The sequence below is a fragment of the Vulpes lagopus genome, chromosome 19, assembly GCF_018345385.1.
Source record: "Vulpes lagopus strain Blue_001 chromosome 19, ASM1834538v1, whole genome shotgun sequence".
NCBI classification, from domain to species: Eukaryota; Metazoa; Chordata; class Mammalia; order Carnivora; family Canidae; genus Vulpes; species Vulpes lagopus.
The window spans coordinates 36,197,192-36,323,850 of NC_054842.1; the positions used below are offsets into that span (position 1 = coordinate 36,197,192).

A 126,659-nucleotide genomic window follows, 5' to 3' on the forward strand; every position below is an offset into this window, starting at 1 on the left:
GCCCTGGAGACGCAGAGAGGAAGTAATGTCCACTGTCCAGAACACCCAGCCTAGACCACCAGGCAGATACAGAACCCAGGAGATGAGTCTTGGCACGGGGTGGGTAAGGGAGGGAGTGGACCTGGTACAGTGGGGACAGAGAGGGGACACCAGATCGACAAGCTGGGGACACTTCGCAGTGGAGGAAACATAAGCTGGGTCTTCCAGGATGAGTAGATGTGCTCACATGGGAAGGGCCTTCCCTTCTTTGTCAGTTTGGAGAACTCCTCCTCATCCTTCAAGACCCACTGGGCCGCCTCCTCTCTCAGCCTCTTCTCTTAATTCTTGAGTCAGAAACTATGTCCCACTCCTCTCTGTGTCCTAGTGGCCAGCCCAGGGCCTGCGTAAAGTAACAACAAATGCTCCCTGAAGTGAGTGGAACAGAGTTGCAGACAGTGGGAACGGCACCTACAAAGGCATGGAGGCAGGCAGGAATCAGCGTGGGGGGAGGAGACACCTCCGGCCTGTGTTTACTCGGTGGGGCTGTGGCCACACAGGGTTGTGTATCAATAGGGAACCTGAACGTTGAGTTGCACATCTCAGTTTTTATTCAGATATCTGGCGCCCTACAAAGGCAGCCCAAAGATTCAGCTGCCACTAAGGGGTATATACAATCTTATTCTCATTGTGGTTTTTTTTTTTTTTTTTTAAGAGAGAGAGAGAGAGAGAGAGAGCTCCACAAATCCGTTTAGATGCTTCAAACATAGATTTTAAATCTCGCTCTTGCAAATTTCAGAGACCAGAGCCACAGCCAGTGTTTTGATCATTTGCCTCCTTCCCTTTCCAATAAACACCTAACATACTTTGCCAAGCTTTCTGTGGTCGGGATTTACAGATCTGTGACTCACCCAAGTGAGCCAGGGAACATGAAAAGATGTCGCTGGGGAGAAATATGCAGGAAGGATGGGAGAGGTCAGCGCCTCCACCAAGCAGGACAGACTCCCACAGCTTTTCCTAATAAACAAGTTTCCAGGGCCCTTTGAATTCTTCCGGAGAGGAGAGGAACGTTAGCATTCACATGGAGGGGAGGAACCTCATGGACAGTGACCACGTGGGCCTGGAGCCTTAGAGGGGGTGTAAGCTCGGGCAGGAAGCAGAACTGGGAGGTGGGCTGATACCCGTGTGGTTGCTGACAGCCATCGTTGAGCACCTACTGTTTGCCCATCCCGCAGAGGAGGTGCACTGTCCTGTCTGGGGTCTTGTGGCCAGTAAGCGGGGAGCTGGGATCAAAGCTGGGGTTTGTTGGTTCCTATCGTTTCGTGTTCCATGATTTGGACAGTGTTGGGTCTTTCAGAGGGCTGTGACCTGGGGCCTCACCGGCGGACCGCTCATTGAAACATGCGCAGGATGCTCATTGATACCAAGGCTCTCAAATCAGTTCCAAAGGAGTTTGGGGGTAAGAGGATTTTAAATAGGATTCACCCCAGGCTTAGGGTATCCTCTGAATGCTCTCCAACCTGCAGGGCAAACGCTCTTCAACCAGGCCCGCGCACATGTAAGTTCCATTCCCCGTGTCCACACTGTTTCCACCACCTGCCTGAACCCCTGTGAGGCCAGTGCAGCCTCCCCCACCCCTGCACACAGCCCACTTTGGCTCCTCTGGCCTCCGTTTATGCCTTGGTCTCTAAGTGCCTGAGCATGATAATAAAAAGCTGTCCTGCTTACTCAGTGCTTTCTGCGTTAGCTCCTCAATCCTGCCAAGAGGTGGGTCCCACTGTCTTCGTTTCTCCGATGAGACAGTGGAAACTCCAGGAGGTTAAGTAACTGGCCAGAGGTCACACAGCCAGGAAGTGATGGCAGCGATCCGAATGTCTCATCTGTAGGACTGGAGAGCCAGTGTCCCCAGCGCCTATGCTCTTCTGTCTGCAGGCTGCCTCACACAGGCTCACTGCCCTCCTCTGGGCTGCCACTGACAGGGGTCCATCTGGTTAACACTGGCTTCCCAGGTGAGGGGACCAGCCCCTTCATCTCCTACTGTGATTTAACCCCAGCTTTTGTAAGGCATTTTTATCATGGTCAGACCTCAGCATGCGGCTTCTGGAAGGTCATTCTTTGCATGAGGAGGCCTATGGTCATGTGCATCTGTGCACATATGTGACACCACCTGTGCATGTGACTGTGTGAGCATATGTGTGCATGTGAGTGTGTCGGTGGGCAGGGATGGGAGGCAAGAACAGAGAGGAGTGGAACAGAGCTTAGGACGAAACAGGAGATGAGAGGAGGTCTAGTGTTCCCAGGGCTCTCTGCTGCACCCAGCATGGGGCAAAAGCAGAGTGAGCACCCTGGCAGGGGTACAGAGACTGCAGGCGCTGGGATGGGCAGGCCTCTGTGAGGCAGACGCACTCCTCTATGATACACTTGGCCATGGCTTCCAGGCAGCCTGGCACAGGTTGTATAGACCCACAGGGAAAAAAGACAAGCTTCCTACCAAAGCAGGACCTGCCTTAATGATGAGGGGTGAAGAAATATAGTAAAAACTGCCATTAGCTGAGCACTTCTTATGTGCTAAGTGTGTTGTGTGCATGAATGTATGTAATCCTTATACCCTTGCAAGGGGTACATTATGAATGAGGAAACTGACCCAGAGAGGTTAAGAGACTTGCCAAGCAAGTCACAACACACCGATGTATATGGCAATATGAGTCAGGTAAAGGACAGGGCTGACTTCCAGTGACCGAAGCTGAGTGCCCTCCTGGGAGCCATCAAGTCTAAGCTGGTAGGGGTGCCCCATGCCTCTGATCAAGGAGGACCCATGGGTTTCTCACTATTGGCAGAGTATGTGTCAGCAATGTTGACAGAACTTTGGAGAGCTTTGTATCTGAGTCTTGAGGTCGAGTAAAGGAGACCCCTGGGCAAGTGCATGTTCTCACCAAGCTCATCCTGCCTCTGGGTCACTGAGCTGGCCTTCCCCTTCCTTTCCTCAGTGTGATTCTTACCAACTTATTGGGGCTGAGTTCCAGGCCCACCTCATCCAGGAAGCCTTGTCTAGTCCAACCATGTTGATCATACCCCCCAGGCATCCCCAACCTGGCCCATATGCAGGATGGCTGTGACCCAACCTGGATGATCCAACTTGGTGGAAACACCACAGCCTGGAGGCCCAGCAGAAAGCTGGCTGGAGAAAATGGAGAGGGAAGGGAGACAATGAGCCACTGTCATCTGCTGAACAAACGCAGCGGTGGGAAGCTATCAATGGCCTCTCGTTTGGAAATGAATTCTAGTCAGAGCTGTTACTAAGCAGGTCCTTGAAGAGTGTGCAGATGTGAATATAACCAGCAAGCTGTTTTTATTTTTATTTTTTTTAAAGATTTATTTATTTATTTATGATAGAGAGAGAAAGAGAGAGAGAGAGGCAGAGACACAGGAGGAGGGAGAAGCAGGCTCCATGCCGGGAGCCCAACGTGGGACTCGATCCCAGGACTCCAGGATCGCGCCCTGGGCCAAGGGCAGGTGCTAAACCACTGAGCCACCCAGGGATCCCCTCAGCATACTATTTTTAAAATCCCTCTGAACATGCATTCTAAAATGAGTGAGCTGACTTTTTTTCTCTGAAATCCCACCTACCCACTAAGGCAAAGCCATGGGGTTTGTGCTCTAGGGGAGGAGCCTAGAAGATGGTGCTCCATAGGGCAGGGACGGAGGAAATGTCAAGGGGAGCCTCTCAGACTCCAAGGGGGAAGAAAGCCTCTCTTAGGCTTGGAAGGGAGAAGGAAAGAGAAAGAAGGCAGGAGGAGTGGTCCTGACTATATAGGTCCTCCAGCTTCCCCTACAAGCCCTCCACCCCTCCCCATGAGACTCAAGAGAAATGTGGCATAAGCTGCAGAGAAGTCTGAGGGTATTTCTGACTTCAGGGCTTATTTATGGTTCCCATGGAAGTAGACAGAAGATTTTGATCTCTCTTAGAGAAGTCCACCATCCAGCATGGTGCCACTGCCCAGAAGACAGAGTCAGCCATGGCTGGACAGGGAACTATGTGGATAGTGGATGGTCTTCTTTGGTCTTCCTCTAGAGGACTTGGGAGTTGTCCACAAGTTCCCACTGGAAGATATAGGAAGAAGAGAGCAGAACAGCTGAGGGACTACCTTGGTGAGGGTCAAGGGGTCCCAGAATGGAGACTGGGATGGGGGAGGCTGAGACACAGGGCATGAAGTACTGAGGACAGGGCTGGGCACTGAGGTGGGGGAGCCCGGTGGGCATGGGCCATGCTGAAGGAGACCATGAGTTCTCAGCCTTGAGCTCTATCAGAGGAGGTCAGGAGTGAGTGGGTTGAGGGACCAATTCCAACGCTTGTCTTTCACTTTCCCAAGACTCCTCCACCTACCAAAAAGGGCCACATAAGCTTCCCCTACTCTTAAAAGCTATTTTGGGAAGAAAAAGAGGAAAGCAGGAGAATGACAGCCTTTTTACTTGAAAGGAACTGGGATTCCTTTTTTTTTTTTTTTATAATTTATTTCTTATTGGTGTTCAATTTGCCAACTTACAGAATAACACCCAGTGCTCATCCCGTCAAGTGCCCCCCTCAGTGCCCATCACCCATTCATCCCCACCCCCCACCCTCCCCTTCCACCACCCCTAGTTCGTTTCCCAGAGTTAGGAGTCTTTATGTTCTGTCTCCCTTTCTGATATTTCCTACTCATTTCTTCTCCCTTCCCTTATATTCCCTTTCACTATTATTTATATTCCCCAAATGAATGAGAACATACACTGTCCTTCTCCAATTGACTTACTTCACTCAGCATAATACCCTCCAGTTCCATCCACGTTGAAGCAAATGGTGGGTATTTGTCGTTTCTAATGGCTGAGGAATATTCCATTGTATACATAAACCACATCTTCTTTATCCATTCATCTTTCGATGGACACCGAGGCTCCTTCCACAGTTTGGCTATTGTGGACATTGCTGCTATAAGCCCTTTCGTTGTTAAGCTCAGTGGCCGCCTGCTTCCCTCGGCTATCCTGAGAGAGGAGATCATTTACAGAAAATACAAAGAAGTCTCAGTTTGGGCCTTAGTACAGTGTGTTAATTTTTTTTTTTTTATCATGAAACAAGATTAATCTCAGGTTTGGCCATAAGTTAATGCTGAGGGCACAGTATGTCACATGTGAGAAATCTTCTCTCTCTCAGATCATTTACCACTTATCATTTTAAATTATATCATCATTTATTACTTGAAATGTCCAGAAAGAGACCTTCAAAGACCCACTCCTTCTTTCCTTCAAATGGGAAAGTTCTTGCTGTACTCCCTCACTCTTCCATCCTGGTTCCTACGTACTTCCATCCTGCTCCACTGTGCTTCCTTTCTGCAGGCAACAGGAGCGAGGGCGGGGATGGGTTCTCTAGGGGCCCAGCTTAGCGGCTACCCCATAGGGAGGGGACCTGACCAGCTAGAGTGCAGATTGCTGGGCGGAGCAACAGATCTAAGCTTTGTAGCCTGAAACCACATTTGCTATCTTAGCTTTTGGCTGCAATTAACAACTCAACCGAGGGTGACTTAGAAAATACAGATACTTAACAGGGAAACTGAAAAAAGGTGGCTCCAGAGTTAGTTCAGTGGCTTGAGGATGTCATCAAGTACCAAGGCTCTTTCCAGCTACTTTCCTATCCTTAGCACATCAGCATTTTGGCACCCGTGTATGATGCTTCGCAGTCACAATATAGCTGCAATAACTCCAGACATCACATTCTCATACAAGTGTATTCAATTTTAGCTCATCTACCTCTCTTTTCTGGTAGGAGGACTTCCTGACCAGGGGAGCGGGCTCATGTGCCCACTCCCCAGACTAGGTCCTACACCCACGTGCCCTAGATCAAAGACATCTATTATCAGATAATCAACGTTCTCTTAGCAGAGAGAAAGGTTGGCATGTGTTTGGGCCAGAAAGCCAGCAGTGTTGCCGGTGGTTCAAGTAAGGCCAGGCAAGGAGAAGAGCCAGGGTAGGAAGCCTCCTGAGGCAAAAGCTAAGAGGAGACAAAAAAGAGAATTTAGAGTGGGTCACTGCTGAACCACCCTGTAGATGATGATGGTGGCAGTAGGGATCGAGCTACAAGTGCTGGAGCACTTACCTTGTGTCACACTTGCTCACAGCAATGCTGTTGTTTTACTCACAGGGGAACTAAGGCCCACTCCATGTGCTAGCATGGGGGGCATCATTATTGTCCACCACTTTGGCTGCTGGTGTGGGATGCTGGGAGCATTTCAAAGCAGCTACAGTACATAGATTCCTTCTTCCCTCTCCCATCACTATTTATTTTATTTATAGGATTTTATTTACTTATTCATGGGAGACACACAGAGAGAGGCAGAAACATAGGTAGAGGGAGAAGCAGGCTCCCTGCAGGTAGCCTGATGTGGGACTCGATCCCAGGATCACACCCTGAGCCGGAGGCAGATGCTCAACCACTGAGCCACCCATATGGCCTCTCCTGTCACATATTTAAAAATACTTAATGAGTCTCCTGAGTCTCCTCCATTAGACTCCTCAAAGGTCCTCACGTTCTAGAGAACAAAATTGACAAGGTCCCTGATCTCATGGAGCTACATTCTGGTGGGAAGTGCAAGAGATCGTCTCAGTCAACAAGAAAGACACTGTGGTCAGGACATTGTGACAAGTTGGTGCCACCAAGAGTTCCTGGAGGGAGAGCCCTGTGTGTACTGGGCGGTTTGAGAAGGGCTCTCTGAGGAGAAGGTGGTTGGTTTGAAACTTTAGTATGAGATGGTACAGCCGCGTGGTAATCTGGGGGAAGGGAATTCCAAGCAAAGGGACAGCAAGAGGCAGGCTTGGGGGTTGTTGGTGGCATTTAAAGAACAAAAGAAAATCGTCCTGGCTGGAGCCTGGCTGGAGCCTGGCTGGAGGTTGGCTGGGCAGGGATGAGAGTGTTGTGGTGAGGAGTCTGGATTTTTTTTTTCCAAGAGATAGGAGACACAGGAGAGCATCAGCAGCGGGGGCATGCCTAATCTGAGTTATGCTTTTGGATATGTACTCCTGCACACAGAGCTCTCCCTTTGCTGTGGGGCACACTGACCCTCGTTGTTCTGTGGGCATTGGTCATGTGTCCCTAGGAGGACTGCAAGTTCTGGGAGATGAGAACAGAATGGTGCCTCCTCTTGCACCTGCATGAAGCCATCAGAAGTAAACTAGTGACAAAGAAGCCAGTGTCATGAGTAGATACTGGAAGATCCTATCTTCACCTGAGGGAACCTGATGGCAGCTGTCCTGGGTGGAGAGGTGTCTGCTTCTCTGAAGTGCTGGGTCCACCACTTCACACAGTGCAAAGCAGGCTTGGAAGGGAATATCCTTCTTCCCTGGGAGAGGTTTCTCCAGGGTGTTGGGGGTCCTTCTCCATCCGGCCTCCCCACACAAGCTTGGGAGCAGCCCTGGGTCTCATTAGGAGGAGACTGTCAGATGATCTCAGCGTCCGGCAGATCATTCCCCCAATGAGATCTGATAGGTAGCAGACATGTGTGCTGGGGGTGACCTGGTGAGCAGCTACCCCTCCGCCCCCGCCCGCCAGCCAGGGGGCTTCCCCCGCCCTCGCAAGGTGCTCTCAGAACTCGACTCTGAATACACGAAACATGAGGCCGTCCCCCTTAATCAGAGCTGACTTATGGGAAAATTAAACACAGAAGGGACACACCAGCTCCAGGGAAGTTTCCTTCCCTGGCTTCCTGAGGCTCAGCCCTGACTCGGAGCACCATCAGGGGGAAAGGCCAACCCTGCTGTCGGCCGGAGAGCTGTGACCCCACGGTGGCAGCTGCGTCTAGGTGATGTATTCCTATTGACTGGAACAGGGAGACTAGTAACGAAAGATGGGAGAGAAATCTTTTTGTTTAATGTTGTATCCGCTGTCTAAGTCCTCATGGCTGGATATCATTGATCTTTCAGAGGTACTGAAGTCTCATTAAGTTTTTCCAGGTGTGTCAGGTACAAATTATCTAACTCCTTCTGAAGCCATTGGAAGGAATTCAGGTTCTGCTTGAGGCAGTTTACAATAGAGGGTTTAGGGGGCCAGGCAGAGGGACTGTCAGGAGGCCAGGTCGGGAAACCTGGAGAAATGGCTCAGGATGTTGAACTCTGTGGAGGGGAGACTGAGCTAGACTGTGACTCGACTCCGCTGTCCCCACTTGGATTGAAGGACAGGCCAAGAGTCTTCTCCTTTGAGCCGTAGTGAACTTGCACATGGGGCAGCAGGGTGATCCAGAGCCAGGGGTCTTCTGCACACACCCTCATTTGTCCAGAGAGCCCTTTGAAGGCCTGCTGTGGGCTCCCTCTCCACTTAAAAAGACCCTTTCTCATGAGGATTTAAAGCATATGCTTGCTTGGCCAAGGCTGTCAAAATGCATCACAGAGATGGTCCCAAACCAACCGCTGAGCACCCCCCTGTCCTGATCAAAGCAGAAAAAGCAGACGTCCCGCTGCCCGTGGATGCTGGAGCAGAACATGGGGAGAGCCAGCTGGGACTACAGGCTGACAGCCCTGCTAGTCATGGGTTTGGGGGTGGGGGAGCTACCATCTATGTGCTGCTGACCAGTTAGGCACCTGGCTGGGCCCTATATCCAAGGTATCCGAGATGGATCAGTGACTACTCATGTCCAAAGCTAGATCACAGCAGCTTGGGCTAGACCAGGGAATCAGAGTCTGGCAGGGTTGGATGGGGAGGGGCCATCCCTGCAGGAGCTAAGTGAAAAGTTAGAATGCACAGATGGTACTTGTTCCCTGGAGGTGGGTGGAGGACCAGAGGAGATCCTGGAAGCCCCAAATCTGAAGCTAACTCTACAACAGCCACCTCGCTTGAGCACCCGCCATACACCTGGCATTATGCCAGAATCGTCATGCTAAGCCTTGTGCAATCCTCCTACTGGGCCTTGGGGGTGGGCATACTGATGCCTCCCAATTTGACAGATAACACAGTGAAGCACAGAGAGACTGAGTACTGTGACCAACTTCACCCAGCCAGCTTGTGGCAGAGTTAGGATTTGAACCCATGGCTGTATGAGCCCCAAGTTGGAGCCCCTGATCCCCAGCTGTATCACTGCCCAGAGATCAGACCAGACATAGCTTCATCACAGAGGAAAGGTGATAGGGGGCTGAGACGGTGGGGCACAAGGGCTTTCCAGTGGGAGGCTGGAAACAGAAGAAGTCCGTGCATGGAGAACCCCAGCTTAGCAGTTGCACACTCAGGGGAAGATTGAAAGAGGAGGATTAGAGCAATTTGGGAGAGTGGGGGCATGGGTCTCCTGCTGGTGACCACCCAGCCTGGATCTGCTTAGGGATGGCCAGGGCATTTGGCAGGGCCAGTGAAGAGCAACCCATATTCTCCGTCTCATAGCTCTTCTTGACACCCTTAAGTCTGGAGTGTGGCCCCATTCTCTGTAAACTCCTCTTTAGAGGAGAAATGAGTGGTGGCTGGCTTATGGTCATTACAACAAAGAGGCCATTTTCAGAAGAAAGCTCCAAATCATCTTGGGAGATGATCCACTTGGGATCCCAATGGCCTTGCCTTGAGATGACTTCTGTTGAAGAAGATTACTGTGTCTAGGAGAGAGGCAAGATCGCCCAGCTTCCTGGACTCTGTTGTACTGGTTCCCTGGCTCAGAGAGCCCGGATGTCTCAGGACATCAGGCCACTCTGGTCCTATATTTCCTTGGAAGTGTCTATTAAAACCATCTGCCTATTTAAAAGGATTTGATTGCTTTCTTATTACAACTATAAGAGTTCTTCACATATTCCTGCTGTCACTACATCTGTGGGATCTCAGGGCTCCCTTTTCCCTTTTCAGTTTTGTGATCCCCTGGTTAATTCTGTGAAATGGGCTCTGCCAAGCAGATGCTTTCCCTCTCCTGATGGAGACACCTGTTCACACCTGGCTCCCCACCTGTCCAACAGGGAAAATAACTCCACATCCAGGTGGTTGTGAGGACTCAGTGAGGAGGTACCAGTGAAGAGCATAACATAATGGTCTGAGACCTGCAACCAGGGAGTGGCCCCGACCGGGGCCCCCAGTGCAGCACCTTGTTTCTATCATAAGCTGAGGGGAGAAGCAGAGTAGTTGAGTTTAAGTGGGTCCTACTGAGAAATCAAAAACTTCTGACCTCCCAAATGCATTCTTAAGAAGCAGAAACGAGAGCCCCAGACTGGCAGATACTAATTCAATACTTAAGTATACAAACAACTGAAAAAGGGCAAAAGATTTGAATAGCTGCTTTGCAAAAAAAGACATCTGAATGGTCATCAGGCACATGAAAAAATGCGAGTGTCATTTGCCATAGAGCAATGCAGATTAAACCACAGTGAGATATCAGGACACCTCCACTAGGATGGCTGAAGCTAAGAGACTGACCCATACCAAGGGTCGAGGAGGGTGAAGAGCAACCAGAGCCCTACTGCTTTGCTGGTAGGCTGCAAAAAGATATAACCACTTTAGAAAACAGTTTTTCAGTTTCTTATAAAGGTGAGCAACACCCGCACAATGATAGAGCCACCCCGCCCACAGGTGTTTACGTGAGAGAAACAAAAACCGATCTCTCTACAAAGACTCGTATGCAAATACTCACAGAAGCTTTGTTCCTAATAGCAAAAACCTAAAAAACAACCTAATTGTGCATCAGCAAGGGAAGGAATGAATAAATTGTGACATATTAGTGCAATGGAATACTAATTTCACTCAGCAACGAAATCGGCCAACACCTGGTGTACACAGTAGTGGATAAATGTCAAAATTCTGCAGAGGGAAAGACATCAGGCACGGAAGAGTACACACTGTATTTTTCCATGTATATGAATCTCTAGAAAAGCCAAGTGGAATATATAATGATGGAAAGCAGATTGGCGGTTGCTTAGAGCCAGAGGTAGAAGGGAGTATTGACTAGGAGGGGGCCCGGAGTGCTTCAGAGGGATGAGGATGTTCTATATGTTGATTGTGCTGATGGTTACATGGGTATGTAAATTGTCAAGAATCATCAAAACATAGACTTAACATGGGTGTAGTTTACTGAGTGGCGTTATACCTCAATAAAGTTGACTTCAGGGGTATCACTGAGACATGAGGCAGAGGGTCTTGACAAGACTGGCGTATGAGGCAGGGACACACCACCGGAGCCCCCTGTGGATTACATCCCCTTCACATCCCCCTGTGCTGGGCATCTGTGTTTGCTCCCCCACCCCTCCATCCTGTCTCTGAGGCTGACTGGATGGACTGCGTGGATGGCCCCTTGCCCACGGTCTTCCTGTTAAGATCCGCCAGCAGCAGGCACCAGCAGGAGATCTGAGGGCAGAGGAAAGGGAGTTGCTGCAGGCCGCTCCTGCCCCTGGACCTTCAGGTCACAGCCCCCCTCAAGACAGTCCTGCTGGATCCCTCTCCCTTCTGGGTTCTGGGAGCCCTCCTGTCGTCCCACCCTTTCTGAGTCTGCACCGTCCCACAGCGCCCTATACTTGCACACACACACTGAGCAGTCCATTGGTTAAACCCTCTTCAAAATATCCCAATTCAAATGTGCCACCTCGAGGCAGCCCGGGTAGCTCAGCAGTTTACCACCGCCTTTAGCCCAGGGCATGATCCTGGAGACCCAGGATCGAGTCCCATGTCGGGCTCCCTGCATGGAGCCTGCTTCTCCCTCTGCCTGTGTCTCTGTCTCTCTCTCTCTCTCTGTGTCTCTCTGTCTCTCATGAATAAATAAAATCTTAAAAAAAAAAGGGCCACCTCTTGCTTGCAGGGATCCCAATGGATAGAGCACACCACCTTTTTGGTGAAATAAAACAGAGGCTCTGACCCTGGCGGGAGAACCTGGGGTGCAGGTGGAAGTGGCAGAGGAAGGGCCAGGGGTCCCACATTTGCCATTAATGTGCAAGCTCTGATGCCATGGACCCAGGATGCCATGGGCCCCAGGGGGCACAGTCCTCTTCCAGAGCCTTGACCCAGGCCTGGGTGGCAGACAAGACGGCTGCAAGAGGCCGGGGCCATGCAGGTGGCACACAACAGCCACTGCCTGCCGTACCACAGCCTGCTCAGTCCGCCGCCGTGGCTGCCTCTTAACGGCTGCTACTGTGTGCTCGCGGTTAGTGTGGCCACCTTTCCTACGTGATTTCATCTTTTCCTCATGCCAGCACTTGGCTGAGACACTACCGTTTCCATTTTTTACACATGATGAAATGGAGGTTGAACCAAAGCAGGTAACCTGTCCAAGGTCACACCGCTTACAGCTGGCAAGCCCAGCTTCGAACCCAGGTCTGACTCCTAGGACACCTTGCTGCTGCTGCTGCCCTTCCTTGCTAATCTTGGGATTTAAAAAAGCTCACAGCTTGTTTGGTGGTACCTCCACCTGTAAAACCCAAGGACCCAAAGGATCGATTTTCTGGCATCCTCCAAAATGCTTCAACGAAGTCCCAGACCCCAGGCCTTGCTGAGCTGAGAGGAGGGGAGGCAGTTGGCCAGGCCATTTCTCCACCCGCATCCCCCCCTCACCCCAGGTCCCCATCATAACCTACAATGGAACAGAGCCCAGAGAACTCACCTCGTTGCAAAGGACACTCATCCTTGACATGGGGAGATCCTCTGTGTTCCGATGTCATGATGGGGCATTGATAACACGTGTTGGGCTGCCCACGGCTCTGAAACACCTTGTAAGTGTGTCCCAGCAACAGCGCTGGTCCCTGGGCTCCCCTTCAGCTGGTGGTGACCAAGGCTGATCTTGTCTCATGGGCCTCCCTGCTGATCCCCCAAACACCCAACTGCACATGCTGTAATTATTTTTGGGGCGTATAAAACATTGATGTAGAGGTTAGAGGATGTATATATATATAATGACCACCCTGTACATTGCCAGGATCTTAGAAGCCCTATGTGAGCATCCCCCCATTGTCCCTTAGACTAGGGTGCCTTAAGAGCAGCACTATGACACTTGGGGCAGGATAATTCTCTGGGGAGTGTGTGTGGGGCTGTCTATGCATCATAGGCTATTCAGCAGCGTCCCTGGCCAGTAGCACACTCCTACCCCCCACATTTGTGGCAATCAAATATTTCTTCAAACACTGTCAAATATCTCTTGGTGGGGGGCAAAATCACCCCAGTAGAGAAGCTCTCCCATGGAGAAAACCACCATTGTGACTTGGTGACAGTCAGGACTTTGATTTTTAGATTTGTAACACCCATGCGCACATCCCTAAAGCAACATGGTTTTGTTTTGCTTGTTCGGAAACTTGGTAGAAATGGACTCACACATTTCGTACTCTTGAGTCTGGATGGGATGGCTCCTACCGCTGCGTGTAGCTGCCTGCCGGGCGTTTTCATCGCTGTGCAGCATTTTGTCGTGTGAACACGCCACACTTTGCTCTTCTACATTCTAGCACTGATGGCCCCCGGGCTGTTTCAGTCGGGCTGTGGTGAGCAGGGCCTCTGGGCACTTTCAGCTGCTGCTCTCCTGGTGCACACGTGTGTGTGTGTGTGTGTGTGTGTGTGTGTGTGTGTGTGTGTTTCTCCAGAGCACATACCTGGGAGTGGAATTTCTCCAAGGGGTCATAAGGAATGGACATTGTTTTTTGACTAGTTGCATTCAATTATCCTCCTGCTGGCAGGGTGTGAACATTCCTATTGTTTCACATCTTTGCCAACCTTTGAGATGACCAATTTTTCAACATTCGTCAACTTTTGTGTGTGTATATGTTCTGTTCCTCTTCACACCTGTTAGTCTGCACACTGTGGGGAGCCTGTCCGCATGCTCTCCCCAGTGATCGGAGCCTTCCTCTGACTCAGCTCTCCCTGCCTGCATTGTATCTGCCTCATTTCTGTCCCCCCTTTCTCTTGCCTGGGTGCCCCACAAAGAGGGATGTGTCTGTGTCCTCCAATCTCACCAGCAGACCATGTGTTGGATGAATGAATGGATAATTCTATTGGGGAATTGTTAGCCTCTCCTTCTGACATATGTGTTAGCCTCTCCTTCTGACAAGGGGAGAAACTGCAGCCCCACCCAGTGGGGTAAGGCACAGGCCCAGAGCTCCATGGCGAGGCAGGCAGAGGCTCTGGACTCTTAACCCAGTGTTTCCCAGTGGGACCCACACCCCAGCCCTCCCCCATCACCCCACTGCTGCTTGGGCTGAAAGAACAAAAAGACCCTAGAGCCCTCCTCCTTTTTATTGTTCCCTACCCACCCTCATTCCCAAATACACTTTGTCCTGGAAGCCACTTGGGGTCTGAACAGGGGAGCAGTGGGTAGGTTGGGGGACCTACCCTACTTCCCTGAGGTAGCTGGCTTTTTGGAAGGCCTTGCTTGGGGAGGGAGGGCATATGCCTGTAGGGTGACCAAGACACAGCTGCAGTGTGAGCCGTGTTTGTCTGTTTCTCTGCCACATTTGGGCAACACTGACAAAGACTGTCATTTCCCATCCAGGAAGGCTTGGGGAGGGGCAGACAGATGGGCACTAGGGAGACAGAAGCTATGGAGGCCAGTAGCCTGAAATCCTGAGTGTGGGAACAAGGGGAGAGGCAGCAGTGAGGGAGAGCCTTCCCCCCAGACAGAATGCATGGGTGATGGCCACTGGGCCGGCCTGGCCTGGTGGAGGGAGGAGCCAACAGGTGGTAACTAGCAGGTGCACTTATTCAGTGCCCACTGTATACCTAGCATCCTATTAAGTGCTTTACTGCATCATCCTATTTTCCTATCTTAAAGCGAGGATTGGCATCCTGTCCTCCATTATACAGATCAGGACTTTGAGGCTCAGAGACTAGGAGCAGCTTGTCTTGCAGGCTCTGCTTCTGCAGGCACACACTCCAGCCAGGGCTGTTGAGTGGACTTAAGACCCTTGTGCTGCAGCACATGCTCCTTGAAGGCAAAGCCACAACAAACCTAAGCCTCGTGAAATCACGGAGGGCAGGACCCAGAGCAGAGAGTGGCTCCAGCAGCCTCCAAGAACCAAGCAAACCTCTCCAGAGCTTGGAGGTAGGTGGTGTGTGTGTAGGGGGACAGGTGTGAATGCAGCGGGTGGGGTTGGAAGATCAGGGGGACCCTTGAGAGATGAAAAGACTCTACGAGAGTGGGAGACATTTGGGGGTTCAAAGTGAAAGACCATTTTGGTTGCTAAGGCTACTGTCCACCATCTTTCTAGAATACCTCCCAGTCCTTTTCAAAATATGGACCATTTTGAAGCCCTTTCACCCAGACAACCCCTCATAAAGTCTGAGAGAGTAGAGTTGCCACATAAAACACAAGATGCCCAGTTAAATTTGAATTTCAAATAAGCATCAAATAATGTTTTAGTAGAAATGTGTCCCAAGTATTGCCTGGAATATACGTGTAGGAAAAGACTCTTTGTTGATGATCTGAAATTCAAATCGATCTGGGCATCCTGTATTTTCATTTTGCTAAGTTTGGCAACCTTAAGAAGGAGGCCTGGACTGGTATCCCCATTTCACCTGGAAAGGAAGGGAGGCACAGATAAGTTGGGTGGGGCATGGCTGGGACCCGCACCGTGCACCCCGATCCCAAGCCCAGGCCCTTTCCACTGCACGCAGCTGCCACCCCTGAGAGCTAATTGCTGAACAGAGTTGCAACCTGACATCTGGGGCATGTGTCAGACCACAACAGAGCCTGTCTTCCCTTTCATCAGGCCGGGCCGGGGGAGCTGCCGGAGCCCTCGAAGGGAGGGAAAGCTGGAACTTCAAAGGCCGTGTCGCTGAGGATTCCAGCTACAGCCTTCCAGGTTTGCATTTGGCTTCATTTCTTGGACTCACTTGGCTCTGGGGACTGAGGTTGTACTTGTATGTACCGAGAAGAGATTGCTTCTTTTTTTTTTTTTCCCCCGGTGGGGGGGGAATACCACCTTCACTAAATGGTACGTGGCCATTTTCCAAATCCTTTTACAGGGATCCATTAATCCTCACGTCAACCCTATGAAGTGCCTTCATGGACTGTTGTCCCCATATTACAGATGGGGTAATTGAACAGGAAGCACTCTGGGGGCTGTCCAGGACACACAGAACAGGGCTGGCTCTGGTTCAAAGGTCTTGTGAGGCCACCACAGGGAGGGGAAAATTATGTGATAGGCGGACTTGCTCCCGGGTCTCAGAATGTAAATCTCACTGAGCCAGAACCCAACAAACCAAGTCATCCCAGATTTTGCCTTCTTCCTCTGCCTTTTCTGGGAAGGAGGCGGTCTCAGGAGGCATGGAAATAAACTAAGATGTGAATGTTCCTCCGAAGAAGTGGTGCCCACATATGTCTTCAGGACAGGTCAACCCCCACTAATGTCTGGCTCTTCTCCTCTTCCTGTGGGCTTTCTGTTGCTGGGGTTCAGAGTTAACATTCAAAGTCACCAACAGTGATGGGAACTATGTACACTGATATTTCAGAGAGATTATCAGCCACAGGCAGAGAAAGGGAAGCAATTTTGGGTGCTACTTTATTCCCTAACAGAAGCACCCCCTGCCCCACCCTCTGGCCAGCCAGAGTCTCCTGGCCAACAGTCCCAACCAAGGCTTGGTGATCAGATTGCTGTGGGGGGAGACACCATGCTGTATGGGAGGGGCCCCCCAGCTGCAGCACCTTCTCTTCTGGTGTGTGGCAGAGGGGATAAACCCCATCAGCATCCCACGTGGCCATGTGTCACAACCTGTGGCTAGAGCAGAGGTGGGTCCTGACTTCCATACATTTCATTCCTCAAGTGTATCTGTGTGTGTGTTGGGGGTGGTGCTGCCGTGGGTGCCGTAACCAGCTTCTCTCCTTGAGACGGGCCTCAGCTGGGCTCCTTGCCTTCCTGGGAAGTGGGAAGTGAAGCCTCAAAAACACAATTTGTGGTATCAGTGCAGATGGGAACACATCTGTGTATGTGTCTGTGAGCGCGTGCACGCGTGCATACAGTGACCTAGACAGTCCTGTCCCCCTGAGACAGAAAGGACAAGTGAGCCTCTGCTCTTGGGCCCATTTCAGTAGTCAGGAAAAGTTAGAGAAGGAGCAGCCATCCAGAGTCACCATTAAGAACCACCACAATGACAAGGCTGCCTGTAGGTGTGTGGATCAACAGCTAAGCCCACTGCCTGGACATCCCCTCCAAGGTGCCAACACGTAAGGAAAGTCACCTTATACCCTCAGACCCAGCTTATGCACCAGCTGAATACCACAAGGAATCTCAACTGATGCCATATAGGATCACCCAGCTGAGCCCTACTTGAATTCCTAACTTACAAAATTGTGAGAAGTAATAAAATGGTTGCTGTTTAAACATCTTAGAAAAAATAAACCAGGGTATAATACACGTTGATTACAACAGCCTCCAGGCTGGATTCTCACTGTTTCATTCTCACTGCTACTAGAGGGATCTCTCCAAGGGCTGCCCCCTGTGGGTGGAATTTCTCTGATGGCTGGGGTACCAAGTTCAGATTCAGCAGCCAGGCACTAAAACCATCCTACTGCCCAGTCCTCCGCACCCCCATCTGCCTATGTCCTCTCATTCCAGCCTGTGCTCCGGGCTCCACTCACCCGACACTTTCCAGTCCCTGTGTGCCTGTGAACCCACTCCCCCTCCACCCTTAATCCTGTTGGCCTGGCTCAAGGTCCCTCTCCCTTCCACCCCCTTCTGGCTTCCCTGACCCTGCCCATAACAGCCATTTTGTACATGTCCCAAGGCTGTCCAAGTTTATTATCTTTTTGTGATAATCACATCTCACAGGTGCCTAGAACTTCCCAACAGACAAAGCACTTTCCCAAGATACACTCATGTATTCTTCATGGCAACCCTCTAAAGCGGGGATCACTCATCCTGCTTTGCAAATAAGCCTCAGAAAAGTTACCTGCAAACTCTGATTCTAAATCTGTTTGTGAAAAATGGGCTTGCTTTCCAGGCCTGATTCTTCCTGACTCGTGCTCTCTCCTCTGCACACGTTGAAAATTCCACAGCAAAGGACTTTGGGCAAAAAATGGGGCTCCTCACTACCAGATGGGAGGAGAACTCGGCTTTCTGGCTCTATTAATCCCTTTTATTAAAGCAAGTCTCCCCAAAGACAGGGTTTAGAGAGCTTTATCATCAAGCTTCCGAATGAGAGGGGTTTGCGTGCCTGGATGTGGGTTATTGGCAGTTACAAGGTAGATGGGGTCTTTGCAGCAAGGTCGCTCTCTCTCCCCCTATTGTCAGCCTTCTGCTCCCCACTGCCCCTGCATCCTGGGAGATCCCCTGCCTCTTTGGTTCTCTGTCCTTTTTAAGGAACCAAAAGGCTGCATGAAAGGGGAGGACACACTCTCCCTTTCCAGTGATGCTGACCATGCAGGGTTGGGGGGGGAGGCGGGGGAGGGGAAAGGCACCCCAGGACTACATCATCTGGGAGGACTAGGTCCAGGCACTAGTGTCTGGGTCCCGACGGCGGTCCCACAGCGCCATCTAGTGGCCGCCAGTGAGTACACGCGTGTCCTCACGCGGAGTGGGGCTCTATGCGGGAACCCAGAACACCTCCTAAGTGCCACAACCTGGGCTAGGAAATTTTGCACAGTAAGTGGCTGGATCACCTTGTTAATCCTCCCATCAACTCTGCCTGGCAGGAGAAAGGGACGAGGCTCAGAGAGAGTAGGTGGCCCTAGAAAAACTTGGTTCCTTGCTAGGACAAGTCAGAGCTACTTCCAGCAGTGGCTCATGTCCCCCTCCAGTGCCCTTAGCCCGCAACCGCCTGTGTCCCACCTGTGCTCCCGACTCTCTCTTGCCTCCTGAATGATCGATTATCTGCACTCTTCTCCCACCAAGTCATTTTGGGGGCAAATATAAAATGTCTTACAGAAGTAGTGTCACTCACTGAGTACCTGCCCTGTGCCTGAGGCTGCTTATAATTTTTTTAGTATTCTCACTAAGTCCCATAGCCATACTGAAAGGCAGGGATTATCAATCCCATTTTATAGAAGAGAGACTGAATCTCAGCGTAGCAGAGTAATGCACACAAATTCATCCTGCTGTACAAAACAAAACTGAGACTTACACCTTTAAGCCCTTAGATCCCTGGTTCCCTGGAAGGACCTCTTGCTCTTATCATCATTGTCTTAGAGCAGCCTCTGCTGTGGTGGAAGAAAAAATTGGCAACAAGAAAAAAAAACATAAAACAGTAGTGATCTTTCTACAAATTCAGATCCATATTCTCTTCATGGCTTAATAAAAATGGGCATCATTATTGTCACCATCATCGACATCACATATTCCACAAACATAATGAATGCTGTCACTGTCACTGCAGGAGGCCAGCGTGAATCATGACCCTTATGTGCCCTCAAAGTCACCATGATTGCCATTCTCTGGTTCTGTTTGGGGTGGGCTCTTCTCATAACTGCCTGGAGGCCTGGACTCTTCTCTTCTAATTCTGCTTATAGTTATTCGTGTGCTTATTCATTCATATATTTAATGGATATTTGTTGAGCTCCTATTATGTGTTAGGCGTTGTGATGAATACTGAAGAAATAGTGCCCAAAATGCCCTGCCCTCACAAAGCCTGCAGTCTGGAAGATAAATAGATAATAACCAAGTAAACTAACAAGCATTTGATCACAATCTTCATAAATGCTCTGAAGGCAGGACTGGGATACTATGACAGCATGTCATGGAACCCTGCCTTAGTCTGGAGGCTCCCTTCCCTGCAGCCAGCCTCACATGCTCCAGCCCACACTAACTGCACTAGAGGAAATCCTCCAGCCTCAGGGCCCTGCATCCTGGATACTCAGGGACATTTCTGGTTCCGTGGGATTGCATTGCTTTCTTTGAGTTGCCTCACAGTTTGTATTACTTTGTGAGTCTTCATGAATTATAATTTTTAAATCAGAAGAAAAATGTTCCTTGGAAGTCTGAGTTTAGAAAATTCATGTTCTAATTACTCTCTAATGGTATCATATATGCGTTCGTGTCCTTCAAATTCCATTGAGGGAGACCTCCCCTTCCACTGGAGATAGAGGAACAAGGACTAAGATATACCTGAAGGAAATAAACAAAAATATATAAAAATATAAAATGATGATTTGGGGATCCCTGGGTGGCGCAGCAGTTTAGCGCCTGCCTTTAGCCCAGGGCGCAATCCTGGAGACCCGGGATCGAGTCCCACGTCGGGCTCCCAGTGCATGGAGCCTGCTTCTCCCTCTGCCTATGTCTCTGCCTCTGTGTGTGTGTGTGTGTGTGTGTGTGTGTGTGACTATCATAAATAAATAAAAATTTAAAAATAAAATAAAATAAAATAATGATTTTCAGAATACTAGACACCAGGCTCTGAAGGGCAATGATGCTTGAGATAGGAAGCAAATGAGGTGAGTCCTACAATTTTTACATGTTACTAACTTGAGAAGTTCTTCAGGCTATAGCACAGAGAAGGAGAACCCAGCCAGAGACCAGAAAACTCCCTGAGCTCAGGAGATGGAGTTGAAAGTCCAGGGAGACCAAGGTGGCTAGAGTTTGCCAAATATAGTAGTATCAAAGAAGCAGGACCTCTGAAGGTCCTACATGTGGACCTCTGAAGATCCACAAAGTGTTCCCTTCAGCAGAGTACTAGTCAGAGAATGTATATGGAGATACTACCTGAAGCTTAGGCAAAGGCAACATCAGAAAGGAATAGAGAACAGTGGACAGCACACACAAAGGGCTGGAAATAGTGACTGTTCCCACCAGCAAGAAAAATTCATAAATTATGGGATATCATGTAGAATATTTGGAAAGGTCTTATCTGAGTAATGGAAATAATTAGCCCTATGTGGAGCACTGTTCCCGACCCACCTAACAAATCATAAAAGAATATCCAAAAAGATAGGATGTTTTCAACTCACTTAACAGAATCCCAGACCAAGGCACAAGAACATGTATAGGAATACTGAAGTATCCAGCACCCAACAAAGTAAAATTCACAAGCTGTAGCAATCTAACAAATATTAACTGTCATAAAAAAGCATGAAAACATGATTAATAACAAGAATAATACATCTAAACTGATGCAGAACTGACACAAATATTAGAATTAGCAGAAAAAAGACATTAACAGTGATGATAAATAGTTCATCTATTCAAAAAGTTAAGTGGAGACATAGAACATAACAAAAAAAAGGCCTGAATCAAACTTCTGGAGATGAAGTGTACAATGTCTGAAATTAAAAGTAGACTAAAAAAAATAGACTGAGTTAGATTAACAGCAGATTAGACTCAGCAGAAGAAAAGATTAGTCAACTTGTAGTCACATCAATAGAAATTATTCATAATGAAACACAGAGAAAAAGATTTTTTTAAAAGGCTAGAAGATTTTTTAAAAGGATAGAGTAAACTGAGGGACAACTTTAAGTGGCCTTATATATATGTAAATGGAGTCCCTGATGGAGAGGGAGGGGTTAGGGAGTGGACAGGAAAATATTTGTAGAAGTTATGGACAAAAATTTTCCACATTCACTGAAAACTATACACCTACTGATCCAAGAAGTTCAATAGAGCTAGAGCATAAGATATGGGAATAAAATTACACTAAAGCACATCATAAAGTATTCGAAACCTAAGATAATGAGAAAAATCTTAACTGCCAGAGATAAAAAGACACATTATGTGCAGAGGTACAAAAAAATGAGTGCAGATTTCTTGTCATAAAAACATAATATGGAATACATTAGAGCCACATCTTTAAGTACCAAAAGAAAAAATTGACAATTTAGGATTTTATACCTTGCAAAAAATATCTTTCAAAAAATGAAAGTAAAATAAATATTTTTTCAGACAAAAAAAAAAGATGTAAAAATTTGACATCAAGAGAATGAAGAATGCCTTTGATGGGCTCATTAGTAGTCTAGACATGACTGAGTATAGTATCTCTGAGTATAGGAAGACACATACATATTAAAAGTAAATGGATAGAGAAAAACGTACAATACCATTACTAATCAAAAGAAAGAGCGTCACTGTATTCAGACAGAGCAGACCTTAGAGCAGGGATGTTATCAGTGATAAAAGGCACATTACACAATAACAAAGAGGTCAGTTCTCCAGGAAGACATAATCCTTATGTGTATGTACCTAACAAGCACATCAAATATGTGAAGCAAAACATCTTAGAACTCCAAGGAGACTAGATGAATCTGTGATTATAGTTGAAGAATTCAGCAGCCCTTTAACAGAAAAGGACAGATTTATCAGGCAAAAAAAAAATCAGTAACAAGACAGTTGAACTCAATACCACCATCAATCGGCTAGTACGATTGACATCTGTCAACTACTTCATCCCATAACATCAGAGTATATATTCTTCTCAAGCTCACATGGAACATTCACCAAGATAGACTATGTTCTGGGTCATAAAACAGACGTTAGCAAATTTGAAAGAACAGAAATCATACAGTGTCTGCCCTCAGATCATAGTGAAATTAAGCTAGAAAACAATAACAGGAAGATATCCAAGTGCACACTGAGCATTTACTAAGGTAGACTATACTTTGGCCCATAATACAAGTCTCATTTAAGTTATGCGAAGTATGTCTCTGACTGAAATGGAATTAAATTAGAGGTGATTAACAAAGATGTCTGGAAAACCCTCAAATATGGAGGAATTAAATAGCCCATGGGTTAAAAAAAGGAGTAACAAAGAAAATTTGAAAGTATTATGATCTGAATGACAATGAGAACACAACATGTGAAAATTTGTGGGATGTTGCTAAAGCAAATCTTAAGGGGAAATTTATACCATGAAACACCTATACTGGAGAAACAAAAGATCCCAAAACAATAACCTCAGCTTTCACCTTAAGAAACTAGAAAAAGGGCAGCCCCGGTGGCCGTGGTTTAGTGCTGCCTTCAGCCCGGGGTGTGATCCTAGAGACCCAGGATCAAGTCCCATGTCAGGCTCCCTGCATGGAGCCTGCTTCTCCCTCTGCCTGTGCCTGTGCCTCTCTTTCTCTCTCTTTCTTTCATGAATAAATAAATAAAATCTTTTAAAAAAGAAACTAGAAAAATAAGCAGAATAAAGGGAATAAATAATAAAGATCAAAACAGAAATCAATAGAAAACACAAGAACAGAGAAAAAAACTGGTTCTTTGAGATGATCAATCAAATTGATAAACCTCTAGTTAGACTCATTAGAAAGAAAAGAGAATATACAGATTATTAATATCAGGAATAAGAGAAGTGATATATTTATAAAATCTACAGATTTAAAAGGCTAATTAGTTAATATTATAAACAATGTGCCAATAAATTTAATAACTTAGATTAAATGGACAAATTCCTTAGAAGATACTATGAAAGGTCACTTAAAAATAAAAATAAAAAGGTAATCTGAATAGCCCTGTATCTATTAAAGAAATTGAACTTCAGTTAAAAACTTTCCCACAGTGAAAACCCAAGGCTCAGATGGCTTGATGGGTGAATTCTTCCAAACATTTATGGGAGAAGCAATACCAGTTTTACATAAACTCTTTCAGAAAATGGAAGAGGATGAAAGATTTCCCAACTGACTCTATGTAGGAACAATACTCTGATTCTAAAACCGGACAAAGACTACAGAAAAAGTAACTACAGATAAATCCTTCATGAAGATAGAGTAAAATTTCTAAAAATGTTACCAAATCAATCCAACAATATGTATTTTAAAAAGAGACATGCTTATCAGATGGGGTTTATTACAGGCATATGGGATTGGTTAAACATATGAAAAGCAATCAGTGTAATTCACTATATTAACAAACTGCAAAAGAAAAACCCTATCATCATCTCAACAGATTCTTAGAAAGCATTTGATGAAAATCAAACATCCATTCCTGAGAGAAATTTCTCAGGAAACTAGGAATAAAATGTATTTCTGCAACCTGATAAAGGACATCTATGAAAAATCTACAGCCAGCATCACAGTGTGAAAGACTGAATGCCTCTCCTCTAAGATCAGGAACAAGACACTGCTCTCCAACATTGTACTGGAGGTTCTAGCAAGTATAATTAGGCAAGAAAAAAGGGGGGAAAAGTCATCCAGATTGAAGAACTAAAAGCTATCTTTATTCACAATGTGATTATTTATGTAAAACATCTGATAGAATCTACAAAGAAGCTACTAGAACTAAAAAGTCAGTATAACAAGTTTATAGGATACAAAAACAATACACAAAAATCAGTTCTATCTCTAAACTAGCAACAATCATACATTAAATCTAAAATAACATTTATAATAGCATCAAGAATATGAAACACTTAGGAATAAATATGACCAAAGATATGATCTGTACATTGAAATATACCAAACATTGCTTAGGGAAGCTAAAGTAGACCTAAATAAATGGACAGATTAATGGGTTCATGGGTCAGAAGACTCAGTATTGTTAAGATATCTATTCTCTCCAAATAAATCCATTTGATTTGGTCAGAGATCTTAGATTTGATCTGAGATTTGACATAATTTTAATCAAAACTCCAAAAGAATTTTTTAAAAAGATTATTTATTTGAGAGAGAAAGAGAGCACAAGTAAACATGCATGCACACAAGTACCAGTGTGGGGAGGGGCAGAGAGAGAGAATCCCTGCTGAGTGGGAAGCCCAACATGGGGAGGGGGCACTCCCGAAGGCTGATCCCACAATCTGTGGGATCATGACCTGAGTGGAAACCAAGAGTTGGATGCTTAACCAACTAAGCCACCCAGGTGCCCCTCCAGCAGGATTTTTATAGAAACTGAAAACCAGATTCTAAAATTTAAATGGAAATGCAAAGAACATAAAATAGCCAAAACAACTTTGAAAAAAAAGGAAAAGAGAACTAAATTGGAGAACTAAGAATACCTGATTTCAAGATTTATTATAAAACCACATAATAAAACAAACAATGTAGTGTTGGCATAAACATATAAAAATAGGTCAATAGAATAGAATAGAGACTTCAAAAGTGTGCCCACACAGATATAGATGGCTGATTCTGGAACGATTGGCATAAATTTGCAAAAATATACTTCAATCCATACCTCACGGTAATATACTGTTAATATAAAAAATTAACTAAAAATGTACCATATACCTAAATGTGCAATGTAAAACTATGAAACTTCTAGAAGAGAACATAGAAGAAAGCTTTGTTACCTTGGGTTAGGCAAAGCACGGCCCATGAAAGAACACACTGATAAATTGAACATCAAAATTAAAAACTTCCCTTAAAGATGTTGTTAAAAGAATACAATGGCAAGCTGCAATCACGGAGAAAATATTTGCTTATGTGCATGTCCGTACATATTTGAATACATATGCACATTCATGGCCACCCGTGCATATACACGTGCACACATATAGATCCCCTGAAGACACATACACATTTGCACGTACACACACACATAGGCACACACGCTTAGAACACCCTAAGAATTTATATTCTGGTCTTTTGGTTCTGGCTTCCCATCAGCAGCAACCACTGCATCCCACTGCCAGCCTCTCCCAGTCCAGACCCCAGGAATCTTCAGGACGCTGCAGTTCTGAATCAAAAGTGAAATTATGTTCAGGTCCCTGATCTGGTGACTGCATGCAAGTCAGGGCAATCAGATGCGTCACATTTTCTCATAAAAGAAATTTCTGACAGGCTTAGTAACCTTTGAAAATACCAGCTCTCTGTCCAAAAGACTTCCGGAGTCCAAATCGAACTGAAAAATAATCTTGTGACAGACCACCCGGTTCTGAGCTGATGGGAATTACTTTCAACCCAGGCCAGCATGTCCCTCTGACAAAATGTTCCACATACCAAACCTGACAGCAGCCGGCTCTCGGGAGCAAGGGAGCCAAGTGTCAGCTATTATAGATCATATCCATGATGGCTGTGACATGGGGTGATTGCTCTGGGCCTCCGTCATTGTGGGGGCACCTGGGATAGTGGGGAGGAGCCAGTCTAAGTGCCTTTAACATTTATGTCCCTGTGCTATCGGACGGAGATTCTGCCTGTCATCAGAGATAGATGTAGCCTTGGCCTCTGGCTATCATTTTCTGTTTCTAGTGTTCAGTTTGGGGTAGAACTATAGTTCAGTGGGTGCTGTCAGAAATAAAGAGACAGAGTGTCATGCGGAAAATTGGAGATAAACAGATTAACTCCAGGGTTGGAGGAAGTGACTCATCCGCCCCCACTGTCTCACGGTGGAGGACAATCTTCCTGCTTGCTCTTTTTGGGCCCCTTTCTGGGCTCAGAAGACAGTCTATCATTTCTGGAAGTCTCAGTGTTTTTCCTTACCCCATGAAACACATGTGAAACAGCTTTTCCACCATAATGTTGCCAGGGACCCCAGAGTGTAGCCCCGTCTTTGCTTTGAATAAATTGGATGGCCTTGGGCAACACCTTTAACTTTGGAGCCCCAGCTGACACTATAGAAGATGGTCATATTGATGCCTCTCCTGTCTGCTTCACCAATTTGCCATGACCAGCAGGACTGATGAAAAGAGTACACTCCAAGGGACAGGGACAGTGGCTGTGCTTTGTCACATCTTTCAACATGCTCACCATTGCTCAGGGTGTCTCTGCTCAGATCTGGACTTGCACAGGCTTCCAGGCAAATGTTTTCCATCTTCCTCTAGAACTATCAGGAATAACTTCCTGGCTTCCAGATCCTGGTTCCTTTTCTCCTGCACTGCTGTGAGTGCCCTACCACTAGAAGGGTGCTGTTTCTTCAGGTTCTGGCATCACAGCCAAGTGCATACCCCCCCCCCCCCCAGCAGCACCATCAGACTTCGTGTTCCTGCAGCTGCCAACACAACCCTGCTTCTTCTCAGCCAATGGCTTTGCTTTCTGTTGCTTGGAGAAAAGAGGCAGAGAGGCAGGAAGGTCTTCTGATTCCTTCCTCAAAACCCATCCACACTCAGGCACTTGGGTGGCTCAGTTGGTTAAGCATCTGCCTTCCACTCCAGTCCTGGAATTGAGCCCCACATTGAGCTCCCTGCTTGATGTGGAGTCTGCTTCTCCCTCTGCCCCTCTTGTGTGCTCTCTCTTTCTCTTTTCATAAGATTAAATAAAATAAAATAAAAAAAACCTATACATACTCAACCCATTTTTCACTTCTTGCTTCCTAGTACAAAGACTGCTTTCCATCAGTGGCCAGTGTTCCCACTTAGGCCTCTTACTCTGCAGCTTCCTTGGGAACCTCCCATCATTATTTGTCCCTTCTCATTTTACTATTTGCCTCGTTACCCATCTCTTCTCAGTGCACAAAGGGGCTTTGGCCATGGAATTTGTGTCTGCGGGAACATGTTGGGAATTTGGAGCTAAAACAGGCATGGAAAAACCACTCTGGGTGAAGACAAAAATGGGGCACATGTGGTCCTTGGGGAAGATGATGTTTTGAAAACTGTGTAAAAGTTTTGAGGGTGTTGCTGGAGGTTAAGTTTTCCAGACTGTCACTCTTCTTTCTCAGGCCCTGTCTTTTTCTCTCCAACCCTCTTCCTGACTTCTGCCCCCAGATCCTCATCTTGAAGAATTCTTAAATCCCAAGGCAAAATCCCAATCCCTTTAGGAAAACAATGAAAAATTTAGACCCTGTAAAACCACTGATAGTTGAGTCTTTGAAATGTTGCTACACTTTTGTTTTACAAATAATAAGAACGAGCAGCCCCGGTGGCGAAGTGGTTTAGTGCCGCCTGCAGCCCCGGGTGTGATCCTGGGGACCCGGGAATCAAGTCCCACATCAGGCTCCTTGCATGGAGCCTGCTTCTCCCTCTGCCTGTGTCTCAGCCTCTCTTCTCTCTGTGTGTCTTTCATGAATAAATAAATAAAATCTTTAAAAAAAATAATAAGATCAATTCTTGCTCCACAGAACTGAAGATCCCAGATTTGACCTGATGAATCCTACCACTAGAGGCATCCAGGGTGTTGTGGGACCCTCAGTTAGAATATTGCGCTGGTGAATACGACCTCAGTTGCTCTTACCAGGCCAATCAGTTTCTCTCACCAGGAACTTGAATTTCATGGAAAGCATATAGTTGGAACCCAGGCATTCTGACAGCAGCCTCCTGGAGAGATTTCTCTTGAGTTCCTGCCTCTGGGGACCCTGGAGCTTCCACTGTTCAAGGCCTTCTTGCGGTTTGGCTGATCAGCGTTCCCTTTAACTCTGTGAGATATTCAACATCCTTCCCATCACTTCCATCTCAGTTTTAGACAGGAAAGATTTCTGTCACTTATAACCAGATAAACTTAATTGATAAAAAGTAACTCTCTTTAACTTTCTCTCTGAAGATGTTCAGAAAGGAACTGACTTGCTGCCACCCAACTGTCTTGCATCCATCCCATTTGTGAAATACCAGGCATCAAATCCTGAGAACCCTTTATCCTCAAAGTCTGCAAGATAAGTGCCCTCATTAAACCTCTTTTGTAGGTGAGGAACTGAGACTCTGAAAGATATGGGCATCTGCCCAAGGTTACAGCTAGAACCAGGCATTGTGGTTGATATATGTCAGTAAAACTTAGTGCGGCCTAAGTAAAGGACATCAAATGAAAGGAACTGGGGAGTGTCCCCAGCCAAGATACACCTTTTCCCATTTCTTTCTCAGTGCATGTGGATACTTTTTTGACAAGTATTTTTTTAAATTTGTTTGTTTGTTTGACAAGTATTAACATCCTCTTTTAGCCAGGCCTTGAGATGAGTTCTTAGCACAGGCACCAGACTATAGGGAAGAGAAACACATCCTGGACAGCTGGTAAGAAAACAATAGGATCATTAAGTCATTCATTTTGTCATTTATTCAACAAATGTCTGCTGTGCATAGAGATATACCAGGTTAGCCCACGGTATAATAAAATATATAGAGCGATCATCTTCATGGGATGAAAAAAAATAAGAAAATAATCATGAGAAAAGAGTGATGCAGTAAAGGAGTAAGGTTCTGAAACAGAATGAGGTGTATGAGTTGGTGGGGATGAAGGTGGTGGCGGCAATCAGGCTTTGGAATCAGGAGCTTTATCTGGCGTGCTGGAAGGACTGTGATAAGTTTGAATGGATAAGTCGAATAGGCAGTTGGGTTTAAACCTGAGGCTGGGAAAAAAGGTTTGGGCAGGAAATGGAAATTTTTTAGAGCCATGGAAATGAAGGAAAGGTCCAGGGAAAAGAGAGGGAGATGATGTAGGTTTTATCTTTGGTTCTATGCACACAGAGGGCGCTAATATTTTTTATTTATTTATTGGAGTCCAATTTGCGAACATTTAGCATAACACCCAGTCTCATCCCGCCAGTGTCCATCACCCAGTCACCCCCACCCCCCGCCCACCTCCCTTTCCACTACCCCTTGTTTCCCAGAGTTAGGACTCTCTCATCTTCTGTCCTCCTCACTGATGTTTTCACTCATTTTGTCTCCTTTCCCTTCATTCCCTTTCACTAATTTTTATATTCCCCAAATGAATGAGACCATATAATGTTTGTCCTTCTCGGATTGACTTACTTCACTCAGCATAATACCCTCCAGTTCCATCCACGTCGAAGCAAATGGTGGGTATTTGTCGTTTCTAATGGCTGAGGAATATTCCATTGTATACATAAACCACATCTTCTTTATCCATTCATCTTTTGATGGACACCAAGGCTCCTTCCACAGTTTGGCTATTGTGGCCATTGCTGATAGAAACATCGGGGTGCAGGTGTCCCGGCGTTTCATTGCATCTGAATCTTTGGGGTAAATCCCCAGCAGTGCAATTGCTGGGTCATAGGGCAGGTCTATTTTTAACTCTTTGAGGAACCTCCACACAGTTTTCCAGAGTGGCTGCCCCAGTTCACAGTCCCACCAACAGTGCTAGAGGGTCCCCCTTTCTCCACATCCTCTCCAACATTTGTTGTTCCCTGCCCTGGGCATACACATGGCCAACAAGCACATGAGAAAATGCTCCGCATCACTGGCCATCAGGGAAACACAAATCAAAACCACAATGAAAAAAGAAAAAGAAACACAATGAGATACCACCTCACACCAGTGAGAATGGTGAAAATCAACAAGACAGAGGACACTAATCTTTTCCACAGGCGCAGAAGAGGTCTACAAGGAATCGTAAAGTTGCTCAGTTTTGCCTCCCACCTCCCTCAACCAGACTACATTTCCCAGAATGCCGCGCGAACCTCGCGAGGCCCGGTGGCTTCCAGCTGCTTCCGGCGCAGGTGCCCCTCCCCGCCACCTCCGGATAGTCATGGCGGCCCTCAGAACGTCTGTGACGCTGTGGAGCCTCCTGACAGGTTCTCGGAACTCGGAGCGGGGCTGTTTCCGGGCCCGAATTCGGCCCCAGCTCCGCGCCCTGCTCCAGCCGCCGCCAGGGCCCTGCGGGGTGGGGCTGCCATGCCGTCGGCTTGCTTCCGAGGCGGGTAAGTGACCGGCCAGATGTCCGCGGGCGCGTGGTCCGGGGAGTCCTAGCGCTCGCTTCCGGCCGGCGACAGCGCGCGGCCGCGGGCCCCTCCCCGCCGTGCGCCGCTCTTCTAGCTGCGCGCGCAGGCCGGGCCGGCTCCTGCACCTTGTCGGGCGGGGTCTGTGGTCGCCAGCAGTGCCCGAGCTCGGAAGTCTGCAAGCGCCGTGCTGCACGTAGGGACACGGCCAGCCCAGCGAGTCTGCCCTTGAGGGGACCGCTGGCGCAGTGGGGAAGGGGCAGTGCAGCGTGACCCAGAGCGGCGCGCAGACTTGGTCGGAAGGACCGGGAAGGGTCCCTGGACCTAGGACCAGAGCTGAGACCTGGCTCTCCGTGCCGGGGCAGCCTAGGCCAAAGTGCTGACGGGAGACTGAACACAGGGAGTCTGGAAACCCGCGTTTGAGGTGGGACTCCTTGGTTGGTGAGGCTTGGGTATGGCTGGGCTCCAGGTCTGAAAGGAGAAGTCAGCTCCACGTCTCAGGTTTCCGGCTTGAACGTTTGAGTGGGAAGTATTCCCATTTATACCAAGACAGACAACGTTAATTGTAAGATTTTTTTTTTTTTTTTTTTTTTTTTGGCGGTAGGAATGAAGGGGTGAGGGATGCAGAGGGAGTAGGTGAGGTGAGATTGGAAAGGAGGCAGAATTAAACGTCTGTGTTTGCACATATTAAATTTGAGGTACTTGTGAAATTTGAGTGTAGGTACACAGTCAGATGTAGGTACACAGGATGACCCCAAACACGGTTGTATCTAAAGTGAGAAGCGTCGGGTCAGAGTGGTAACTCTGGGACGCCCGGGTGGCTCATGCCTTCGGCCCAGGGCGTGATCCTGGAGTTCCGGGATCGAGTCCCACGTCGCGCTCCCTGCATGGGGCCTGCTTCTCCCTCTGCCTGTGTCTCTGCCTCTCTCTCTGTCTCTTATGAATGAATGAATGAATAAATAAATAAATAAAATCTTTCTTAAAAATCTAATTTTAGATTTAAATCTAAAAAATCTAATTTTTCCTATTTTAAAGTAAAAGTGGAACGTCTGGGTGGCTCAGCAGTTAAGCATCTGTCTTGGGCTCAGGGCATGACCCTGGAGTCCCAGGATCGAGTCCGACATTGGGCTCCCTGCATGGAGCCTGCTTCTCCCAATGCCTGTTTCTGCCTCTCTCTCTCTCTCTCTCTCTCTCTTTCTCTTTCTCTTTCTCTTTCTTTTTCTCTCTGTGTCTCTCGTGAATAAATAAATAAAATCTAAAAATTAAATGAAAGTGGTAATTCAAGCTGGGGAAATGGTGAGATTGAGGAAAGAGCAGTGCTGAGCACATACTGTCTGAAGCGCTGGGTTCCAGAGGTGAGTTCAAGACCACGTCTGGCCTTCGGAGGAGCACATTGTTTAGTGGGGAGCACGTGAAGTAAGCAGACTACCTTAGTTTTTTTTCTAAATGAAGTTGGAAGTCATTGGTGAGTTTTATTTATTTTTTTTATTTATTTATTTTTTCATTGGTGAGTTTTAAACATGAACCTTGATTACATTTTTTTTAATTTTCAGTTTTACTGAGACATATTTAACATACAGTACTGTATAAGTTCACAGTGTGCAACACAATGACTTGACTTCATATATCATGAAATTATTACCACTATAAGTTTAGTTTACATCTTTCCTCTCATGTAGATACAAAGAAAAAAAGTTTTCTTGTGATGAGAACCCTTAGGATTTACTTTCTTAACAACTTTCATAGATATCATTCAGCAGTGTTAACTGTATCCATCATGTAATATATTACATCCTCGTTCTTCTTTTAACTGGAAGTTTGTACCTTTTGACCACCTTCATCCAGTTCCCCCTCATGCCCTATTCTCTGGTAACTAGAAGACCACAAGTCTGATCTCTTTTTCTGTGAGTTCTTGTTTGTTTTAAGATTCCACATATAGTTGAGATCATATAATATTTGTCTTTCTCTTGGTTTATTTTACTTAATGCCCCCATGGTCCATCCACGTTGTCACAAATTGCAAGATCTTTCTCTCTTTTTTTTAATTGAAGTATAATTGACACAATGTTACATTTCAGGTGTATAGCATAGTAATTCAATAAGTCTGTGCCTTATGCTGTGCTCACAAGTTCAGCTACCATCTGTCACCATACAGTGCTATTACAGTTCCTTTGAGTATATTCCCTAAGCTGTACCTTTTATACCTGAGACTTATTCTTTCCATAACTGGAAGTCTGATCTCCCACTGGCCTTGGCCCATTTGACCTCGCACCCATCTTCCCTCTGGCAACCATCAATTTGTTCTCTGTATTCATGGTTCTGATTCTGCTTTCTCTTTGTTTATTCATTTGTTCTGTTTTTTTTTGTTTTAATATCATTGCATAGTTATTTACGTCTATTTACTTAAGGAAGAGAGAGAGTGTACACGAGCAGGGGGAGAGGTAGAGGTGGGGAGGGGTGGGAGAGGCAGAAGGAGAGGGAGAAGCAGACTCCCTGCTGAGCAGGGAGCCTGATATGGGGCTTGATCCCAGGACCTGAGCTGAAGGCAGTTGCTTAATCAACTGAGCCACTCAGGTGCCCCTATTCATTTGTTTTGATTTTTAGATTCCACATATGGTGAAAATATACAGCGTTTGTCTTTCTCTGACTTATTTTAATTAGTATTGTACTCTCTAGGTCCAACCATATTATTGCAAATGGCAAGCTCTCGTTCTTTTTTTTTTTTTTGGCTGAGTAATATTCCATAGTGTGTTTGTGTGTGTGTGTGTGTGTGAGAGAGAGAGAGAGAGAGAGAGGTATATACATACCACATCCTCTTTATTCATTCATCTATCAGTGGACACTTGGGTTGCTTTTATATCTTGCTTATTGTAAATTATGCTGCAGTGAACATAGGGGTGCATATATCTTCTCAAATCAGTATTTTTGTTTTGGAGAGGGTAAATGCCCAGTAGAGTAGAATTACTGAGTTATATGATATTTCTGTTTTTCGTTTTTTGAGGAACCTCCATACTGGTTTTCACAGTGACTGCACCAATTTACATTCCCACCAGCAGTGCACTAGAGTTTCTTTTCCTCCATGTCCTTGCCAACATTGGTTTGTCTTTTTGCCATTTTGTGGTTTTGATTTGCATTTCCCTGATGATTAGTGATATTGAGCATCTTCTCTTATGTCTGTTGTCTGTTGCCATCTGTATGTCTTTGGAAAAATGTCTGTTTAGGTCTTTAGCCCATTTTTAATCAGACCGTTTGGGGGTTTTTTGGTGTTGAGTTGTATTAAGTTCTTTATATATTTTGGATATTAATCCTTAATCTGATACATCATTTGCAAAATCTTCTCCCATTTAGTAGGTTGCCTTTTCGTTTGTTGATGGTTTTGTTTGCTGTGCAAAATTTTTATTTTGATGTAGTTCCAATAATTTATGTTTGCTTTTGTTTCCCTTTCCTGAGAAGATATATCTAGACAAATGTTGCCATGGCTGATGTCAGAGAAATTACTGCCAGTTTTTTTTTGCTCTGAGTTTTACGGTTTTGTATCTCATATTTTAGGTCTTCAATCCACTTTGAATTTCTGTGTATAGTGTAAGAAAGTGGTCCCCCTTTATTCTTTTGCATGTAGGTGTCCGGTTTTTCCAGCACCATTTATTGAAGAGACTGTTTTTTTCTCTGTTGTATATTCTTGCCTCCTCTATCTTAGATTAATTGAATGTGGATTCATCAGGGATACTGGCCTGTGTTTCCTTGCTTGCTTGCTTGCTTTTTTAAAGTGTCTTTCTGGTTTTGGTATCAGGGTAATACTGGCCTCATAGAATGTATTTGGAAGCTTGCTTCTATCTTTTTAGAATAGTTTGAGGAGAATACGTATTAACTCTTTACATGTTTGGTGGGTTTTAGCCTGTGAATCCATCTAGTCTTGACTTGTGTTTGTTGGGAATTTTTTTAATTACTGACTTAACCTTATTACTCATAAAGAGTTTATATAGATTTTCTGTTTCTTCCTGCTTCAGTTTTGTAACGTTGTATATTTCTGGGAATTTATCCATTTCTTCTAGGTTGTCATATAATTTTTTATAGTAGTCTCATATAATCCTTTGTATTTCTGTGATATTGGTTGTTACCTCTCCTCTTTTATCTCTGATTTTGAGTACTCTTTTTCTTCATGAGTCAGACTATAGGTTTATCAATTTTGTTTATCTTATCAGTTAACCGGGTCTTGGTTTCAATGACCTTTTCCATTTTTTAAAATTGTCTCATGTATTTCTGCTCTAAACCTTATTATTTTATTCTATCTGATGTCGGGCGTTGTTCTTTTTCTAGTTCCTTCAGATGTAAGATTAGGTTGTTTATTTGAGGTTTTTCTTGATTCTTTGGTAGGCCTGTATTGCTATAAATTTCTCTCATAGAACTGCTTTTTGCTGTGCTCCAAAGACTTGGGGCTGTTGTGTTACCATTTTCATTTGTTCTCATAATATTTTTTTATTTCCTTTTTGATTTCTTTGTTGGCCCATTGATTGTTTAGTAGCATGTTGTTTAGCCTCAATGTGTTTGTGTTTTTTCTTTCTTTTTCCTTGTAATTGATTTCTAGTTTTGTACTGTTATGGTTGGGAAAGATGTATGACATGATTCAGTCTTCTTAAATTTATTGAGACTTGTTTTGTGGTCTAACATGTGATCTATCCAGGAGATTCTTCATGAACACTTGAAAATAGTGTATATTCTTTTGTTTTTGGATGGGATGCTCTGTATATATCTACTAAGTTCATCTGATCTAATGTGGCATTCAAAGACATTGTTTCCTTATTATTGATTTTCTGCCTGGATGGTCCATCCTTTGAGTAAGGAGGGGTGTTAAAGTGCCCTGTTATTTTTTTATTGCTGTCAGTTTCTCCCCTTATGTCTGATAATATTTGCTGTATGTATTTAGGTGCCTCATTGTTGGGTACATAGATATTTACAATTGTTATATCATCTTGTTGGATTGAATACCTTTATCATTATGTAATACCATTCTTTATTTCTTGCTACAGTTTATTTTTTTAAAAGATTTTATTTATTTATTTATTTATTTATTTATTTATTTATTTATTTATTTATTTATTTAGAGCCTCTGCACACATTTGCATGTAGTACATGGGGCAGAAGGAGAGGGAGAGAGAATCTGAAGCAGACTCCCTGCTGAGTATGGAGCCGGATATGGGGCTTGATCCCATGACTGCAAAATCACAGTCTGAGCCAAAACCAAGAGTTGGATGCTCAACTGACTGAATCACCCAGGCACCCCTGCAGTCTTAGTTTTCAAATCTATTTTGTCTGATACATGTATTGCTACTCTGGCTTTTTCCCCCCTTCCATTTACATGGAATATCTTTTCCCATCATTTCACTTTCAGTGGCTGTGTGTCTTTAGTTCTGCCACGAGTCTCTTGTAGGCAACACATAGATAGGTCTTGGGTGTTTGTGGTTTTTTAAATCTATTCTGCCACCTTATGTCTCTTGTTTGGAGCATTTATTCCGCTTACATTTAAAGTAATTATTGATAGGTATTGTACTTATTGCTATTTCATTAGTTGTTTTCTGGTGGTCTTTGTAGTTCTCTGTTCCTTGTTCTTTGGCTCTCTTCACTTGTTTGGTGGCTTTCTTTAGTGTCATGTTTGGTTTTCTTTTTATCTTTTGTGTACTATAGGTTTTTGATTTGTGGTTACCATGGGTTTCATATATAACATCATGGGTGTATAGCAGTCCCTTTTAAGTTGATGGCTGCTTAAGTTTGAATACATTATAAAAGTACTAAGTTACTACTTACTTTCTCTATCTTTTAATATATATGATGTCATATTATACATTTTTTTATTTCGTGTATCCCCTATTTTTTCCTAATTTTAGTAGGTATAATTGATTATACTGCTTTTGTGTTTTAACATCCATACTGACTTTATAAAGTGATTAACCTACTACTTTTACTATATGTTTGCTCTTACTAGTGAAACTTTTTCCTTTCACAGTTTTCTGACTTGTAGTTTTTTCTCCCTGCTTAAGTTTTTTCTCCCTGCTTAAAGAATTTCCTTTAACTTTTTTTTTTAAAGAATGGTTTAGTGGTAATGAACTCCTTTAATTTTTGTTTGTCCAGGTATCTCTGTCTCTCTAATTCTGAATGGTGGATAATCTTGCAGGGGAGAGTATTCGTGGTTGTAAGTTTTTTCCTTTCAGCACTTTGAATATGTTCTGCCATTCCTTTCTCACCTTCAGTTTTTGCTGAAAAATTAGGTGACAGCGTTACATGGTTTCCCTTGTGTGTAACTGCTTGCTTTTCTCTTGTTGCTTGTAATATTTTCTCTTTATCTTAAATTCTGAATTTTAAATACTTTAAATTATTATGTGTCAGAGCATGGACCTTTTTGGGATTTTTGTGTTTCCTGAATTTTAGCTATTATTTCTTCAAATAAGTTTTCTGCCCCCTTGTCTCTCACTTTTTCTTCTGGGATCCCTATTCTCACTTTTTTTTTTTTTTCCTGTTGTTCAGCTTGGCTGCTTTCCATTACGCTGTATTCCAGCTAATTGATCCATTCTTCTGCATTTTATAATCTGCTGTTGATTCCCTGTAGCATATTTGACCTCCCAGTTTTGTATTCTTGAGCTCTGACTGGCTATTTTATTATATTTTCTATCTTTGTCAAAGTTATGAATTCATCTGTTCTTTTCTTAAGTCCAGTTGAGTATCTTTATAAATGTTACTTTGACCTTTTTATTAGGGATATTCTTTATCTCTATTTTGTTTAGATCTTTTTCTGTGATTTTGTTTCATTCTTTCAAGACTTTTCAAACGTAGTGTTTTTGTGTAGAAGAGGTCCTGTGGTGTCCTGTACCACACCTCTTGTCACGAGACCAGCTGTGTGAGCTGTATGCACCTTCATATTGATTGTTGTGGGCATGCTGTACTGGTGGTCGGGACTGGACCTGAGCTCAGCTGGCTCAGTATCCTGCTTTGTTAACTGCAAGTACACTGGACAGCATTTGCTATCTTTACTGTTGAAAGGTCTGGCTGCTGCTGCTGTGGACTTGCTGGTAAGTGGTCTGGCTGTCTGCAGTTAGCTGCTGTGACAGCTGTGGGCCCACTGAAGAGGGCGAGATTTGCTCCCTGTGTAGGCAGGTAAGAGGCCTAGCTGCAGGAATTGAGCACATGCTGGTGTGTGGTATTATCTCCCCTACTCTCTCCATGACAGGAGTTTCTTTGGCAGGGTGCCTGTCAATGTAGGTGGGTTGGGTGGGACAGGTCCACAGGGCAACACCACAGCAAGGCACCTGGTGCTAGCAAGGTAGATGGAGAGTATGTTAGAACTGGTTCCCAAAAGTGTCTGGCTGTGTAGTCTTGGGGAGGGCAAAAAGAATGGTGTCCACCATCAGTTTTGTTCCTGAAAGTTCCTGCAGATTCCTGTCTTTCTGGCATAGGTCCTTAGGTTAGGCAGGAAGTCTCTTTCACATATGCCCCAGGCACTTTTCAGACTGCTACTTTTTTTTTGCTGTGTCTGAGGTGAGTTATTTAGCATGCTGGGTCTTTATGGGCATTGTTTCAGTTTTTTAACTTCTGGCTCTCCCAGAGTTTAAAATCGGCCCCACTGATTTTCAAAGCCAGACCTTATAGGAACTCCTTTTTCCAGTATGGGTCTCCCAGGGCTGGGGGAGTTACATCTTGAGGTCTGATCTTGCTCCTCTGTTCTTTTCTTTGTTTTGTTGAACGAGGGGTTTGGTTCCTGACTATGGCCTTCATTCTATAATTAGCTGTGGAAGATCCGTTTAGCCAGTGTTCAGTTCATTTTCATAATTGCCACGCATGTAATTATTACCTCAGTGTGCCATGGGATGAGGTAAGCTCAGGATCCTCGCACTCCACCATCCTTCCTGCATTCCTCTTCTTTGATTTTCATCAGTGTCTTTTAGTTTTTAGTATATAGAGATCTTTTACCTCCTTGGCTAAATTTATTCCTTAGTATTTTATTGTTTTTGATGCAACTGTCAGTGAGATTGCTTGCTTTCTTTGCCACAGAACTTATTACTATAGAAATGCTACCAATTTTTAAATGTTTATTTTATATCCTGCAACTTTACTGAATTTGTTGATTAGATCTGGGAGTTTTTTGGTGGAGTTTTTAGCATTTTCTGCATATAAAATCCTATTGTTTGCAACTAATTGGAGACAGTTTTACTTATTCCTTCCCAAATTCTGATATCTTTTATTTTTTTTTCTTGCCTAATTGATTGGCTAGGACTTGCAGCATTATTTCAATAGGAGACATCCTTGTCTTATTCCCAAACTTAGAGGAAAGGCTTTTAGTCTGTGGGTTTGGTATATATTATGTTGAGGTATGTTTCTTCTGTACCTGATTTGTTAAGAGCTTTTATCATGAACTGACGGAGAACTTTGTCAAATGCTTCTTCTGCATCTATTGAAATGATATATGATTTTTCTTTTTCTTTTTTTTTTTTTTAATTTTTTTTTTATTTATTTATGATAGGAACACAGTGAGAGAGAGAGGCAGAGACACAGGCAGAGGGAGAAGCAGGCTCCATGCACCGGGAGCCCGATGTGGGATTCGATCCCGGATCTCCAGGATCGCGCCCTGGGCCAAAGGCAGGCGCCAAACCACTGCACCACCCAGGGATCCCGATATATGATTTTTCTATCATTCTATTCATTGTGATGTATCACATTGACTTGTATATGTCAAACTATCCTTGAATCCCAGGGATAAATTTCACTTGATCATGGTGAATGATCTTTTCAGTGTGCTGCTGAATTTGGTTTACAGGTATTTTGTTAAGAACTTTTACATCTATAGTTATCAGGGTTATTGGCCTATAGTTTCGGATAGTGTCCTTTTTTAGCTTTAGTATTAGACTAGATTGGGTGCATTCAAAGTGGTATGGCTGTAGAATCTGGCTTTTTTTTTTTTTTTAAAGATTTTATTTATTTATTCATAGAGACACAGAGAGAGAGAGGCAGAGATACAGGCAGAGGGAGAAGCAGGCTCCACAGAAAGAGCCTGACATGGGACTCGATCCAGGGTCTCCAGGATCACACCCTGGGCTGCAGGCGGCGCTAAACCGCTGCGCCACCAGGGCTGCCTAGAATCTGGCTTTTGTATCAAGATAATGCTAGTCTAGTAAAATGAGTTCGGGGATATTCCCTCCTGTTCAGTTTTTTGGAGGAGTTTAAAAAGGATTGGCATTAATTCTTCTTCAAATGTTTGGTAGAATTAACCTGTAAAGTCATCTGCTGCTGGGCTTTTCTTTGTTGGGAGATTTACTATTGCTAATTGAAACTCCTTAGTAGTAATAGGTATGTTCAGATTTTTTGTTTCTTCCTCAGTCTTGATAGGTTGCATGTTTTGAAGAATTTTCCTGTTTCTTCTAGGCTGTCCAGTTTGTTGCTATATAATTATTCACATTAGCTTCTTAGGATCCTTTGTATTTCTGTATCGTGAGTTGTATTGTTTCCTTTTTCATTTATAATTTTCTTGATTTGGATCCTCTCTCTTTTCTTGCTTAGCCTAGCTAAAAGTTTGCCAATTTTGTTATCTTTTCAAAGAACCAGCTCTTAGTTTTGTTAACCTTTTCTATTGTTTTGGCTACATTTTTAAGAGATTATTCTGGTTGTTCCGTGGACCAGGGAGACTGGTTAGGAGGTTAAGCCAAGAGATGAGGATAGCCTCGATCAGAGTAATGGCAGTAGGAAATAGAAGATTAAAGAGAGATTTATGAGGTATAATAGGCAGTGTGTTCTATATTAGTGTTTTCTGTTTTTTTAATAAAATGGGGATAACTGTAGTATTTCCAGGGTGGTTGTGAGGATTTGATGTGCTTAATATGTAAGGTATTTAGCTCAGTAAGTCGTGGCATATAGTAGATATCTACTATATTAGATATCATTGCTAATGTTAGTTATCATTGCTGTTACTGTTACTACTGCTGTTGGCTAGATGTGGAGGGTAAAGGAAAAGTCAGGAATGTCTGTAAGGTTCTGGCCCACATGACCTGTTGGATGCTACTAAAATAGGGAAAAATAGGAAAAGCAGATTTGAGACAGAAGAAATACTGAAGTACACATGAGATATCCACGGGGTAGGTGGATTGAAGATGATCTTGACTGGAAGAAGATTCAGATTTTAGGGTCCCCAGCATATAGAAGTAATTAAAGTTATAGGTTGCGAGAATATCATACAGCAAGAATGTAAGAAAGGAGAAGAGTATGGTTCAGAATTTTTAGGGCCATCAACATTTATAGGACTAGCAGAGGAAGAAGTGGCTGGGAAGGAATGGTATTTTTCCCCCATTTTTTTTTTCCTGATGGAAATAGAGGAAGTTAGATAAACGGATGGGTAAACTGTAAGGCAGCAGTGATATCCGGGTCTCCTCTCCTGCCCATGGCTCTTCTGTGACACCGCATGGCCTTTTCAGTCTCACGTCCAGTGATCCAAGCCTGTGTTTCCTAGTTGCAGCCCCTTAATCTGGAATTTCCTTCCCTTTTTTTCTCTGTCCTGTTCAGGCCCCTGGAGAAGCTACCTTTGACCTGCCATGGCCTTCTCTTCTCTGAGAATATGTATGTAGCACTTGCACTGGGGAGCACCAAGATAGACTAGAGTTGTTCTAGTTTCTAGAAACAAACTTTGGTTTAAATCCTGACTCTGTGACTTAACAGCTGGTTGTCTTTAGGCAGGCTTCAATATCCTTATTTATCTTATTTTGTGAGTTGTAAATACTCCTGAAAACATTTCCTGAAAATGTATGTAATGCCTAGCATCTAAGAGACAACTCTGTAAATATTATTATTATTACATTACTTTTTTTATTTTAAAGATTGATTTATGTATTTGAGAGGGAAACAGTCCTCAAGCAGATTCCCTGCCAAGATTACAGCCCAACGTGGGGCTCGATCCCACAACCCATGAGATCGTCACCCAAGCTGAAACCAAGAGTGTACACTTACTGACTGAGCCACCTGGGCACCCCTTATTAATTTATTTTTAAGATTTCTCCACATCCAACATGGAGCTCAAACTTACCACCTCGAGATCAAGAGCCACATGCTCTACTGATTCCAGGTGCCCCACATTAATTACTTTAAAAAATTTTATTTTAGAGAGAGAGAGAGAGAGAGAAATCCCCAAAACAAGAGGGGCAGAAGGAGGAGAGTCTCAAGCTGCCTCTGTGCTGAGTGCTGAGCCCAATGTAGAGCTTGGTCTCATGACTCTGAGATCACAACCTGAACTGAAACCAAGAGTGGACGCATAACCAACTGAGCCACCTGACACCCTTTAATTACTTTTTTGTGTTGCTTTCTCCACTAGATTTTGAGTGCCTTTTTTGGTAGTATTCTCATTACTATTTTTGTAAATGTGCAGTAAATTTCATCAAGGAATGAATGAATGGAGTTTATAGGTATTAACATTATACATATTGAGGTAGACATTTTGTTAATCATTTCTGTTAGCTTTTCTGTTCAGAGATCTTATTAGCTTATCATTTTTATCATCTTCTTATTTACTAAAATCCATGTTAACAGAATCTGGTAGTTCAGAGATCAAGAAACCTACATTTATGGATGAGGAAGTCCAAAACCTACTCATCAAGATGACAGGCTTGAATTTGCAGAAGGTTTTTAAGCCAGCTATACAAGAACTGAAGCCACCAACCTATAAGCTAATGACCCAGGCACAGTTGGAGGAGGTATGTAAATGTAGAAATATTGGTAGAATGCCTTTCTTGAAAGGGTTAATACACAAGATTTCCAGAGGCCCCTCCAGAGTGATAGCTGCTCTTCCATAAGCACTCATGATGGGACTTCCAGGCACAGATTGAGAAAAGAAATGGGAGTAGGCAGGCAGAGAGAAGCAGGGAGCATGGCCGAAAATAGGCAGATTGGAGGATGTGGGTCAGGCCTATGTGTCCACATAGAGCCTCCTTTGCTCCCAAACCTGGCTGAGCATCCTTCCTTTGTCCTGCCTGGCTGAGCTTCCTTCCTAAGAAACCTCTTCTGTGAGCTTCTTTGAGGCTGAATGCTTTGGTGGGATTATGAGATATTGCTGAACCACATCCTACTCTAGGTACCAGGGTCCTCCTGGAGTCATGGGTATGAGTGGTTTATGGAAAATGCTTTGATGTATGAATCTATGAAGCATTATTTCTCCTTTTTCTAATTCAAAAGTAAGTTACAGTCATAGCAAAACATTCAGATATCTAATAGTACATCCCAAGAAGAGTAAAAAGTCCCATTTTCACTTCTCAGAGGTAATCACTGCTAACAGTATGGCATGGAGCAGTGTGGTCAGTGGTTAAGAGCATGGGCTCAGGAGTTGGGTTGCCAGGGCTCAAATCTCAGTGCTGCAACTTTGTAGCAGTTTACTTAACATGTGTATGCCTCAGTTTTCTCTTCCATGAAGTGTCACCTAGCTCAGAAGGTAGTTGTAGGCATTAAATGAGGCGGATACATTCAGAGTATTTGAACAATATATGGTGCATAGTACATGCACAATAAATGAAATCCTTTATTCTATTTCAGGCAGCTTTTGTGGCCCTCGGTCTGTCTCAGAGTATCCCTTTGCTATGTTGAGAATGGTTGAACCTGCAGGTGGTACTCTCCGCCACACCACAGAGTTTGCAAAGGCCAGGGCCCGGGAGCCTTTTCACTTAGTGGCTACAGCTTCTTCTTCTCTGTAGTTCTTGGCATTTTTTAAATCAGCGTCTGCTTTTGTCAAAAGATCCTTCTGGTTTGTAACCCTGTGGCTCTCTTTAAGAAATATTTTATTTTTTTAGGCTACAAGAAAAGCAATTGAGGCAGCTAAAGTACGATTAAAAATGCCACCAGTTCTGGAAGAACGAGTGCCAATAAATGATGTGTTAGCTGAAGATAAGATATTGGAAGGAACAGAAACAGCCAAATACGTATTTACTGATATATCATATAGCATACCACACCGGGTGAGTACATGTCTAATTGCAAAATGATCTTTATTTGAAATATGTGGAGATGGGCCCGAGGGATGAGGGTCAACATCATTGTGACCCGGTATCTCTGAATCTTCCAAACCAGAATTCCTGTGACTGGGTGAGACCCTTCTGGAAGATCCAGCCCAGCATAAGGAAGAAGAGAAATGCAGACCAGCCCTACATCAGCATGTTACCATTTCCTTACAGATTATGGACCTACTTTATTCCAGACTGACTGCAGAGACAGAGACAGGTGTGCTAAGACAGAACTCGGGGTTTACAGACAGAAACCCATCTCCAGACCACAAATAGGCAGAAATCTTCAAGGCAATGGGAGAAGGGGATTCTTTCTACCCAAGTTAGGCTAACCCCATTAGCTGAAACATTTTGAGAAAGTGGTTTCTTTCCTGTAAATTCTTGATACCCAGACTTCCCAAAGGATTTTCACTTTTTAGAATTTGCAGCAAGAATGACAGGTTTTCCCTAATTTTCAGACACCACTGCTGCTTCTGTTTTGGATTTTATTCTCTAGATCCTCTTCCTTTGATGGCCAGTTCCAAAAGAACACTCTGGCACTTATAAAATAGATCACTTTTGTATTGAATTTTTTCAACTGAGGGTGAAACAAGCAATTTACAAGGTAGCCCACAAAATGCAGAATAGTGCGTAATGCTGTGGTTGGGAGAAGGGCCACCCCACATTAGTCTTTTTGTCATCTGTGATTATGGTTAGAAGACATGATTTGAGTGATGTCCACGTCTGTATATCAGCCACCTGTACACCTGACATGATGAACAGAGATCACAGTTTCATTTTAATTAAAATTTTTGCTTTGGGGTGCTTTGAAGGCTGTTTATGGGAACATTTTATAACCTGAAATGGAGAAAGGACTTAGAATTCAAATTACCACACTCCTTTTGAGGAATAATTGTTATTTAGACATCTGTTATGTTTTATTTGTAGTACTTGATCATAGTTTTAATTATATTATCCTAAGAACACATTCAGAGACTCTTACACCCGAAAACTTGAAAGTACCGTTTGGTTAATTTAAACATTAATCAGATGTGTATCAGTTACCTGCTATGTGCAAAATTCTGTGTAATCACTGGGTATTGCAATGAATTGTAATATGCAGTTCCTGCCCCTTTTCAGCTCTCTGACAGTATCTGAGCAGTGTCAAGAATCTTGCACGTGGGGGCACCTGGGTGGCTCAGCTGGTTGAGCGTCTGACTTCAGCTCAGGTCATGATCCCAGGATCCCATGATCGAGCCCTGCAACAGGCTCCCTCCTCGGCAGAGAGCTGCTTCTCCCTCTCCCTCTGCCACTTTCTTGCCTGTGTTTGCACACTCTGTCAAATAAGTAAAATTAAAAAAATCTTACACATGATAAATTGCCAGTCAACTGGCACAAACAGTGGGTAGAATTCTGAGGGAAGTGAGCTCATAGCCTAGGACTTGGTAGTTGGAAGAGTGAAGAGACCAGAGGCAGGTGGACTAGTCAGTCTCTTACACATTTATGTCTCATGTCAATTCGAGGAATTATAGAGGTGTGGAATTAAGACTCCACATTCTTGGGTTTTTTCCTTTTATCCCAGGGACTTTAGAAGTAGATCACAAAGTAGTAAAGTCTGTTTCAGTGAGACTTTAGGATGGGATGGGAAAGTGAAGCAATTTAAAAGATCTCATAGCACTTCTTTCCTCTGAAATGGATTTAGATGAATCTGACCAGCTTTTTTCCCTTGAACCATTTTATGTATTAAACCCACTTTAGGACCATAGTTGGCAGTTAGTAAATACTTTCATTTTAGATTTCTGATTGTCAAAGGCACGGCAGTGATTAGTGAAAGAAGTATCAAATCTTGCCAAGTCTTTGAGGTTTAAAATTATCATATATGATTGCATTTTCTATCTCCCAGATGCATTTTATATTTTGATTGCAAATTATAATGGTGCTTAGTGGAACATTGGAACTAGAAATAAGTCTCCACAAACTTACCCTCAATTGTGTTCTATTTCAGGAGCGTTTTATTGTTGTCAGAGAACCAAGTGGCACACTACGCAAAGCTTCTTGGGAAGAACGGGACAGGATGATACAAATTTATTTTCCAAAAGAAGGCCGTAGAGTTTTAACACCAGTAATTTTCAAGGAAGAAAATCTTAGGGTAAGGTGACTTTAGTTTCATTGAGTCAGTAGTGATGGTTTCTTTGTGGAACAAGTTGGTTCTGGTGCTGCAGGGCATTCTGCTTTGGTAAACACAGATACATGTTTCTAATAATGACTCTACTGTTATCTTGCAATTGGCTTAGCTGGGATTTGAATTTGGTGTGACAATTATGAAGCCTGTATGATTTCTGCCTGCCTCTTACTGGGCACAGAAGTGGATGGGCACATCTGTCATGGCATCAGGGCAGGTGTTGATTTTTCTCATCTAATTCCAACTATGCTTCGTGGTTTTAGAACATGTACAGCCAGGACCGACATGTTGATGTCCTCAATCTCTGTGTTGCCCAGTTTGAGCCAGATTCTGCTGAATATATCAAAGTGAGTATATTTTATAGTTTCTAAAGTGTGGGCTTAAGTATGGTTATGAGTAGGATTTTTGCAGAAGGGAAGAACATCTATCATAACTGAACATCTATTGATTACCTTATGTATACCAGATATTTTATCCTCACAACAGCCCTTGAATTAAAGATGGGAGAATTTAAGCTTGGAGAGTTATGTAGCGTGGTGCAAGTTGCACAGCTAGTAGGTGGCAGCATTAAGGATCCAAACTTTATAGCAGAGCTGCTTCTCTTTTCATTTTATCATACAGGAACAGTCATTTACTAAAATTTGCCAAAATCTATTTTACAATTCAATTTAATAAGTAATCATGTAGTGCTCTCTATGTATAAGATAGTATTGTGGATAGCATAGGTGATGACATGAACTAGCGTAAGATGTACTATCAAAGCTTGCAGTCCAGAAATGATTGTGAGAAGGGTGCTAGATGAGTATGCAGATAACTATCACCTTAGGTTTAAGATGTTATAGGTGCTAAGAGAAGATTAGAAAGTGCTCTCAGTGAAGGTTTCATATGGGTCTTGAACAGGGTTCTAGAAGGGCAAGGAACATTGTGAAGTTGGGTGAGAAGAGGTGTTTCAGGCAGGGAGAGGAAACAAAGTGTGCTTGCAAATGGCCAGTTATCTGGTTTGCTTTCACATGCAATATAAATGTATGGGAGGTGTTCAGGGTTAAGCTAGAAAAGTAAATGGGGCCATGTGACAGGTGACTTCAGATGCGAGGCTCAAGAATCTGGACTTCAGTCAGCAGGCCTTTGAAACCTTTTGAACACAGGAATGCCCTTATCTTAGTCCTCAGTTTGCAAGATCAATCTGGAAGAACTGAAGGAACAGTAGTTAATAAGGTGGAACGGGGTAGTTGATGGGATAGGGAGAAAAGGGAGGAGTGAAAAAATAACGATTTTTTAAAATCCTCTAATGACCAAGATAATCACCATTATCCATTATTTCTAGTGGTCTACATATATGTAATAGGTGCTGCATAAATAGTGCTTGGCTGCTGAAAAGTAATTGGTTTGGCTGTAAATGTGCAGCAGACTTGTTCCAGGCTGCACACACTTCTACAGTGGAGGGTTGATCTAAACCATATCTGTTGGTTAAAGAGAGTAGAAGCAGGTATACGTAGACCTGGTTTAGTGATACTTTCTGGGACAACAGTCAAATAATTGTGTATCCAGTAATGCTCACTTATTTTCATGTTTATGAAAAAAATTGCATTTTATGTGGGTAGATTCATCATCAGACCTACGAAGACATAGATAAACATGGGAAGTATGACCTTTTACGTTCAACAAGACACTTTGGTGGAATGGCTTGGTATTTTGTAAATAAGAAAAAGATTGATGGTTTACTGATTGACCAGATTCAGAGAGATCTGTAAGTATGATCTTAGTAAGTAAAAGAAATTCTATTACAGTAAATCTGTATTTAAGCTATTTACTCCCAGTGATGACAGTGTATAGTCCAGTGATAAACTCCCTTCACTTATTTATGTGTTTGTTCTTCCAGCGTAACCCAGTTTTCTCAGCCTTTGCTTCTGTGTTAAACAGGGCTAGATTCTTTAAGAGTAAGTGGCTGTGGCTCTGTATTATATATCTTGAATACTGACTTACCTTGGCCTCACTGGTGTTCCTTGGTATCAGTGAACTTTCCAGACGCTTAAAGGAGATTAAATGGGCAACGTAAGACATAAGCCCTGGCAGGTGCTTGTTTTCCCCAGTGGAACTGGGGCTTTTCAGTAAAAGTCATTATTTATGAAAACACTACAGTTTTTGATATTCCTTGCTTTTGCAAGATTTTTAAGGCACTGACAGAATTACAATTTTTTTTTTTCCAAAGTCGCATGAATCATGGAACGTCTACTGTATTTTAACTGGTGTGCTCCCAGGTTTCTAGCTGAAACAATAGTGTATTTTACAGCTTGTGATGAAACTGAAAAGAAAATTGTTTTTGACTATCAGTTGGATTAGAAATGCCAAAATGACAAGGAAAAGAAACCACAGCTCTAAGGAAGTCCACTTTCTACGGAAAGTCCTTGACTGACTCAGAAGTCTGAACTACAAGAGGGTAGAGATTATGGCTGCCTTCAGACTATAGGGGGCTGTGACTCAGCTTATCCTCCATGTCATCTAATCAAAGCCATTCACATAAAGGTCCTAAGGCATTTGGAAATAGAAGGTTCCACAGGTATTATCTAAGAAATACAGCCCATATTTGGAAACAGCACCATTTCTCATAGAAGCAGCATTCTTAATGGTAGATGTCTTCAGGCCAGCCCACTTCAGCAAGTGTAGTATAATCCAATTTAGTGGGCAGAAATACACCTTCATCCCACATAAATAGGGGGCTGGTTGGCACTCATGAGGATACTCAAAAGGGATCTACTTTCAAGTGAGTTGACAGTGACATCTGTGAATGAATTTTCTTATGAAGTTTTTTGGATCAAATCATTCTGAAATGATTTTATTATAAAGACATGTAATATTTTTGTAAATAATTAGGATTACAAGAAATGTGTAATTGAACATTAAAGTTCTTATTAAAGTGTACTAATATAGGCTATTATAGTAATACTCATTACCACATGAGCTTTTATATCTGAAGCAGTTTACTTGTATACCGGGAGGGAGTTTTGAGTACTTAACCATTCCTGTAGGATTTCTGCCCAGGACAGCATGCTGCAAACCCCAGACTAGACAGTAGAGGGTGCATGTCCTCCTAAATGGAACCCAAGGCAGAACGGGATTCTGCAGTTTATTTCAGACTCAAGTCCCACTGTTGGTTTTGAGAGTCTTTAAAAATTTTTTTGAACATGTAAATTGATTTGCTCTTATTTTCAAATACAGGCTGGGTGTTAAGCTAACTTATTCAGTAAGATGCAGGCATTATACTTTAGCATGAATGTAATGAAGCCCTAAAGAGGAATCTAAATATAGAAGCCCAGTTAAGCTCTTTACAGGACCACATGCCTACGCTCCAAAGCTCCAAAGAGAATGTTATCATTTGGGGAATTTTGCTGTCATGTTTATTAGACTCTGTTAAATTATAACAAGCACGATGCATTTGTAATGAATATGTTTCAGGTTTTTTTACCTGAAACATTTTACTATATGAACAGCACTGGTTTCTCAGTTCTCCCAGAAGATGGCCTTGAGAGTGGACAGACCTTGGGATAAGCCTAGAGGATTTCTCTCAGGTCACCATGGCTTGAGAAATTATTTACCTCTTTCCACACTGTCAGGCCACTCTTTATCCCCCAGGGCAGGTATAATAGGAAAACGGGGAAAATTAGTGAGATAGCTGGGGGAACACTGAATTAGGATATCTTCACCGCTCCAACCCCAACTGGAAGCCAGTAACTCAGTATACATAGCACAACCTCAAAAGCACAAGCATTTTAGAAAGGTTATTTACCCCTCAGCTTTGAGATGGCAGATGGCAGGCAAGTGTTGACTATGTGAGAAGATAGTGATTGGTTTGGGGAAGGCGAAGGAGATTCTTATGCTAATTAAAATTGTTTAGAGTTTCTAGAAAGGTAAGTACAAGCCAGAAGAACTGAATTCTAGATTGCTGAAGCAGAACCTGACATTCCTTCTGATGCAGGAAGCAAAATTTTAGATTTGCTTCACTAGGACACTCATTTTTAACCAATGGGTTCCTATGAATAGACTGGGGCCTGGGAGTCTTTCCTTGTATTCTCAGGCGTCTCATAGAGGCATTTATGCATTAATTTGGAGTCTTAATGAAAATTTGTTAGGAGAGGTCAATGCTAATGAACTTGAAGGCTAGTGGCTTTGAGCATCCCCTGCACACCAGCTTATGTGGGATGAAGGTGATATTCCTGCCCTCAGAGTTAGATTACATTATTTGCTGGTGAGGTGGGTTGGCCTGGCACCCACCCATCTACCATTAAGAATGCTGTTTCTATGAGAAATGATGCTCCATTTCCAAAAGAATATAGTCACATTTAGACTATATTCAGGTTCATAAATTGGGCACTGCCTGTACAGATTCCTGCCCACCTTAGAGTACATATGAAGCTTAAACTGGCCAGTTTACTGAAAATGCCTTTGAAAATATCAAACTAAAGGCTTAAAAAATTTCTGGCCTGAGGAAAGTCTCAAGTGTAACTTAAAGTTGGCACACATTTATAGGACTGTGAAGCAAACGAAGAAAACCCACTGATAGCAGTAAACCCTTTCACTCTAGAGTCGATGATGCCACCAGCTTGGTCCAGCTATATCACATCCTCCATCCAGATGGCCAGTCTGCTCAGGAGGCCAAGGAGCAGGCTGCTGAGGGATTACATTTAATTAAGGTAAAGGGATTACCTGGGAAACCACACTGGCTGTTTTGTGGTGATAATGGAGTTGGGAAGATTCTGAAGTGGGTCATATTTAATGGTAACTAAACAGATTGACACATACAGAAAATCTGTGGTCTTAAAATAGTAACTAGAGCCCCATATTTCTTCATCTGATAATACTAACAGATGGGATGGGGGTGTGGGAGCTGCAGCTGGAGTCCAAGCAATTCAGATAGTAGAGCAGCATCTCCCTTGTGATCAGGTCACCAGAGGGCAGGGTGGAGTACAAGGCAGCCCATGTTCCTGATCACATTCCTGTCCAGAATGGGAGAAGGTGGTGCTTGTATATTACTAAGCCTTGGTTGCATTATCATCTTGAACTGCATACCTCGCAGAACCACGGGCTTATTACATATATTTCTCTGTCATTATATAATTTTCGCCTAATGCTCAGAACAGACATAGTTTTGTGGGTCTGGCTTCTCTCCCAATCTTATTTTATGCATACTGCAAAAGCATTTCTAAGGATACAAATGACCAGTGATGAGCCCACCCCCTAGGAGCAGAGAGAAACTGTGGTACTAATTCTGGTTTTCTGTGATATTTGGGGGAAAATATTCTTTAAAGTGAAAAATTAGTTTGCTGACTTTCATCCTCTAAATTTATCTTGATCTGGCAAGAAGTACAATGTCAAAACTTTTTTTTCTGGAAACAAGGTAAGGGAGATGGCAGTTATATCAGGATTCTTCTGGTGTTTAGAATTACTGAAGCTTGTTTGGTCCATGTAGTAGTAGGCTTACTATTTCATAGTCAGAAAAACAATTGTGAACCTTGGAAGACTTTTTAAACTGGACCTTTGCTAATGCAGAAATGGGAAACTTTAGTGTATGTTGCTTAAAAGAGTTTTTTTTTTTTTTAAACAGGTCTTTGCAAAAACAGAAGCACAGAAAGGAGCATATATAGAATTAACACTACAGGCTTATCAAGAAACAGTCATTAGCCATTCTGCAGCTTCCTGAAAACATTTTAAAAATAAATTTCATTTTACTAAATTGTAACTCGCTTTCTCTGTTAATGTGAATGTCAAAAGTATTGAAGGGAGTTTCCTGATGTTTCTAACAGTGCCTCTACTGAAATACAAAGAAATCTTTGATACTCCACTCATTTTCCTAGGTTTTGAGAGGATGATAATTGAGAAGTATATTTGAGTGTCTGGTTAGAATTTCTCTAATCAGGTGCAGTGTAAACAACAAAAAAGCACTTCTCTCATAGACAGAGCCCAGCTTAAAGAGGTCAGAGGAGCTGGGTTTCAGATCCTGATTTGAGAAACAGATAATTAACTACAAGACAAAATCAGGGTTGAGGCATAAAAACCCAAGTATACCAACTTGGTGGGAACATGGTCAAGAAAAAGGGTTACGAGAATGTGGGCTGATCCCTAGGTGAGGTGTAGTTTGGTTCAGCCTTCTAAAACGAGGAGCTTATTTTCATTATTTAGAAAGGAAACTTTCAAGTATTTTTGTTAATTCAAAAGATTTTATGAGATACAGTCTAATGACAGTATGAAAAAAAAAAAATCAAAGCCCACATTTGGTTTACTTAATAAGGAAACAATGATTTAGATGCTGCACATAAATGACTCCTAAGATGAGAAGAGCAGTGTGCTCCCAGTGGGCCACAAACAGCCTTTCCATATAAAATCTAAGGAGGTTCCCAAGAGTCTAAAGCACTGTGGTCAGGGTGGCGATCGATACCTGTCCATTATAATGATCTGTGTAGTGGGGTTCTCAAGAAACATTACACTCAATCATCCAAAATATCTTCATCCAGGTTGATGTCTGTTGTGTCAATATCTTCTAATTCCAAATTATCCAGATCTATTTCCAGTTCAGGTAAACTCTGCAAAGAAAAGAGTTATATAGCACTTTGTTATCTCTGATAAGCTTTTGAAGCTACCTCTGATTCATGATCCAAAGAGAACCAAAGCAATAGTCAAAAGGGACATTCTCTCATTTCAGAGCCCCTGCTCTGAAAGTGATTACGTCACTTGAAATGCAGAGGCCTGCCCATCCTGCAGCTGTTCATGGGGAGAAAGGAGTGCACCTGGGGTTCCCATGCAAAGTCTGGGTATGATGTCTGTACCTTTTCTTCTTTGTTGGCTGTGTGGGAGGTGACAATTACTGGAGTAGGAGAAGCAGGTTTCCCATCAAGTTCCTGAAAAGCCAAGTGGAGATACATATATAAAAATGGAGAATTTGTTCAGGTAATTTTCCCCCAGTGGAAGGCTACTCAGGATTAGGAAATGGGAGATGACACTTAAAATGAACAAATCTTAACCAGATTATCTCAGGCAGTATTCTGAGTATTCTGACCTGTTGAGCTGCAGATCTTGAGGGCTGAAAGCCTTTTGCCTCTTCCATAACATTTCTTTCTTCATTTGGCTATCAGAATAAAGTAATAATGAAATATTCTGAAGTTATAATTCATTTATGAATTTGATCCAAATCTCAATTATCAGCTCTCAATCCAACAATAAAGTATGTAAAGTAGGAACACACTTCTACACTCTAGTCACACTGAATGAGGTCTGCTCCCTGGCAACTCACCGTGACAAGTGGGTATTGCTTGGCTGGCCACAGATCAGCATGTGTTTCCTTCACCCATTCTTCTACAACAAAGGCTTCTTTTAATCCAGGAAAAAGGTTTTCATATTCTGTTGGATCTGCAAGGGATTCTGCTGCTTTCTGATTGACTTTTGAAAGATTTTCTCTCCAGAGTTTCACCACCCTATTGTAGAGATCAAGGAACCAAAGGGAGACTTGAGTAAGTGTGCTCTAGTTTTTATCTGAAACATTTGTTCCTAAAATTAAAAGTCTGTACCTTGAAACCTGACTGGGTAAGTAAGTCCGGGCTAGGAAGGCGGCTTCTGGCAGTCGACCTGTTCTAATCAAGAGTTCCAGGCAGGCATCTAGCCTAAAGATGAAAAAGGAGAGGCACTATTACCAAGAAGAGACAAATGTAGATGTAGTATTGCAAGGTTAGCATTCTCTCCCCAACTTCCACACATATACCTCACACCTCATTTTGTCACTGAGTCATTTACTTATCAGTGTGTTTACATAATCAATGGACTCCAAGAACGTGAAGGGTAGGACAGGTTTGTGACCATTTTCACTCTCTCGACAACCTGTTTTAACAACTCCTAAGAAGAATCTAAGGGGGCTTTTCAAGGCCAGCTAAGGCAGCTTAGACAAGCACATTTTCAAAGGCTTTCAGGAGATACAGGAGCAGAAACTTGGTTTCACAAGTGGGAACATTGAGGGCAGTGTCTCCAATGTGGGCTGTGCTGGACAATCCAGTGGTCTCTAGCAGGAAAATGTCCTAGTGTCTATTTTTTTTAATTTCAATTTTTTTTGAAGTTTGGTAAAGTAGACAATGTGTAGAATTCACAGGTTTTGGGGGGGAAAAGGGGTTTTTGGCTTTTAGAAATGTAATACACTACATATATATTACCTAATATCCTCGGCATCAAATGAAAGTCAAACAATATTCTGCAATAACACATGAATACTAAATGTGATAATAAGAACAAGTAGCATAAAAGCATAAAATAATATACTTCAGAGTTAAGGTTTTGCCATCAAATAAATTATAGGAAACTGTTTTCAGGACAGTTTTTGGTTTTTGAATTATGGACCTATTCCTACAGGTATACAAATTTATAAATACATATATTATAAAAACACACTGGGATACACTAAGCTTTGATGATAAAGTGTGAGGTTTAAAAAGTCACTATGCAGGGGAAGGTTACTGAATATTTTTGTGTTTTATTTCATAATATGGTCAACTAATGTTGAGGTGATTTGGTTTGCACTAACTGCTAGACTTTGAGAAGTATATGGTATTTTTATGCTTTACAACTGGACTCAATTATAGAAGTACCTGACATCCTCAACCCCCTTTATTCTTGCCATGGACAGGTCAGAATTACCCAATTTGGGTAAAACTATTGGCCATTTGGGTACTACAGGAACAGCACAATAGCTTCCTGCTGTGTTAAAATAAAATGGCTCAGCCAGGGAGAGGCCAGGCTTTTGAGAAAGGTGTTTAACATTTCTCTCGGTCCAAGCCTCCTTAAACAGCACATTTTGCTTATTTCGACCAAATGTGTCAAGAGCATCCCTTGCTGAAGGTGAACGCCACCACGGTAGCACTGTCCTTCCTCGGACTACGCCTACTAGCCAGGGCTACGCCAGGTGCCTGTCCGTTCTCCAGGGTTCATTCTTCCTCTGTAAACCACCCTCATAGTCATTGCAGAAACCAGTGCTTGAAATTACTATGCCCACCTCTCTTAGACCTTGCATTAATACTTACTTGCCCTGTAAAAAGTAGCTCATGAATGCCACGTTATTCTTGCCATCTCTCTCTGCACCCTCTGCTAGTTTGTTCACCATACTAGCATTTCCAGAGGCAGTGGCCAAGAGCAACAGGCCTCCATAATCCTGTGCATGGTGCAGGCACTCTTGGGCAAGGCCAAACTGACATTTACTAATGGCAAGTTCGGCAAGTTGTTTCCACTTTTGTTCTGACTGTAAAAAAAGAGTTTCCAAGTTAAAACATCTATGGAAATAAACATTTGATTTTCAACATAACAGTCTTCTGTTAACCTATTACTGGGCTGCCAATGGGAGATATTTCATACATATACTGAGCTGTGCTTATTAAGCTGGTTCTATCAATCAAAGTAAGAATGGAATGACAAAATGTATAATGAGAAAATGGAAGTCATTCGCATATACAAAATGAATTCAAACAAATCAATTTTAATGATGCATGAATAATCATCAACCCATTATAATTTTGTAATTACACAGTAAAACTAAAAGTAATACTATCTAATTGGAGTTTTAAGGTAATTAGATTGCAGTTATTTTAATGAGTGATTTAGTACCATTTCTGGAAAGTGTAGAGCATTGTTTTTTATATTCTTAAATATTTAACAATGATGTTATCTGTTATTTGTAGCTTCTCAAAAATCAAAATGCTACACATTTGGATGATCTCAATGTAGCTGAAATTTATTTAGCACATCTGAAATGAATTTACCAATAAATGCTAGACTTAAACCACAATTGGGGGCCCTTAATACATAGCAGTTCATTAAAATCATTAAATTGTGTCAAAATATTAAAATCTTTAAAACCAACAACTTTCTCACTAGTTTGGGATAATGGCAAATTACTGCTTTGTCTGTCTGTACTCTAAGTTCCCAGACTACAATATCTAATATCTTACATCTTCTTTTACAAAACAGATCTCCTATAAGCTATTGAAAACACTTTTAAACAAATTCACAATGCTAAAAATAGATCTCCAATAAAATTCATTCATGTAAAGACTAACAAAATGCATTTTTTAAGTGAACAAATAGAGGCAATCATCCAAAGAGATTTACTAATTTGCATTTCAGAAAAATTTAACAAGAGAACTACACTAAACACAAAGAAGTAGCTACTAACCTTTGAATCAATTACAGAAAATCATGACTTAGTACATACCTCTGCTTCTACTGCTAATTGGTATGCGATTTTCAGTTCTCCAAGCTGTAGAGCAAGTTCAAAGCGATGCTCCGGATCTGTGGATACTGTAAGAGCTTGCTGCTTGAAGCCCTAAACAGAGAACATATGTAACTGTGTGCGCAGTCTACATGTGTATATCACACACAGCAAGCCAGCCATTTAGCACTCTGTTGAACTAAGACTACCTTGCTAACACACAAACCCCACTGCCTAAACATAATAAATAATACTCTTTAATGAGAAGACAGAAAAACGAAGGAATCATTAAATTAATTGCTAAGAACAAACCAGCAGACAAAATGCAGTCCCACAATGCTATTTTCTAAGCACTGGAAGGTGACTGATGCTTAACAAACTCATGTAAGACTAGTAAATCAAAAATGCAAAAGCAAGCAAATGTCAAAAAGACAAATATTCTGGAAAGCTGAGTGAACTAGAGGCATTTCAAAGAGAGGCTCAGTGGTGTAGACCTAGCCGTTCACAACCTACTCACTAAGCTGGGCTCAGAGATCATGTAATCCAGTCCCTCAAAGAAAAGCAGTTAAATGTAAAAGCTTCCTTCCAATTTTTCCTAATCTGTAGATCATTTAGCAAATGTTTTTGCTTGTAGGTCCTGACACTGTTAGGGTATCGTTACAGGACTTGACTGCTGGTCTTATGTCTACTTTATTCATCAAAGGGCAGGAAATCTAAAACTGTCTTCCATATTCCACAGAGTCATCAAAACAGGCTTTTAAACCAACTACTGTAATTATCAAATTAGCTTCTCCCCTAAGACAAGGAGTACCGATGGGAGTATATGCACTGTGGGCAAGTTCATCAGCTCTATGGATGTGGTGCATTAGACCAAGCTGAGACTTCAAGAGACTCCCCTGGAATGAGGAAGAATGCTCGGTTATGGGGTGGCCAAGAGGGAGTTGCTGGATCTCCAGGAAGGCTGTATCATTATGTTTAAAATGTTTTAACTTCCCAGACTACACAAACTGCCCCCTCTCCCTCTCTCTTTCACGTATAAATAAATTAAATCTTTAAAAAAAAACAAAACAAAACAAAAAAACACCCAAAAAGAAAACCAGCAAACAAAAAAAAAATCCCTCTTACTTGCTTTTCCAGAAAGTGTGCAACTCTGGTCCTCTGTTCTTTTGGAATGGTAGGAAGAACCTTATCAGCCATGCTAAAGTCCCTTCTCATGACAGCTGTCTGGTATTCCAGCACGGAAACCAGCAGAGAATAGCTAACAATGTTCAGTTCTTTATCACCCAGATAAAGCCTGTTGTCTTTAGGAATATAGCCCAGGAGATACATTGTCCTGTAACAGACACAGAAACTAATTAGGAGTAGGCCCAAATCAGTAGAATGATACACACACAGACACACACACACACACACAACCTGCCTCTTGCTCAGAATCTTTTCACTTTGACTGATGCAATTTTGATCAACAAGAGCCAACCTACTAAAACTGTTACACACTGAAAAATCAAGCCTATCACTGCTACAAACCAGCAATAGGTTTTGTTTAAAAAACATAATTCTGAACTTAGAATGCTTGACACAAAAGTAAAACAATATTCAGTTACCTGTCCAAGTGGGCAATGGTGACTATTTCTCCTCCAACATAATAATTTAATCTGTTCACAGAACTTGTGTAAATGAAGCAATCGCCTACCCACAGCCCTGTTTTCACAATTTCCTGAATCTCACCAAGAACCTGCGGAGAGAAAAATAGTCTATTTTATTACCTTATTGAGAATTAGAAGTCCTGTCAATCATATAAACTGAGTATGACTGGGGTGATAAGGTACAGTAAGGAATGCAAAGTAAAATCCTACTTCAAGAAAGAAAATATTTTCTTGAAATTTTTCTATCTTCTTTCTCCATTTAAAAACAGATTCCTGGATGAGTATTTGTAATGCAGAATCTCACTGCTGCATCAGAGCTGTGATCTAAACTCACACACATGAAACTGGAAAGGAAGTATTTCATAATATCTTCCAGGACCATCTCCACAATAGATGACTTAATTTTACCATTTGAGAGCTCATTTAAATCACTCTGGGTGAACTGTCTTAAGACCAAAACACCTTCTAATTTCCTTACTGAAAGATATCAAAGTGAATCTAATGATTTTCTAAAATCAAAGTACAAATTTCTTTTAAACATACATACTTTCAAACTCTGATCTTTGAGTCAAGACTTTAATTTTCACATTTCACTGGAATTCCTTATATGTTCACTTTCTCCAAAACTTAATAAAATATGAAACTCAGTGAAGTTTATACAAATATAAATCACTTACAAACAAAGCTAAAGTTGTGTTGGTGAATTACCTCAAAGGCGTCTTCAATGCCATCTTCAGTAACTCCCTCATGTGTTTCCTGTGCAGCCAAGACTTTTTCAGACAGATACTTCAAGATAAAAAACGACTCCTCGGTGGCAATACAGACCAGCTCTCCAGAGTCAGACCAGAAAATCTGTAACATGGCAAGCAGACACACGGACAGTTTTGGATTTCTGTGTGGTATGACTAACTGCATACACTTAGTTTCTAACAAGATTTGTTTTTCTTACATCAGGATAATAAATACGCATTTGACAAGTTTATATAGTGCATGGTGTGTACATATATGTACAGATACATATACCACATATATACATATACGTACATATGTGTATATCCATATTTGGAGGGTAGATGGGGCAGTGCCTTGCTATTTATTTTATTTTTATTTTTATTTTTCTTATAGTGCCTTGCTATTTAGCTGAGAAATGGAAAGACCAAGGGGAGACAGGAGGAAAGCTGTTAGGAAGCACTGGACATGCTGTCATTTAGAAGCAGCAGCCCATTCCCTATTGCTCTAAAAAAGTGTTTTTCAGCCTTTTTTTTTTCCATTATCACCCTCACCCACATACCCAGGAATCTTTTTAGACATTTTTTTCCCTCACCTCCCCCTACAAAATACCACGGATACTATATATGCTTATACATATATAATGCATATACATACATACATGGTGTGTGTATACATATATACACACACACATAACATATATATACATCTAAGTATCTACCCTTTATAGATAAAGTGCAAATTTTCTTCACCCTCAAGAACCAATTTTTTTCCACCAGGGTGCTAGTGCCCACTCAGAATGCATGCTATAAAAGACACAACCAGGACCCTAGGGAGGTGGATTTGTCTCCAAAGATTTTTGTCTGACAATGAAAGGTGACAAAGAAGCAGGTAGTTCCAGAAAACTTTGCCACTGGAGACATTTACCTGAAGTTTAAACAGCCATCATCAGGTAAAGTATGAAAAGGCTTCCTGAATGGTATGGGAGCTCCTAGGCCTTTCCAAGTCAAGAGCTCCCTGACTTCTTATCTTTAAAGCATGCTTTTTATACTGTCAAATCCATTTAAAATATGAATGGCACTTGGCATTTCTGTAACTTTTGATGCTTTTCAAAATACCCACTGTCTACTGCCTCATTCATATACCACAATTCTGATTTTCTAAGCAATTCTGAAGTAAATGGTACTGAGTCCAACACAATGGAACCAGGACAGCTGAGTATAAGGACATTTCTTTGCCTCAGGGACCCAGAGCTCCTCACAAAGCTACACGTTCCAGAAGTAACAACTGAGGGAAAACTCACGTGTTTGGGCTGAATTTCAATTCTGCGTATGAGTTCTGTATTGTCCCAGTCATAGAAAGCTAAGCCATTTACAGATCTGACTCCCAATAAGAAGCCTCCATAGATACCTGAAAAGAAAAAAGATTTTTGTTTAGCTGTTTCTGAGCTATTGCAAAGCTTCCAAAAATGTGTCATATATAAATAGCACTCACTTTCAGCTCCAAAATCTGGTTTAAATGATTTTTTTTCCTTAAAGTTCTTAAATATCTTTACAACACTGTTGCTCTCTCTTATTGCGTATCTGAGGGAGAAAGGAAGAAAAACATAGCATATTATATACCCAATCATACTTCCATCAAATGTTAGAAATTTTTTCAGATATATTTGAGTAATGATTATGGGTTTTACACTAATACACACATTATTAGGGTATACAAACTATTTCAGAAACTAAGACCCAACATCACTCGCTAAGTGAGTGATTAAACTGGTATATTCCTGCAATGGAACACTGCAAAAATGGGAACCAATCACTGATTCATGCAACAACCTGGATGAATCTCAAAAACATTATGCTGAGCAAAAGAAGCCAAACGTAAGAGTGGATACTGTATGATTCCATTTATATGAAACAAAAGACAAATCTAATCCACATGGTGACAAAAAGCAAATCAGTGTTTCCTGGGGCCAGAGAAATGACTATTAAGGGAAAACAAGGGGATTATTTGGGAATGATAGAAATGTTCTATGTTTTCATTGTGCTGTTGGTTGGATTGTATACATTTGTCTAAATTCATTGAAATGTACATTTAAAATAGTGCATTTTGTATAAATTATACCTCAATAAAGGTGACTTAAAAAATAAAGAAAAATTTTTATAAGTGGTGTAGACATTTTTGGCAACTTAGAACAGTGTGTATATTCCAGCCTCTTGAAAAGAGGGGCTGGGGCTGTGGCTGTTGCTGGATATTCAAGAGTACTTAAGGAAGTGATCTGATAAGCATTCCTATCAAGAGAGGAAAGATGTTAAGTAGGGCCGTGGCTGGATAAAGCTAATTTAAAAAAAAAAAAAAAAAAGGCAAAAAGCAAACTATCAAAACAGAGGGGATCCCTGGGTGGCTCAGCGGTTTGGCGCCTGCCTGGCCCAGGGTGCCTGCCTGGCCGAGGGCGCGATCCTGGGGTCCCGGGATCGAGTCCCATGTCAAGCTCCCGGCATGGAGCCTGCTTCTCCCTCCTCCTGTGTCTCTGCCTCTCTCTCCCTCTATGTCTATCATACATACATACATACATAAATAAACCTTAAAAAAAAGAGAGATATATAAAGAGAAATAAAGCAATCCATGAACTGTAAGTATTTTTTAAAGATGATAACAAAGTACATTTTAGTATATGGGACTGTGCATGTATGAATATATTTAGGAAATTTATGAAAAGAACACAACAAATTCTTACTTCTCAGTATATCTTATTGTTAAAAAATTTAAAAACACACATCTTCACATGTAAAACTAAGGCTCAGGTTACTTGGTGTTGAGGACAGGGGCAATACAAAATATGGAGGAAACAAAGCTAAGAAAAATGAAGATGTAATTCAGTTGTGTCGTCAGAAAAAACCAAAGCCACGGGTGTCCCGGTTGGCTCAGCGGTTTAGCGCTGCCTTCAGCCTGGGGCCAGATCCTGGACCAGGGATCGAGTCCCACGTTGGGCTCCCTGCATGGAGCCTGCTTCTCCTTCTGCCTGTGTTTCTGCCTCTCTCTTTCTCTCTCTCTCTCTCTCTCATGAATAAATAAATAAAAAATCTTAAAAAAAGAAAAAACCAAAGCCCTGATATTTATTACATGCACCAAAAAGGAATCAAGAAGGAACACTTGGTAACTAGTATGTAGTATAATTATAAAGAATTATAAATAACTAGTACCTAGTGTGATAATTCAGAGATTTTTCCTGCTTTTAATGAGAATATTTTATAAGTACTCTAAATTCAGGCAGAATTTAAGAACAGCGGTTGGATAACATCACAGAAAAAAGATTCAATGAAGTTCTCATCAAGATGACATCAGATTGTAGTCTCTCCCAACTAGCTCTGGACCCTAACAGTCAGTACCTGAGGATGCCAGGTCACAAGGAGAGACTACTTTGTCTTGAGCCCAGAAGCACCAAGCCCTGCCACAGGCTCTATTAAGGAAATGGGTGCTGGGCCCCCGGTTTAATGGGATTATTAGATGAGTTTGAGTGAGCTTGCTGAATACCAAATACAGAAAGGGCAAAGGCAGCTCTGATGAGAATTGTCCTTGAACACGGAAAAGCATAGCCAACACCAAGGCTTTGGAACATGTTTCATATAGCCGCATACAAATCACCCATCTGCAATCAGTGCCAGCTGGACAGCCCCAAGCCAAAACTTACTCTGAAGAATCATGGGCCCAAGCAAACTCCTGGGCAGATCCAAAGCTCTTGTTTCTCAATGCCATTGCTGTGTAGATAATATACTCACCATCGCCACACACCACAACAAACCTGCAAATTATGGAAGCCAGGGAGAGAAGTAGGATCAGTGACATGTGGAAGTTATGAAACAATGCTTCATCTTCATAATAAAATATACTTCTAATAACAAATGCTACTTCAACTGACCGTTATTATTGAATCTGGTATTTTTTAAAGTTACGCATTTCTTCAAATACAGAGCTACCCATACATATTCTATCCAAAAACATACTATGAAGATGAGGTTTTGCTAAAAAACCTTCTTGCAGTGGCCTTCTCTTATAAACAAAGGAGACTTGAGGCAGAAAGAATGGCTGGAGATGCACAGGGGCCAGGATTCTAATAATTCAACAGATTTGGGGGTGGGAGGCAGGAGGGCAGGAGAGGGAGAATCTTCAGCAGACTCCATGCCCAATATAGAGCCCGACTTGGGCCCAGTCTCACAACCCTGAGATTGTGACCTGAGCCAAAGTCCAAAGTCAGACACTTAACTGACCGAGCCACCCAGTCACCCCTCAACTGATATTTGTTGAGCACCAAGATGAGTAGCACTTTATTCATTACATTTATACCATAAGAAGGTGCTACATTGTTGCAAGATTATCTTAATTTTATTATTATTTTTTTAATTTTTATTTTTTATTTTACGATAGTCACAGAGAGAGAGAGAGAGAGGCAGAGACATAGGCAGAGGGAGAAGCAGGCTCCATGCACCGGGAGCCCGATGTGGGATTCGATCCTGGGTCTCCAGGATCGCGCCCTGGGCCAAAGGCAGGCGCCAAACCGCTGCGCCACCCAGGGATCCCAGATTATCTTAATTTTAAAGCATATCACTGGAATGAATAAAAATACTCACTGGAATGAATAAAAATACTCATTTTTAATGACTGTTAAGTTTATCAAAATAAACAATATTTTAACATTTAGTGAAAATAGAATATTGTATATAGTCAAGTAAAATTTTCTCAAGATATAAAACTCTCTGTAAAATATTGTATTAGCTGCTATTAGACTGCCAATGGTAAAATGCAAAACTTAGAACAAAAAAAAGTGTTTTTTATGATATCAAGGGAAAAAAATTTAATGCATTCTTCATCTTCCTAAGAAAATTATATTACAATTACAAGTAACCATGGATACCATTTACTGAACAAGGCAGCACACTTGGTTTACAGTTCGTCTTTTTCAATACCCAGCACAGAATTATAAGACACCCAGATCTATTGTAAAGTAACTTTTAAAGGCGCACAGGTGGGATCCCTGGGTGGCGCAGCGGTTTGGCGCCTGCCTTTGGCCCAGGGCGCGATCCTGGAGATCCGGGATCGAATCCCACGTCGGGCTCCCGGTGCATGGAGCCTGCTTCTCCCTCTGCCTGTGTCTCTGCCTCTCTCTCTCTCTCTCTGTCTATCATAAATAAATAAATAAATCTTTAAAAAAATAAAAATAAAAAAAATAAAGGCGCACAGGTTTAAACCTATGCTTCAAACTCTTTTAAAAGATGTTCGGTGCTTTCTAAATCATAAGAAATGAAAATGATGGTTCAAATATAGATAAGCAGAATTATTACCATTCCCTCAATTTTTTCAAAGGACACATACTTCAGAGTCAGCTTTTCTTCCTAAGTTAGCAAATTTTTAGAGCACCTAAGGAGTCTCAGGATAAGACATGGTATCTGCCCTTGAAGGAGCACAAGGACACAAACCCCATACATTTAAAATGAATAAATACAAAGTATTTAACTGTTCAAAACTGTGTGGTGGGACAGAGCCAGGAAGGTAAATATGCTTACATCCTGCATGCCAACTTGATCGATGGACATGCTCCCTGCCAACTGTGTTGAGGATTGTTACGCTAGGGCAAAGCTCATCAGGAATGCCCACCACAGAGTAAGAGTGGTATACACTATGGATATGCAAACACTGCTCTAACATACACAGAAGCTCAGAGGGAGATTCTGGTTATGGCTTACCGTCCATTAGGATTGTGCTGAATAGTCTGGGGGTATATTTCACAACTGCCCATGTCCTTGACTGCTAATGGCAGTCTTTCTCCATCTTTAATTTCAGCATCTCCCATTGCTTTTAGGTTGGCCTGCTGGACTTCTGAATGCTTGGCCCAAATTATCTTTCCATTGGCATCCATGGACATGGCAGGTTCCTCCCGACCAAGCTGGAAGAATGATAAATAAAACCACAAAATAAACATTTCTATTTTCACTTAACAGAAGGCTTCTTTTTTCCACTTTAAATCTCCAGTACTTACTCTCTTATGCTTAATGAAAGAAGAGTCAGTTTAATAAAACTGGTGGCTTAGAAGATGATTGTACTAAAATACAAGGAAAACTTCCACTATGTTCATTTATTCAGAGAGTATAATTAGAGATTACCTTAACAATGATGCTCCCTTCATCATAGCCCAAAGCAACATTGTTGGACCCTCTCAGACTGGCCACACACCACACCCTCTCCATTCCATAATTCAATGTGCTCTCAAGGCGGTACGTGCTGGAATGCCAAATACGCACGGTTCCTAAAAAGAACAATGTGAATGCTACCTTTTAATCTGAACATCTAACAATGAACTGTGTCAGGTGAACCGGCCACAGGGAAGTCTTTATTAGTTTCCTGGTAGCTTAATTTTTTGACCTACAGTCTGTAGGTGATTTTATAAAGCAACATAAATAAGTGAATAGAAAATTTTAAGAAACTAAGAAATGTGATTTTCCATGTAAAATAATGAATTTCCTAGGTACACTGCCTACTGTATACCTGCAGATGCTTTACACACATGTGATCTTTTCTTTTCACTATAATCCTATGGGGCAGATACGTCTGTTCTCATTTCATAATCTACTCAAACCACTATCTATGAAGTGGCAGCACCTGAATTTAATCCCAAGTTTTTAGACTCCAAAGTACTGACAGGCTTTTTCACAGTTTTTCTTTAGGACTCCTGGGCATCCTTTTACGTAAGTAAGAGAGCCAAAACACACTAGAAGGAGGAGGAGGGTAAAGACAACAATGTCCCTTCACTCTCCTAAAGCTCAAGTATTCTCTAATAAAAAACAGTAAAGTTATCAGAAACATCCAGTTACAATGCAGGGCACTACCTGCTTAAACATGCACTTAGGGATCCCTGGGTGGCTCAGCAGTTTAGCGCCTGCCTTCAGCCGAGGGCCTGGTCCTAGAGTCCTGGGATCAAGTCCCACATCAGGCTCCCCGCGTGGAGCCTGCTTCTCCCTCTACCTGTATCTTGGCCTCTTTCTCTGTCTCTCATGAATAAATAAAAAAATAAAATAAAATCTTAAAAAAAAAAAAACAAAAACCATGCACTTAGTAATTATAAGCACAGGAACAAACGTACATTTCTAACTTACCATCTTCTGAACCTGTGATGATGATTGGCAACTCAGGATGAAAACTGGCACAAGACACATTTTGAGCATGTCCCTCCAGTGTCTGTACACATGTCTTATTCTGTAATCAAGACACAAAAAAATATATATATTTTAAATATATCTATTTTTTAAATGAAAAACAAATAACTCATCCTTAATTTTTCCTGTGCACAGATACATAAGTGATAATGGTTGTGAGAATTTAAATAGTTTTTATATATAGAAATTTTTGAAACACAATTATCTTATGTGCATATTTTTTCTAATTCTTTGACAATACAGGGAAATGTAATTGCAACTATCACATTTAAAGAAGAGATCTGATTTTCATCTGAATATTCCCCCCCCCGCAACTTCTAAGATAATACCTTTAATATTTTTATTCTGTACTTAAACACAAATCTGAATAAGGTGCTGAGTAACACTGGCTTTCTAAGCCTCATCTTATTAAGAACTGTTTATGGAAATTTTGATCTAAGAAACAAAAAATCTGTCTCTTAGAGATAAAAAGCATAGTAACAAGAAGTCGTAATTAGGTTTACAAAGCCTATGTGACAACTGGCTATACCATGGCTATGTCATAGTATTACTTGTTGATCTGCTAGTTTTCAAATATGAACAGAAGTCTACCAGTGAGGATACTAGAGGATGCAATACTTCATTTTAATCAAAATGATTATAATTTCTACTGTTGAATGAAAAGTAAACATAATGGCATTTTATTTTAAAATCTCGATAGGTATTTGTTTTCATTTTTATGGAGAACTCTGAGACGACTATTTAGATGCAAATACTGAAGCATTATTACTATGAATGGAGTTCAATAATAAAGTTTTAAGCGTTCTGAAGAAAACAGTGAAATCCATGTCTAATATACAGCAAAGCATGATTATGAAAAAACTGTACCTGATAGTCCCATATTTTAACAAGACGGTCATCTGCACCTGAAATGAGGTATGGTTTATCGCCACCACTGTAGTAATCGATGCAATTCACGCCTTTCTCATGTCCTTCCAGAGTGAAGTTTGGTGAGGAAGAACCCAATTGCCAAACCTTTAGAGAGCAACAGCATCTGCCAGTCAATAAGAGGCCTTGCTTTTCAGAAGGCAGTTCCACCACACTTAATACATTAGATAAAGTGTCAAAGCCCAGGAGAGGAAAACTAAAAACTAAAGAATGTATGTATTTTTTTTCATCCATTTGTTTCCATTCTTTCTCACCTTACTTGAATTTCCAGGGGGCAGAATAACTACAGTGTTCTCTGAAAATGCCAATTTCCAGGCTTTATCCATAGAGAGTTTTTCCCCTATCCCTACAGATTCTTCAGGAATCTAGATTTTTTTTTAACAGATACCCCAGTAATCCACAGGCTGTGGTCTGAAGAACAATTTTTTAAAGGTAAGAAGTGGTTTTTATGAGAATTTTAATATAAAGATAATAAAAGTGGATTTAATTTAATAAGGTTTATTAAAAAGAGAAAATTACCACTTAACTAAAAAATTTAGAGTATGGAAAAGTAGTCATACATTACCATAGCACTAGTATTGAGCTTTATCTTTACAAATAATTACTGAGAGCCTCCTACATAAGTGGCTAGGAGGTATAAAAGATGCGTAAACAAATGTTTACCACTGAATACATATAATAAACTTTACTAGAACCAAAGATAAGACAGTTTATGTTCTCAAGATATACCTTTTATTGAAGAAAGTTTGAAACTAATTTCTCAAAGTTTCCAACCTATGTCAAAAACAAGGACAATCCAGCAAAAGGGGGAAAAAGGTCAAAACCCTAAGATATTTGGGCAGATATCATTTAACAATAAATTATCAAATAACATATAATATTTTACCTAAATTAAAGGAAAATTAATAAAAATGTTACATAGATATAAGCATACATGCATACATGAAAGCAAAAATTAATGCAATTATCATTTTAAATCTATGCATATAGAGATTTTAAATACTGTAATGGAAAAAGGAGTATGACTACTCTCATGCAACATGTATTAAGTGTCTGGTACAAGCAAAGCACTGTGTTGCTGGCTACTGAGTGTCTGTTTGAAGGAATGGGGGTGATACCAGTTCCTACCCCAAACATCAACATTTTGGAGGATAAAGATTTCTGAAGACACATTAGTTATCATTCAAAATAAGGGCCATAATAGAGACAAAAAGGAATGGAAGGAATGGGATGAGCATGGCTGGCTCTGTCTGGGGATGTAATGGAAGTCTGAAGAGAGCCTCTCAGAGTAAATAACTGTGCTAAGCCTTGAAAGATGAGTAGTTCTCCAGAGGAAAAAAAGTCAAAAGGGAAAAATAAAGAGTATCATAAGTAGAGGTAACAGCTGAATAAGGTTCTCTAGAAAATGGTGGGTAGGCCAGGGTTATAGGAGATGTCTCATAATATTAGCTGTGGCTAGTCTGGAAACTCTTGTATTCCACATTAAGGTATTGGGACTTTATCCTTAGATTGGGAGCAGAAAGGTCAAATCCATGTTTTAGAAAGATACTTGGCAGCAGTAGGGAGAAATAAGAAAAAGAGAATGGAGGCAGATGAAATTTTAAAGTAAAATAGATTAATACTCAGCTGAGGTCAACAAATACACTGAAAGGAAATAGGAAACAGAATACACGAAAAGGAGAAGAAACAGGAAATAAGAAGAGATACTGACATCTTTCTTATTCTAGGTTTGCAATGGTTTACAAATGGTTTACAAGTTTTGTAATAGATTGCTTTGACATGGAAAAACACTCCTCCCATTAAGCACAAGTTGTCATAATATTTTACTAAAAAGAATTATGTCCTTCTGGACCAAAGTGAGAAGTCCTATTTTGACTTCAATATGAGCTCTTGAGAGAAACTTCTAAGCAGGAATAACTTTCTGGACAGCCAGGAACACAATACCTAAAACAATGATATTTCGCCATCATAATGGATATAAATAACAGACACCCTACCTTGATGGTCCTGTCCAAAGATGCACTGGCAAACTGATTGTTATCTTTGGGATTGATCACAATCTGCATGACATAATGAGTGTGTCCTTCAAACACTTGTGAGCAGGACCATTTTTTATCCCAGTCCCAGAGCTTAATAAGCATGTCATCTAGGCCAAAAGAAAGTCTCAAGTTAGTTGCAATTTATATTTCTTTCATTCAGAAGATGCAGTCTTTGTTCCTTTTAAGGCAGGAAATCTAAGAGAAATCATACATTCCATGATTTAAAGAAACAGAATTAGAACTGAACACATTTTTCAAAATCCTTATTTATCCTATGAATAAACTTAATTCTCTATAGAAGAGTGGCGATAAGAGAGAAAAACTACTAACAAACATAAAAATTTCATGAAAAAATTTAGAAAGACTCTGGGCTTTACAGAATGACAGAAGAGTAATACAAGTTTGATTAGAATCCAATTATGACTGAATAATGATGGCAGTGACTAGGGAATAAACATTCTTCTTATAAGAATGGTGAAAAAAAGCTTTGAATTACTTCTCAGTTTTAACCTAAAAATGTTTCAAAGAGCATTACCAAATCAGTGCAATTTGTTTTAATTAGCCTCCAAAAGTCTACTGTTTTAGATTTAATACTGAGAGCACACTAGTCTGAATATGAAGATAAAACTGACGAGGGTATATGGCAATCTGGCAAAAACTCACCCACCAGCATGTAAATTAGCTTTCTGTTCAGCAGATGTTTAATCATCTAGACCTTCAGGCCTTCCCTGACAGGAACCAGAGCAATTGCTACACAAATCCTAAGTAGAGTTGATATTTCATTAAATACAAAAGCAAGCGGCACTGATAGCACATTAATGGATTTAAATAGTTTAAAGGCTGCTTGAAATTAGAACTCTACATGTAACAGCAGTGAAAAAATTGCATGTCTCACTGAATGAAAATTAATTACTCAAAGAGATGCACATGACCAAAAGGAGTCCTCTCTTACCGCTACTAGTCAGAATGAAAGGCTGGGTTGGATGAACAGCAATACAACGAATATAGTCTGAGTGTGCTTCAAACATATGAACTCTCTCCAAAGTATTGTAATTGAACACTCTAATCTGCATGTCATCCTAGAAATGGAAATTTAGAAATCATTATTATTGTTATGAAGTAAACTATGCAAAATATGTAGGGGTACCTGGGTGGCTCAGTGGGTTAAGTGTCTGACTCTTGACTCTTGATTTCCTCAGGGTCCTGGGATCAACCCCGGCCTCGGGCCTGCTCAGTGAGGAGTCTCCTTCTCTAGCTCTCCCCCTCTACCCGCCCCCTCCCTCGGCTCCCTCTCCCTCGTTCTCTTTAAAAATAAATAAATAAATCTTGAAAAACAAGTGTATTATGGGCTCCGGGTATTAAGTACATGCCTCAAAACATTACACTAATTAACAAATCAAGAATCAAAATTATTCACATAATCACTGACCAATTAAGAAATTGAAAGGATTAGAAATTCATATAATTACTTACCGCTCCTGTCACAACCCAATTCTTTCTTGCAACAAACTTTGCAGCTCGAACAGGAAGATCACACACTTCAAATGTTTTCACCAATGTCTTTAAAATTTAATAAGAATATACATTTTTAGTTATGAGAAAATAACTGAAAAATCCATTGTTTTATATTTAAAACATCCAATTATTTAGGTCACTCTTAATTTAAAACTATTCTCAGGCTGAAGCATGAAAGCTCAACCACCAAATGAAAAAAAGATGATTATCTTTTCTTTACTAGTTTCAAAATTAAAATATTATAAAGGATAAAAGACAGCAAATGTCCACAAGATGGAATTCCAGATCCTCTGTGCTCCAGCCTGCCCTTCCTATCTCTCTAGCCTCACCTTTGGCTACTCCCAGCCTTACCTTTGCTCCTCCTGTTCTCTCTGACTGATAAGCCTGGGTGCACAGAACCTTATACTCCCCTTCCATAATATAGTACCTTCATAACTCTGTGTTTAATGTCAATCTTTCCTGCTAAGCTCCCCAAAGGCAAGAATCTTGTTCACCGTGTTCCCAAAGCCTAGAACAGTATCTGGCAAACAACTGATTTGTAATAACTATCTGTTGAATGAATTGGTTCTTAGTTTTTTCTTTTTAAAACTAAACCTATTAACTCACAAACAAGATACAATTTTTTGTACACTTTAGCAATATGTTTCCATATAAATGCTATTTACCTCTCTTTAGTGAAGCATGAAACACAGTGATTTTAGATGTCTCTTCAAGGTGCTCAAAATGGAATAATAATACATACAGGATAAAAGAAAACTAGGAGACCATCCTAGGAAGAACAGATAAATGCATCTCTTTGTCCTACCACTTTGATGCCTTATTTTTTTAAAATTCTGAAAATCAAACTATCATTTTGCAATCTCTTTTTGTACCAGAGAATAATGATAAACAGCACAATCTTACTAACCGATTAACCACGTGCACTAAATAAAAGAAACTTACACCTGAAACTATATTATATTGTATGTCAACCATACTAAGAAAAAAAAAAAGGTATAAAAGAAAGAAAAAAAAAAAAAAAAAGAAGAGACTGGTTCATAAGAACCGCTGAGCCTACTGTGGTTTCTGAAGCCAGACCTCAAGAGATTTTTCACACAAACAAGAATAAATGGGCACATCAGCTCGACTTATAAGACCACTCCCAGCTGACTACAATACAGCCACTGAAAACAGAACAATCTGTAGGATGACAGACAAATCCATGAAAGCTCTTGAGGGGCCAACAAATCCAGGGGACTGCTGAGCAGTACAAATAAAGCAGCTGCAGAACAGAGTTCAGGTCCATGTTAAGTACTGTGGCTGATAGAAATGATACGAGAGATGTCTCCACATTCTAGAAGCTAAACAATCTAAAGAGGAGGAAATGCTACACACTCAACATGCACTTAAGTTAGAAAGATAATGACTAACACTTGTATGGTACCTTATAGATCTCCTAATATTATCTAGTTTGATTTAATCCTTTTGACAATCTCATGATATAGGGAGGCAACAATACCATCTTCATTTTAAATACGTAAACTGATCCTTAACATGGTTAAGAGGCTTGCCCACATCATGTAATTAGCAGAATGGCCTCAAATTCTAACATACTGATTTTTCACCATCGAACTCACACTTCAAAGACTTATTTGAAATTCAAGTACATTTGAATTACTTTCAAAAACTTTTTGCCTCTTTCGAGAATTTTGTTCTCAATATACATGAATGGCAAGTAACTTCTGTTGGTGATAAATGGAGAGAAAAAAAGAGGGAGAACCAAAAATAGAACAAAGATTCAATAAAGACTTACTCAATATCTACTCTAAGTTTGGCTGTCGATATGCAGTTGGAAAAACAGTGGAAAATTAGACTAGGATAATCCCCGTCTATCCCAGGACCTCCATTCTTGAGGGAAAGAAAGAAATTAGAAGTCACCAACAAGATATATTATAAAAGTAGAAGCAGATGGCCCTGCCAAAGGGCACAGGAGGGAACAAAAGAGAAACACCAGGCAAAGTGGATAAACCAGATAAAATAGAGTTATGTTACGAAAAACCCATAGAAAGGTAAGGCAACTACAGCTGGGATTTAGAGTATACTATAGTGAAATGGTAGTGCTGAGAAATGGCTAAATGGAGTTGATAGAAGAGATCCCTAGGAAGAATTACGCCGTGTGGTGGGAGTTGGAGAAGGCATCAAATATCTGTTAAGCATAAAATCACAAAGATTTTAAACCTGTGAAAGCAGAAGTAGATCCCCCCCCGCCAAAAAGAGGAGTTAGCATGCATATTAATGCATACTATCTGCATTAAGACAAATGGATTCATAAGATAAAGATGTGAAACTGCAGGGGTCAGAAATCCTGATACAGTCCAACAGTGATAAATGGAATATTATTCATTAGCTCAAAAAATAATTGCCTTATGTGCCAGACAATGTTATCAGCACTGGCATAAACCAGAGAACAAAGAGTTAATGTGTATAAAATGTCACTGATGCAGTCCTGGTGTAGTATGCATTCGGTGCCATTATAGTGACCTAAGACTGTAAGGTTGTTTTTAGGTTTATTCCTGACCTTGGTTCCCCCTAAGCCTATTTTTGCCATCTTAAATTACTCAATGTGAATTTTGTCTGGATATTAAGAACTTAACCCTGATGTTGAAGATATTGATTGTATAAATAGACATGTAACTGTATGGAACAGTGTTGACTATATGTTCTGTATTTTGAAGGAAAAAAGATGAAGAACCATCAAGAAAGACCGTAAAATATGAGATAAACCAATCTGAAGGATAAATTACTCAGGTGAAAAGAACAAAACAAGCATTTAAGACAGATAATCTGCAGAAAGCACATTCTCGTATGTATAATCAAAAGGTGATTACAAATATTTCTCTGACATACTCTAGAATTTGTATGGTTGGTTGAAAGTTATCTACATATCATCCTATCAAGCACTTGGGAAAAAATAAATGAAACTAAAAATCCCATTCTTAAGTCCATTAGAATAGTCACTGAATGAAAAATTAAGTACTATTAAATACTTTATCTAGAGCAAGTGACCTTATATTGGTGGCAGTTTCCTTCACTTCAAAGAGTAACACTACCTATATCAGAATTTAACATTTAATTATTGTACATAGCAAGACCCAAATGTTTCCTCCCACAAGCTATAACCCCATAAATGTTAGTTCTTCTTTACTGAAAATGTTTTGGACCAAGTAAGAAAGCAATGTGCATATCTACTGGACTCTGTGTCTTCTCTTTCTTTATAAGCACAGTCTAACACATTGTTTCTAAAAAGTCCTTAAAAATTCCTACCTGTGTTTCATGATTCCAAACACACACACTGCCATTGTAAAGACTTGCCAACATCCATGGCTCTGTAGGATGCAAATCCACACTCTTAACTCGATCCGATCGAGCAGTTAGCTTTCTCTTTATATCAAGTCGCAGAGGCTAAGGAGAAACAACATAAAAAACCCTCATAACATTAAATTGCTACGCCAAATAAAACATGTTTGAGATCTTAACAAAAAACAATGCATTAACAGGCCTACAAAACAATTCCGTTTTTACTTTGCTAACCTGTAGACACAATTTCAAGCCTAGGGTGCCTACTTCATTCATACAAACATAGGAGTATTTAAATTTAAATTTACAGTAGTGGTTGTCCAACTTTTTGGTCTCAGGACCACTTTCCACTCAAAACAATTTCCTAAAAAGCTTTTACTTATGTAGGTTATATTTATTGATATTTATAATGTGAAACATTAAAACTGAAATGACTTTAAAATATTTATGTATTAATTCATCTTCAAATAACAAAAATAAGCCCATTACACGTGGACTTAAATGATATTTTATGAAAAATAAGTATATTTTCAAAAGAAATTTAGTGAGAAGAGTGGCAACGCTTTTTTTTTTCTTTTTTTAAGATTTTACTCATTTGACAGAGAAGAGAGAGCACAAGCAGGGGAGCAGCAGGCAAAGGGAGAGGGAAAAGCAGGCTCTCTATGAAGCAAGGAGCCTGATGTAGAGCTAGATCCCAGGACCATGACCTGAGCCAAAGGCAGATGCCCAATAGACTGAGCCACCCAGGCACCCCTCTGTTTCACATTTTTTGCAAAACTCTTTCACATTCTGTCTTAATAGGAGATAGCTGGTTTCTCATATCTGCTTTGGCCTTCAGTATGTTGTGATGTTTTTCTGGTTAATGTACATAAAAAAAAAAAAAAAACAACTTGGCCTCACAGGTAGTTGGAAAGAGAAAAATATTTTAATAACTTTTTTCAAATAGCTGTGAATATTCTTCTTTCATACACACCAAAACTTGACAAGTGGTAGTTTCTTAAAGTTTAGCTGCAATATAAAATCTGAAACTACATAAATGAACTTTTTGTACTTTGTTACATATTGGTCTATTATGTATTTTGAATGGATCTTTCACTCAGGCATCTTTTGTAAGATCATGCATTGGTCATCTGGAAAATTTTGGTTTACTGAATAAAGCAGAATTTCCAAATTTTGACACATTTCATTACATAGTGGCAAAAAGTCATATTCATTAATATCACCATCTACCTCAACTGCTAAGTCTTCAAGTATTAGAAATCTATCCAGTTCAATGACAGAAGTTTTCTAAAATCCTAATTTTCACTTAAGAGCGCCAATTTTATTATCGAAAACACAAATACTGTCAGGCACCAGATAGCTTCTTTCAGTTTTTAGAAAATGTCTGCTAAATAAACATAGTTTGTCACCGTTTCATGTAAGCTTGCAACACAAGTATTTTGTGCATACTTCTGTCATTACACAGAATATTTAAAAGATGTATACTCAAGTATTGAGATGTAATAAAACTAATATTTTTTCCTGCTTCACAAATGACATTCTTAAGTGAGACTGGCTTTAAAAAAAATTGTGTGGTAATAAAGAATATATCATCAGTACAACCTGGTGACCTTCCACCAGCAGTTGTTTTACATTCCATTACTTTTACAGCAACAGTGCAAATGATCAACACAGATCACTTCCTGGAACAGTATGGGGGACTCCTAGGAGACTAGAGATCACACTTTGAGAGTCCTTGGTTTATAGAGTATCTAGTGACTAAATAAAAAATATCTTCTAAATCACAATGTTCTGTCCATGTCATTAGTGCCCTATGAGAAAATATTCTGAAGACGTGTTATTCATGAAGTCTTAGTAATCCTAAACAATAATATCAAACAAAACAGTATGGTATTGGCATAAAAACACACAGGTCAATGAAACAGAATAGAAAACCCAGAAATAAACCCATGCATATATGGTCAATTAGCCTACAAAAAAGGAGCCAAGAATATACAGTGAGGAGCAGATGGTCTTTTCAATAAATGGTGTTGAGCAACTGGACAATGATATGCAAATGAGGGGTGCCTGGGCAGCTCAGTTAAGTGTCTTGACTCTTGATTTTAGATCAAGTCATGATCTCATGGTTGTCCGATCAAGCTCTTTGTTGGGCTTTGTACTGGGTGTGGAGCCTCCTTAAGATTCTCTCTCCCTCTTCCCCTCTTTCCACCCCTCTCCTTCTCCAAAAAAAAAAAAAAGAAAGAAAAAGAAAAGAAAGAAAGAAAGACAATGAAACTGGACCACTATCTTACACCATAGTTAATTATACAAAAATTAATTCAAAATGGATTAAAGACTTGAATGTAAAACCTGAAACCATAAAACTCCTAAAAGAAAACACAGGCAATAAACTCACTGACACTGGTCTTGATGAGTTTTTGGATTTGACACCAAAAGTAAAGACAACAATTACCAAGTGGGTCTACATCAAATAAAAAGCTTCTGCACAGAAAAGGAAACTATCAAACAAAATGAAAAGGCAACTACTGAATGGGAGAAAATATCTGCAAAACATCTATCTGGATAAGGAATTAAGATTCAAAATGTATAATATATAAATATAAATATAATATTCAAAATATATAAAAAACCCATACAACTCAATAGCAAAAGAAATCCAATTTTAAAAATAGGCAGAAGTTCTCAACATTTTCTCAAAGAAGACTACAGATGACCAATAGATAGATGAAAAATGTTCAATGTCACTAATCATCACAAATGAAAACCGCAATGAGATATCACCTCACACCTGTTAGAATGGCTATTATTAAAAAGATAGGGGGCAGCCCAGGTGGCGCAGCGGTTTAGCACTGCCTTCAGTCCAGGGCATGATCCTGGGGACCCAGGATCGAGTCCCACATCAGGGGGAGCCTGCATGGAGCCTGCTTCTCCCTCTGCCTGTCTCTGCCTCCCTCTCTCTCTCTGTGTCTCTTGTGAATAAATAAAATCTATAAATAAATAAACAAACAAACAAACACAGGAAGTAACAAGTGAAGATGTGGAGAAAAGGTCCACTGATAGATGTATGCATAAAGAAAACGTATATTATACATATTATATATAATATTTCATTGTACATATGTATGTTTTATATACATATATATGCATATGATACACATTATTTGTATATGTATTATTATATACACAGTGGAAAAAGATTAAAAAAAGCCTTGTGAAGTGTTTGCTTTGTCTCAGGAAATTATCTCTGCTGAAATTATCTAGTAATCTTCATCTTGTGTTGAAAAGTAACCTTAAATTTCTTTTTTTTTTTTTTTTTAATTTTTATTTATTTATGATAGTCACAGAGAGATAGAGAGAGGCAGAGACACAGGCAGAGGGAGAAGCAGGCTCCATGCACCGGGAGCCCGACGTGGGATTCGATCCTGGGTCTCCAGGATCGCGCCCTGGGCCAAAGGCAGGCGCCAAACCGCTGCGCCACCCAGGGATCCCAGTAACCTTAAATTTCTATTCCATTCATGATCATTGTGCAAGATCACAAAAATACTCACACATACATGAATATTATTCAGACATAAAAAAGAATGAACTTACTACTTGTGACAACATGAATGGACCCTGATGGTATTATCCTAAGTGAAATAAGTTGGAGAAAGACAAATACTGTATGACCTCACTTATGTGCAGAATCTTAAAACAGCTCAAGCTCATACATGCAGAAAACAGACTGGTGGTTGTCAGAAGCAGGGGCTGGGCAAAATGGATTAAAGAGGTCACAGGGTACAAACTTCCAGCAATAAAATAATTAAGTCATGGGGGATGTATAGTTAATACTGTGTTGCATATTTGAAAGTTGCTAAGAGTAGAACTTATAAGTTATGCAAGAAAAAAATTACTGTAACCATGTATGGTGATAGATGTTAACTAGACTTACTGTTGTGATCCTTTCACAATATTAACAAATACCAAATCATTATTAATATAACATCATGTCAATTATACCTCAATAAAAAAATTGATTTCTTTGGAGAAAAGTATTTTGGCAATATTAGTAAATGGTAGGTGAATGTGATGTGTGATCAATACAGGTTATATCCATGTCCATGAAGGTCTTTGTAGACAAAAGGGAATGTTTACAGCATTTTAATGGATTTAAGTTACAGGAACCTAATGTAACTTTACTGGAACCTAACTAGTTACTTAGTAATCTAATATCAGAACCTAATTCTAATCAGAACAATTTTATTTTTTAATTTTTTAGATTTTATTTATTTACTCATGAGAGACACAGAGAGAGAGAGAGAGAGGCAGAGACACAGGCAGAAGGAGAGGGAGAAGAAGGCTCCATACAGGGAGCCCGACGTGGGACTCAATCCTGGGACTCTGGGATCATGCCCTGAGCCAAAGCAGACGCTCAACCACTGAGCCATCCAGACATCCTTAATTAGAACAATTTTAAACAAAAATTAAAATACTCTCCAGGGATGCCTGAGTGGCTTAGTGGTTAAGCATCTGCCTTCGGATCAGGGAGTGATCTTAGATCAGGGAGTGATCTCGGAGTCCCAAGATGGAGTTTCCCATCGGACTCCCCAGGGAGAGCAAAGCCTAATTCTCCCTCTGCCTATGCCTCTCTGTATCTCTCATGAAAAAAATAAAATCTTTTTAAAAATTAAAAAAAAAACAAACAACTCTCCAGTCAGACAATGCTAATCATTTAAAAGAGGAGTTTTCAACCTGGATTCATCTAAACAGACAAGAAAATGACGTAAATAAGTATTTTTTCAATTCTCCCAAGCATACCAATGAATTGGAGAAAAGCCAATTCATTATAAAAAATTATGCCTTAGGTCAGTAGTCTTAATTTCCTCTTGGACAGAGACTGGGTAAAATGGATTTAAACTATGTTTCCCCTTCAAAAGGTTTTAAATACAACTTAAAAGTTTATTTGACAAGTTACCACTGGATCTTTTATTTTTGTGATCTTCCATTATGATCATGAATGGAATAGAAATTTAAGGTTACTTTCAACACAAAATGAAGACTTACTCTCTTCACTAGATAATTTCAGCAGAGATAATATCCTGAGACAAAGCAAACATCTCACAAGGTTTTTATTTTTATTCATTTACTACTTTCAACCTTGTTATTACTGCTATGCATGCCTCCTCTGCTTTTAGCAATAACCTAGATCTCTTGACTTTAAAAGATCAAAGATCTTTGGTTCTTCTCTATAATTATCAAAAAAATAAAATACTCTACTGCCATGCCTTCCTCTCCATCCCAAAGTCTTTACTTTCTTTTCTTTTCTTTTTTTTTTTTAAGATTTCATTTACTTATTTGACAGAGAGGGAGACAGCATAGTAGGCAGAGGGGCAGGCAGAAGAAAAGGGAGAAACAAGAAACACACTCTCCATTGAGCAGAGAGCCCAATGCAGGGCTCAATCCCAGGATCATGAGCTGAGCCACCCAGGCACCCCTCAAACTTCCTACTTTCAACCAATCATCGTCACATTCCTTGGCCATTCAGGGAAGCAGGGCCTTTTACTTCATCCTTAATTTTGCATGACAAATTTCAACTCCTATAACTGGTCTCTTTGGCATGAACAAACATGAAGTGTCTTTTGTGTGCCAGGAACCACAGTGGGAGCTTTCACAAAGGTCAACACACCTCATCTTTTTTCCTCTAGCAAATGAGAAATTCCATCACTTACCATATGGATGTTTAATGATTACTAAGTAAAAGTGATGCTATGGAAAGGTGAGCTGGGAGACTAAGCAATTCTAGTGTAGCTCCAAATACCCTCAATTCACAAATCCCAGTTTTAAAAAGCACAGCCAAGATCTTTTGCTATATCTCTCCCAACATGTGATTACTTTGAATGAGACATTGTATAGGACACCTCTGGAATACAACTATAAGTGAGATTATTTATATTGTACCCTTAATTCTAAACGTCTTCCTTCATCTTCCAAAAGCTGGGGGCATTTAGGTTTCAGCTTCAATGCCACTGCCACCAATATCATCTTTTGGATTACCCTAGCCAGAACTATCTTTTCCTAAGGGATCTTTTTTTTTTTTTTTCCCTAAGGGATCTTAAAGAAGTGAATTTTAACTCCTCATATTTGTATAATTGTCTCTTTTTGCTTTATAGAGTAGATGCTCCTTCAGGGCAGGGTCACTGCTTACTCATGTCTTTATCTCCACAGCATCTTATATATTTGGATATGGGGGGTTTAAGGACAGACGGTGTAACTGAGGTCTACAGAATTATGCTGAATTCAAATTTCAGTTCCACCACCCATTTTAAATATGCAATATTGGACAAGGTTACCTAATTTCTCTGAGATTCAACATAAGTAAAAGAGGGGTAATATTTGTATGTACGTTTCAGTGTTACAAGAATTAAATTCAAAATTAAGCAGTTATGGGTGATAACTGGGTGGCTCAGTGGTTTGGCGCCTGCCTTCTGCCCAGGGTGTGATCCTGGAGTCCCGGGGTCAAGTCCCACATCGGGCTCTCTGCATGGAGCCTGCTTCTCCCTCTGCCTGTGTTTCTGCCTCTCTCTCTCTCTGTGTCTCTCATGAATAAATAAATAAAATCTTAAAAAAAGAAAAGTTAAGCAGTTAGAATAGTGCCTGGCCTATCAAAATCACTCTATAAACATTATTTATAACTCATTTTCCCAGCTGGGTGAAATTAGGAAGCAAATGTTTAGCAAAGTGTGCAGACACACAGTAGACACTGTGTGGTAAAGAAGTGAATAAGTAAATTCATGTTTTGTATCTTATACAAAAAAATCTTAAACGCATTAAAGAATGAAGGACATTTCATTACGAAATGTCCATTACTGAGAGCACAACAGATCCCAGACCAGAAAAGAACACTGGTGACATGAGATGTACAACTAAGAGACCCCAGATCCTGCTGAGGACCTCAACATCCTTACCCATGAACTTCTTCATGGGAGGGAAGTGTGGTGCCTGTGAGCGAACCCACCCAAGTTCCTGCCACACTGTGTGCTTCTCTGCTCGTTTTTCTAGAAGTATCCATAACTTTTACCAGTTTCCCCCAAGGACTCAACCTCGGTTGTTAATTCCACCTCTGCCTCGATTAGCTTTGTGCAAACTTAAAAAGTCTGAGACGACTACATTCAGAACTTGGGACTTACTCATCCCGGAAGGTCTTCGAGCTCCAAAATCTTTGAACCTACGCTTCATAACAAGTAAAAAAAAAAAGGAGTGGGCAGGAAAACGTTTAAACATAAAATACTGACTTTCTTACATTATTTTTTCCTCATAAAGGATATTCTCATACTATTGTATATTTTTTTTAATTATTATTATAACACTCGAGCAAAAGAACTTTAGGGTATTGGGGGGGGGAGGGAGGTGAGAATAATAATAAAAAAAAGTGTTGCCCGTCGCGACTGCCATTCTGATCAGCCCCTATATTTGCAAATGCAGAAAAAAACGTCAAGGGCAGCCCGGGTGGCTCAGCGGTTTAGCACCGGCCTTCGGCCCAGGGCATGACCTGGAGACCCAGGATCGAGTCCCACGTCGGGCTCCCTGCCTGGAGCCTGCTTCTCCCTCTGCCTGTGCCTCTGCCTCTCTCTCTCTCTCTGTGTCTCTCATGAATAAATAAAATCTTTGAAAAAAAGAAAAGCACGTCAGTTTTAGAAGCAGCATCCTAGCCCTTCCTTGGCCCCCTAGAAACTTAATGTGGGATTCCCAAAGCATCTGAACTTGCACTTCTGACTCCACGTACACGTCACCTCATTTCAGAGGGGGAGCTCCTCTGCTCTAAGGCCGCAGCGTGCGGGGAGCACACACCACGAGAGCAGGGACAAGCCCAACAGGAGAGTAAAATCCGCTGCCCCCGCTCTAAGAGCAGAATGACTTAGGTCAGGCACCGCCTCTCCACACCGCCTCCCTCACCGGAACTCAAACTGGACCAGGAGCCCACCAGGCCTGAGGCGGCGGGCGGCCCAAGCAGGAGCCCGGGCCGCTGCTTACCGCAGCCCCCAGGGGAGAGGCCCAGGAGCGGGCCGCACACAACCAGGCCCCGCTCCCTCCGGCAGGGTCTGGACCTACCATCGCTCCGTCGGTGCGAGCCCGGGAGCCCTTACTTGCTTGCCACCGGCGACACACACCCCGAGAGACCCAGCGACCCGCAGCCCAGCCGACTGACTGACGTGGAACTTCCGGGAGGTAGTTCTCGCGAGAGTGCAGGCCGGGGCCGGGGCCGGGGCGCCTGCGCAGACACGACGCGGCCCGACGGATTCCGACGCCCTCCCCAGTTTCCTAGGCGACGCGGCCCTCTAAGCCGCCGGGAGCTTGCCCCGCCCCCCCGCCCCCCCCCCCGCCCCCCCCCCGCCCCTCCCCGCCCAGGCAGCTTAAGAAGGTGGAGCGTGGGCTTTACCGCCGAGCGGAATGGCTTGCGGCTCCCGAAAGTGGAAGAAAACTGGAAAACTAAGGAGGAAAAAAAAGATGAGAAAAACGAAATACTAGGTCCCCTTGGACGCCGACGGCGGTGGGGGCAGGGCCCCCTTGGTGGAGTTGTGGCTTGAGGAGCGCGGTCGGGCTCGGGGTGGGGGGAGGGATGGGGAGAGGAGGGATGGGATGGGGGGAGAAGAGGGAGGATGGGGAGGGGAGGGATGATGGGGAGGGGGAGGAATGGGGAGGAGAGGGATGATGGGGAGAGGAGGGATGATGGGGAGGGGAGGGATGATGGGAAGAGGAGGGATGATGGGGAGGGGAGGGATGATGGGAAGAGGAGGGATGATGGGGAGGGGAGGGATGATGGGGAGAGGAGGGATGGGGAGGAGAGGAGGGATGATGGGGAGAGGAGGGATGGGGAGGGGAGGGATGATGGGGAGAGGAGGGATGATGGGGAGAGGAGGGATGATGGGGAGGGGAGGAATGGGGAGGAGAGGGATGATGGGGAGAGGAGGGAGGATGGGGAGAAGAGGGAGGATGGGGAGAGGAGGGATGATGGGGAGAGGAGGGATGATGGGGAGGGGAGGGATGATGGGGAGAAGAGGGAGGATGGGGAGAGGAGGGATGATGGGGAGGGGAGGGATGATGGGGAGGAATGGGAGGAGGGATGATGGGAGAGAGGATGAGAGGGATGATGGGAGGAGGGGAGGAATGGGGAGGAGAGGGATGATGGGGAGAAGAGGGAGGATGGGGAGAGGAGGGATGATGGGGAGGGGAGGGATGATGGGGAGGGGAGGGATGGGGAGGAGAGGGAGGATGGGGAGGGGAGGGATGATGGGGAGGGGAGGGATGATGGGGAGGGGAGGAATGGGGAGGAGAGGGAGGATGGGGAGGGGAGGGATGATGGGGAGGGGAGGGATGATGGGGAGGGGAGGGATGGGGAGGAGAGGGAGGATGGGGAGGGGAGGGATGATGGGGAGGAGAGGGATGATGGGGAGAAGAGGGAGGATGGGGAGGGGAGGGATGGGGAGGAGAGGGATGATGGGGAGGGGAGGGATGATGGGGAGGGGAGGGATGATGGGGAGGGGAGGGATGGGGAGGAGAGGGAGGATGGGGAGGGGAGGGATGATGGGGAGGAGAGGGATGATGGGGAGAAGAGGGAGGATGGGGAGGGGAGGGATGGGGAGGAGAGGGATGATGGGGAGGGGAGGGATGATGGGGAGAGGAGGGAGGATGGGGAGAGGAGGGAGGATGGGGAGGGGAGGGATGATGGGGAGAGGAGGGAGGATGGGGAGGGGAGGGATGATGGGGAGGGGAGGGATGATGGGGAGAGGAGGGATGATGGGGAGGGGAGGGAGGATGGGGAGAGGAGGGAGGATGGGGAGGGGAGGGATGATGGGGAGGGGAGGTGAAGCAAGGCTCCGAGGCCTCAGTACTCGCATGGGCTAGAGAACGAGGCCCAGCGAGCTCTGTGCGAGCCCTGGACGGAGCACCGGAGCACCGAGGGAGGCAGGGAAGAACTGGCCCGACTCGGGCTTCAGGCCTGTGAGTTGGAAGGAGGCCGAGAGCCTTCAGCCTGGAGCCCCGCCCGCCCTGGGAGATGAGGACTACCCCGCTAGGCGTGATCACTTACTGAGCATGGCCGGTCTCATTCACTTACTTAACAAATATTTATCGATCTTTGGCTATGTGCCAAACTAGTTTCAAATCCCCACATCAAATCCGAATTCTCTCCATGATGCTAATAAGAAAACTAAGGCTCAAAGAAGGGCCCTGGGGGCACCTGGGTGGCTCAGTTGAAGAAGCAGGCTCCATGCAAGGAGCCTGACGTGGGACTGGATCCCGGGACTCCAGGATCACACCCTGGGCAGAAGGGAGGCGCCAAACTGCTGAGCCACCCAGGGATCCCCATGTTCCTCATATTTAAAAAAATGAGGTTGGGTAATTTCTAAAGATCTTTCCATTTCTACTATTCTGTGTTTCTGTGATATTTAATAGTAGAAGAGCAGACCTGGAACTGGATTTTGATGCCAGCAGTTTTATCTTATGAAGTGTATATTGAGGGACGCCTGGGTGGCTCAGTGGTTGAGCATTTGCCTTGGGCTCAGGGCATGATCCCTGGGTCCTGGGATCCAGTCTCACATCAGGCTCCCCATGGGGAGCCTGCTTCTCCCTCTGCTTGTGTCTCTGCCTCTCTCTCTCTCTCTCTGTCTCTTATGAATAAATAAAATCTTTTTAAAAATGTAATTTGAGACTAATAATTGAATACTTTGCTTACTCCGTGGAGTGATTGAGGATCACAGGAGTTAGTTGTAAATTTTACAAATATAGGGCATACCTAATTTGTTTGAATCATGGAGCTACCAATATTTCTGATTCCTGGGTACTCTCGCAGTTGAGGAAAGTATCTTCAGACTTGGTATATTACCAAGTAATGCAAAATAAAATGACATCATCTCTATTCTCAAGGCACTCAGTTGGGGGATACTTAAATCCTTATATACCAGTAGGCACCCAGGACCTATTTAGCTGATATTGATGAGGGTTGAGCCCCCAAGTGTCATACTCACTTTGACTATATCTTTTCTCATTTTTCCCACTGCAGTTGTTGTATACTATAAATTCATTTTTCTTTCAACCATTATATACTGAATTTGTACTATACCCAAAGCACTATACCAGGTGCTGCCTGAAAATTATACCTATAAAAATTTAGTCTTGGATTTGGTTGAAAGAAATTACATTTTAAAGAAAATTGTCACATATGAACTAATGCATAAAATAACATTAAATATATATGTGTATATTCTATGTTTTCAACTGCGGGTTTAAAATCTTTTGTTTACTCTGTAGTTTAGAGGAGCCTGGAAGGTTAGGAAAATAGCTCTGGGGAAGAAAAGAAATATGGACAAGCCTAGCAAATTGGTAAAGGGTTTCCCAAGAGGTTGATTGCAATTGATCAACAGATCTTAAAGTCTTACCTGGTCAGTTTCTAGGATGACTGTTTCAACCCTGCCTTTTTTCTGCTGTGGGGGAGAATTCCAAATGGTAGTTCAGCCAGCAATGCCTCCATCAGTACTCTATATACACCTTGTTCTCCCTATTCGATTCCCACCCCTTCATAAAGAATTGAGGAAATGAAAACAATTCCTTGAGGAAAAGTCTAGTTGATATTTTTTTTTTAATTTTTATTTATTTATGATAGTCACACAGAGAGAGAGAGAGAGAGGCAGAGACATAGGCAGAGGGAGAAGCAGGCTCCATGCACCAGGAGCCTGATGTGGGATTCAATCCCGGGTCTCCAGGATCGTGCCCTGGGCCAAAGGCAGGCGCCAAACCGCTGCGCCACCCAGGGATCCCCTAGTTGATATTTTAAAAAATAAATAAGCCTGCCTCCCTCTCTCTCTATCTCTCTCTCTCCCTCCCTCCTCCCCTCTGTGTGTGTGAGATCACTTAGCAAAGTTGTGAGTAGGCAAATGAATCATAACCTAGTTTGTCTCTTCAAAGGGAGATCATACCGAATAGGAGTACCCTGTACTAATCAAGTACAATGAGAATAAAGTTTTCAGCCAGGGGTATCAGTTTCCTAAAGGAGGCATAACTTGAGCAGGACTTTAAGGTAAAGAGTATGTGACATGTTTGAGAACCACAAAAAAGTCCAGTTTGCATGGTGTTTGTTTAGAAGGGCATTGAGGGAGAAGGCTAGAGAGGAAGGACGGAGCTAGAACATGAATATTCTTAAGTAGGGAGGCATTGGGCTTTGATTTAGTAAGCAATTTGGAACCATTTGGCCAGAAAAGAAACCTGTTCATATCTGCACTCTGTAAGGTTTACCTTTTGTTGAGGTGTATGAGGAAATGGATTGGTACCGTGAAATACTGCACAAGTTTAAGGAAAGTGTGGAAATTACATTAATTATGAATAAATTTTGAGCGCCCATTGTGTACCTAGCATTGGAATATGCACTTTGCTTACTGCAATTCCTACAGTCACACTAAAAGACATTATTTTCTCCAATTTATAGATGAGAAACTGAGTAATTGCTTAAGTAATCTCCTCCATGCCCCAGTGCTCAAGAATGAATGACAGACTTGGGATGTGAATCCAAGTTTATCTCCAAAACAAATGCTTTTTTTTACTCGACTGTTTTTTCTTCCTTTTTTTCACTAAGAAGCTTTATTTCACTAAGAATGAACAAGATACACAAATGATTTGCATTTGTTATGAGTTAAGGGGTTGGGAGGCATCCTAATGCTAATGTTTTGAATCTAATGAACCTAGAGGAACACCTTTAATTAGAGGAGAAATGAAGCTAGTAAATGACACAGAGAAGAAACAGAATAAGACATCTAGGAAAACTGTATGCCTAAAAGGAAAAGAGAAGGAGACTGTAATAAGGTGAACAGCAGTTTAGATGGCATTAGAAAACTTAAAGAGGTTAAGTATTTGGAAAAAAACCTCTTGCCAATGAATTAAATGATTATGAGGACACTAGCAGCCTTCAAAAAAGTGTTTTCAGTTAAGTAATGCTAAGGGAAGCAGGTTTGCAAGGGATTAAGAAATGATTGGATGATAAGGAAGTGGAAGTAAGAATAATCTATTTTATCGAAAGAGTAGTATGGAAAGGCAAATGTTGATGTCTCCCTGAAAGTGAATCGATTGTTTCTGTATTTAGGGTGTAGTTGATATTACTTCATAATAACACTCTAAATGGGTGTATGCAAGTAAACAGACCTTTGAAGTGTGAGTAGGAACTAGCCAGACAAATGTCAAAAGGGTATATGCAGAGCATTTTAAATGAAGGGAAGAGAGAGAACTTTGATTTTTCCAGAGAACTAAAAGTGGTTTAGTATGTCTGGGGCAGGTAGTAAGAAGGGGGAGGACTGAGAATGGGAGTAGAAAGATAGGTGAAGCTCAGATCTTGCAGGTCCATGATTGCCAATTTAAGGAGTCTGGACTTTATCAAGAAGGCTCTAGGGAACCATTGAAGAATGTTAAGTAGGGTAATCTTCATGCTCCATTACTGATTCATCATTTCATGTCAGTAACTTTCCCTATTAGAGGAAATGTTAAGGTTTTCAGCTAGATTTCTACATGAAATGAATAAGGAGAGTTTTGACCACATAATCACATACCAACCATGAGCAGACTAAATTGAGTTGAAGAACCACTGAGCTGTCTTCCAGGAATGAAGCTTTTGGATGCCGACACTAGAGGCAAAAGCTTTGATTGCGAAAGCATTGATTAACTACAGTGTGCTGTGCATTTCATCTGATTTAAAAGTGGTTAAAATAAATTTACTCCATGTGATATGGGTCTTAGGATGAGAGAATGTTCACTTTTGTTTACCTGAAAGCATAAAAATCTAAATTTTTAGTCCTGTTTTTGGTATGGGCATAAATTTTACCATTTGAAAGAATGCACTAACTTCATGTTTAATACAAATTTTTAGAGGAGGCAGGGTTTAAAGTGAGCTTTGAACAGACTAGAGGAAGTGATGGCACAGATTGGAATTGTTAGACATTGAAAGTATAGTAGAATTCTGGGAATTTGTCATTTGGTAAACTCCATAGTGTTCCACATGCCAGAGCATTCCATACCCCACTCTTCACAGGTGGAGTGCTAAGACCACCATGTTAGGTCTTGACTAACAGGCTCTGGAGACTTCTCTGTCTCAGGGTTGTCTTGTGGGGTGACTTTTCCTGGTCTCAGTTACATTACCTGCAAAAAAATGTTGGACAAGATGACTCTGAAATCCCTTCCTACCCCAAGTTTCTTTCAACTTTTGAGTGTGATTCTGTGTTCTTGTCAAATAAAGAGGGCAAAGGGATGTAGCATGTATTAGTAGACTTCTGTTTTCACTTCATATGTCAATGCTGCAGTTCTACCCACATATTTCACAGCATGCATCTCTCTTTTTCTCTGGAAGCCATCTTTGATCAGCAAATTTTGGGTGAAAGTTCATTATCCTTTGAACAATACTGCACAAACCTGAGGGTCCTAGGGCTTAGGGCAAGGAATCTGATGCATGTAAGGGGACCAGGGGCAGAAGCCCAAGTGTACATCGTATGCAGAGGTCCTTGGTGAACATTTTCTGACAACCAATGCTTAACTTTCTTTCCAGAGAAAAGATTTTACAAAGTTTTACATAAGCAAGTTGATAGGTTTAGAGCAATTATGTTTCCTTAAGAATTATGTCCTTGTAAGTGACAGTGCTGCATATAAATAAATGAATAATAATGACAAATAGCCTGGATATCTGGCATGTAGCAGTTACCTTTAAATTAATTGAAAAAAATTTAATGTAAAAGTGAAATATCTGGAGTGACAAGGCACTGCACAGTATAATTTCCATCAAATTGCCTTATTCCACTTTCTTCTAAAGAATTTGTCAGCTCAAGTTGATCTAAGGGCATTACTGAATTTGAATTCAAATGTAGTTCAAGCCCAAGTTTTAAAAAATGAAGTCCTTGGGCTCTGAGCTCCTGATACGCTTTTGTACCTGAAGATGATAATCCAAATCATATTGAGCTGCAGTACTACAGGACTTTTCATTTGATGTCAAAACAACTTCACATTGATAGTGCTTGATCCATCACTAAAATCCAAATAAAGGTACTGTTGCTAGGAAGAAGAAATTTTTTCTTTTGCTTAAATATGGCTATGCCTTGGCATATCTTACACTGGCAAAGAATGCAGATATAACTTTATCTTGAAAAAGTTTATATATAAAGTGAATGTTAGCTAATTGGATCATACATACATTTTATTTGCACACATACATATATATTACAGGTGGTTTATATTTTCTAACTTTTTTCTGTTATAAACATACCATGTAATAAGATTTGTATGCAAATATATAGCAAAGGAGCTTGTCATTTAAGGGAAACTTATTTTGAATCTGACTATAAAGCAAAGAAATACCTCTTATTTTCTGCATAAGCCTGGGTTTTCATTTTATAAAGCCCATTGAAGGTGCAACAAAATGATATAGTTATATCAGGAATGAACAGTTTGCCAAAAGAGAATATGAAATTCCTGTTTGAGTGTTCCAAGGAACGTAAGAACCAGGCTTTGCCAAAGGAAGTTATCCTATAGATTTTTTGTTAAGATGTATTCCTGATAGAACTAGACAAACAGCAGCTGTGTTGGAAGATTTGAACGTGCGAGGAGGGTGGGCTTGGTGGCTCAGTCAGTTAAGCATCTGATGTCTGCTCAGGTCATAATCCCAGGTTCCTGGGATTGAACCCTGCATCAGGCTCCCTGCTCAGTGGGGAGTCTGCTTGTCCCTCTGTCCCTCCTCCTGTTCATGCTCTCTGTCTCTCTCTCTCAAAATAAATAAAAGTTTTTTTTTTTAATAAATTGTGCAAGGGGGTAAGATGAGGCAGGGATCAAGAGGGAGGAAGGTCTGCTTATGGTAGCCCAGTGGAAGAGGTGTAAGCAGGGCTTGTATTCAGCTGGTACGTATTATACGTGTGTTAAAGTACAGTTGCTAGATAGCTGCTACTTTGAATGTTTCCACTGCCATAGCTCATCAGGCCCCTCCTTTGGGCTTCTCCATGTTCTAGCCACTTAAGGGGTAACAACTTATACCACAAGGGGCACCATAACCCTGGTCTTGTGCAACAGCCACCACCTGGTCTGATATTGGGAATCTTTTCTGTTTGATGAGCACCAGTGCTTTTGAGTCCTGTCACATATTTTAAGTATCAATCCTGCCTGTAAGGTAAAGATAAGGTAAAGAACTGGTCCTTGATGCATCAGTAAATGAGGAATCACTGAAAGGAGAAAGAGTGGTTTTCCACCAACAAGCTAAATTCATGGTAGGGCAAATTATAAGGCAAGCTTGGTTGATCTTTGATAGCTGCTTTCAACCTCTCAGGTACCCCTTCTTGCTTTTCCATCAAGTCTGTGGGCCACTACAGACCTTGTTCTGTAACTTTCTCAAACACCAGTCTAGTGAACTTCTCTCCTAGTCCTTAACTTTAAAGTGCAATGGATCAACACAGGTTTTTCATGTCCCTCCCAGAGTGTCCAGGATTTTAGAAGTGACCATAGACTAAGAAAAGGGATCAAATTCACTTTTGAATGGTGGTTGAATTCCAAGTAGCACTAATTTTCCTTGAGCACATCAAAACTGGATCAATCTACCCTTTTCTGATATGCTGTTTAAGAAAAGTCCATTATCAGTTGCTCTTTTGAAGATAACTTCTTTCTCTGGTTGCTTTCAGATTTTCTCTCTGTCTTGGTTTTCTGCAGTTTCATTATGAGTTGTCTAGGCATGGGTTTTGTTCTATTCTGCTTGGAATCCATTGAGTTTCTTAAATCTGTGAATAGGCATCTCTCCTCAGTTCTGAGAAATTCTCAATTTCTGTGCTAGTTTCTCTTTCATCTGATCCTGGCATGGCAGCATTCGAACTTTGTACCATATTCTCTACGTCTGCTATATGCTTTTATGGATTTCTTTTTCATTCTTTCAGTACTGCCTTCCATATAAGGTCTTCTGCTTCATCTTCCAGTTCATTATTTCTCCCTTATATTGTCAATATGTTGCAAATGTGATCATTGAGTTTTTCATTTCAATTACTATCTTTTTTAGTTTGGTTCTTTTTCAGATATGGGGTGTCACTTTTTATTGCCTCCTTATAGTTAATTTCAAGGTTGTTATTTATTTCCAGAAACATATAGGTATAATTGTTTTTAAACCTGAGTCTAACAGCTGAATTCTGTATTGTCTAGTTCTTCTCTTTTGTTTTGCTGTTTCTTATTCCTTAGATGCTTGGTTACCTTTGATTGGAGAATTACCTGGTCACTATCCTAAATTATTTATGGGGGTACTCTGAAGTCTAGTTTGGATATGCCTCTCCTCCACCCCCAGAACCTTTATATTGGTTTCACCAGGCACCTGGGAGCAATAACAACTGAGATCTCTTCACACAAAATTCATGGCTTCAGAGTCTCTGGCTTATCCAGGCTGAGTGTCCACACTGTACAAACCCACAGGAGGGTGGTCTGTGGCCATAACTTCTCGAAGACTTTTTTTCCTTTTCTTTTTAAATTCTCCTGTCTTATTAATTGCCAAGGCAAGCTTTTCTGCAGCCTCCTGAGGTTGAGGGGCAGGGGAAGCAGATTGAGATGTGGTTTATCCTTAATCTGCATATGTATTAATTTGGGGTAGTTGTCCTACAATACTCTCTAGTTGCTGCAGGGCCCTAGGTCTTACCTGGTATCCATCCAGTCCCTAGTGGCCACAGCAGTGTTGGCAGACACTCTTAGGGGTTTTGATTATCCAGTAGTCTTCTCACTGTTTGGTAGCATCCAGATATTGGCCTGGATGCTATTGAACAGATATTGACATGAAAATACCTTATTGTGTTTTCAGGTCTTTAGCTATTTTAAGGTTGTAGTGTTTGTTTAAATCAATTTGAACAGTATTTTTTGTTTGTGTTCTCAGTAAGAGTGCTGATCTGAATAACCTAGCTCGCTATTACCTGAAACCTATATAGACAGTAACACCAAAGCAACAAAAACCAATCTTTCTTTCTTTCTTCTTTCTTTCTTTCTTTCTTTCTTTCTTTCTTTCTTTCTTTCTTTCCTTCTTTCTTCTTTCTTTCTTCTTTTTCTTTCTTTCTTCCTTCCTTTCTTTCTTTTTTCTTTCTTTCTTTCTTCTTTCTTTCTTCTTTCTTTCTTTTTCTTTCTCTTTCTTTCTTTCTTTCTTTCTTTCTTTCTCATTTTAATTTTTTTTAGACAGAGAGTGTGCATGTGAGTGGGGATGGGTAGAGGGAGGTTTGGGGAGAGGTAGAAGGAGAGAGAGAATCCTAAGCAGGCTCCCTGCTCGTGCAGAACTTAAATCAGGGCTTGATCTCATGATTCTGAGATCATGACCTGAGTGGAAATCAAGAGTCCACAGACGCTCAACTGACTGAGCCATCCAGGTGCCCCCCAAAGCTACGTTTTTTTGACAGGAGGGCAATTTTATTTTTCCTTTTTTAAATTTCAGTAATTCATCAGTTGTGTATAACACCCAGTGATCATCACATCATATCCAAAGCTACATTTTTAAAGGAGGTGAGACAGAGCCTTTCCCAGAGCCTCTGAAAATTGACCTCATCTATTCATGATGTGACAGGGTAACATATTGACATATTTGGCAAGAATTTCCCCCATATTTCTTCATATGCCTATTTTCTCTCAGCATCTCTCAGCTTTGACTCTTCTACAGGCTCTGTTCAATCATCTGTCTCAAATTCTCCTTCCATTCTCTCCACCACTGCTATCTCCTTTACCTGGAGAATATGAGAGAAAGATTCACATCAGTCACCAGTATTCCCAGGTTAAAGCAGGATCTTGGATCTCTCAAGGGCAAAAAAAAAAAAAAAAAAAAAGTACATACACATATACTTTTTAATACAATTTCAACACTTAATGGAATCTATGTTAAAACCCAAGCTCCAAGTCTATGATATAGACATTGCAATTAAATTCAACAAACATTTCCTGATGATCTTTTATATATTTGGAATTATGAAGAGTTCTAGAGCTAGATAAAAAAAGACACCATCCCTACCCTAAAGTTGCTTAAGTTAATTATAATACAATAAAAACATTGTCCTCACAAACATATCCAGGGTGAGTTCTCTTCAAAGGGGCTTTATAAAATTATTTTGCCTGCTTAGAAAAAAGAACAGGAAGATTGGATGCACTGTAAATTCCATTTGCAGCAAAAGGAGCAGGGACCTAGCCAAATATCTTAGTGCCTATAGCCACATGGTCAAACAAGTGAACAATCAATGACACAATATAACGATCATTCTGCAGGTGTCTGCAGCATTTACACCCTTGGAATGGAAGGATATGTTCCCATGAGAAGCTGGGGCCAATGGCAGTGGTAAGAGCATTCATAGGATGTCAAAGAGAAATGCAAACGCACATTGCCACCAGGCACATTGCCTGGATAAGGAGGAACATAAATTTTGCTTTCAGCATTAGGAAAGTAGGCAGAAACACCAGAAATGTAGCCACATCTTCCAACAGTCAAGATCACTGTGAATAGGGCTATTAATATTTTAATGCAGCATTAGAATGTTTTCCACGGATCAGATATGTTCCATTTGTCTTATCCCCTAATGATCTCATTTGCAATTCACTGAAAAGTTAGGGCGTATGGTACCCACCCTCAGTGAGATTCACCAAAGAGCTATGATGGGGTAAGTTCGTTAGCCTGTATCTACCTAGTGGAATTGCATCATACACTTCAATTTATGCAAACTCAGGTATTTGGGATCAGAAATAAAGATAGCTTAAATAATATTAGCAGTACCTCTCTCTTTCTCCTGGAAAGAACACAAACCAGAAGTGAATCTGCTATTCCTTCAAAACCCTCGAGTTCCTCTGTATCTCCCATGATGAGAACCGTTCCCTCAGTGAATGAGTCTAGGTAATTTCCTATATCACACCTCTAAATGCGATCCATCTATTATCTAGAGCTAATCCAGGAAACACTGATCAAAGGGAAAAATGGCTATATTGGGTTATTAGGTCCTGCTACTGATACAGTAAAGATCCTTGATGTCCAATAGGCTTCACTACCTGCATTGAGCTCCAGGAAGAAAGTGAAAACCAAAGACAAAAGGAGCACCAAGACAAAAGATGGAGGTGGCATGCCATCAGCTTTGGGAGATTAAAAAGCCTTCCTGGAGGGATCCCTGGGTGGCGCAGTGGTTTAGCGCCTGCCTTTGGCCCAGGGCGCGATCCTGGAGACCCGGGATCGAATCCCACGTCGGACTCCCGGTGCATGGAGCCTGCTTCTCCCTCTGCCTATGTCTCTGCCTCTCTCTCTCTCTGTGACTATCTCAAATTTAAAAAATAAAATAAAATAAAATAAAAATAAAAAGCCTTCCTGGAGAAGGAGACACTTAAGAATGAGCCAGATTATTTCACAGTTGACCATCTATCACAGAGAGTTTGATGCCTTCCATACAACAACTCTGAGAGCATCTCTATTTTGTAAGTGAAAAATCTGGCAGTCACAAAGGCTACATAACTTGCTTAAGGTCACACAATATGTGGTAGAGCTGGGCCCCAAACCAGGTGGATACAGTAAGGTAACATTCCTACCTGTTATAAGGGTAATGTTAAGTTGATGAGGTTCTTAGAACTCTTAATAATAAGTGAACACTCAGTAAATATTAATTATCTTTCCTTCTGCCCATATTGTATCCCTCTATAGCACCTAGCTCAGAAGCAAATGTTTAATAAAAAGGCCAAGAAAAAGTGGGGTGGAGGATGGGTTGAGATGTGAGAGCAGGAAAAATTATACAAATCACTGGGGCTTGTCAGTGGACCCAGGGCAAATCCCATGTAAAGATTTCTAAGGATATAATAAAATCAATATACAGAAATCTGCTGCATTTCTATACACTAATAACAAATTCAAAGAGAAATTAAGGAAACAATCCCACCTACAGTTGCATCAAAAAGAATAAAATACATAGGGATAAATTTAATCAAGAAAATGGAAGACCTACACACTGAAAACTATAAGACATTGTTGAGAGAAATTGAAGAAGACACAAATAAATGGAAAGATATTCTGTGTTCATGATTTGGAAGAATTAATATTGTCAAAATGTCCAGAATACCCAAAACAATCTATAGGCTCAGTGCAATCCCTATCAAAATTCCAGTGTCACTTTTCACAGAAATAGAATAATCCAAAAATTTTCATGGAACAACAAAAGACCCTGACTAACCAAAGCAATATTGAGAAAGAAGAACAAAGCTGAAGCGTCACATTTCTTAATTTGAAACTATATTACAAAGCTATAGTAATCAAAATAGTATGGTATTAGCATAAAAACAGAGCCATAGATCAATGGAACAGGATAGAAATCCCAGAAATAAACCCACACATTAATTTATGAAAAAGGAGCCAAGAACATACAATGGAGAAAGGGCAATCTCTTTAATAAATGCTGTTGAGCAAACTGGTCACATGCAAAACCATGAAACTGGACCACCATCTTATACCACACACAAAAAATAATTCAAAATGGATTCAAGACTTGAATGTAAGACCTGAAATCGTGAAACTCCTAGAAGAAAACATAGGCTATAACCTCTTTGACATTGGTCTTGGTGATAATTTTTTGGATTTGACTCCAAAAGCAAAGGCAACAAAAGCAAAAATGAACAAGTGGGACTATATCCTACTGAAAACCTTCTGCACAGCAAAGGAAACCATCAACAAACTGAAAAGTTAACTTACCAAATGGGAGAAAATATTTGCAAATCATCTATCCGATTAGAGGTTAATATCCAAAATATATAAACAAACCATACCACTTAATAGCAAAACAAAAACAAAAAACCCAATCCAATTTAAAAATGGGCAGAGGATCTGAATAGCCAGGTTTCCAAAGACAACATGCAGATGACCAGCAGGTACATGAAAAGATGCTCAGCATTACTAATCATCACAAACAAAAACTATAATGAGATGCCCCCTTCCACCTCTTAGAATGGCTATTATTAAACTATCATCAAGCATTGGTGAGGATGTGGAGAAAAAAGAAACCTTTTGCATTATTGGTGGGAACATAGTTTGGTGAAGCCACTATAGAAAATAGTATGAAGATTCCTCAAAAAATTAAAAATATAAATACCATATGATCCAGCAATTCCACTGCTGAGTATTTATCCAAAGAAAATGAAAACACTAACTCAAAAAGATGTATGCATCCCCATGTTCATTGCAGCATTATTTACAATAGCCAAGGTAAGGAAACAACCCAAATGTCCAACAATAAATGAATGGATGAAAAGATTGTGGTGTGTATGTGTGTGTGTATATATAAAATGAAATATTATTCAGCCATAAAAAGAATAAAATCTTGCCATTTATGATAACACACAGCCCAGGTGGCTCAGCGGTTTAGTGCCTGCCTTTGGCCCAGGGCGTGATCCTGGAGCCCCAGGATCTAGTCCCATGTCAGGCTCCCTGCATGGAGCCTGCTTCTCCCTCTGCCTGTGTCTCTGCCTCTCTCTGTGTGTCTGTCATGAATAAATAAATAAAATCTTTTAAAAAAAACATGTATGCATGGATGCACCTTGAAAGGATTATGCTAAGTGAAATAAGTCAGAGAAAGACAAATACCATATGATCTCACTTATAGGTTGAATTAAAAAAAAAGCAGCTCAATCTCATAGATACAGAGAACAGATTGGTGGTTGTCAGAGGCAGGGAATGGGGTGGGGTGTAGAAATGGTGAAGGGGATCAAAAGGTACAAACTTACAGTTATAAAATAAGTAAATTTTGGGGTTGTAATGTGTATCATCATGACTAGAGTTAATAATACTCTATTATATATTTGAAAGTTACTAAGGAAGTAGATCTTAAAAGTTCTCATCACAAGAAAAAAATTCTGTAACTATGTATAGTAATGGATGTTAACTAGACTTACTGTGGTGATCATTTCACAATATATATGGATATTGTATCATTATGTAATACACATAATGATAATGTATATAAATTATATAATGTATATAATTATACCTCAATAAAAAGGAGTGAAAGCTTGGGGGAAAAAAGGATTTCCAGCTAGTCTTCTATTACTGAAGAGTTGAAAATAAGATCTTTGCTGGGACATCCAAACCTACCATATGTATATATTTGTTGATTGACTTCCAAAAAATACTCATATACACATATGGTATTATATGATATAGTATATATTAATATATATGTGTGTGTGTGTGTGTGTGTGTATTTTTTTTTTAATTTGGATACCACATGGGAGTAGTTACTTTCATTTTTTTTCCCTAACTCATGTACAGTGGGCATTGTTTTGGCTGTCTGTATACCTTTTCTATTTGAGAGAATTCCCCATCCCCTGGCAGCCTGAGCTCAAGCATGGCCATGTACAACTTACACAGTGCTCCTGTCTATGCTGAATCTTGAGAGGCTGGTCAGCTGGTGATAATTCATGGTGGAGTCCAGTAGCATAGAGGGCATGACCAGTGCAGCAGAGCCCATGGAGAAGATGCAGAGGCCTAATAATCATGGTGCCTGCAGAGGCTATGGTACTGTGTTGAGCAAACAGATTCTTTTGTGGTTTAGACCTTCTTTCCTGGCCAATGTGCTTCTGATACATGCCTAGAATTGTTTTCAACCAAGAGCCCTGCTTAGTGTGGTATTCAATACCCTGTCCACAAACAAAAGATGATATGAGGGTCGCAACAGTAATTTTTGAAACCTGAAAGAAAGCCTCCAAATATCACAGTGATTTTAACAATAGCCAAAGCAAGTTTGGAATAGCAAATAACCATTCCAAATTGGCCTTCAGTTAGGTTACCATTTATAGAAGTAATACTGCCTTCTCCCTAGATGTATGGGTAGCAAGAAAAAAAAACCAACCAGAGTCAATCATAAAACTAGGCCTGACCCTTGACTCTATGTGGTACAGTTGGTTTCTTGGGTCATTTCTTATTTTATCCAAAGCCAGGTCAGACTGTCCAGGTGGAATGTTCATAAAAACCAAAACCTTAGTGTGAACATTTTCTTTAAGGTCAGTGTAATTTACAATCTGTCCAGAGAAGCTTTTAGAGATGTAGAATGTGATGTAGAATGTGACTGTAATCCACAATGCACTCTCATTACCCTTCCCTCCTATTAGAAATTGATTCTGGCACAGCTCCTTCAGGTGGAAAGTGACTCTGTCAGCAACTGCTGTTTCGTTTTTCACACATTGGTGTTCCCCCTACCAGAGTATTAAGGCCTCCTTAATGTTCCTTTAGGAAAGGTTAAAAACAGTTATCACCAACATTTGGAGTTTCATATCTCCCTGTTATTTCTACTGTGCTTTGCTCCTTGGGCAATTAGCAATCATGTGGAGTGGAAGATCTTTTCCTCAAATTACCTGAGCTTGACTACTCTGTATGCCAAGTGACCCTGCGGGAAAACACGCCCAAGCAAGTCAGCTAGCCCTGGCTGTCGTTGGCAGCATTTGTCTCCCTTTCCCCCTCTCCCTATGAATCTTCCTTGCACTTTAGGAAAAGACAACACTGACACCAAACTACTGACACCTTGCAACTTGCACTTTAGGAAAAGATAACACTGTTACCAAACTACTGACTGCTTGCAACTTGACTCTAGACCTTGCAACTTGACTCTAAACAGGACTTTTTCCATAGATGAGTCGAAGCTGACAAAAAGGATGGCTAGCCCATCTCTGTATGTGGCTATTAGCATTCCAATAGCTTTCAGGGTATTGGGTAGTGTGATGATTCATTTTATCTGTCAACTTGATGAGATCACAGATACCCAGCTATTTGGCTAAATGTTATTTCTGGGGGTGTCCCCAGACAGGGTTTTTCCAGATAAGATTAGCATTTGAATTGGATCAAGTAAAACAGATTTCCCTTTCCAACATGGGTGGGTACCATCCAATCTGTTGAGTCTGAATGAAACAAAAAAATGGAGGAAAAGAAAATTTGCTTTCTGCCTGACTGCTTGGGCAGAGACATCCATCTTCTTCTCCCTCAGGCTGAGACTTACACCATCAGTTCCCCTGGTTCTTAGGCCTTTGGACTTGGATTAAATCACACCACTGGCTTTCTTGGGTCTCTGGCTTGCAGATGGCTGGTCGTGGGACTTCTCAGCCACCATAATCAAATGAGCCAATTCCCCATAATAAATCTCTTTATCTCTCTCTCTTTCTCACTCTCCCTCTCCTATTGGTTCTGTTTCTTTTTTTTTTTTTTTTTTTATGATAGTCACAGAGAGAGAGAGAGAGAGGCAGAGACACAGGCAGAGGGAGAAGCAGGCTCCATGCACCGGGAGCCCGACGTGGGACTCGATCCCGGGTCTCCAGGATCGCGCCCTGGGCCAAAGGCAGGCGCCAAACCGCTGCGCCACCCAGGGATCCCTGGTTCTGTTTCTCTAAAGAACCATGACTGATACAGATCGTGTCTCTTATGAGTGCTCAAGGTGCTCCCTTCCTGGTACCATGCTTTTCAACCTGTTTCAATTCATGCATACCCCCTTTGGTTAAAGATAAAATATCCTTTCACCCCATTACACCCCATTTCACCTCAAACATTATATCTTTCATGAGTAGATGTTAAGTTTAACTTTCTTTAAACTTACAAATTTTTAAAGTTTTCAACATGGAAGCATATTGAATATGCCCTTTAAAAATGAAGTAGATTCCCTAGACTTTCACCTTCATCAAGCTGTAATAAGATGTCCCAACTCTCTCGCTAAAGTGGTGTCAAAAGAAGGTCAGTAGAAAGCTAGAACCTTTATCCTCACTGGATAATAAGGAGGCCCACCCTTCCACAGTGTCAGCAGAGACCATATGGGAGCCTGGGCTTCCACCTTGATCTATCAGTAATGAAGTACTCCTCCTACCCACGGGGTGGTAGCAGAGGAGGCCTAGTGGAGAGTTAGCAATAAGGAGGCCACCCTCTCTTCCATCCTTATGAATTCATTGGAGGCCACGTAGGGAATACCAATGAGACACTCCTACCCCTCCCAGCTAGAGAGGTATTAGAAGAGGCCTAGAGGCAAACTAGAACTCCTACCTCTACCTAACAGTAACAAGGACCTCCTCCCACCCTGCTTTCAGATATCAGTAGAGGTTAAGTGGGGAACCTGGCTTCCAGTGGTATCTGGCAATAATGATATTCTCTTCTCCGTCTGACCCCCACCACTAGAGAAGTATTAGAGGAAGTCAGCTAAGACAAAATGTTCAAATAAGATCAAGAGTCAAATGTACTACCCAAAGTGTCCAGATTTCAATTGAAAATCACTCATCATGGAACCTGGGTGCTTAGTGATTGAGTGTCTGCCTTCAGCTCAGGGTGTGATCCTGGGGTCCTGGGATCAAGTCCCACATCAGTCTCCCCGCGGGAGCCTGCTTCTCCCTCTACCTATGTCTCTGCCTCTCTCTCTCTCTCTCTCTGTGTGTGTATCTCATGAATAAATAAATAAAATCTTAAAAAAATAAAATAAATAAAAATGATTTATAAAAAAAGAAATCACTTGTCATACTATGAACAAGGAACATTGCAAAATGAAGGAAAAGACAATAGATGTCAACACAAAGATGCCTGAAATGTTAAAATTATGTGACGAAGAGTTTAAGCAGCCATGATAAAAATCTTTCATGAGCAATTATGAACATAATGGAAATAAATGAAAAGTAAAAAGAAAGTCTCAGCAAAGAAATAAAAGAATATTCACATCATCAGTGTCCTGGAAGGAGAGGAAAAACAGAATGAGACTGGTAAAGAATTTAAAGAAATGATGACTGGCAACGGCTCAAATTTGCCAAAAGACATAAAGCATAAACGGATTTGAGATGCTGAGAGAACTCCCAACATGATAGACCAAAGGAAATCCATACCAAGAGTACATTATAGTCAAACTTTGGAAAATTGAAGACAAAGAAAAAAAATTGAGACCAGTAAGAGAGAAATGATACTTATGGGGAAAGGCAATTTTTTAAAAAAGATTTTATTTATTTATTCACAAGAGACGCAAAGAAAGAGAGAGGCAGAGACATGGGCAGAGGGAGAAGCAGGCTCCTTGCAGGGAGCCCGATGTGGGATTTGATCCTGGATTCCAGGATCATGCCTTGAGCTGACGGCAGACCCTCAACCACTGAGCCACTCAGGCATCCCTGGAAAGAAATTTCAATCACAGATTTCTCATCAGAAATCATGGAGGTAATGAAGGCACATTTTTCATATGCTGAAAGAAAGAACTATCAACTCCAAATCCTATATCTAGCAAAAATAACCTTCGGAATTGAAGAGAAAAATCGAGACATTCTCAGATCAAGGAAAATTAGAAAATTTGTCACCAACAGACCTATCCTATAAGAATGACTAAAGGAATTTCTCACAACAGAAAGGCAATGATAAAAGAAGGAAAGGTGAAACATTGGGAAGTGGGTGAAAAAGCATGGTAAGCAAAAATATGAGTAAATACAATAGACTTTCCTTTTCTCCTATGTTTTCTGTATTATGTTTGATAATTAAAGCAAAAATTATACCACTGATATAGTTCTAAATGTATGTGGAGGAAATATTTAAGACAACTTTATCATAGGTGGGAGAGGGTAAAAATATGTGAAGGGAGATAAAGTTTCTATACTTCACATGAACTGGTAAAGTGATATCAGTTGATCATGGTGTTATGTATTTATAGCATAACACCTAGATTAACCACTAAAAAAGCTATACAAGGAGATATACTAAAAAAAACATAATAGAAGCTATATCAACCTTGAGAAAGAACAAAGCTGGAAGTATCGTACCGCCAGATTTCAAGATATACTACAAAGTTATAGTAATCAAAATTATATGATACTTGCACAAAAATAGACACATAGATTGGTGTAACATAATAGAGAGCCAGCTAATTTGGTCAATGAATCTATGACAAAGAAAGTGGGAATATACAATGAGGGGAAAAGACAGTTGCTTCAATAAATGGTTCTGGGAAAACTGGACAGCTATTTGCAAAAAGAATGAAAGAAAGCCATTTTTTATGCCACGCACAAAGATAAGCTCAAAATGGATTAGAGACCTAAATGTGAAAGCATAAAACTCCTAGAAGAAAACATAGGCAGTAATCCCTTTGACATCAATCATAGCAACATTTTTCTAGATATGTTTTCTAGATATGTTTTCTAGATATGTCTCCTTATACAAGGGAAACATAAGCAAAAATACTTTTGAGACTACATCAAAATAAAACAATCTTTTGCACAGCAAAGGAAACATAACAAGATGAAAAAGCAACCTACTCAATGGGAGAAGATATTTGCATATGATATATCTGATAAGAGGTTAATATCTAACGTGTATAAAGAACTTACAAAGTTCAACACCAAAGAAACAAATAATCTGATTAAAAATTAGTGGAGAACCTGAACAGACATTTTTTTCAAAGACATACAGATGGCCAACAGACACATGAAAAGATGCTCATCATCACAAGTCTTCAGGGAAATACAAATCAAAACCACCATGAGATATCACCTCACACCTCTCAGAATGACTAATATCATAAGGTCAAGAAATAACAAACGTTGATGAGAGTGTAAAGAAAAAGGAACCCTCATGCTCTGTTGGTAGGAATGTAAATTGATGCAACCACTATGGAGAATGGTATGGAGGTTCCTCACAAAATTAAAAATAGAAATACTACATGATCCAGCAATCCACTAATGGCTATTTAACCAAAGAAAATGAAAAGATATATGCACCTCTCTTTATTGTCATATTATTTATAATAGCCAAGACATAGAAGCAACTCAAGGGAAGGCAAGTAAGGGATGGGCAAAATGGGTGATGGGTAGTGGGAGATAGAAGTTTCTCAAATGCATGAGTCACTGGAATGAAGAGTACAGCATAGGGAATATAGTAAATGGTATTGCAATAGTGCTGTATGGTGACAGATGGTAGCTACACTTGTGGTGAGCATACCATAATGAATAGAGTTTTCAAATCACTATTTTGTACACCTGAAACTAATGTGACATTGCATATCAACTATACTTCAATAATAATAATTAAAAAAATATTTCCATAAAGATAAGTCCTGGACCAAACAATTTAACTGATAAATTTTACCAGATATCTAATGAGAAGAAAATGAAATTTTCACTGACACCTTGAAAAAAAATGGAAAAAGAAATATTTGCTAATTCATCCAATTTGGCCAGCATTATCTTAATATCAAAGCCAGGGAAAACTATCACAAGTAAAGAAGATTATGGACCAATATAACTAATGAATATCGATACAGAAATCCTCAAAATATACTAGCAAACTGATTTGAGCAACATATAAAAATGATTAGACTATGACCAAGTGGGATTATTTCATAAATGCAATGATTGCTTAATATCCAAAATCAATCAGTGCAATACACAGTAGAATAAAGAACCAAAATATCATTTCTATAGACCCAGGAAAACATTTGTCAAATCCAAAATCTCCTTGTGATAAAAACCTCAAATAAGTTTTTAGTAAATAAAAATTTCTGAGACCTACTAAAGAGCACCTATGAAAAACTCATAAATAAATTCACACTTAATGGTGAAGTATGAATGTTTAGGAACAATATAAGCATATTTAATTTGCACTCTATCCAGTATTATATGGGGAATATTGCCAAGGAAATTCTCAAGAACAGAAATAAAATTCTACAGTTTGGAAATGAAAAAAAACAAAACAAAACAACAACAAAAAACCCCACAACCCACCATTATGGCTAAATCAAAATGAAATTCCTTTCTTTTTTTTTTTCTTTCAAAGTAAGCTGTATGCTCAAAGTGGGGTTTGAACTCATGACCCTGAAATCAAGAGTTGCATGCTCTACTGCCTGCACTAGCCAGGTACCCTCAAAATGGAATTCTTAAAAAAGTTCAATTAACCCACAGGAAGGCAGGGAAAAGGAAACAGAAAAGTGAAAAACAGAACAAACAGAAAACAAAAAATAAAATGGCAAACTTAAAATTGGAAAGATAGTCACATTAAATATAAATGATCTAAATACAGTAATTAAAAGACAAGGATTAGCAGAGTGGGTTAAAAACTGACCCAGTATATGTTATCTAGAAGAAACTCATTTCGAACGATATAGGCAGATTGAAAGTAAAAGGATATTATATACACATTAGTCAAAAGAAAGCAGAGGTAGTTATATTATTTCAGATAAATAGACCAGAGCAAAGAAAATTTCCAGAGATAGACAGACATTATATGATGCTAACAGGATCAATCCACTAAAAAGAGCAATCCTACATAGGTATGCACCAAATAATAGAGCCACAATTATGTGAAGCAAAAAGTGACAGAACTAAAAGGAGAATAAGACAAATCCACAATTATAGTTGGAGACTTCAACACCCCTTTCTCAACAATTGCTGAAGCAACTAGACAGAATGTCACCAAGGCCATAAAAGAGCTCTGAACTCAACACCACCACCAACAAACAGGATATAATCAATATGGACCATGCCACCGAACAACTCTAGAGTACATATTCTTTCCAAATGTCCACAAAATATATACCAAGATAAACTGCATTTTGGGCCATAGAATAAATTTAAAAAAAAAATTAAAAGAATTTGAAATAATACAGTGTGTTCTCTGATAACAATTGAATCAAACTAGAAATCAATAACTGAAAGATAACAGGAAAATCTCCAAACACTTGAAAACTAAACAATACACACCCAAATAATCAATGAGTCACAAAGGAAGTTTCACGGGAAAAGAAATCCATTGAATGGAATGAAAATTTAAAAATGTATAAAAAATTTGGAAGCATTGCTGACAGGGAAATTTATAGCACCAAATGCCTACATTAGCAAAGGGGAAAAGTCTCAAATCAATAATATAAGCTCTCACCTCAAGAACCTAGAAAATGAAGAACATTATAAATCCAAAACAAGCAGAAAGGCAAAAAAAAAATCTGTTCTGTAAAAACTGGTTGTGAATTTGAAACAGAAAAATAATAGAGAAAAATTAAAGAAATAAAGGGCTAATTCTTTTTTTTTAAAGGGCTAATTCTTAGAAAATATCAATAAAATAGACCAATCTCTAGTAAGACTTACAGAAAAGAGGGTGGACACAAATTACCAATATTAAAAATGAACAGGGGCTATCATTACAGACTTTTCAGAAATCAAAAGGATAATAAAGAATATTATAAAAAACTTTGCATAAATATGACCACTTAGGTGAAATGGATCAATTTCTAAAAGAAACACAAATTACCACGACTCGCAACTAATATGGAATAGACTATTTGAATAGCTTTATGACTATTAAGGAAATTGAGTTCATAATTTTGAAACTCCCATAAAGGAAATCTCTAGGCCCAAATGGTTTCACTGTAAAGGTCTACCAAATGTTTAGAAAGTGATTAATAATGCTACATAATCTCTTCTAGGAAAAAGAAGAGAAGACTTTCCACTTCACTTTATAAAGCTAGTATTACCCTAATACCAAAACTAAACAAAAACAATACAAAAAACCCTCACCCTATAGACTAATATCCCTCATGAACTTAGAGACACAAAAATCCTCATTATAATTATATATTATGGCACATGTAATTCATCCATACATAAGATATTTCACGTTGAAGCTTGATATATAGCTATAGTAATCAAGACTGTGGTATTGGAAGAGAGATATCCCCATAGGTCAATGGAACAGCATAGAGAACCCAGAAATAGATGCACACAAGTATATCTGATTGTAATAAAAGTGCAAAAATAATTCTACAGAAGAAATGCAAATGATACTGGAGCAGTTGGATATTTATGGGAGAAAAAAAGAGAACCAAATGATACTGGAGCAGTTGGATATTTATGGGAGAAAATGAAGAGAACCTCATCTAAGTCTCATTGTTTTTATAAAAATAAAGTCAAAGTATATCATGGACTTAAAAGTAAAACATAAAACAGTAGAGTTTTTACAGAAAAAATAGGAGAAAACCTTCATACCTAGAGGTAGGCAAAGAATTCTTAGACTTGACACCAAAAGCATAATCCATGAAAGGAAAAAGTTGACAAATGGGACTTCATAAAAACTGAAAACTTTCGGTCTCTGAAAGACCCTATAAGAGAATAAAAAAGACAAGCTACAGACTGGGAGAAAAATTCATATATCACATTATCTGACAAAGGACTACTATCTAGGATTTATAAAGATTGCTCGAAACTCAACAGTAAAACAAACAGTTCAATTATAACATGAGCAAACAGCCTGGAGATTTCACCAAAAAGAATATACAGAAAGCAAATAAACACATAAAAAGATGTTCATCATTAGACATTAGGGAAATGCAAATTAAAACCACATGAGATCACTATGCGCTAATCAGAATGGCTAAAATGCTGATGAGAATGCAGGACAAATAGACTACTCATACATTGCTGGTGGGAATGTAAAATAGAAAGACCACTTAGGAAAATGGTTTGGCAGTTTCTCAAAAAAAATGGAACTTGCATCTACTATACAACTTAGCCATTGTACTAGGCTTCTATCCTAGAAAACGAAACTTATATCTACAAAAAAAAGTCTGTACACAAATGTTTACAGCAGCTTTATTTGTAATAGCCCAAACTGGAAACAATCCCGTTGTCCTTCAACAGGTGAATGGCTAAAGAATTTGTGGTGCACATACACCGCGGAATACTATTCAATACTGAAAAAGGATGAACAATTGATATATGTGACAACCTGGATGAATCTCCAGAGGATGATGCTGAGTGAAAAAAGCCAATTCCAAAAGGTTACAGATTGTTTGACTTCATACAGCATGCATGGATTAAATGACAAGATTATAGAAACGGAGAATAAAGTAGTAGTTGCCAGGGGTTAAGGGGTTAAGGATGCCAAGGGCAAGATGCCACATCTACTTGAGAGGGAAGTAGATGTGGCTAAAAGGGCAGCATCAGGAATGTTTGGGTGTGGTGAAGTCCTGTACCTTGACTCTATCAATGCTAATATCCTATTGTGATATTACACTATAGTCTTGCAAGATGTCACCATTGGGAAAACTGTCAAAGTGTATATGAGATCTCTGTATTCTTTCTTACAACTGCATATGAATTCACAATGATATCATAATTAAAAATTCAATTAAGAATATCAATACTTTGTTCAAATAATGTATTTTATTATTTATAACACAACTTGTGTCCTAGGCATTTAAACAAGTATTTATCAAACTTTTTATTTTGAACTACTTTTAGACTTAAAGAAAAATTGCAAAATAGAACAGAGTTTCCATATATCCTTCACATATACACTCCCAATTGTTAACATCATATATGAACATACTATAATATCAGAACTAGGAAATTCATATTGGTACAATATCATTAACCAAATTCAAGACTCCAAACCTCACTAGTTTTTCCATTAATGTTCGATTTTTCTTGGTGTTCCAGTGTCCCACTCAGGATCCTACATTGCATTTCGTTATCATTTACCCATGTTCGGTGACCAGCCCAACTGTTACTCAGTCTTTACTTGTCTTTCACAACTTTGACATTGCCAAAGATTAGTTGTTTTGCTGAATGTTTCTCGTTACCGACCTGTCTGGTGTCTTCTTGTGACTGGACTGAGCTCTTGTGTTATGAAACCATCTGAAAGCTTCTAAAATTAGGAAGGATTCCTAGGGAAAGGGAGGGGTTGGGAAGAAGTCCTAAGAAAAAAAAGATCCTTTCTCTTCTGAACTTTTTGATGTGTCCCTGGGAGAAAGACCACAGAAGTCCCAAATAGACCAGACAGCTCAAGAGTGAAAGGAACCTGTGTCCCTTTCCTGGACAGACAGATCGGGGGACCTCTCACCCAGCAAGGACAGGAAATATCAAAGGTATTACATGAATCCTCCTCACTTTGCCACCACATCTAGATGCAATCAAGAGGCTGGATAGACCCTCCAAACTGGTTCTTCACTTAGTAGAATAGAAGCTCAGACTAGAATGTATTTTGGATTTTACAAAAATAAAGACCACATTTCTTTTTTTTTTTATTTAAAAAAAATTTTTTTTTAATTTTTATTTATTTATGATAGTCACAGAGAGAGAGAGAGAGAGAGAGGCAGAGACATAGGCAGAGGGAGAAGCAGGCTCCATGCACCGGGAGCCTGATGTGGGATTCGATCCCAGGTCTCCAGGATCGCGCCCTGGGCCAAAGACAAGCGCCAAACCGCTGCGCCACCCAGGGATCCCAAGACCACATTTCTTAAGCCTCTGAGCTGTGGCCTGGAATTTATACCCATTGGTAAAAATTGAATAAATGAGGGATCCCTGGGTGGTGCAGCGGTTTGGCGCCTGCCTTTGGCCCAGGGCGCGATCCTGGAGACCCGGGATGGAATCCCACGTCGGGCTCCCGGTGCATGGAGCCTGCTTCTCCCTCTGCCTATGTCTCTGCCTCTCTCTCTCTCTGTGACTATCGTAAATAAAAAATTAAAAATTGAATAAATGACAGTGAATATTGTGAATAATGGTATATATGCACAGAAATGTGTGGATGAGTATGAGTGTGTGTTTGTTTCAAGAAGAGCAGCATGTTCAAAGGTATAAAAATAGAAGTTGGCATGTGTGCTTTGGGAACTGCAGATCATTCATGGGAAAGTAACCAATTGGCTCTACTTGTCAGGATGGGGGTAGGGGGGTTCCCATCCATACTGTGTTGCATTCCTTCTATTACACAGTGACCTGTGTAATGTACCAAGTTGTGACGCCATAAAAACATCTATTTATGAAATGCCATAACCACCCTTGGAGTAATGGTGGCCACATGCCTTTGGTTCTCCAGGCCACCCCAGAGGGTGTACTGCTATTGGCCATGAAGGGGAGCCCATGGCACGTTTACATGGGTAAGTGGGAAGACTTGCCTCTTCTTCCAGGTGATAAGCAGGTGAAGTGAGAGCTCAACCAATTCCACCATCAATAAAACTCCCCAACACACTGCAGTCCTTTAAGGACTGAATCTGTTCACATTTCTAGACTTACAGAATGATGGGATTTTAGACCAATGAGGTTCCTAGAGGGTCCAGCTCCCTTCATTTACAAAAGAAGGGAGTGAATTGCAAAGAGGGAAGGTTTGCTTGTGTAAACATGCCCAGTAAGCCAGTAATTAAGTCTTTGGGCTCCAGGTTCCCAGGCCAGTGTTTGTGGCTACTTTACCATGTTTTTTTTTTTTTTTTTAAGATTTTATTTATTTATTCGTGAGAGACACACACAGAGAGAGGCAGAGACATAGGCAGAGAGAGAAGCAGGCTCCCCGTGGGAAGCCTGATGTGGGACTCAGTCCCAAGACCCCAGGATCATGACCTGAGCCAAAGGCAGATGCTTAGCTTCTGAGCCACCCAGGTGTCCCTACTTTACCATGTTTCACAGCCTCCCCCCAGGAAACTACTACCTGCCTCTCCAGCCCACCTAACTCCTATCCAGCTTTCAACTCCCCTACCGCCCCCCCCCATATATCTCATGAACTGGACTCCCCCATGGCAATTCTTGTCAATACTAGTATCTATATCTTGTCAATACTAGTATACTTGTTTAATAATTAAACAAGTATTATTGTAATGTCTTCTAAGGTTGCTCTGTCAGCTTAAATATTGTTTTTTTTTGTTTTTTGTTTTTTGTTTTTGCTGTTGCTTGACTTTTTAAGCCTTTGTACATTACCTTATCCAATAAAACTTTTTCATTCCTGAGCATAGGCTTCATATTTCGTTTGCGTGTATGTTCCTGCAACAGTACCAGCATGGTAGCTTGCATCAAGTGGATACATCATAAGCATTGGTGGATTTGATGCTGCTAGCGTAAGCTCCCTGCAGTGTACTATGTGACACAAAAGAGTGTTGTATGAAGGCTAATAATATGGATTCAAGAGTCAGTAGGCCCAGCTTTGGCAAGTTGCCAGACTTGGGCAAGTTTGCTTTAGGGTTTTGTTTTGTTTGGCTTTTTAAGTTTTCATTTAAATTTCAGTTAGTTAACATACCCAATTAGTGTCATATTAGTTTCAAGTGTACAATATAGTGATTCAGCACTTCCATACAACACCCGGTGCTCATCTCAAGTGCTCTCCTTAATCCCCATCACCTATTTCACCCATCCCCCCCGACTCCCCCTCTGGTTTGTTCCCTAAGGTGCTTCAGTTTTGAGCCTCAGTCTCTTTATCTGCAATATGGGATGATGATAATTCTCCTAAAACCGACAAGAGGATTAAATCGATCGATCTCCCTCTGGCACATAACATACTTATATATACCCCTGGTCACAGCCATAAACCTTCAGCTGATGGCAGCTATTACTACTATGAACGTCATGTCATGGGTTAGAAATCATTGAAGGTCTATTAACTCCATGGAGCTCTATGGCCTTAAACGAATCCTTCCACAGTCATTTCAACACCTCATAGAAGGGTTAGAGGGTCCAGGCAGGGGCATTTGGGTATATCCCCATGTCATCCACTTATTCTTACTCTACTATGATCCTCATAAAAATAGTGGTGTGCATTTTATACATAAAATCGTGTATATGTGTGTATATGTATATATGTTTTGCACACACAACACACATATGCAGAGCACCCCTTCCTCCAAATACAAAAGAAACACGTATCTTGCCCTTCTTGGGGTGGCCATAGTCTCTCCTTGCATAAATACTTTCGGCCACTAGGTGGTGTCTCAATTCTTCTCAGTGCAGCATTTTTGCTGGTTCCCACCAGGGAGTCAGCTCTAAAAGTCTAAGCGAATCTTTCTTTCTCAACCTACTGCAGAGTGTGCAAATCATTTCCTCAGCTGATTCAGATGTATTATGATGTGCTGGGAAACCTGAGCATTCTCTCACCCTGTGGAGATTAATTACCTTGAAATATTCATTGGATTAAATGTATTTAAACATGCACTGTTTAAAGCTCAGTAATGCAAAATGCCATACTCAAGATATATATTATGGGCATTAAATAATTAAATTTAGTGTGAGAGAAAGCGAGACAGGGAGGGAGAAAGAGATGAAGGTGAGAAAGTGGGAGAGGGGGGAGCCTTATTTAGTGCTTGGCCAGGGGTGAGACTGACAGGAGCCAAGTCCAAAGCTTTCCACAAATTGGCTCAACCCTGGCTTTGCTATTGCCAGAATTATGTGACCTTGGGCAAAATACTTAACCTCTCCAAGTCTCAGCTTCCTCATCTTTAAAAGGGAATGATAGTACCTTAGAAGCATAAATTTCATGTGACTGAGATGTGGAATCACTGAGCGTCGTGCCTGACACATAGTAGGCACTCATAGAAAACGAGAGTCAAGGTTTGTTTAGACCCAGAGATGGCCTTGGTCCTGGCTCTGTGGTGCTCTCCCTTGGCTCCAGGAGAAGCCCGAGAGTGTGGGTGTTAAGTACACAGACTCAGGAGCCAAGGTACCCTGGTGCATAGCTCAGCTCTAGTGCATACCAGCTGTGCAAACTTGGGAAAGCATCTTACACGCTCAGTGTCTCCTTGGGGTGCCTTGCTGGCTCAATCAGTTAAGTTCCCAGCTCTTGATTTCAGCTCAGATCACGATCTCAGGGTCTTCTCAAGCCCAGTGTCTGGCTCTGTGCTCAGTACCTGGAGTCTGCTTGAGATTCTCTCTCCCTCTCCCTCTGCCCCTCCTGCTCATTCTCTCTCTCTGTTTCTCTCTAAATAAATCTTTAAAAAAAACCCTCAGTGCCTCAGTTTCTTTATCTGTAAAAGAAGATAGTAATAGCACCTTACCTGATAGGGCTGCTGTGAGGGACAAATGAATCACCACGTTGAGAGTGATGAAATTAGTATGCACCACATGGTCAGAGTTCTCCAAGTGTTGGTTACTATGATCATTGCAGGTTCAATTCAGATCCCACCTGTGTTTAGTTCTTAGCCAGTGTTAACAGCCAATGCAGGGGCTATATCGCTCCGGCGACCCTATCCTGCTTATCTCGGTTCCATGCTCAGACCCTGGACCTTCTGAAAGCCCTTGTGCAGGCCTGATCTTCTCCACGTGGCACCTGCTCCATGCTCTAAGTGTCACCTCCTCTCTGTTATGTACTCAGATTCACCCCTCCTTAGTCCTCTGGCAGCTATAGGAAATGGAGCAACCCAACTAATTCATAGTGTGATGTTAATGGCTGAATATAAGCTCCAAGGGGACAGCAGTGTTATCTGTTTTATCCCTAGTACTTAGGAGGTGCCTGAACATAGGAAGTGCTCTATAAACATCTGTTGCATGACTATCTGGACCTGTGGGAACATAAAACCTTCATTGAAAGTAATGCATGCTGAATGGTGGGATTTCCAACATCTTGACAACTGAAGAGGAAAATGTTGAAGGCAGGATCCCTGAGACCACAGTGGCTAGGGGACCTTTTACTTCATTTACATATACAGTTATTTTTGTTTTTGATTTTTACTATTTAATTAACTAATTTATTTATTTATTCATGAAAGACACACACAGAGAGGCAGAAACATAAGCACAGGCTCCTCAGGGAGCCTGATGCAAGACTCCATCCCAGGACCCCGGGATCATGACTTGAGCTGAAGACAGATGCTCAACCACTGAGCCACCCAGGTGCCCCTACTTTTTATTTTGAAGTGAATTCTGACTTACAGAAAAGTTGCAAAAAAAAAAAGGGTACCTATTTCTCAGCTTATCCTGAATGTTAATGTTAACATCTTACATAGTGCAGTGATAAAAACCATGAAATTAATGTTGGCACTGTTAATGTAACTATCTGTGCTGTGAATTATCATGAACGCAACTATAGGCCTAATTTGAGTTTCACCAGTTCTTCCACTTATGTGGCTCTCATATTGCATTTACCTGCTACGCCTCCCCAGTCTCCTCCAATCTGTGACAGTTCCTCAGTCTTTCCTTGTCTTTGGTGACCTTGCCATTTTGAAAAAATACCGGTCAGTTATATTGTAGAATATCTGTCAGTTGGGGTTTGTTGGATGTTTTTCACTATTAGATTGAGGTTATGGATTTTTGGCAGGAATACCACAGAGTGATGTGACCTTCTCAGCATATATATCGGGGGGTATATGATGTCAATATGTCTTATTATTGGTGATAATTAACCTTGATCACTTGGTTAAGGTAGTGTCTGCTGAGTTTCTCCACTGTAAAATTGTTATTTCTCCCTTTAAAATTAATAAATGTCTTGAGGGAGACTATGCAAATACTCTTTCTCCTCAAACTTTCCCACACTAATTTGAGCATCATTGGTAGATTGGCCCATAATTATTACTATAGTGCTTGCCTAACGGTGATTTTTTTTTAAATCTTCCTCCTTTCTTTTGCATTTATTTATTGGAATTCTTCTGCAAGGAAGGGCTGTCCCTTCTTCCCCATTTATTTATTTATGCAATTAAAATGTTTATCGGTATGGAATCATGGATATTTACTTTATTTTATGGATAATGATCCAACGTTTGTTTGTTTATCAGTTTGTTCCAGTGTTGGCCATGGGGGTTGCCTTCAGTTTGGCTGTGTGTCTTGTCACATGCCCCATCCTTGTTCGAACCCTCCCATGAGGTCGTATCTGGTAACTGTAGAGACCACCTGGGCATAGACTATCCCCATTGTACCCTGGGGATGAGGTCCAAGGATGCAAACCACTGTTAGGGCTGGCTGGACTTAGAAGCCAGGTCTCTTGAATGCCTATCCTGCTCTCTGCCAAGGCACCAGGCTGTCTCTCCACACTTCTCAGTCTTTGTTTACCATGAAATTCCCATAACCCCACCCTTCCTTCCCCCTCTGATTCCTGGGGCTCATCCAGTCACTGGAAGTGGGGCAGGAGGCCAGGTTTCTGACACGTGTCTTAGAGGGGTGGCCTTCTGTGTCACCTCTCTGCCACCAACACCCTTGCAGGCAGTCAGGATTAGTTTGGGAAGGTAAATATTTAGGTTATTATTACTGCTGTAGTTTTACTACTGTTAAAAGTAAAGCATCTCACTTTTCAGCCAGTGTGGTCACCCAGAGCTTTTTACCAAAGTGTAGGCACAACTTATTTCTCCTTCCCACAGTAAGGAATGCAAACAAGGCTTGTTAAAAGGCGCCAGGACAGTTAAGTAGAGAATGGTTTCCTCTACAGAGAGAGGAATAAGTAAAAGGATATCATTAGGAAACTTCAAGACATATCCAGAATGTGGATGCTCTACCAGAAAATTGGCTTGGATTCTTTTTTTTTTTTTAAGATTTTTATTTATTTATTCATGAGAGACACACAGAGAGAGGCAGAGACATAGGCAGAGGGAGAAGCAGGCTCCATGCGGGAACCTGATGCAGGACTCTATCCGAGGACCCCAGGATTACGACCTGAGCCAAAGGCAAACAGTCAACCACTGAGCCACCCAGGCGTCCCTGGCCTGGATTTTTTACAAAGGCAGTGTCATAACACAGAAGTGGTAGGAGTTTTGTAGTTTAAAAGAAGCTAAAGAGACATAAGAGCCAATACAATGTGTCAATCTCCGATGGGGGGTCTTGATCGTTAAAAGTTGTGAAAGTCACTTGGAGACACTTGAAATTTGAATTTGGACTGGATATTAGACACCAGGAAATTATTAGTTTTCTTAGGTGTAATATGGTAGTATCATTCTGTAGGCACTGAAGTATCAGGGGTGAAATGTCTTGATACCTGTACCTTTTTTTCCAAATAATCCTGAAGAAACATTCACAGAGTAAAGCAAATGTGGCAAAATGTTAACAGTTGTCAAATGTCGGTGTATAATACAGCAGTGTTCCTCTTTCAGTATTCTGTATGCTTGAATTTTTTCAAAATAGAGCCTGAAGATAAACTATAATCTTGTTTTATATCCTCCGTTTATTAAGAAAACATCTCTTCCCTTCTATTCCCATTAAAATGACAAAAGTAAGTTCCATCCTGCTGAAATGATCCCATAACCAGGGATTCAGGAACTCACATTAACAGGATCCAGTATCAAGCCCGGATCTGTGGAGAGATGGTTGCGATGAGGAGTAGAGTTCTGGTCTCTGAATATCTAGTCTTAAACCCCAGTTACTCTGCTGTTTGGTCAGTGACCTAGGCTAAGGAACATAACACTTCTGAGACTCATTTTCCACAACTGTAAAATGAGGATAGTAATGTATTATTTGTTTCGAGAACCAAGGGTTCCATTTGTACATGTCATATCAGATGGGTATGGGTATCACCCCCAACAGTGGAGAGTGTAAGACCCACCACAAACAGCAGCTGCTGTGTTAGGACCATCTTGTGAGGCTCTGCAGGCTGTCCAGTCCTCCAGGGGTATGCAGGGAATGTGAAGATGATAGCTCAGGCCCTGAGAATCAGATGTTGGCTGATAAAAGCAGGACTGGGGACGAGATAGCAAAGGGGTCTGTCTTTAGGGACCTCAAGATCATTTGAGCAAATGGGATTACATATGCAATCACTGTGCCTTCAAAACAGTGTACCTTTGGGTTAGGGGGATTAGCTTATTAAATGCTGACAATATTTTAAAATTCTGGTTTGACATAGCTGCTGCTGCTGCTTTTTCTTTTTTTTAAATACAGAAGCCTCGATAATAGGAGGGCTGACAATTGGGTATCTTTATGCAAAAACATGATCCTTGACTGTTACGTGATGCTACATGAAAGAAATTGGAATTGAATAGATCATAGACTGAAATGTAAGAGCCAACTAAAAATCTTCTAGAAGAAAATATAGAATAAAACCTTAGTAATCTTTGGTTAGGCAAAGATTTCTTAAATAGGACACAAAAAGCATGAGTCATAAAAGAAAAAGTATTAAATTGGACTTCATCAAAAGACAGTGTCTTCAAAAGCCACCATTAAAAAAGTAAAACAGCAAGCCCCTGATTGGTAGAAAATGCTTGTAAAACATGTCTAACAAAGGACTTATATATAGAATACATGGCAGATTTCTTACAACTCAATAATGAGAAGATAAACAGCCCAATTTAAAAAATGGACAAAAGAGGGGCACCTAGGTGGTCTAGTTACTTGAGCATCCAACTCCTGGTTTTGGCTCAGGTCATGATCTCAGAGCCCTGGGATCGAGCCCTGTGTCGGACTCTGTGCTCAGGGGCGGACTCTGCTTGAGATTCTCTTCCTCTTCCTCTCCCCCTGCTCCTTCTCTCTCTCTCTCTCTCAAATAAAGGAATCTTTTAAAAAATGGGAAAAAGACTTGAACACTTTACTAAAGAAGCTAAGCAGATGGCAAATAAGCACATGAAAAGATGCTCAACATCATCAGTCAAAAACACAATGAGCTGCTACCACATGCCCACTAGATGACCAAAATTAAAGAGACAGTACCAAGAGCTGGTTGGTAAGGATATGGAGCAACTAAAACCTTCATACACTGCTGATGCAAGACAGTAAGGTTACTTTGGAAAACAGTTGGCAATTTTTTATAAACTGAAACATACACTTAACAGAACTCCTGGAAATTTTTTTTTTTAAGATTTTATTTATTTATTCATGATAGTCACAAACACACACACACACACAGAGACAGAGACACAGGCAGAGGGAGAAGCAGGCCCCACACAGGGAGCCCCATGTGGGACTCGATCCCGGGTCTCCAGGATCGCGCCCTGGGCCAAAGGCAGGTGCCAAACCGCTGCGCCACCCAGGGATCCCTTAAAAGATTTTATTTATTTACTCATGAGAGACGCAGAGAGAGAGAGACAGGCAGAGGGAGAAACAGGCTCCAAAGATTAATTTCCTTCCCTCTTGGTTTCTTTCCCTTTGCCTCTCATTGATATGTGTCTTGCCCCTTCTCTCTGCTGCTTTTATATAAGAAATGTAAGCACAAATGTGTTTAATATGGGTCAAAATGTGTCTTTTGGCCAGCTTCACCCCAGCACCAGCCCTCAGTTCAGCACACCTTGGCCACTGACATCCTATGTGACCTGGGCAAGTCACCTTCCTTCTCTGGACGTCTTCTTCAGAATGAAGGGCTTAGGCCAGGTGATTGCTCTGGGCTCCAGTTTCAGCTCCTTCACTCTAAGGGTTCTAGACCAGGAATGAAGAAACGGCAGAGCTCAAGAAGCAGTTGCTTATGAAAGTCTCAGGGAACAGCGAGATTCTTTTGGTGCTGGGCCTGGGCCTGTGGTTCAGCTGTGAGTGGAAAGGGGGCCTTTGGGAAGAGTCAGTCTAGAGTCTAGAGAGGGATGGTAAGTTCAGAGTGGTTCCTATTTCCCCTCCTGCTCAGCTCTCTATCCAGCAAAGTGTTGTGAGGTGGGTGGAGGCACTGTCCTTTCTTGGAGGAAGATCATTTCTCAGGACAGGGTCACTGAGTGTTCTAAACCAGAGGTGCTGGCCTGTTCTCTTCCTTGGCACAGCAGACTCGGTAGATTCCAGCACTGAGTCTGATCACTGCAGTGAAAAATGAGGCACCAGCCCTTACTCCTGTGGAAGTGAGGGGTGAGGCAAGCTCAGGGGGTGTCACTGGTTGCACAGGTTCAATACAGCTCCTGCCCCCCATAGCTCAGCAGCACCCACTGCATGAAGAGTAAATGGTAGACACCACCATTGAGCTTGTGATCTTGGCCTCTGAGAAGCCATCCTTCAATTAAGGTGCTGAGTGGCCTCAGAGAAAAGAGCCAAATGAGAGCCATTGAGTTCCCTGGGCTGAAGGTGATTGATCTCACTAGACAAGTCCCTTGTCTTCAAGCCCTGCTACATAGTAGCTTCCAGATTGGCCTGCTGCATCAGCCCTGAGCTGTATGTAGGCCAGTATTTTGTCTCTGATGGTCACATACTTTGTTAAAAAACCATGTAGTGGGGATGCCTGGCTGGCTCAGCAGTTAAACGTCTGCCTTTGGCTCAGGTCATGATCCTGGGGTCCTGGGATCCAGTCTTGCATTGGGCTCCCTGTGGGGAGCCTGCTTCTTCCTCTGCCTCCCTCTCTGTGTCTCTCATGAATAAATAAATAAAATCTAAAAAAACTCCAAAAAACGAAAAGCAAAGAGCCCCCAAGCCATGTAGTCACCTAGGCCTGGGTTCAAACCCCAGTTCTTTTCCTTCAGACAAGTGACTTAGCTTCTATGTTTCTTATTTTCTCATCTGAATAATGAGATTAATAAACCTACCTGGTGGAGTCATGGGGGAAGGGGATAAGCAGGAATGCAAAACATCCAGTGCAGTGCTCTGTACATGGTGGATGCTCCATAAATAATGATTATTCTTACAGTTGTTTTTAGGACTTCATGCACAGGAAAAGATCACATATCCCAGAGTGTTTTGGATACAACATGGTTTATTTTACTAGGCCAGTAGCTCTCAGAGTGTGGCACCCTGACCAGCAGTATCTGAGACTAGTTAGAAATGCAAATTTCCAGACTTCACCTCAGATCTTCTGAATCAGAAACTCTAGAGAAAGGCCCAGTGAGCTGTTTTAATAAGCCCTCTAGGTGATTCTGATGCCTGCTCAAGTTTGAGAACAGTTGTACTTTTTTTGTTTTTTTGTTTTTTTTGCAAATTTGAGCATAGAGAATTTAAGATAGTGTCATACAATATATTAAGTGGTCTTACTTTATGCATCAAGTTTGAAATAATACAAATCCCCCCGAATAAATATATCATCACAATTTGCATCATTTCAAAGCTGGCAAGTGAATGAATTTTGAACAGCATTTATACTATATATACTTGGTAGTGCCATCTTAGTTGGTATCATTTAGGATGCTGTCAGCAGTAGAAAATCCTGACTAAAATGGATTTTAGAAATAGGAAAATGTATTCGTTCACATGACAAGAATTCCGCAGGTGGGTGCATCTGGGAACAACAGTTCATCAGGGTCACGTGGCTGCTCTGCGATTCTGTTCTGCGTACCCCTATGTGTTGGTTTGCCTCCAGGATAGGGGTATTATGAATGCAGCAGTCCTAGATGTCACACTCAAGACTTGTCAACACTGCAAGGAAGGGGCCTATTCTTGGGATCTTTATTTAGGAACCCAGAAGCCTTTCCTACAAGATTCTGGAAGGTTTCCCCTCATCTCATGGGCTATTCCTAAACTATACAGCCACTTCTAAACCCATACCCACAAGGTGGGAAAAACATAATTGGTTTATAGCAACCTTTGAGTGTTGTTATTGGTTGAATTGTGTCCCCACTCCCCGCCCATCAAATTTCCTTGTTCAAGCCCTAACTTCCATTACTTCAGAATGTGACTTTACTTGGAAATAGGGTCACCAGAGATATAATTAGTTAAGATGAGGTCTTTCTGGAGTAGGGAGGGCCCCTAGTCCTATACGAATGGTGTCCTTATAAAAAGGGACACATGGTGAATGCCATGTGAGGCTGAAGGCAGAGACTGGGGTGATGCAGCAGAAGCCAAGGGATGCCAAAAAATCACCAGCAAACTACCAGAATCCAAGAGACAGGCAGGGAACAGATTCTTCCTACAGCCCTTAGAAGGACTGACCGTGCAGACACCTTGATGTGAGACTCCTACACTCTAGAACTGTGAGACAATACATTTCTTTTGTTTAGGCCTCCTGCTTTGTGGTGCTTTGTCATGGCAGCCCTAGCAAACCAAAAAAGTGGTGGACCAGGTGTTGGGGAGTCAATTGCCATGACCACTACTACGCCTGCGGGTAAGGAATGTTGTACTAATATCTCTACCTCAAATACACCTAAAATGTGAGACAAGGAGTTCCATGAGCTAGAAAGTGCCCAGGCTTTGGGATCCAAAGATTGGGCTTTAACTGTATCCCCAGCTAGCTATGTGACCTTGGGCAAGGTCAGACTCTCTGACTCTGAATCACTAAACTGTAAAGTCCACCACTGAATTATATCATGGGATATCCATTGTTGGCATGGAAATATTCAGACATTCCCATTTCCCAGCCCACCAAAGAGAATACCCTCCCCTCCTCTAAATTCTCGACTTGGCTGCAGTCTGTCCCTACCTCAATCCTTCTCCACCCCATCTCTACTCCAGGAGAGTTTGAAACTGTTTCTGTAGAACTAATTGGGTAGAGAAGAACAAAAGAAGACAATAGGGGGTGGGAAGAGAAGAAAGAGAGGGAGAACTTGGCCTCTGGGGGAGGAGGTCAGTCTGCAGAATAAAGCGTTCAGAGAAAGAAGAGAGGAGAGAGAAAAAAGAAAAGGTTGAGAAGGCTGAAGGTAGAGAGACATAATTTTGAGGACCTTTTGGCTGGTGAGGGGCTTCAGAGCAAGTAGAGCGTAAGAGAATTAGGCAAGAGAGAAAAGAAACTTCCAAGGAGATTTACTAGTGGTATAGATTAGATCTATCTTTATGTTTTTCAAAAGCTTCAAGTAAGAATGCAATTCCTGAGCTCTAGAGAGAGAATAAAGTGGGATCACTAACTCACCGTCCTGGAATAGTTAATGAAAGAATCACAAAACTAAAGCAAGCTTCCTCCTGCCAAAACAAAAACAGAAACAAAAGCAGACAAGGGAACAAACACTCCTAGTGGCAGCCAGTCAAGGAAAGGGATGCCACTTTGTGCCATACAGTTCAAAACACAGTGGTCAGGAAATGAGACTGAGAAGTCTGGCTAGAGGTGTCATGACTTGTAAACTTTCCCCATAAGCCACTCAGATGGAAGTGAGTGAAAAAAATTCCGAGAACTCACATACCTATGCCCCAGACCAGAGCAAGAGGAACTAAGGGAGGACTGCCAGCTTAAATACAGGATACTTAGTTACATTTGAATTTCAGATAAATGATAAATAGTTCTTTAGTGTACACCCCATGCAATATGGAGGACGTACCTATACTAAAACTGATTTGCTGTTTATCTGAAATTCAAATCTGACTGGGAGTCCTGGTATTGTATTGTTATTATTATTTTGATTAAATCTGGCAATGCTAGACTGAGGTAATGAACAGATATTCTGTAGAAAACTAAAAACAAACAAACACGAAGACAAAACTAGAAAAACAAACAAAAAAAACCCCTCAAGCAGAAGTCCCTAACAACTCTAGAGTCTCACTGATAGTTGGACTCACCATTTCATGGGCTCCTTTCTGAATAGGGACACCGCTGTAACAACTCAGGGAGCTGCCTCTGGCTTTAATAAAATCCCCGCAGAGAGAGAGCCAAAGTCCACATGGGCTCTGGGTTCCACATGACTTCTACATGAATTCTCCTCCCTACTGCACCATCAGGATATAAAAAAGTGGAGAGACTTGCATCACCCTAGCCTCTGGAACTTAGAGAAGAAAAATGGCTTTAGGTATGGAAGGAGAGCGTTCATAAAGAAAGCCTTTTCAGAGTTGCCTCCATTATAATGAGCAAAATAAAAAAAGAATGCATCACAAGTATGAAAGCAAGCAATATGTAGAAGGCAAAGGATAGATGAAGAATCTTAGCTAGAAGAAAACCCAAGAAATGAAAGAAAATTCCCTCTGGCCATTTTGAGGCAGCTGTTTCTGTCCAGCTGGCTGTTCACCAGATTTTTATAGGAATGGAAGAAAAAGAAAAGAAAGAAAAGGCTTAGATTTCTGATTAACTCTCTACTTTGGGGAATTCATGCTCAAGGCAAAAATCAAAGAACTGCCCCCAAACAAACAAAACAACATATATAATAGGGATATTTGTTCTACTACTGTTTATAAGAGTAAACAAAAATGATTCATATAGTCATAAATCGGTTAAGTAAATGGTAGAAATTGATACCATAGAATTTGCATGGAGTGTTGAGAATTGAGACTGAGATCCATGTTTCCTATTTCTGAGTAAAAATAATTAGGTTATGGAGCAACACATAAAGGAAAATCTCTTTGATGCTCTGCAAACCTGTGATCATGGGCTTCTGTTCATAAAAGTGCCCACAAGGGTGTTTTCCCAAGATGTTACCAATGGCTTTCATGTCTCATGGTGGGATTTCTAATTTTTCCCTGTTCTCTGCACTTTTCTTTATGGAGTTTACCTTTTCCTTTCACATAATACATGTATTGATTTTATTTTATTATTTTTTTTAAACTTATACCCTCTTTTGCTTTTCTTGAGCTCAGGGGCCTTTCAAGTTACCTGAAGTACTCTGGGAGGAAATAGACCAGATAGAATGTGGCCAGGTCACATTTGCTTTGTAACGAGTAGCTGGCCCGGCCTCTGGATGGTTCTGCAGCCTGAAGGCCCTTGGGGTGTCTTAGCAACAGCTGCTTGACCTGGAGTTCCCCATGACCAGCTGAGTAGATACCTGCTGGAGCACCAGACTTATGGCAGAAAAATTGCTTTGGAAAGCAGAATGGAGCCATGAAAGAGTGAGAACCCCCAACTTATTGGCCAGGCAATCTTATTTCTCCCCTCCATCCTCAGTTTCCTTGTATAAAATGGGGTTAATGGAACCTATCTTATACGGTCATCGTAGACATCAGATAAAAGAATATATGTGAAAGATACTCCATACGTTTCCATTTCTCTTTTGAAAGTTTTTTCATGGTGCTGTTAAAATTAGATGTTCCGTTTTATTGATGATTGGACCTTGGGTTGAGGGCCAATTTATTTGGAAATGTTTATGTAAGGATAAACACCCTCCCTGCCCTCTAGTCTGTACCTGCAATCTAGCCTTCAATATACTTTTCAGATTTCACTACTGGTGGGAGTCTTACAACTCAATTATTTGTTTCCAGAACTTGACTTCCCTGTGCGTTCTCTTCTTTGATATGTGGGAAACAAGAGAATTTTACTGTAATTTCTATGAATAGAACATGATTAAACAGTTGTCAGGAAATCAGAACAAAAGGGAAGGCTTTGCGCTCAAAAGGCTTGCAATCAGTAACGAAAGGTCAGAATGGCATCTGAGATGGACATAAGGTTTCCATCACCCCCTGCAGGGTGAGGGGCCCTGGGTCTCCAGCTTTTCATCTCTGGCTTTCGGCTCAATTAAATAGCAGAGTCAGCCTGTTGCCCTGGGCTGACACACAAGTGGAGTACATTTGGTTACTTCTAGTTTATTCAGAACAGTAATTTGGATTTTAAAAACAATTAAGATGAGTTAACCAGGCTTACATGTTGTCTTTAGAGGGACAGACTGTCCTAGGGTGCAGCGAAAACATTCTCTCTGAAGTCAGCTTAACACAGGAAGCCAGCAAAATGGGATTGCTCACTAGATCCTGGTTTTGGAAAAAATGTTTAAAACAGAAAATATTTTATTGCAACTAACATGTCAAAGCAGTGAAATCAAAGAGCTGAGTTCCAGTTCCTACATCAAGCATGTGGCCATGGAATTCAGGATTAATCAGAGCAAATAACACATCTGCATGCATTCCAGGCAATTTCTGCCGCAGACGACGTCTGTATTTTATACTGAGGTTAAAGTTTAGGAAAGATGGATATACAAGTGAACCTAGGTGTGTGCTTAAGCCAGGGGCTTCAGAATTGAAAAATGCATGAGGATCCATGTCATAACTTTCCCAAGTCAGAAACCCCTCATCATGTAAATCTTACCTGCAGAGCGGGCATGCACTTGCATGGGACTACTTGACCCTCACAAATACCTTCCGTGTGGGAGGGAGAGGACTGAGGGAGCTTCCAGGGACTATGTCTTGGGTTGAACACAGGAAGTGATGACGCTAATTAATCCACAACCACTAAACATTCAAGCATTGAGACCAAGTTATTCATAATTTTCGTCATTGGTAGCCATGGAATTAGTAAATTGTCACATATTGTGAGTGAGAGAGAGAGAGAGAGAGAAAGAGACGAGTGTGTGTGTGTGTGCGTGCACGCGTGTGCATGCATGCTCACACATTAAGTAGAATAAGAGAACAGAAATAAAAGATTCCAAACAATTAACTGCCCAATTAGCTGTCCTCACAATTATGGGAATGTGACATTTAGTGAAAAACGCAATGATCATTTTAAATGAAATTGCCCATTTTGAAAGGGTCCTCCTGGCTCAGTCGCCATGCCAACTGGTTCTCACAGTGGTGCCATTGCTTTGGAGAGGCTGGCATAATAGTCTCCCTCACACCCAGCCCAGTCTGCTTTCTTAATTAACAACATTGAAACCAGGGAGGGGAAAGGTTGTGGTTGGGAACTGGCGGCTTGGCGAGACTCCCTTTCCAGTGATTTCTCAGGCTTGAGGGTGGCCTGCCTGAACTTTGCATCTGAGGAAATATTGTTGCGGGGGGTGGTGATGCAGGGCAGGACTGGGAAGACTGGCTGATTAGAGACATTGTGCAATCAGTTAAAGGTCTCTTTCCAAAGCAGTGTGGGCCAAAATGAAAGACAAGTGAATGTGAGCAAAATCTCAGAATCTAGAGATTCAACCTGACTGATCAAGGTCCAGCTGGATTCTTTTCCAACATTTCCTACTGGCTTCCAGAAATGCAAGAAGGGGACAGAACCAGAATGCTCTTCTTCCTCCCATTTGTTTTCATGGCATCTGGTCTCATGGACTGATCTCCATGCCCTCCCAGGGACTGTCTCTAGGTCACATAAGGACCTCAGTTTTCTTTGACATCATGACCTCTACGGTCCTCCCCTCCTCCCCCGCCCCCCGCCCACTGCCCACCCAGAAAAAGAGCACAGACTTGAATACACACGGGGACCTACGGTTCCCACATGTATCCTTTTCATCGCCCTGAGTTCAGAAAGAAAGGCCCAAGGGGAATCAGAATTTGAAGGCCACTGAGACCTCCTCGTGGATAGGCCTCTTTTGCCTTGGGTGGCAGCTCAGATCCCAGAGTACAGGGATAGCTTTGCACTCAGTGAGCACTGAACAAATGCAAGCTTGTTTGACATGGAGTTCCTGAGAAAGTCCCACTAGTCAGCACTTCTGCTCTCCCGCACAGTGTAGTGTTTGTTCATAATGGTCATATTATGGGACATGGACCAACACTTACTTCCGAGAAAGGTGGGCTTTTGGACCTGGGTTTACTGTGGGTTCTGTTGCTTCTCAGCTAGGGGGACTTAGACAGTTTACTTAGTGTCAAGATGCCTTGTCTATAAAATGGGGAGAAAAACAGTACCTATCCCACTGAGTTACTATGAAGACTAAATAAGCCAATGCATGAGAGGGGCCTAGCATTGCTAAATACTCCAAAATGGTAACCTTTGTTACTATACACTTATTATTTCTTTCAAAATGGTGGCTCACTGTCAAAGCTGGGACCTCAGAGAGGATGCATCAACCCCCTAGTATTGTGCAGACTCTAGAATCTGGAGCCAAGGCTCCAACTGACTGGGCCTACTCTCCACGCAGCCTCCAGTGGAGTCTTTCTAAAAATGGAGCTCTATGGCATATCTCTTGTACTACTTGAAGCCCTTCAGTGTTTGCTGCTGACCACAGAAGATAGGCAGGGCTTCCTGCATGACAGAGGGTCCCTTTGAATCACTGGGGCCTGGGCAGAGGTCTGAGCGGAGGCAAAGTGAGCAGGCCAACTGAGGACTCTGTCCCTCAGGGAAGGCTCTGAGGGCTTGCATGGGCTAGGGCCCAGGGTTCAGTCCATGTGTAGGGAAGACTCAGGAGCAGAATGGAAACGGATTTGAGGCAGCATTTCAGGACCAAAACCAAGGTTCTTCTATGCCCTAGAGATGGCCCCTGGGTGGGCATGCGAGTCAGCCCATGAAACCAGATACCATGAAAATGAAGAGGAGGAATAAGAGTACTCTGGCTCTGTCCTCTTTTTGAATTTCCGGATGCCAGTAGGAAATGTTGGAAAGAATCCAACATAATGACAGCGGGCTGGAGAGTGTCTGTTGATCCTGGGGGGGTGAGGGGACATTGTATGTATGTATGTCTTGCTTCCTAGTGTATCAGGACAAATGTGGCAGCTTCCATGATGGATTCAGTGGCTGGTAAGAGAGCCAAGTGAGCTGGTAACTCACCATGGGCAGTTAAGACACTTTAAGCTGCAAGCAACAGGTGTGTTTCTTATCCTTCTAGAAGTCCAAAGGTAAGGCAGGCTCCGGTGAGAGACTACTGGTGGTGCAATGATGTTATCAAGAATGCAGGCTGTCTTTATGTCTCAGCTTTGCCATCCTTGCATGGACGTCCTCCTAAGATGGTTTTCTTCAGAGTCTCAGGATGGCTGCCAGGGGAACAAGGCAACAAGTACCTGCCTCCTCATGAGGGTGGGGGCCAGTGCTCAGTCTCCCCTGACTCTGAAATGTAAACCTTTCCATTTAGCCTGACTGGGCAATGTAGGGTGCCCCAAACCAATAATAGTTTCTCTCCAGAGATGGGTAGATCCCAGAACAAATCTGAGACTCATTTGGAAAGGGGGCAGGGGGGACCTATGGGTTGGGTATAGGTGAGCAACTTCTTAACATCTTCTAACAAATAAATACCTCACACTGGCATTCGGGAAGCATTCTCAGGTTTTCAGGACTTGTGATGTCCTCTAGGTTTATAAACATCCACAGCAAACTTGAGAGGTGAGCAAGGATTTGTCTACCTACTTGCCAGAAAAGGGCTCCGAGGGGTTGATAAACTAATACAAGGTCACACAGGTGGTGGAACAGCAGCAGGACTTTCTTTACCTTCCCTGCCCACTCAGCACTTGTTTATGGTCTGGAATCCTATGGCCCGAGAGCAAGTTTGTTGTGTGTACTATTGGTATGTAACAACTGTCTCAGAGAGAATTCCACAACCTGTGCATCCTAGGACTTTGGTGCTTGACTCCTCCCCACCCCCAGCCCTTAGCTGCCAACTGACTGCTCTCTGGCTCCCAGCTTCTCCCTGCCACCATCCCTGCTTCCTACCCACAAGCCGTGCTTTTTCATGTTTTGCCTTCCCACCTCTAGTGCCCTTTGTACCAAGACTACTTACTATCAGCTAATGACAATATCCTTCCAGTGTGGGTGTGACAGGCAGGGGACAAGGAGAAGGGAGAAAGAAAGGACATTCCTGGGCAGAGAGGCTGGGGCAGCTTCCCTCCCTGGCAAAGGCCATCTGAGCAGATCTGGGCAGACGGGCCCAGCAGCTGCCTGTTAGAATGTTGACTCCTAAGGCAAGTGTCTGTCCATTGGAAGATGTGGTTCCTTCTAAGTTTCCCTGTTGATGTTTGGTACAAAATAAGAGATTGGAAACAGGACTTCAGACAATCTGGCTTTCAAAGGAGCCAAGGAAGCAGAGTCCACTTGTTGGCAGGTGGGGCTTAATTTTCTCCTGAAGGGGTTGTAGGAAGAAGTGGACTTTTTCTCATCCTCATTCTATTTTAATGAGAGAACTAGAGCCAAGGAATATCCATCCTACTCTCCTGCCTTTGACAAGGAGGCTTCCCTTCCTCGGTGCCAGCAAGAGGCCATGGGCTCCTCTAGCCATTGAAATACCCACCCTCCAGGCCAACATGTCACAAGTGGCATCAGCATCTGCTGCTCTTTGCCAGGGCTCCCTCTAATCTTTTTCATAGGGAGTCCCCCAAACTTGGAGAAGCCCCATCAGGGATATCTGGGGACCCTGGGGTTTTTCCTGCCTTTTAGAATTTCTGTGTCTGCAATAAATGTGGGAGCCAGAGGGGTGGAGAAAGCTCTGGAACATAATAGGAGTACTGTGGCTGAGTAACAGCTCGGATAACTACTAAGGCCCCTCATGTGTCCAGTTATATATGAGTTTTATTGAGTTATAATC

General features: G+C 41.5%; 2 protein-coding genes across 5 annotated transcripts; one reads left to right on the plus strand and one right to left on the minus strand.

Moving 5' to 3' along the window:
• Positions 1-30,101: 30,101 nt before the first annotated feature.
• Positions 30,102-51,222, plus strand: MRPS22 (mitochondrial ribosomal protein S22). 3 transcript variants are annotated; one of them, XM_041733943.1, is made up of 9 exons: positions 30,170-30,294; positions 40,851-40,904; positions 41,868-42,031; positions 43,118-43,282; positions 45,312-45,455; positions 45,752-45,835; positions 47,090-47,235; positions 50,068-50,176; positions 51,088-51,222. In XM_041733943.1, the coding sequence occupies exons 3-9, from the start codon at positions 41,903-41,905 to the stop codon at positions 51,181-51,183; spliced, it is 873 nt and encodes a 290-aa protein (XP_041589877.1). In that variant the 5' UTR covers positions 30,170-30,294; positions 40,851-40,904; positions 41,868-41,902; the 3' UTR covers positions 51,184-51,222. The 3 variants fall into 3 exon arrangements, with proteins under 3 accessions (XP_041589876.1, XP_041589877.1, XP_041589878.1); XM_041733942.1 differs by lacking the exon at positions 40,851-40,904 and having other exon boundaries at positions 30,102-30,294; XM_041733944.1 differs by lacking the exons at positions 30,170-30,294; positions 40,851-40,904 and adding an exon at positions 30,437-30,736.
• Positions 51,223-51,678: 456 nt separating this feature from the next.
• COPB2 (COPI coat complex subunit beta 2) lies at positions 51,679-120,170 on the minus strand. Of its 2 annotated transcripts, none has more exons than XM_041733940.1 (22): positions 120,088-120,170; positions 73,087-73,224; positions 69,742-69,828; positions 69,221-69,347; positions 68,227-68,375; positions 66,170-66,316; positions 65,243-65,342; positions 64,253-64,395; positions 63,836-64,035; positions 61,786-61,896; positions 59,592-59,680; positions 59,401-59,507; positions 58,077-58,220; positions 57,327-57,457; positions 56,848-57,055; positions 55,726-55,836; positions 54,542-54,756; positions 53,045-53,137; positions 52,771-52,951; positions 52,537-52,605; positions 52,307-52,378; positions 51,679-52,063 (listed from the first exon to the last, which is right to left on the minus strand). In XM_041733940.1, the coding sequence occupies exons 1-22, from the start codon at positions 120,088-120,090 to the stop codon at positions 51,968-51,970; spliced, it is 2,721 nt and encodes a 906-aa protein (XP_041589874.1). In that variant the 5' UTR covers positions 120,091-120,170; the 3' UTR covers positions 51,679-51,967. The 2 variants fall into 2 exon arrangements, with proteins under 2 accessions (XP_041589874.1, XP_041589875.1); XM_041733941.1 differs by lacking the exon at positions 120,088-120,170 and adding an exon at positions 81,208-81,387.
• Positions 120,171-126,659: the final 6,489 nt, after the last annotated feature.

What these genes read in the sequence shown, in the direction of transcription:
- MRPS22 (XM_041733942.1), top strand. Translation starts at nt 30,123, where the DNA reads ATGGCGGCCCTCAGAACGTCTGTGACGCTGTGGAGCCTCCTGACAGGT. An exon ending in TCGGCTTGCTTCCGAGGCGG is followed by an intron (nt 30,295 to 41,867) that starts GTAAGTGACCGG and finishes CCATGTTAACAG; the next exon opens with AATCTGGTAGTTCAGAGATC. An exon ending in CATATAGCATACCACACCGG is followed by an intron (nt 43,283 to 45,311) that starts GTGAGTACATGT and finishes GTTCTATTTCAG; the next exon opens with GAGCGTTTTATTGTTGTCAG.
- COPB2 (XM_041733940.1), bottom strand. An exon ending in TTTCATTCTGACTAGTAGCG is followed by an intron (nt 68,376 to 69,220) that starts GTAAGAGAGGAC and finishes CTTTTGGCCTAG; the next exon opens with ATGACATGCTTATTAAGCTC. An exon ending in AGCTACTTTTTACAGGGCAA is followed by an intron (nt 53,138 to 54,541) that starts GTAAGTATTAAT and finishes TTTCATCTTTAG; the next exon opens with GCTAGATGCCTGCCTGGAAC.